Below are 144,179 nucleotides of genomic sequence, written 5' to 3' on the forward strand. Positions count from 1 at the left end.
TTCTTTCACAAAATTCCCCTTCTCCATCGGTGTCGTAGATGGGACCAGAATCTTCTACCTCCTCTTCTTCATCATATAGCTTGCGCAACATTTTTGGACAACAACTGAATTCAGAACAAGAACTTAGTTACACCCAATCGGAACTAGGCTCTGATACCACTTATGATGCATGTATGGGCTTGATTTGGTGAGTAGGGTAGTGTTTAGGTAAATTAAGAGAAAATAGTAACCACAAATGATATATGAATGGAAAGAAATGGATAGATTAGTAACAACTCAAGACCTATTAAGTTGTATACCGGTGAAAACAATCCAAGACCTATTGGATTGAGTTCGTATCAAGTCAAGAACACGTCCTAACAAGATAATTTGTGAATTATAACAATAATTCCAATTGAACAAAGGTTTTTTTTCTTAAAAATTCGTCTATTCCTTTTTCCATGCATAAACTTGGCTTTATATGAAGCCTTTATTACAAATTTGGTGGTTACAAGCCAACCAACCAATTATTCATTAAAACTAGTAAATGAAAATTAAGGAAACTCTTGAAATAACACAAAAAAACGTCCAAGACACTTGAGGATGAAGAAAAAACGTCTATGCTTCATTAAGGAGCCATAAGAAGCATTAATGAGCCATCAGAAGCATTAAAGTGTAACCCTAATGCACCAAAGAGTGATAAAAACGGCTAGGAGGCTTTATGAAGCAAAAAGTAACGTTTGTAGCACTTATGAATCGTTAAAAATGTTGCCCTATCCTTCATGCAACCCTAATTCAATTTGTGGGTTACCATGCATAACCCAACCATTGAGCCCAAGCCACCTTCTAGCCCACTAGTAATCACTAATCCAACACCCTTTGGGCTTTCATAATCCATGCATGGATCATCCCCTCCCCCTTTGAAAGGAATTGACCTCAATTCCTCAAGTCCATCATCATCAAGATAAGGTGAAAGCTCTCCCACATTAAAGGTAGCATGCATTCCATGGTCTCCTCCCAAATCCACCTTGTAACCATTATCATTTTCAGAATTTGTCACTTCCACACATGTATCATTCCTCCTTCTTCGAAAGGAATTGTCCTCAATTCAGTAAGAACCAAATTGTGTTGTTCTCCCATGCAAACCTTCCATGACAACAGGTCTTGAAAACAATTTTTTATTGCAGAATGTGACATTTCATTTACTCCAAGCTAGTTTCTTCACCAAATACACATGTTCTTCAAACAACTCAAAGAACTCATAGAATTGAATCCTAACCGTATCTTCAATTTGTGGATCAAAAACCATTTTCGTACCTTCCCATAAACTCGACCCTGCGAATTAACCTTGCAATAATTTAAATGGTTAATTGCAGTCATTTTAACAAATGGAACATCATTTGTATTTGTAAGTTGATGAGCAGCACGCCCCAATATCACGACTTCCCAATTAAAGAGACACCAAAAGAATATCAGTCCAAACATCACGAGCTCCCTCCTATGTAAATAATTAGGACTTGTATCTTCATATTTTCTCTTAGAAAGATGGTTTGTAAAAAGATGGATACCATCCTTCTTCTTTCGTTCCCAATAAACTTCACGCCATCGGTCTTGGTGTTTTTGAACAATGAATGAAGAATTAACGAAAATATGTTTTGTTTGTGGACAACATAGAAAATTGGCATAAGAATTGCCACACAATGCCTCTTTTGGTGACTGATTGCTACCACCATGAACACATATTGTTTTGGAAATCATCATATCGTCTTTTGGAGGGTACAAAATTCTACCATCATCCAAAAATAGTTCGTCTTCTTGTTTTTGAGCCACGAATGAAAAGTCTTCATCTCTAATTGCACAAAACTTTTTATCAAAAGTAATACGCAAGTCATTTTTCTCCTTTTGATCAATGAATGAAGACAAAACAAAAACATCATTATTAAGATCATAATTAGTAAAATCCAACATCTCACCATGCTTCCTCCTCTCACCAAGGTCTTCAAAATGTAAAATATAAGCATTCCATGGTCTCCAAAATGTAAAAATTTCCCACACTTTGAAACGAACATGAAGATGAAAAACAAATAAATCTTCTTGATCAATGAAGCTTCCAATTTGGATTTCTTTAAGATCTTTAGAAAAGGAGTTATGTTCATAAAAGATATGAGAACATGAACTTTTGTGGCACTTATAGTCATTGGTTCTCGTGGTTGTAAGCTCTTGGAATGAAATTTGTTGTTCAACAAAAATCACAATTTCTTCAATAATTTTGTCCATATCAACAAAATTGATTTCCTCCACTATTGCTTCAACAAATTCATCTCCGATAACGAAATTAGTTTCTTCGTCAAGTTCTTCAATAAATTCCTCTTCAACCAAGAAACTTATTCTTTCACAAAATTCCCCTTCTCCATCGGTGTCGTAGATGGGACCAGAATCTTCTACCTCCTCTTCTTCATCATATAGCTTGCGCAACATTTTTGGACAACAACTGAATTCAGAACAAGAACTTAGTTACACCCAATCGGAACTAGGCTCTGATACCACTTATGATGCATGTATGGGCTTGATTTGGTGAGTAGGGTAGTGTTTAGGTAAATTAAGAGAAAATAGTAACCACAAATGATATATGAATGGAAAGAAATGGATAGATTAGTAACAACTCAAGACCTATTAAGTTGTATACCGGTGAAAACAATCCAAGACCTATTGGATTGAGTTCGTATCAAGTCAAGAACACGTCCTAACAAGATAATTTGTGAATTATAACAATAATTCCAATTGAACAAAGGTTTTTTTTCTTAAAAATTCGTCTATTCCTTTTTCCATGCATAAACTTGGCTTTATATGAAGCCTTTATTACAAATTTGGTGGTTACAAGCCAACCAACCAATTATTCATTAAAACTAGTAAATGAAAATTAAGGAAACTCTTGAAATAACACAAAAAAACGTCCAAGACACTTGAGGATGAAGAAAAAACGTCTATGCTTCATTAAGGAGCCATAAGAAGCATTAATGAGCCATCAGAAGCATTAAAGTGTAACCCTAATGCACCAAAGAGTGATAAAAACGGCTAGGAGGCTTTATGAAGCAAAAAGTAACGTTTGTAGCACTTATGAATCGTTAAAAATGTTGCCCTATCCTTCATGCAACCCTAATTCAATTTGTGGGTTACCATGCATAACCCAACCATTGAGCCCAAGCCACCTTCTAGCCCACTAGTAATCACTAATCCAACACCCTTTGGGCTTTCATAATCCATGCATGGATCATCCCCTCCCCCTTTGAAAGGAATTGACCTCAATTCCTCAAGTCCATCATCATCAAGATAAGGTGAAAGCTCTCCCACATTAAAGGTAGCATGCATTCCATGGTCTCCTCCCAAATCCACCTTGTAACCATTATCATTTTCAGAATTTGTCACTTCCACACATGTATCATTCCTCCTTCTTCGAAAGGAATTGTCCTCAATTCAGTAAGAACCAAATTGTGTTGTTCTCCCATGCAAACCTTCCATGACAACAGGTCTTGAAAACAATTTTTTATTGCAGAATGTGACATTTTATTTACTCCAAGCTAGTTTCTTCACCAAATACACATGTTCTTCAAACAACTCAAAGAACTCATAGAATTGAATCCTAACCGTATCTTCAATTTGTGGATCAAAAACCATTTTCGTACCTTCCCATAAACTCGACCCTGCGAATTAACCTTGCAATAATTTAAATGGTTAATTGCAGTCATTTTAACAAATGGAACATCATTTGTATTTGTAAGTTGATGAGCAGCACGCCCCAATATCACGACTTCCCAATTAAAGAGACACCAAAAGAATATCAGTCCAAACATCACGAGCTCCCTCCTATGTAAATAATTAGGACTTGTATCTTCATATTTTCTCTTAGAAAGATGGTTTGTAAAAAGATGGATACCATCCTTCTTCTTTCGTTCCCAATAAACTTCACGCCATCGGTCTTGGTGTTTTTGAACAATGAATGAAGAATTAACGAAAATATGTTTTGTTTGTGGACAACATAGAAAATTGGCATAAGAATTGCCACACAATGCCTCTTTTGGTGACTGATTGCTACCACCATGAACACATATTGTTTTGGAAATCATCATATCGTCTTTTGGAGGGTACAAAATTCTACCATCATCCAAAAATAGTTCGTCTTCTTGTTTTTGAGCCACGAATGAAAAGTCTTCATCTCTAATTGCACAAAACTTTTTATCAAAAGTAATACGCAAGTCATTTTTCTCCTTTTGATCAATGAATGAAGACAAAACCAAAAACATCATTATTAAGATCATAATTAGTAAAATCCAACATCTCACCATGCTTCCTCCTCTCACCAAGGTCTTCAAAATGTAAAATATAAGCATTCCATGGTCTCCAAAATGTAAAAATTTCCCACACTTTGAAACGAACATGAAGATGAAAAACAAATAAATCTTCTTGATCAATGAAGCTTCCAATTTGGATTTCTTTAAGATCTTTAGAAAAGGAGTTATGTTCATAAAAGATATGAGAACATGAACTTTTGTGGCACTTATAGTCATTGGTTCTCGTGGTTGTAAGCTCTTGGAATGAAATTTGTTGTTCAACAAAAATCACAATTTCTTCAATAATTTTGTCCATATCAACAAAATTGATTTCCTCCACTATTGCTTCAACAAATTCATCTCCGATAACGAAATTAGTTTCTTCGTCAAGTTCTTCAATAAATTCCTCTTCAACCAAGAAACTTATTCTTTCACAAAATTCCCCTTCTCCATCGGTGTCGTAGATGGGACCAGAATCTTCTACCTCCTCTTCTTCATCATATAGCTTGCGCAACATTTTTGGACAACAACTGAATTCAGAACAAGAACTTAGTTACACCCAATCGGAACTAGGCTCTGATACCACTTATGATGCATGTATGGGCTTGATTTGGTGAGTAGGGTAGTGTTTAGGTAAATTAAGAGAAAATAGTAACCACAAATGATATATGAATGGAAAGAAATGGATAGATTAGTAACAACTCAAGACCTATTAAGTTGTATACCGGTGAAAACAATCCAAGACCTATTGGATTGAGTTCGTATCAAGTCAAGAACACGTCCTAACAAGATAATTTGTGAATTATAACAATAATTCCAATTGAACAAAGGTTTTTTTTCTTAAAAATTCGTCTATTCCTTTTTCCATGCATAAACTTGGCTTTATATGAAGCCTTTATTACAAATTTGGTGGTTACAAGCCAACCAACCAATTATTCATTAAAACTAGTAAATGAAAATTAAGGAAACTCTTGAAATAACACAAAAAAACGTCCAAGACACTTGAGGATGAAGAAAAAACGTCTATGCTTCATTAAGGAGCCATAAGAAGCATTAATGAGCCATCAGAAGCATTAAAGTGTAACCCTAATGCACCAAAGAGTGATAAAAACGGCTAGGAGGCTTTATGAAGCAAAAAGTAACGTTTGTAGCACTTATGAATCGTTAAAAATGTTGCCCTATCCTTCATGCAACCCTAATTCAATTTGTGGGTTACCATGCATAACCCAACCATTGAGCCCAAGCCACCTTCTAGCCCACTAGTAATCACTAATCCAACACCCTTTGGGCTTTCATAATCCATGCATGGATCATCCCCTCCCCCTTTGAAAGGAATTGACCTCAATTCCTCAAGTCCATCATCATCAAGATAAGGTGAAAGCTCTCCCACATTAAAGGTAGCATGCATTCCATGGTCTCCTCCCAAATCCACCTTGTAACCATTATCATTTTCAGAATTTGTCACTTCCACACATGTATCATTCCTCCTTCTTCGAAAGGAATTGTCCTCAATTCAGTAAGAACCAAATTGTGTTGTTCTCCCATGCAAACCTTCCATGACAACAGGTCTTGAAAACAATTTTTTATTGCAGAATGTGACATTTTATTTACTCCAAGCTAGTTTCTTCACCAAATACACATGTTCTTCAAACAACTCAAAGAACTCATAGAATTGAATCCTAACCGTATCTTCAATTTGTGGATCAAAAACCATTTTCGTACCTTCCCATAAACTCGACCCTGCGAATTAACCTTGCAATAATTTAAATGGTTAATTGCAGTCATTTTAACAAATGGAACATCATTTGTATTTGTAAGTTGATGAGCAGCACGCCCCAATATCACGACTTCCCAATTAAAGAGACACCAAAAGAATATCAGTCCAAACATCACGAGCTCCCTCCTATGTAAATAATTAGGACTTGTATCTTCATATTTTCTCTTAGAAAGATGGTTTGTAAAAAGATGGATACCATCCTTCTTCTTTCGTTCCCAATAAACTTCACGCCATCGGTCTTGGTGTTTTTGAACAATGAATGAAGAATTAACGAAAATATGTTTTGTTTGTGGACAACATAGAAAATTGGCATAAGAATTGCCACACAATGCCTCTTTTGGTGACTGATTGCTACCACCATGAACACATATTGTTTTGGAAATCATCATATCGTCTTTTGGAGGGTACAAAATTCTACCATCATCCAAAAATAGTTCGTCTTCTTGTTTTTGAGCCACGAATGAAAAGTCTTCATCTCTAATTGCACAAAACTTTTTATCAAAAGTAATACGCAAGTCATTTTTCTCCTTTTGATCAATGAATGAAGACAAAACCAAAAACATCATTATTAAGATCATAATTAGTAAAATCCAACATCTCACCATGCTTCCTCCTCTCACCAAGGTCTTCAAAATGTAAAATATAAGCATTCCATGGTCTCCAAAATGTAAAAATTTCCCACACTTTGAAACGAACATGAAGATGAAAAACAAATAAATCTTCTTGATCAATGAAGCTTCCAATTTGGGTTTCTTTAAGATCTTTAGAAAAGGAGTTATGTTCATAAAAGATATGAGAACATGAACTTTTGTGGCACTTATAGTCATTGGTTCTCGTGGTTGTAAGCTCTTGGAATGAAATTTGTTGTTCAACAAAAATCACAATTTCTTCAATAATTTTGTCCATATCAACAAAATTGATTTCCTCCACTATTGCTTCAACAAATTCATCTCCGATAACGAAATTAGTTTCTTCGTCAAGTTCTTCAATAAATTCCTCTTCAACCAAGAAACTTATTCTTTCACAAAATTCCCCTTCTCCATCGGTGTCGTAGATGGGACCAGAATCTTCTACCTCCTCTTCTTCATCATATAGCTTGCGCAACATTTTTGGACAACAACTGAATTCAGAACAAGAACTTAGTTACACCCAATCGGAACTAGGCTCTGATACCACTTATGATGCATGTATGGGCTTGATTTGGTGAGTAGGGTAGTGTTTAGGTAAATTAAGAGAAAATAGTAACCACAAATGATATATGAATGGAAAGAAATGGATAGATTAGTAACAACTCAAGACCTATTAAGTTGTATACCGGTGAAAACAATCCAAGACCTATTGGATTGAGTTCGTATCAAGTCAAGAACACGTCCTAACAAGATAATTTGTGAATTATAACAATAATTCCAATTGAACAAAGGTTTTTTTTCTTAAAAATTCGTCTATTCCTTTTTCCATGCATAAACTTGGCTTTATATGAAGCCTTTATTACAAATTTGGTGGTTACAAGCCAACCAACCAATTATTCATTAAAACTAGTAAATGAAAATTAAGGAAACTCTTGAAATAACACAAAAAAACGTCCAAGACACTTGAGGATGAAGAAAAAACGTCTATGCTTCATTAAGGAGCCATAAGAAGCATTAATGAGCCATCAGAAGCATTAAAGTGTAACCCTAATGCACCAAAGAGTGATAAAAACGGCTAGGAGGCTTTATGAAGCAAAAAGTAACGTTTGTAGCACTTATGAATCGTTAAAAATGTTGCCCTATCCTTCATGCAACCCTAATTCAATTTGTGGGTTACCATGCATAACCCAACCATTGAGCCCAAGCCACCTTCTAGCCCACTAGTAATCACTAATCCAACACCCTTTGGGCTTTCATAATCCATGCATGGATCATCCCCTCCCCCTTTGAAAGGAATTGACCTCAATTCCTCAAGTCCATCATCATCAAGATAAGGTGAAAGCTCTCCCACATTAAAGGTAGCATGCATTCCATGGTCTCCTCCCAAATCCACCTTGTAACCATTATCATTTTCAGAATTTGTCACTTCCACACATGTATCATTCCTCCTTCTTCGAAAGGAATTGTCCTCAATTCAGTAAGAACCAAATTGTGTTGTTCTCCCATGCAAACCTTCCATGACAACAGGTCTTGAAAACAATTTTTTATTGCAGAATGTGACATTTTATTTACTCCAAGCTAGTTTCTTCACCAAATACACATGTTCTTCAAACAACTCAAAGAACTCATAGAATTGAATCCTAACCGTATCTTCAATTTGTGGATCAAAAACCATTTTCGTACCTTCCCATAAACTCGACCCTGCGAATTAACCTTGCAATAATTTAAATGGTTAATTGCAGTCATTTTAACAAATGGAACATCATTTGTATTTGTAAGTTGATGAGCAGCACGCCCCAATATCACGACTTCCCAATTAAAGAGACACCAAAAGAATATCAGTCCAAACATCACGAGCTCCCTCCTATGTAAATAATTAGGACTTGTATCTTCATATTTTCTCTTAGAAAGATGGTTTGTAAAAAGATGGATACCATCCTTCTTCTTTCGTTCCCAATAAACTTCACGCCATCGGTCTTGGTGTTTTTGAACAATGAATGAAGAATTAACGAAAATATGTTTTGTTTGTGGACAACATAGAAAATTGGCATAAGAATTGCCACACAATGCCTCTTTTGGTGACTGATTGCTACCACCATGAACACATATTGTTTTGGAAATCATCATATCGTCTTTTGGAGGGTACAAAATTCTACCATCATCCAAAAATAGTTCGTCTTCTTGTTTTTGAGCCACGAATGAAAAGTCTTCATCTCTAATTGCACAAAACTTTTTATCAAAAGTAATACGCAAGTCATTTTTCTCCTTTTGATCAATGAATGAAGACAAAACCAAAAACATCATTATTAAGATCATAATTAGTAAAATCCAACATCTCACCATGCTTCCTCCTCTCACCAAGGTCTTCAAAATGTAAAATATAAGCATTCCATGGTCTCCAAAATGTAAAAATTTCCCACACTTTGAAACGAACATGAAGATGAAAAACAAATAAATCTTCTTGATCAATGAAGCTTCCAATTTGGATTTCTTTAAGATCTTTAGAAAAGGAGTTATGTTCATAAAAGATATGAGAACATGAACTTTTGTGGCACTTATAGTCATTGGTTCTCGTGGTTGTAAGCTCTTGGAATGAAATTTGTTGTTCAACAAAAATCACAATTTCTTCAATAATTTTGTCCATATCAACAAAATTGATTTCCTCCACTATTGCTTCAACAAATTCATCTCCGATAACGAAATTAGTTTCTTCGTCAAGTTCTTCAATAAATTCCTCTTCAACCAAGAAACTTATTCTTTCACAAAATTCCCCTTCTCCATCGGTGTCGTAGATGGGACCAGAATCTTCTACCTCCTCTTCTTCATCATATAGCTTGCGCAACATTTTTGGACAACAACTGAATTCAGAACAAGAACTTAGTTACACCCAATCGGAACTAGGCTCTGATACCACTTATGATGCATGTATGGGCTTGATTTGGTGAGTAGGGTAGTGTTTAGGTAAATTAAGAGAAAATAGTAACCACAAATGATATATGAATGGAAAGAAATGGATAGATTAGTAACAACTCAAGACCTATTAAGTTGTATACCGGTGAAAACAATCCAAGACCTATTGGATTGAGTTCGTATCAAGTCAAGAACACGTCCTAACAAGATAATTTGTGAATTATAACAATAATTCCAATTGAACAAAGGTTTGTTTCTTAAAAATTCGTCTATTCCTTTTTCCATGCATAAACTTGGCTTTATATGAAGCCTTTATTACAAATTTGGTGGTTACAAGCCAACCAACCAATTATTCATTAAAACTAGTAAATGAAAATTAAGGAAACTCTTGAAATAACACAAAAAAACGTCCAAGACACTTGAGGATGAAGAAAAAACGTCTATGCTTCATTAAGGAGCCATAAGAAGCATTAATGAGCCATCAGAAGCATTAAAGTGTAACCCTAATGCACCAAAGAGTGATAAAAACGGCTAGGAGGCTTTATGAAGCAAAAAGTAACGTTTGTAGCACTTATGAATCGTTAAAAATGTTGCCCTATCCTTCATGCAACCCTAATTCAATTTGTGGGTTACCATGCATAACCCAACCATTGAGCCCAAGCCACCTTCTAGCCCACTAGTAATCACTAATCCAACACCCTTTGGGCTTTCATAATCCATGCATGGATCATCCCCTCCCCCTTTGAAAGGAATTGACCTCAATTCCTCAAGTCCATCATCATCAAGATAAGGTGAAAGCTCTCCCACATTAAAGGTAGCATGCATTCCATGGTCTCCTCCCAAATCCACCTTGTAACCATTATCATTTTCAGAATTTGTCACTTCCACACATGTATCATTCCTCCTTCTTCGAAAGGAATTGTCCTCAATTCAGTAAGAACCAAATTGTGTTGTTCTCCCATGCAAACCTTCCATGACAACAGGTCTTGAAAACAATTTTTTATTGCAGAATGTGACATTTCATTTACTCCAAGCTAGTTTCTTCACCAAATACACATGTTCTTCAAACAACTCAAAGAACTCATAGAATTGAATCCTAACCGTATCTTCAATTTGTGGATCAAAAACCATTTTCGTACCTTCCCATAAACTCGACCCTGCGAATTAACCTTGCAATAATTTAAATGGTTAATTGCAGTCATTTTAACAAATGGAACATCATTTGTATTTGTAAGTTGATGAGCAGCACGCCCCAATATCACGACTTCCCAATTAAAGAGACACCAAAAGAATATCAGTCCAAACATCACGAGCTCCCTCCTATGTAAATAATTAGGACTTGTATCTTCATATTTTCTCTTAGAAAGATGGTTTGTAAAAAGATGGATACCATCCTTCTTCTTTCGTTCCCAATAAACTTCACGCCATCGGTCTTGGTGTTTTTGAACAATGAATGAAGAATTAACGAAAATATGTTTTGTTTGTGGACAACATAGAAAATTGGCATAAGAATTGCCACACAATGCCTCTTTTGGTGACTGATTGCTACCACCATGAACACATATTGTTTTGGAAATCATCATATCGTCTTTTGGAGGGTACAAAATTCTACCATCATCCAAAAATAGTTCGTCTTCTTGTTTTTGAGCCACGAATGAAAAGTCTTCATCTCTAATTGCACAAAACTTTTTATCAAAAGTAATACGCAAGTCATTTTTCTCCTTTTGATCAATGAATGAAGACAAAACAAAAACATCATTATTAAGATCATAATTAGTAAAATCCAACATCTCACCATGCTTCCTCCTCTCACCAAGGTCTTCAAAATGTAAAATATAAGCATTCCATGGTCTCCAAAATGTAAAAATTTCCCACACTTTGAAACGAACATGAAGATGAAAAACAAATAAATCTTCTTGATCAATGAAGCTTCCAATTTGGATTTCTTTAAGATCTTTAGAAAAGGAGTTATGTTCATAAAAGATATGAGAACATGAACTTTTGTGGCACTTATAGTCATTGGTTCTCGTGGTTGTAAGCTCTTGGAATGAAATTTATTGTTCAACAAAAATCACAATTTCTTCAATAATTTTGTCCATATCAACAAAATTGATTTCCTCCACTATTGCTTCAACAAATTCATCTCCGATAACGAAATTAGTTTCTTCGTCAAGTTCTTCAATAAATTCCTCTTCAACCAAGAAACTTATTCTTTCACAAAATTCCCCTTCTCCATCGGTGTCGTAGATGGGACCAGAATCTTCTACCTCCTCTTCTTCATCATATAGCTTGCGCAACATTTTTGGACAACAACTGAATTCAGAACAAGAACTTAGTTACACCCAATCGGAACTAGGCTCTGATACCACTTATGATGCATGTATGGGCTTGATTTGGTGAGTAGGGTAGTGTTTAGGTAAATTAAGAGAAAATAGTAACCACAAATGATATATGAATGGAAAGAAATGGATAGATTAGTAACAACTCAAGACCTATTAAGTTGTATACCGGTGAAAACAATCCAAGACCTATTGGATTGAGTTCGTATCAAGTCAAGAACACGTCCTAACAAGATAATTTGTGAATTATAACAATAATTCCAATTGAACAAAGGTTTGTTTCTTAAAAATTCGTCTATTCCTTTTTCCATGCATAAACTTGGCTTTATATGAAGCCTTTATTACAAATTTGGTGGTTACAAGCCAACCAACCAATTATTCATTAAAACTAGTAAATGAAAATTAAGGAAACTCTTGAAATAACACAAAAAAACGTCCAAGACACTTGAGGATGAAGAAAAAACGTCTATGCTTCATTAAGGAGCCATAAGAAGCATTAATGAGCCATCAGAAGCATTAAAGTGTAACCCTAATGCACCAAAGAGTGATAAAAACGGCTAGGAGGCTTTATGAAGCAAAAAGTAACGTTTGTAGCACTTATGAATCGTTAAAAATGTTGCCCTATCCTTCATGCAACCCTAATTCAATTTGTGGGTTACCATGCATAACCCAACCATTGAGCCCAAGCCACCTTCTAGCCCACTAGTAATCACTAATCCAACACCCTTTGGGCTTTCATAATCCATGCATGGATCATCCCCTCCCCCTTTGAAAGGAATTGACCTCAATTCCTCAAGTCCATCATCATCAAGATAAGGTGAAAGCTCTCCCACATTAAAGGTAGCATGCATTCCATGGTCTCCTCCCAAATCCACCTTGTAACCATTATCATTTTCAGAATTTGTCACTTCCACACATGTATCATTCCTCCTTCTTCGAAAGGAATTGTCCTCAATTCAGTAAGAACCAAATTGTGTTGTTCTCCCATGCAAACCTTCCATGACAACAGGTCTTGAAAACAATTTTTTATTGCAGAATGTGACATTTTATTTACTCCAAGCTAGTTTCTTCACCAAATACACATGTTCTTCAAACAACTCAAAGAACTCATAGAATTGAATCCTAACCGTATCTTCAATTTGTGGATCAAAAACCATTTTCGTACCTTCCCATAAACTCGACCCTGCGAATTAACCTTGCAATAATTTAAATGGTTAATTGCAGTCATTTTAACAAATGGAACATCATTTGTATTTGTAAGTTGATGAGCAGCACGCCCCAATATCACGACTTCCCAATTAAAGAGACACCAAAAGAATATCAGTCCAAACATCACGAGCTCCCTCCTATGTAAATAATTAGGACTTGTATCTTCATATTTTCTCTTAGAAAGATGGTTTGTAAAAAGATGGATACCATCCTTCTTCTTTCGTTCCCAATAAACTTCACGCCATCGGTCTTGGTGTTTTTGAACAATGAATGAAGAATTAACGAAAATATGTTTTGTTTGTGGACAACATAGAAAATTGGCATAAGAATTGCCACACAATGCCTCTTTTGGTGACTGATTGCTACCACCATGAACACATATTGTTTTGGAAATCATCATATCGTCTTTTGGAGGGTACAAAATTCTACCATCATCCAAAAATAGTTCGTCTTCTTGTTTTTGAGCCACGAATGAAAAGTCTTCATCTCTAATTGCACAAAACTTTTTATCAAAAGTAATACGCAAGTCATTTTTCTCCTTTTGATCAATGAATGAAGACAAAACCAAAAACATCATTATTAAGATCATAATTAGTAAAATCCAACATCTCACCATGCTTCCTCCTCTCACCAAGGTCTTCAAAATGTAAAATATAAGCATTCCATGGTCTCCAAAATGTAAAAATTTCCCACACTTTGAAACGAACATGAAGATGAAAAACAAATAAATCTTCTTGATCAATGAAGCTTCCAATTTGGATTTCTTTAAGATCTTTAGAAAAGGAGTTATGTTCATAAAAGATATGAGAACATGAACTTTTGTGGCACTTATAGTCATTGGTTCTCGTGGTTGTAAGCTCTTGGAATGAAATTTGTTGTTCAACAAAAATCACAATTTCTTCAATAATTTTGTCCATATCAACAAAATTGATTTCCTCCACTATTGCTTCAACAAATTCATCTCCGATAACGAAATTAGTTTCTTCGTCAAGTTCTTCAATAAATTCCTCTTCAACCAAGAAACTTATTCTTTCACAAAATTCCCCTTCTCCATCGGTGTCGTAGATGGGACCAGAATCTTCTACCTCCTCTTCTTCATCATATAGCTTGCGCAACATTTTTGGACAACAACTGAATTCAGAACAAGAACTTAGTTACACCCAATCGGAACTAGGCTCTGATACCACTTATGATGCATGTATGGGCTTGATTTGGTGAGTAGGGTAGTGTTTAGGTAAATTAAGAGAAAATAGTAACCACAAATGATATATGAATGGAAAGAAATGGATAGATTAGTAACAACTCAAGACCTATTAAGTTGTATACCGGTGAAAACAATCCAAGACCTATTGGATTGAGTTCGTATCAAGTCAAGAACACGTCCTAACAAGATAATTTGTGAATTATAACAATAATTCCAATTGAACAAAGGTTTTTTTTCTTAAAAATTCGTCTATTCCTTTTTCCATGCATAAACTTGGCTTTATATGAAGCCTTTATTACAAATTTGGTGGTTACAAGCCAACCAACCAATTATTCATTAAAACTAGTAAATGAAAATTAAGGAAACTCTTGAAATAACACAAAAAAACGTCCAAGACACTTGAGGATGAAGAAAAAACGTCTATGCTTCATTAAGGAGCCATAAGAAGCATTAATGAGCCATCAGAAGCATTAAAGTGTAACCCTAATGCACCAAAGAGTGATAAAAACGGCTAGGAGGCTTTATGAAGCAAAAAGTAACGTTTGTAGCACTTATGAATCGTTAAAAATGTTGCCCTATCCTTCATGCAACCCTAATTCAATTTGTGGGTTACCATGCATAACCCAACCATTGAGCCCAAGCCACCTTCTAGCCCACTAGTAATCACTAATCCAACACCCTTTGGGCTTTCATAATCCATGCATGGATCATCCCCTCCCCCTTTGAAAGGAATTGACCTCAATTCCTCAAGTCCATCATCATCAAGATAAGGTGAAAGCTCTCCCACATTAAAGGTAGCATGCATTCCATGGTCTCCCCCCAAATCCACCTTGTAACCATTATCATTTTCAGAATTTGTCACTTCCACACATGTATCATTCCTCCTTCTTCGAAAGGAATTGTCCTCAATTCAGTAAGAACCAAATTGTGTTGTTCTCCCATGCAAACCTTCCATGACAACAGGTCTTGAAAACAATTTTTTATTGCAGAATGTGACATTTTATTTACTCCAAGCTAGTTTCTTCACCAAATACACATGTTCTTCAAACAACTCAAAGAACTCATAGAATTGAATCCTAACCGTATCTTCAATTTGTGGATCAAAAACCATTTTCGTACCTTCCCATAAACTCGACCCTGCGAATTAACCTTGCAATAATTTAAATGGTTAATTGCAGTCATTTTAACAAATGGAACATCATTTGTATTTGTAAGTTGATGAGCAGCACGCCCCAATATCACGACTTCCCAATTAAAGAGACACCAAAAGAATATCAGTCCAAACATCACGAGCTCCCTCCTATGTAAATAATTAGGACTTGTATCTTCATATTTTCTCTTAGAAAGATGGTTTGTAAAAAGATGGATACCATCCTTCTTCTTTCGTTCCCAATAAACTTCACGCCATCGGTCTTGGTGTTTTTGAACAATGAATGAAGAATTAACGAAAATATGTTTTGTTTGTGGACAACATAGAAAATTGGCATAAGAATTGCCACACAATGCCTCTTTTGGTGACTGATTGCTACCACCATGAACACATATTGTTTTGGAAATCATCATATCGTCTTTTGGAGGGTACAAAATTCTACCATCATCCAAAAATAGTTCGTCTTCTTGTTTTTGAGCCACGAATGAAAAGTCTTCATCTCTAATTGCACAAAACTTTTTATCAAAAGTAATACGCAAGTCATTTTTCTCCTTTTGATCAATGAATGAAGACAAAACAAAAACATCATTATTAAGATCATAATTAGTAAAATCCAACATCTCACCATGCTTCCTCCTCTCACCAAGGTCTTCAAAATGTAAAATATAAGCATTCCATGGTCTCCAAAATGTAAAAATTTCCCACACTTTGAAACGAACATGAAGATGAAAAACAAATAAATCTTCTTGATCAATGAAGCTTCCAATTTGGATTTCTTTAAGATCTTTAGAAAAGGAGTTATGTTCATAAAAGATATGAGAACATGAACTTTTGTGGCACTTATAGTCATTGGTTCTCGTGGTTGTAAGCTCTTGGAATGAAATTTGTTGTTCAACAAAAATCACAATTTCTTCAATAATTTTGTCCATATCAACAAAATTGATTTCCTCCACTATTGCTTCAACAAATTCATCTCCGATAACGAAATTAGTTTCTTCGTCAAGTTCTTCAATAAATTCCTCTTCAACCAAGAAACTTATTCTTTCACAAAATTCCCCTTCTCCATCGGTGTCGTAGATGGGACCAGAATCTTCTACCTCCTCTTCTTCATCATATAGCTTGCGCAACATTTTTGGACAACAACTGAATTCAGAACAAGAACTTAGTTACACCCAATCGGAACTAGGCTCTGATACCACTTATGATGCATGTATGGGCTTGATTTGGTGAGTAGGGTAGTGTTTAGGTAAATTAAGAGAAAATAGTAACCACAAATGATATATGAATGGAAAGAAATGGATAGATTAGTAACAACTCAAGACCTATTAAGTTGTATACCGGTGAAAACAATCCAAGACCTATTGGATTGAGTTCGTATCAAGTCAAGAACACGTCCTAACAAGATAATTTGTGAATTATAACAATAATTCCAATTGAACAAAGGTTTTTTTCCTTAAAAATTCGTCTATTCCTTTTTCCATGCATAAACTTGGCTTTATATGAAGCCTTTATTACAAATTTGGTGGTTACAAGCCAACCAACCAATTATTCATTAAAACTAGTAAATGAAAATTAAGGAAACTCTTGAAATAACACAAAAAAACGTCCAAGACACTTGAGGATGAAGAAAAAACGTCTATGCTTCATTAAGGAGCCATAAGAAGCATTAATGAGCCATCAGAAGCATTAAAGTGTAACCCTAATGCACCAAAGAGTGATAAAAACGGCTAGGAGGCTTTATGAAGCAAAAAGTAACGTTTGTAGCACTTATGAATCGTTAAAAATGTTGCCCTATCCTTCATGCAACCCTAATTCAATTTGTGGGTTACCATGCATAACCCAACCATTGAGCCCAAGCCACCTTCTAGCCCACTAGTAATCACTAATCCAACACCCTTTGGGCTTTCATAATCCATGCATGGATCATCCCCTCCCCCTTTGAAAGGAATTGACCTCAATTCCTCAAGTCCATCATCATCAAGATAAGGTGAAAGCTCTCCCACATTAAAGGTAGCATGCATTCCATGGTCTCCTCCCAAATCCACCTTGTAACCATTATCATTTTCAGAATTTGTCACTTCCACACATGTATCATTCCTCCTTCTTCGAAAGGAATTGTCCTCAATTCAGTAAGAACCAAATTGTGTTGTTCTCCCATGCAAACCTTCCATGACAACAGGTCTTGAAAACAATTTTTTATTGCAGAATGTGACATTTCATTTACTCCAAGCTAGTTTCTTCACCAAATACACATGTTCTTCAAACAACTCAAAGAACTCATAGAATTGAATCCTAACCGTATCTTCAATTTGTGGATCAAAAACCATTTTCGTACCTTCCCATAAACTCGACCCTGCGAATTAACCTTGCAATAATTTAAATGGTTAATTGCAGTCATTTTAACAAATGGAACATCATTTGTATTTGTAAGTTGATGAGCAGCACGCCCCAATATCACGACTTCCCAATTAAAGAGACACCAAAAGAATATCAGTCCAAACATCACGAGCTCCCTCCTATGTAAATAATTAGGACTTGTATCTTCATATTTTCTCTTAGAAAGATGGTTTGTAAAAAGATGGATACCATCCTTCTTCTTTCGTTCCCAATAAACTTCACGCCATCGGTCTTGGTGTTTTTGAACAATGAATGAAGAATTAACGAAAATATGTTTTGTTTGTGGACAACATAGAAAATTGGCATAAGAATTGCCACACAATGCCTCTTTTGGTGACTGATTGCTACCACCATGAACACATATTGTTTTGGAAATCATCATATCGTCTTTTGGAGGGTACAAAATTCTACCATCATCCAAAAATAGTTCGTCTTCTTGTTTTTGAGCCACGAATGAAAAGTCTTCATCTCTAATTGCACAAAACTTTTTATCAAAAGTAATACGCAAGTCATTTTTCTCCTTTTGATCAATGAATGAAGACAAAACAAAAACATCATTATTAAGATCATAATTAGTAAAATCCAACATCTCACCATGCTTCCTCCTCTCACCAAGGTCTTCAAAATGTAAAATATAAGCATTCCATGGTCTCCAAAATGTAAAAATTTCCCACACTTTGAAACGAACATGAAGATGAAAAACAAATAAATCTTCTTGATCAATGAAGCTTCCAATTTGGATTTCTTTAAGATCTTTAGAAAAGGAGTTATGTTCATAAAAGATATGAGAACATGAACTTTTGTGGCACTTATAGTCATTGGTTCTCGTGGTTGTAAGCTCTTGGAATGAAATTTGTTGTTCAACAAAAATCACAATTTCTTCAATAATTTTGTCCATATCAACAAAATTGATTTCCTCCACTATTGCTTCAACAAATTCATCTCCGATAACGAAATTAGTTTCTTCGTCAAGTTCTTCAATAAATTCCTCTTCAACCAAGAAACTTATTCTTTCACAAAATTCCCCTTCTCCATCGGTGTCGTAGATGGGACCAGAATCTTCTACCTCCTCTTCTTCATCATATAGCTTGCGCAACATTTTTGGACAACAACTGAATTCAGAACAAGAACTTAGTTACACCCAATCGGAACTAGGCTCTGATACCACTTATGATGCATGTATGGGCTTGATTTGGTGAGTAGGGTAGTGTTTAGGTAAATTAAGAGAAAATAGTAACCACAAATGATATATGAATGGAAAGAAATGGATAGATTAGTAACAACTCAAGACCTATTAAGTTGTATACCGGTGAAAACAATCCAAGACCTATTGGATTGAGTTCGTATCAAGTCAAGAACACGTCCTAACAAGATAATTTGTGAATTATAACAATAATTCCAATTGAACAAAGGTTTGTTTCTTAAAAATTCGTCTATTCCTTTTTCCATGCATAAACTTGGCTTTATATGAAGCCTTTATTACAAATTTGGTGGTTACAAGCCAACCAACCAATTATTCATTAAAACTAGTAAATGAAAATTAAGGAAACTCTTGAAATAACACAAAAAAACGTCCAAGACACTTGAGGATGAAGAAAAAACGTCTATGCTTCATTAAGGAGCCATAAGAAGCATTAATGAGCCATCAGAAGCATTAAAGTGTAACCCTAATGCACCAAAGAGTGATAAAAACGGCTAGGAGGCTTTATGAAGCAAAAAGTAACGTTTGTAGCACTTATGAATCGTTAAAAATGTTGCCCTATCCTTCATGCAACCCTAATTCAATTTGTGGGTTACCATGCATAACCCAACCATTGAGCCCAAGCCACCTTCTAGCCCACTAGTAATCACTAATCCAACACCCTTTGGGCTTTCATAATCCATGCATGGATCATCCCCTCCCCCTTTGAAAGGAATTGACCTCAATTCCTCAAGTCCATCATCATCAAGATAAGGTGAAAGCTCTCCCACATTAAAGGTAGCATGCATTCCATGGTCTCCTCCCAAATCCACCTTGTAACCATTATCATTTTCAGAATTTGTCACTTCCACACATGTATCATTCCTCCTTCTTCGAAAGGAATTGTCCTCAATTCAGTAAGAACCAAATTGTGTTGTTCTCCCATGCAAACCTTCCATGACAACAGGTCTTGAAAACAATTTTTTATTGCAGAATGTGACATTTTATTTACTCCAAGCTAGTTTCTTCACCAAATACACATGTTCTTCAAACAACTCAAAGAACTCATAGAATTGAATCCTAACCGTATCTTCAATTTGTGGATCAAAAACCATTTTCGTACCTTCCCATAAACTCGACCCTGCGAATTAACCTTGCAATAATTTAAATGGTTAATTGCAGTCATTTTAACAAATGGAACATCATTTGTATTTGTAAGTTGATGAGCAGCACGCCCCAATATCACGACTTCCCAATTAAAGAGACACCAAAAGAATATCAGTCCAAACATCACGAGCTCCCTCCTATGTAAATAATTAGGACTTGTATCTTCATATTTTCTCTTAGAAAGATGGTTTGTAAAAAGATGGATACCATCCTTCTTCTTTCGTTCCCAATAAACTTCACGCCATCGGTCTTGGTGTTTTTGAACAATGAATGAAGAATTAACGAAAATATGTTTTGTTTGTGGACAACATAGAAAATTGGCATAAGAATTGCCACACAATGCCTCTTTTGGTGACTGATTGCTACCACCATGAACACATATTGTTTTGGAAATCATCATATCGTCTTTTGGAGGGTACAAAATTCTACCATCATCCAAAAATAGTTCGTCTTCTTGTTTTTGAGCCACGAATGAAAAGTCTTCATCTCTAATTGCACAAAACTTTTTATCAAAAGTAATACGCAAGTCATTTTTCTCCTTTTGATCAATGAATGAAGACAAAACCAAAAACATCATTATTAAGATCATAATTAGTAAAATCCAACATCTCACCATGCTTCCTCCTCTCACCAAGGTCTTCAAAATGTAAAATATAAGCATTCCATGGTCTCCAAAATGTAAAAATTTCCCACACTTTGAAACGAACATGAAGATGAAAAACAAATAAATCTTCTTGATCAATGAAGCTTCCAATTTGGATTTCTTTAAGATCTTTAGAAAAGGAGTTATGTTCATTAAAGATATGAGAACATGAACTTTTGTGGCACTTATAGTCATTGGTTCTCGTGGTTGTAAGCTCTTGGAATGAAATTTGTTGTTCAACAAAAATCACAATTTCTTCAATAATTTTGTCCATATCAACAAAATTGATTTCCTCCACTATTGCTTCAACAAATTCATCTCCGATAACGAAATTAGTTTCTTCGTCAAGTTCTTCAATAAATTCCTCTTCAACCAAGAAACTTATTCTTTCACAAAATTCCCCTTCTCCATCGGTGTCGTAGATGGGACCAGAATCTTCTACCTCCTCTTCTTCATCATATAGCTTGCGCAACATTTTTGGACAACAACTGAATTCAGAACAAGAACTTAGTTACACCCAATCGGAACTAGGCTCTGATACCACTTATGATGCATGTATGGGCTTGATTTGGTGAGTAGGGTAGTGTTTAGGTAAATTAAGAGAAAATAGTAACCACAAATGATATATGAATGGAAAGAAATGGATAGATTAGTAACAACTCAAGACCTATTAAGTTGTATACCGGTGAAAACAATCCAAGACCTATTGGATTGAGTTCGTATCAAGTCAAGAACACGTCCTAACAAGATAATTTGTGAATTATAACAATAATTCCAATTGAACAAAGGTTTGTTTCTTAAAAATTCGTCTATTCCTTTTTCCATGCATAAACTTGGCTTTATATGAAGCCTTTATTACAAATTTGGTGGTTACAAGCCAACCAACCAATTATTCATTAAAACTAGTAAATGAAAATTAAGGAAACTCTTGAAATAACACAAAAAAACGTCCAAGACACTTGAGGATGAAGAAAAAACGTCTATGCTTCATTAAGGAGCCATAAGAAGCATTAATGAGCCATCAGAAGCATTAAAGTGTAACCCTAATGCACCAAAGAGTGATAAAAACGGCTAGGAGGCTTTATGAAGCAAAAAGTAACGTTTGTAGCACTTATGAATCGTTAAAAATGTTGCCCTATCCTTCATGCAACCCTAATTCAATTTGTGGGTTACCATGCATAACCCAACCATTGAGCCCAAGCCACCTTCTAGCCCACTAGTAATCACTAATCCAACACCCTTTGGGCTTTCATAATCCATGCATGGATCATCCCCTCCCCCTTTGAAAGGAATTGACCTCAATTCCTCAAGTCCATCATCATCAAGATAAGGTGAAAGCTCTCCCACATTAAAGGTAGCATGCATTCCATGGTCTCCTCCCAAATCCACCTTGTAACCATTATCATTTTCAGAATTTGTCACTTCCACACATGTATCATTCCTCCTTCTTCGAAAGGAATTGTCCTCAATTCAGTAAGAACCAAATTGTGTTGTTCTCCCATGCAAACCTTCCATGACAACAGGTCTTGAAAACAATTTTTTATTGCAGAATGTGACATTTTATTTACTCCAAGCTAGTTTCTTCACCAAATACACATGTTCTTCAAACAACTCAAAGAACTCATAGAATTGAATCCTAACCGTATCTTCAATTTGTGGATCAAAAACCATTTTCGTACCTTCCCATAAACTCGACCCTGCGAATTAACCTTGCAATAATTTAAATGGTTAATTGCAGTCATTTTAACAAATGGAACATCATTTGTATTTGTAAGTTGATGAGCAGCATGCCCCAATATCACGACTTCCCAATTAAAGAGACACCAAAAGAATATCAGTCCAAACATCACGAGCTCCCTCCTATGTAAATAATTAGGACTTGTATCTTCATATTTTCTCTTAGAAAGATGGTTTGTAAAAAGATGGATACCATCCTTCTTCTTTCGTTCCCAATAAACTTCACGCCATCGGTCTTGGTGTTTTTGAACAATGAATGAAGAATTAACGAAAATATGTTTTGTTTGTGGACAACATAGAAAATTGGCATAAGAATTGCCACACAATGCCTCTTTTGGTGACTGATTGCTACCACCATGAACACATATTGTTTTGGAAATCATCATATCGTCTTTTGGAGGGTACAAAATTCTACCATCATCCAAAAATAGTTCGTCTTCTTGTTTTTGAGCCACGAATGAAAAGTCTTCATCTCTAATTGCACAAAACTTTTTATCAAAAGTAATACGCAAGTCATTTTTCTCCTTTTGATCAATGAATGAAGACAAAACCAAAAACATCATTATTAAGATCATAATTAGTAAAATCCAACATCTCACCATGCTTCCTCCTCTCACCAAGGTCTTCAAAATGTAAAATATAAGCATTCCATGGTCTCCAAAATGTAAAAATTTCCCACACTTTGAAACGAACATGAAGATGAAAAACAAATAAATCTTCTTGATCAATGAAGCTTCCAATTTGGATTTCTTTAAGATCTTTAGAAAAGGAGTTATGTTCATTAAAGATATGAGAACATGAACTTTTGTGGCACTTATAGTCATTGGTTCTCGTGGTTGTAAGCTCTTGGAATGAAATTTGTTGTTCAACAAAAATCACAATTTCTTCAATAATTTTGTCCATATCAACAAAATTGATTTCCTCCACTATTGCTTCAACAAATTCATCTCCGATAACGAAATTAGTTTCTTCGTCAAGTTCTTCAATAAATTCCTCTTCAACCAAGAAACTTATTCTTTCACAAAATTCCCCTTCTCCATCGGTGTCGTAGATGGGACCAGAATCTTCTACCTCCTCTTCTTCATCATATAGCTTGCGCAACATTTTTGGACAACAACTGAATTCAGAACAAGAACTTAGTTACACCCAATCGGAACTAGGCTCTGATACCACTTATGATGCATGTATGGGCTTGATTTGGTGAGTAGGGTAGTGTTTAGGTAAATTAAGAGAAAATAGTAACCACAAATGATATATGAATGGAAAGAAATGGATAGATTAGTAACAACTCAAGACCTATTAAGTTGTATACCGGTGAAAACAATCCAAGACCTATTGGATTGAGTTCGTATCAAGTCAAGAACACGTCCTAACAAGATAATTTGTGAATTATAACAATAATTCCAATTGAACAAAGGTTTTTTTCTTAAAAATTCGTCTATTCCTTTTTCCATGCATAAACTTGGCTTTATATGAAGCCTTTATTACAAATTTGGTGGTTACAAGCCAACCAACCAATTATTCATTAAAACTAGTAAATGAAAATTAAGGAAACTCTTGAAATAACACAAAAAAACGTCCAAGACACTTGAGGATGAAGAAAAAACGTCTATGCTTCATTAAGGAGCCATAAGAAGCATTAATGAGCCATCAGAAGCATTAAAGTGTAACCCTAATGCACCAAAGAGTCATAAAAACGGCTAGGAGGCTTTATGAAGCAAAAAGTAACGTTTGTAGCACTTATGAATCGTTAAAAATGTTGCCCTATCCTTCATGCAACCCTAATTCAATTTGTGGGTTACCATGCATAACCCAACCATTGAGCCCAAGCCACCTTCTAGCCCACTAGTAATCACTAATCCAACACCCTTTGGGCTTTCATAATCCATGCATGGATCATCCCCTCCCCCTTTGAAAGGAATTGACCTCAATTCCTCAAGTCCATCATCATCAAGATAAGGTGAAAGCTCTCCCACATTAAAGGTAGCATGCATTCCATGGTCTCCTCCCAAATCCACCTTGTAACCATTATCATTTTCAGAATTTGTCACTTCCACACATGTATCATTCCTCCTTCTTCGAAAGGAATTGTCCTCAATTCAGTAAGAACCAAATTGTGTTGTTCTCCCATGCAAACCTTCCATGACAACAGGTCTTGAAAACAATTTTTTATTGCAGAATGTGACATTTTATTTACTCCAAGCTAGTTTCTTCACCAAATACACATGTTCTTCAAACAACTCAAAGAACTCATAGAATTGAATCCTAACCGTATCTTCAATTTGTGGATCAAAAACCATTTTCGTACCTTCCCATAAACTCGACCCTGCGAATTAACCTTGCAATAATTTAAATGGTTAATTGCAGTCATTTTAACAAATGGAACATCATTTGTATTTGTAAGTTGATGAGCAGCACGCCCCAATATCACGACTTCCCAATTAAAGAGACACCAAAAGAATATCAGTCCAAACATCACGAGCTCCCTCCTATGTAAATAATTAGGACTTGTATCTTCATATTTTCTCTTAGAAAGATGGTTTGTAAAAAGATGGATACCATCCTTCTTCTTTCGTTCCCAATAAACTTCACGCCATCGGTCTTGGTGTTTTTGAACAATGAATGAAGAATTAACGAAAATATGTTTTGTTTGTGGACAACATAGAAAATTGGCATAAGAATTGCCACACAATGCCTCTTTTGGTGACTGATTGCTACCACCATGAACACATATTGTTTTGGAAATCATCATATCGTCTTTTGGAGGGTACAAAATTCTACCATCATCCAAAAATAGTTCGTCTTCTTGTTTTTGAGCCACGAATGAAAAGTCTTCATCTCTAATTGCACAAAACTTTTTATCAAAAGTAATACGCAAGTCATTTTTCTCCTTTTGATCAATGAATGAAGACAAAACCAAAAACATCATTATTAAGATCATAATTAGTAAAATCCAACATCTCACCATGCTTCCTCCTCTCACCAAGGTCTTCAAAATGTAAAATATAAGCATTCCATGGTCTCCAAAATGTAAAAATTTCCCACACTTTGAAACGAACATGAAGATGAAAAACAAATAAATCTTCTTGATCAATGAAGCTTCCAATTTGGATTTCTTTAAGATCTTTAGAAAAGGAGTTATGTTCATTAAAGATATGAGAACATGAACTTTTGTGGCACTTATAGTCATTGGTTCTCGTGGTTGTAAGCTCTTGGAATGAAATTTGTTGTTCAACAAAAATCACAATTTCTTCAATAATTTTGTCCATATCAACAAAATTGATTTCCTCCACTATTGCTTCAACAAATTCATCTCCGATAACGAAATTAGTTTCTTCGTCAAGTTCTTCAATAAATTCCTCTTCAACCAAGAAACTTATTCTTTCACAAAATTCCCCTTCTCCATCGGTGTCGTAGATGGGACCAGAATCTTCTACCTCCTCTTCTTCATCATATAGCTTGCGCAACATTTTTGGACAACAACTGAATTCAGAACAAGAACTTAGTTACACCCAATCGGAACTAGGCTCTGATACCACTTATGATGCATGTATGGGCTTGATTTGGTGAGTAGGGTAGTGTTTAGGTAAATTAAGAGAAAATAGTAACCACAAATGATATATGAATGGAAAGAAATGGATAGATTAGTAACAACTCAAGACCTATTAAGTTGTATACCGGTGAAAACAATCCAAGACCTATTGGATTGAGTTCGTATCAAGTCAAGAACACGTCCTAACAAGATAATTTGTGAATTATAACAATAATTCCAATTGAACAAAGGTTTGTTTCTTAAAAATTCGTCTATTCCTTTTTCCATGCATAAACTTGGCTTTATATGAAGCCTTTATTACAAATTTGGTGGTTACAAGCCAACCAACCAATTATTCATTAAAACTAGTAAATGAAAATTAAGGAAACTCTTGAAATAACACAAAAAAACGTCCAAGACACTTGAGGATGAAGAAAAAACGTCTATGCTTCATTAAGGAGCCATAAGAAGCATTAATGAGCCATCAGAAGCATTAAAGTGTAACCCTAATGCACCAAAGAGTGATAAAAACGGCTAGGAGGCTTTATGAAGCAAAAAGTAACGTTTGTAGCACTTATGAATCGTTAAAAATGTTGCCCTATCCTTCATGCAACCCTAATTCAATTTGTGGGTTACCATGCATAACCCAACCATTGAGCCCAAGCCACCTTCTAGCCCACTAGTAATCACTAATCCAACACCCTTTGGGCTTTCATAATCCATGCATGGATCATCCCCTCCCCCTTTGAAAGGAATTGACCTCAATTCCTCAAGTCCATCATCATCAAGATAAGGTGAAAGCTCTCCCACATTAAAGGTAGCATGCATTCCATGGTCTCCTCCCAAATCCACCTTGTAACCATTATCATTTTCAGAATTTGTCACTTCCACACATGTATCATTCCTCCTTCTTCGAAAGGAATTGTCCTCAATTCAGTAAGAACCAAATTGTGTTGTTCTCCCATGCAAACCTTCCATGACAACAGGTCTTGAAAACAATTTTTTATTGCAGAATGTGACATTTTATTTACTCCAAGCTAGTTTCTTCACCAAATACACATGTTCTTCAAACAACTCAAAGAACTCATAGAATTGAATCCTAACCGTATCTTCAATTTGTGGATCAAAAACCATTTTCGTACCTTCCCATAAACTCGACCCTGCGAATTAACCTTGCAATAATTTAAATGGTTAATTGCAGTCATTTTAACAAATGGAACATCATTTGTATTTGTAAGTTGATGAGCAGCATGCCCCAATATCACGACTTCCCAATTAAAGAGACACCAAAAGAATATCAGTCCAAACATCACGAGCTCCCTCCTATGTAAATAATTAGGACTTGTATCTTCATATTTTCTCTTAGAAAGATGGTTTGTAAAAAGATGGATACCATCCTTCTTCTTTCGTTCCCAATAAACTTCACGCCATCGGTCTTGGTGTTTTTGAACAATGAATGAAGAATTAACGAAAATATGTTTTGTTTGTGGACAACATAGAAAATTGGCATAAGAATTGCCACACAATGCCTCTTTTGGTGACTGATTGCTACCACCATGAACACATATTGTTTTGGAAATCATCATATCGTCTTTTGGAGGGTACAAAATTCTACCATCATCCAAAAATAGTTCGTCTTCTTGTTTTTGAGCCACGAATGAAAAGTCTTCATCTCTAATTGCACAAAACTTTTTATCAAAAGTAATACGCAAGTCATTTTTCTCCTTTTGATCAATGAATGAAGACAAAACCAAAAACATCATTATTAAGATCATAATTAGTAAAATCCAACATCTCACCATGCTTCCTCCTCTCACCAAGGTCTTCAAAATGTAAAATATAAGCATTCCATGGTCTCCAAAATGTAAAAATTTCCCACACTTTGAAACGAACATGAAGATGAAAAACAAATAAATCTTCTTGATCAATGAAGCTTCCAATTTGGATTTCTTTAAGATCTTTAGAAAAGGAGTTATGTTCATAAAAGATATGAGAACATGAACTTTTGTGGCACTTATAGTCATTGGTTCTCGTGGTTGTAAGCTCTTGGAATGAAATTTGTTGTTCAACAAAAATCACAATTTCTTCAATAATTTTGTCCATATCAACAAAATTGATTTCCTCCACTATTGCTTCAACAAATTCATCTCCGATAACGAAATTAGTTTCTTCGTCAAGTTCTTCAATAAATTCCTCTTCAACCAAGAAACTTATTCTTTCACAAAATTCCCCTTCTCCATCGGTGTCGTAGATGGGACCAGAATCTTCTACCTCCTCTTCTTCATCATATAGCTTGCGCAACATTTTTGGACAACAACTGAATTCAGAACAAGAACTTAGTTACACCCAATCGGAACTAGGCTCTGATACCACTTATGATGCATGTATGGGCTTGATTTGGTGAGTAGGGTAGTGTTTAGGTAAATTAAGAGAAAATAGTAACCACAAATGATATATGAATGGAAAGAAATGGATAGATTAGTAACAACTCAAGACCTATTAAGTTGTATACCGGTGAAAACAATCCAAGACCTATTGGATTGAGTTCGTATCAAGTCAAGAACACGTCCTAACAAGATAATTTGTGAATTATAACAATAATTCCAATTGAACAAAGGTTTGTTTCTTAAAAATTCGTCTATTCCTTTTTCCATGCATAAACTTGGCTTTATATGAAGCCTTTATTACAAATTTGGTGGTTACAAGCCAACCAACCAATTATTCATTAAAACTAGTAAATGAAAATTAAGGAAACTCTTGAAATAACACAAAAAAACGTCCAAGACACTTGAGGATGAAGAAAAAACGTCTATGCTTCATTAAGGAGCCATAAGAAGCATTAATGAGCCATCAGAAGCATTAAAGTGTAACCCTAATGCACCAAAGAGTGATAAAAACGGCTAGGAGGCTTTATGAAGCAAAAAGTAACGTTTGTAGCACTTATGAATCGTTAAAAATGTTGCCCTATCCTTCATGCAACCCTAATTCAATTTGTGGGTTACCATGCATAACCCAACCATTGAGCCCAAGCCACCTTCTAGCCCACTAGTAATCACTAATCCAACACCCTTTGGGCTTTCATAATCCATGCATGGATCATCCCCTCCCCCTTTGAAAGGAATTGACCTCAATTCCTCAAGTCCATCATCATCAAGATAAGGTGAAAGCTCTCCCACATTAAAGGTAGCATGCATTCCATGGTCTCCTCCCAAATCCACCTTGTAACCATTATCATTTTCAGAATTTGTCACTTCCACACATGTATCATTCCTCCTTCTTCGAAAGGAATTGTCCTCAATTCAGTAAGAACCAAATTGTGTTGTTCTCCCATGCAAACCTTCCATGACAACAGGTCTTGAAAACAATTTTTTATTGCAGAATGTGACATTTTATTTACTCCAAGCTAGTTTCTTCACCAAATACACATGTTCTTCAAACAACTCAAAGAACTCATAGAATTGAATCCTAACCGTATCTTCAATTTGTGGATCAAAAACCATTTTCGTACCTTCCCATAAACTCGACCCTGCGAATTAACCTTGCAATAATTTAAATGGTTAATTGCAGTCATTTTAACAAATGGAACATCATTTGTATTTGTAAGTTGATGAGCAGCACGCCCCAATATCACGACTTCCCAATTAAAGAGACACCAAAAGAATATCAGTCCAAACATCACGAGCTCCCTCCTATGTAAATAATTAGGACTTGTATCTTCATATTTTCTCTTAGAAAGATGGTTTGTAAAAAGATGGATACCATCCTTCTTCTTTCGTTCCCAATAAACTTCACGCCATCGGTCTTGGTGTTTTTGAACAATGAATGAAGAATTAACGAAAATATGTTTTGTTTGTGGACAACATAGAAAATTGGCATAAGAATTGCCACACAATGCCTCTTTTGGTGACTGATTGCTACCACCATGAACACATATTGTTTTGGAAATCATCATATCGTCTTTTGGAGGGTACAAAATTCTACCATCATCCAAAAATAGTTCGTCTTCTTGTTTTTGAGCCACGAATGAAAAGTCTTCATCTCTAATTGCACAAAACTTTTTATCAAAAGTAATACGCAAGTCATTTTTCTCCTTTTGATCAATGAATGAAGACAAAACCAAAAACATCATTATTAAGATCATAATTAGTAAAATCCAACATCTCACCATGCTTCCTCCTCTCACCAAGGTCTTCAAAATGTAAAATATAAGCATTCCATGGTCTCCAAAATGTAAAAATTTCCCACACTTTGAAACGAACATGAAGATGAAAAACAAATAAATCTTCTTGATCAATGAAGCTTCCAATTTGGATTTCTTTAAGATCTTTAGAAAAGGAGTTATGTTCATTAAAGATATGAGAACATGAACTTTTGTGGCACTTATAGTCATTGGTTCTCGTGGTTGTAAGCTCTTGGAATGAAATTTGTTGTTCAACAAAAATCACAATTTCTTCAATAATTTTGTCCATATCAACAAAATTGATTTCCTCCACTATTGCTTCAACAAATTCATCTCCGATAACGAAATTAGTTTCTTCGTCAAGTTCTTCAATAAATTCCTCTTCAACCAAGAAACTTATTCTTTCACAAAATTCCCCTTCTCCATCGGTGTCGTAGATGGGACCAGAATCTTCTACCTCCTCTTCTTCATCATATAGCTTGCGCAACATTTTTGGACAACAACTGAATTCAGAACAAGAACTTAGTTACACCCAATCGGAACTAGGCTCTGATACCACTTATGATGCATGTATGGGCTTGATTTGGTGAGTAGGGTAGTGTTTAGGTAAATTAAGAGAAAATAGTAACCACAAATGATATATGAATGGAAAGAAATGGATAGATTAGTAACAACTCAAGACCTATTAAGTTGTATACCGGTGAAAACAATCCAAGACCTATTGGATTGAGTTCGTATCAAGTCAAGAACACGTCCTAACAAGATAATTTGTGAATTATAACAATAATTCCAATTGAACAAAGGTTTTTTTTCTTAAAAATTCGTCTATTCCTTTTTCCATGCATAAACTTGGCTTTATATGAAGCCTTTATTACAAATTTGGTGGTTACAAGCCAACCAACCAATTATTCATTAAAACTAGTAAATGAAAATTAAGGAAACTCTTGAAATAACACAAAAAAACGTCCAAGACACTTGAGGATGAAGAAAAAACGTCTATGCTTCATTAAGGAGCCATAAGAAGCATTAATGAGCCATCAGAAGCATTAAAGTGTAACCCTAATGCACCAAAGAGTGATAAAAACGGCTAGGAGGCTTTATGAAGCAAAAAGTAACGTTTGTAGCACTTATGAATCGTTAAAAATGTTGCCCTATCCTTCATGCAACCCTAATTCAATTTGTGGGTTACCATGCATAACCCAACCATTGAGCCCAAGCCACCTTCTAGCCCACTAGTAATCACTAATCCAACACCCTTTGGGCTTTCATAATCCATGCATGGATCATCCCCTCCCCCTTTGAAAGGAATTGACCTCAATTCCTCAAGTCCATCATCATCAAGATAAGGTGAAAGCTCTCCCACATTAAAGGTAGCATGCATTCCATGGTCTCCTCCCAAATCCACCTTGTAACCATTATCATTTTCAGAATTTGTCACTTCCACACATGTATCATTCCTCCTTCTTCGAAAGGAATTGTCCTCAATTCAGTAAGAACCAAATTGTGTTGTTCTCCCATGCAAACCTTCCATGACAACAGGTCTTGAAAACAATTTTTTATTGCAGAATGTGACATTTTATTTACTCCAAGCTAGTTTCTTCACCAAATACACATGTTCTTCAAACAACTCAAAGAACTCATAGAATTGAATCCTAACCGTATCTTCAATTTGTGGATCAAAAACCATTTTCGTACCTTCCCATAAACTCGACCCTGCGAATTAACCTTGCAATAATTTAAATGGTTAATTGCAGTCATTTTAACAAATGGAACATCATTTGTATTTGTAAGTTGATGAGCAGCACGCCCCAATATCACGACTTCCCAATTAAAGAGACACCAAAAGAATATCAGTCCAAACATCACGAGCTCCCTCCTATGTAAATAATTAGGACTTGTATCTTCATATTTTCTCTTAGAAAGATGGTTTGTAAAAAGATGGATACCATCCTTCTTCTTTCGTTCCCAATAAACTTCACGCCATCGGTCTTGGTGTTTTTGAACAATGAATGAAGAATTAACGAAAATATGTTTTGTTTGTGGACAACATAGAAAATTGGCATAAGAATTGCCACACAATGCCTCTTTTGGTGACTGATTGCTACCACCATGAACACATATTGTTTTGGAAATCATCATATCGTCTTTTGGAGGGTACAAAATTCTACCATCATCCAAAAATAATTCGTCTTCTTGTTTTTGAGCCACGAATGAAAAGTCTTCATCTCTAATTGCACAAAACTTTTTATCAAAAGTAATACGCAAGTCATTTTTCTCCTTTTGATCAATGAATGAAGACAAAACAAAAACATCATTATTAAGATCATAATTAGTAAAATCCAACATCTCACCATGCTTCCTCCTCTCACCAAGGTCTTCAAAATGTAAAATATAAGCATTCCATGGTCTCCAAAATGTAAAAATTTCCCACACTTTGAAACGAACATGAAGATGAAAAACAAATAAATCTTCTTGATCAATGAAGCTTCCAATTTGGATTTCTTTAAGATCTTTAGAAAAGGAGTTATGTTCATTAAAGATATGAGAACATGAACTTTTGTGGCACTTATAGTCATTGGTTCTCGTGGTTGTAAGCTCTTGGAATGAAATTTGTTGTTCAACAAAAATCACAATTTCTTCAATAATTTTGTCCATATCAACAAAATTGATTTCCTCCACTATTGCTTCAACAAATTCATCTCCGATAACGAAATTAGTTTCTTCGTCAAGTTCTTCAATAAATTCCTCTTCAACCAAGAAACTTATTCTTTCACAAAATTCCCCTTCTCCATCGGTGTCGTAGATGGGACCAGAATCTTCTACCTCCTCTTCTTCATCATATAGCTTGCGCAACATTTTTGGACAACAACTGAATTCAGAACAAGAACTTAGTTACACCCAATCGGAACTAGGCTCTGATACCACTTATGATGCATGTATGGGCTTGATTTGGTGAGTAGGGTAGTGTTTAGGTAAATTAAGAGAAAATAGTAACCACAAATGATATATGAATGGAAAGAAATGGATAGATTAGTAACAACTCAAGACCTATTAAGTTGTATACCGGTGAAAACAATCCAAGACCTATTGGATTGAGTTCGTATCAAGTCAAGAACACGTCCTAACAAGATAATTTGTGAATTATAACAATAATTCCAATTGAACAAAGGTTTGTTTCTTAAAAATTCGTCTATTCCTTTTTCCATGCATAAACTTGGCTTTATATGAAGCCTTTATTACAAATTTGGTGGTTACAAGCCAACCAACCAATTATTCATTAAAACTAGTAAATGAAAATTAAGGAAACTCTTGAAATAACACAAAAAAACGTCCAAGACACTTGAGGATGAAGAAAAAACGTCTATGCTTCATTAAGGAGCCATAAGAAGCATTAATGAGCCATCAGAAGCATTAAAGTGTAACCCTAATGCACCAAAGAGTGATAAAAACGGCTAGGAGGCTTTATGAAGCAAAAAGTAACGTTTGTAGCACTTATGAATCGTTAAAAATGTTGCCCTATCCTTCATGCAACCCTAATTCAATTTGTGGGTTACCATGCATAACCCAACCATTGAGCCCAAGCCACCTTCTAGCCCACTAGTAATCACTAATCCAACACCCTTTGGGCTTTCATAATCCATGCATGGATCATCCCCTCCCCCTTTGAAAGGAATTGACCTCAATTCCTCAAGTCCATCATCATCAAGATAAGGTGAAAGCTCTCCCACATTAAAGGTAGCATGCATTCCATGGTCTCCTCCCAAATCCACCTTGTAACCATTATCATTTTCAGAATTTGTCACTTCCACACATGTATCATTCCTCCTTCTTCGAAAGGAATTGTCCTCAATTCAGTAAGAACCAAATTGTGTTGTTCTCCCATGCAAACCTTCCATGACAACAGGTCTTGAAAACAATTTTTTATTGCAGAATGTGACATTTTATTTACTCCAAGCTAGTTTCTTCACCAAATACACATGTTCTTCAAACAACTCAAAGAACTCATAGAATTGAATCCTAACCGTATCTTCAATTTGTGGATCAAAAACCATTTTCGTACCTTCCCATAAACTCGACCCTGCGAATTAACCTTGCAATAATTTAAATGGTTAATTGCAGTCATTTTAACAAATGGAACATCATTTGTATTTGTAAGTTGATGAGCAGCACGCCCCAATATCACGACTTCCCAATTAAAGAGACACCAAAAGAATATCAGTCCAAACATCACGAGCTCCCTCCTATGTAAATAATTAGGACTTGTATCTTCATATTTTCTCTTAGAAAGATGGTTTGTAAAAAGATGGATACCATCCTTCTTCTTTCGTTCCCAATAAACTTCACGCCATCGGTCTTGGTGTTTTTGAACAATGAATGAAGAATTAACGAAAATATGTTTTGTTTGTGGACAACATAGAAAATTGGCATAAGAATTGCCACACAATGCCTCTTTTGGTGACTGATTGCTACCACCATGAACACATATTGTTTTGGAAATCATCATATCGTCTTTTGGAGGGTACAAAATTCTACCATCATCCAAAAATAGTTCGTCTTCTTGTTTTTGAGCCACGAATGAAAAGTCTTCATCTCTAATTGCACAAAACTTTTTATCAAAAGTAATACGCAAGTCATTTTTCTCCTTTTGATCAATGAATGAAGACAAAACCAAAAACATCATTATTAAGATCATAATTAGTAAAATCCAACATCTCACCATGCTTCCTCCTCTCACCAAGGTCTTCAAAATGTAAAATATAAGCATTCCATGGTCTCCAAAATGTAAAAATTTCCCACACTTTGAAACGAACATGAAGATGAAAAACAAATAAATCTTCTTGATCAATGAAGCTTCCAATTTGGATTTCTTTAAGATCTTTAGAAAAGGAGTTATGTTCATTAAAGATATGAGAACATGAACTTTTGTGGCACTTATAGTCATTGGTTCTCGTGGTTGTAAGCTCTTGGAATGAAATTTGTTGTTCAACAAAAATCACAATTTCTTCAATAATTTTGTCCATATCAACAAAATTGATTTCCTCCACTATTGCTTCAACAAATTCATCTCCGATAACGAAATTAGTTTCTTCGTCAAGTTCTTCAATAAATTCCTCTTCAACCAAGAAACTTATTCTTTCACAAAATTCCCCTTCTCCATCGGTGTCGTAGATGGGACCAGAATCTTCTACCTCCTCTTCTTCATCATATAGCTTGCGCAACATTTTTGGACAACAACTGAATTCAGAACAAGAACTTAGTTACACCCAATCGGAACTAGGCTCTGATACCACTTATGATGCATGTATGGGCTTGATTTGGTGAGTAGGGTAGTGTTTAGGTAAATTAAGAGAAAATAGTAACCACAAATGATATATGAATGGAAAGAAATGGATAGATTAGTAACAACTCAAGACCTATTAAGTTGTATACCGGTGAAAACAATCCAAGACCTATTGGATTGAGTTCGTATCAAGTCAAGAACACGTCCTAACAAGATAATTTGTGAATTATAACAATAATTCCAATTGAACAAAGGTTTGTTTCTTCAAAATTCGTCTATTCCTTTTTCCATGCATAAACTTGGCTTTATATGAAGCCTTTATTACAAATTTGGTGGTTACAAGCCAACCAACCAATTATTCATTAAAACTAGTAAATGAAAATTAAGGAAACTCTTGAAATAACACAAAAAAACGTCCAAGACACTTGAGGATGAAGAAAAAACGTCTATGCTTCATTAAGGAGCCATAAGAAGCATTAATGAGCCATCAGAAGCATTAAAGTGTAACCATAATGCACCAAAGAGTGATAAAAACGGCTAGGAGGCTTTATGAAGCAAAAAGTAACGTTTGTAGCACTTATGAATCGTTAAAAATGTTGCCCTATCCTTCATGCAACCCTAATTCAATTTGTGGGTTACCATGCATAACCCAACCATTGAGCCCAAGCCACCTTCTAGCCCACTAGTAATCACTAATCCAACACCCTTTGGGCTTTCATAATCCATGCATGGATCATCCCCTCCCCCTTTGAAAGGAATTGACCTCAATTCCTCAAGTCCATCATCATCAAGATAAGGTGAAAGCTCTCCCACATTAAAGGTAGCATGCATTCCATGGTCTCCTCCCAAATCCACCTTGTAACCATTATCATTTTCAGAATTTGTCACTTCCACACATGTATCATTCCTCCTTCTTCGAAAGGAATTGTCCTCAATTCAGTAAGAACCAAATTGTGTTGTTCTCCCATGCAAACCTTCCATGACAACAGGTCTTGAAAACAATTTTTTATTGCAGAATGTGACATTTCATTTACTCCAAGCTAGTTTCTTCACCAAATACACATGTTCTTCAAACAACTCAAAGAACTCATAGAATTGAATCCTAACCGTATCTTCAATTTGTGGATCAAAAACCATTTTCGTACCTTCCCATAAACTCGACCCTGCGAATTAACCTTGCAATAATTTAAATGGTTAATTGCAGTCATTTTAACAAATGGAACATCATTTGTATTTGTAAGTTGATGAGCAGCACGCCCCAATATCACGACTTCCCAATTAAAGAGACACCAAAAGAATATCAGTCCAAACATCACGAGCTCCCTCCTATGTAAATAATTAGGACTTGTATCTTCATATTTTCTCTTAGAAAGATGGTTTGTAAAAAGATGGATACCATCCTTCTTCTTTCGTTCCCAATAAACTTCACGCCATCGGTCTTGGTGTTTTTGAACAATGAATGAAGAATTAACGAAAATATGTTTTGTTTGTGGACAACATAGAAAATTGGCATAAGAATTGCCACACAATGCCTCTTTTGGTGACTGATTGCTACCACCATGAACACATATTGTTTTGGAAATCATCATATCGTCTTTTGGAGGGTACAAAATTCTACCATCATCCAAAAATAGTTCGTCTTCTTGTTTTTGAGCCACGAATGAAAAGTCTTCATCTCTAATTGCACAAAACTTTTTATCAAAAGTAATACGCAAGTCATTTTTCTCCTTTTGATCAATGAATGAAGACAAAACAAAAACATCATTATTAAGATCATAATTAGTAAAATCCAACATCTCACCATGCTTCCTCCTCTCACCAAGGTCTTCAAAATGTAAAATATAAGCATTCCATGGTCTCCAAAATGTAAAAATTTCCCACACTTTGAAACGAACATGAAGATGAAAAACAAATAAATCTTCTTGATCAATGAAGCTTCCAATTTGGATTTCTTTAAGATCTTTAGAAAAGGAGTTATGTTCATAAAAGATATGAGAACATGAACTTTTGTGGCACTTATAGTCATTGGTTCTCGTGGTTGTAAGCTCTTGGAATGAAATTTGTTGTTCAACAAAAATCACAATTTCTTCAATAATTTTGTCCATATCAACAAAATTGATTTCCTCCACTATTGCTTCAACAAATTCATCTCCGATAACGAAATTAGTTTCTTCGTCAAGTTCTTCAATAAATTCCTCTTCAACCAAGAAACTTATTCTTTCACAAAATTCCCCTTCTCCATCGGTGTCGTAGATGGGACCAGAATCTTCTACCTCCTCTTCTTCATCATATAGCTTGCGCAACATTTTTGGACAACAACTGAATTCAGAACAAGAACTTAGTTACACCCAATCGGAACTAGGCTCTGATACCACTTATGATGCATGTATGGGCTTGATTTGGTGAGTAGGGTAGTGTTTAGGTAAATTAAGAGAAAATAGTAACCACAAATGATATATGAATGGAAAGAAATGGATAGATTAGTAACAACTCAAGACCTATTAAGTTGTATACCGGTGAAAACAATCCAAGACCTATTGGATTGAGTTCGTATCAAGTCAAGAACACGTCCTAACAAGATAATTTGTGAATTATAACAATAATTCCAATTGAACAAAGGTTTGTTTCTTAAAAATTCGTCTATTCCTTTTTCCATGCATAAACTTGGCTTTATATGAAGCCTTTATTACAAATTTGGTGGTTACAAGCCAACCAACCAATTATTCATTAAAACTAGTAAATGAAAATTAAGGAAACTCTTGAAATAACACAAAAAAACGTCCAAGACACTTGAGGATGAAGAAAAAACGTCTATGCTTCATTAAGGAGCCATAAGAAGCATTAATGAGCCATCAGAAGCATTAAAGTGTAACCCTAATGCACCAAAGAGTGATAAAAACGGCTAGGAGGCTTTATGAAGCAAAAAGTAACGTTTGTAGCACTTATGAATCGTTAAAAATGTTGCCCTATCCTTCATGCAACCCTAATTCAATTTGTGGGTTACCATGCATAACCCAACCATTGAGCCCAAGCCACCTTCTAGCCCACTAGTAATCACTAATCCAACACCCTTTGGGCTTTCATAATCCATGCATGGATCATCCCCTCCCCCTTTGAAAGGAATTGACCTCAATTCCTCAAGTCCATCATCATCAAGATAAGGTGAAAGCTCTCCCACATTAAAGGTAGCATGCATTCCATGGTCTCCTCCCAAATCCACCTTGTAACCATTATCATTTTCAGAATTTGTCACTTCCACACATGTATCATTCCTCCTTCTTCGAAAGGAATTGTCCTCAATTCAGTAAGAACCAAATTGTGTTGTTCTCCCATGCAAACCTTCCATGACAACAGGTCTTGAAAACAATTTTTTATTGCAGAATGTGACATTTTATTTACTCCAAGCTAGTTTCTTCACCAAATACACATGTTCTTCAAACAACTCAAAGAACTCATAGAATTGAATCCTAACCGTATCTTCAATTTGTGGATCAAAAACCATTTTCGTACCTTCCCATAAACTCGACCCTGCGAATTAACCTTGCAATAATTTAAATGGTTAATTGCAGTCATTTTAACAAATGGAACATCATTTGTATTTGTAAGTTGATGAGCAGCACGCCCCAATATCACGACTTCCCAATTAAAGAGACACCAAAAGAATATCAGTCCAAACATCACGAGCTCCCTCCTATGTAAATAATTAGGACTTGTATCTTCATATTTTCTCTTAGAAAGATGGTTTGTAAAAAGATGGATACCATCCTTCTTCTTTCGTTCCCAATAAACTTCACGCCATCGGTCTTGGTGTTTTTGAACAATGAATGAAGAATTAACGAAAATATGTTTTGTTTGTGGACAACATAGAAAATTGGCATAAGAATTGCCACACAATGCCTCTTTTGGTGACTGATTGCTACCACCATGAACACATATTGTTTTGGAAATCATCATATCGTCTTTTGGAGGGTACAAAATTCTACCATCATCCAAAAATAGTTCGTCTTCTTGTTTTTGAGCCACGAATGAAAAGTCTTCATCTCTAATTGCACAAAACTTTTTATCAAAAGTAATACGCAAGTCATTTTTCTCCTTTTGATCAATGAATGAAGACAAAACAAAAACATCATTATTAAGATCATAATTAGTAAAATCCAACATCTCACCATGCTTCCTCCTCTCACCAAGGTCTTCAAAATGTAAAATATAAGCATTCCATGGTCTCCAAAATGTAAAAATTTCCCACACTTTGAAACGAACATGAAGATGAAAAACAAATAAATCTTCTTGATCAATGAAGCTTCCAATTTGGATTTCTTTAAGATCTTTAGAAAAGGAGTTATGTTCATAAAAGATATGAGAACATGAACTTTTGTGGCACTTATAGTCATTGGTTCTCGTGGTTGTAAGCTCTTGGAATGAAATTTGTTGTTCAACAAAAATCACAATTTCTTCAATAATTTTGTCCATATCAACAAAATTGATTTCCTCCACTATTGCTTCAACAAATTCATCTCCGATAACGAAATTAGTTTCTTCGTCAAGTTCTTCAATAAATTCCTCTTCAACCAAGAAACTTATTCTTTCACAAAATTCCCCTTCTCCATCGGTGTCGTAGATGGGACCAGAATCTTCTACCTCCTCTTCTTCATCATATAGCTTGCGCAACATTTTTGGACAACAACTGAATTCAGAACAAGAACTTAGTTACACCCAATCGGAACTAGGCTCTGATACCACTTATGATGCATGTATGGGCTTGATTTGGTGAGTAGGGTAGTGTTTAGGTAAATTAAGAGAAAATAGTAACCACAAATGATATATGAATGGAAAGAAATGGATAGATTAGTAACAACTCAAGACCTATTAAGTTGTATACCGGTGAAAACAATCCAAGACCTATTGGATTGAGTTCGTATCAAGTCAAGAACACGTCCTAACAAGATAATTTGTGAATTATAACAATAATTCCAATTGAACAAAGGTTTTTTTTCTTAAAAATTCGTCTATTCCTTTTTCCATGCATAAACTTGGCTTTATATGAAGCCTTTATTACAAATTTGGTGGTTACAAGCCAACCAACCAATTATTCATTAAAACTAGTAAATGAAAATTAAGGAAACTCTTGAAATAACACAAAAAAAACGTCCAAGACACTTGAGGATGAAGAAAAAACGTCTATGCTTCATTAAGGAGCCATAAGAAGCATTAATGAGCCATCAGAAGCATTAAAGTGTAACCCTAATGCACCAAAGAGTGATAAAAACGGCTAGGAGGCTTTATGAAGCAAAAAGTAACGTTTGTAGCACTTATGAATCGTTAAAAATGTTGCCCTATCCTTCATGCAACCCTAATTCAATTTGTGGGTTACCATGCATAACCCAACCATTGAGCCCAAGCCACCTTCTAGCCCACTAGTAATCACTAATCCAACACCCTTTGGGCTTTCATAATCCATGCATGGATCATCCCCTCCCCCTTTGAAAGGAATTGACCTCAATTCCTCAAGTCCATCATCATCAAGATAAGGTGAAAGCTCTCCCACATTAAAGGTAGCATGCATTCCATGGTCTCCTCCCAAATCCACCTTGTAACCATTATCATTTTCAGAATTTGTCACTTCCACACATGTATCATTCCTCCTTCTTCGAAAGGAATTGTCCTCAATTCAGTAAGAACCAAATTGTGTTGTTCTCCCATGCAAACCTTCCATGACAACAGGTCTTGAAAACAATTTTTTATTGCAGAATGTGACATTTTATTTACTCCAAGCTAGTTTCTTCACCAAATACACATGTTCTTCAAACAACTCAAAGAACTCATAGAATTGAATCCTAACCGTATCTTCAATTTGTGGATCAAAAACCATTTTCGTACCTTCCCATAAACTCGACCCTGCGAATTAACCTTGCAATAATTTAAATGGTTAATTGCAGTCATTTTAACAAATGGAACATCATTTGTATTTGTAAGTTGATGAGCAGCACGCCCCAATATCACGACTTCCCAATTAAAGAGACACCAAAAGAATATCAGTCCAAACATCACGAGCTCCCTCCTATGTAAATAATTAGGACTTGTATCTTCATATTTTCTCTTAGAAAGATGGTTTGTAAAAAGATGGATACCATCCTTCTTCTTTCGTTCCCAATAAACTTCACGCCATCGGTCTTGGTGTTTTTGAACAATGAATGAAGAATTAACGAAAATATGTTTTGTTTGTGGACAACATAGAAAATTGGCATAAGAATTGCCACACAATGCCTCTTTTGGTGACTGATTGCTACCACCATGAACACATATTGTTTTGGAAATCATCATATCGTCTTTTGGAGGGTACAAAATTCTACCATCATCCAAAAATAGTTCGTCTTCTTGTTTTTGAGCCACGAATGAAAAGTCTTCATCTCTAATTGCACAAAACTTTTTATCAAAAGTAATACGCAAGTCATTTTTCTCCTTTTGATCAATGAATGAAGACAAAACAAAAACATCATTATTAAGATCATAATTAGTAAAATCCAACATCTCACCATGCTTCCTCCTCTCACCAAGGTCTTCAAAATGTAAAATATAAGCATTCCATGGTCTCCAAAATGTAAAAATTTCCCACACTTTGAAACGAACATGAAGATGAAAAACAAATAAATCTTCTTGATCAATGAAGCTTCCAATTTGGATTTCTTTAAGATCTTTAGAAAAGGAGTTATGTTCATAAAAGATATGAGAACATGAACTTTTGTGGCACTTATAGTCATTGGTTCTCGTGGTTGTAAGCTCTTGGAATGAAATTTGTTGTTCAACAAAAATCACAATTTCTTCAATAATTTTGTCCATATCAACAAAATTGATTTCCTCCACTATTGCTTCAACAAATTCATCTCCGATAACGAAATTAGTTTCTTCGTCAAGTTCTTCAATAAATTCCTCTTCAACCAAGAAACTTATTCTTTCACAAAATTCCCCTTCTCCATCGGTGTCGTAGATGGGACCAGAATCTTCTACCTCCTCTTCTTCATCATATAGCTTGCGCAACATTTTTGGACAACAACTGAATTCAGAACAAGAACTTAGTTACACCCAATCGGAACTAGGCTCTGATACCACTTATGATGCATGTATGGGCTTGATTTGGTGAGTAGGGTAGTGTTTAGGTAAATTAAGAGAAAATAGTAACCACAAATGATATATGAATGGAAAGAAATGGATAGATTAGTAACAACTCAAGACCTATTAAGTTGTATACCGGTGAAAACAATCCAAGACCTATTGGATTGAGTTCGTATCAAGTCAAGAACACGTCCTAACAAGATAATTTGTGAATTATAACAATAATTCCAATTGAACAAAGGTTTTTTTTCTTAAAAATTCGTCTATTCCTTTTTCCATGCATAAACTTGGCTTTATATGAAGCCTTTATTACAAATTTGGTGGTTACAAGCCAACCAACCAATTATTCATTAAAACTAGTAAATGAAAATTAAGGAAACTCTTGAAATAACACAAAAAAACGTCCAAGACACTTGAGGATGAAGAAAAAACGTCTATGCTTCATTAAGGAGCCATAAGAAGCATTAATGAGCCATCAGAAGCATTAAAGTGTAACCCTAATGCACCAAAGAGTGATAAAAACGGCTAGGAGGCTTTATGAAGCAAAAAGTAACGTTTGTAGCACTTATGAATCGTTAAAAATGTTGCCCTATCCTTCATGCAACCCTAATTCAATTTGTGGGTTACCATGCATAACCCAACCATTGAGCCCAAGCCACCTTCTAGCCCACTAGTAATCACTAATCCAACACCCTTTGGGCTTTCATAATCCATGCATGGATCATCCCCTCCCCCTTTGAAAGGAATTGACCTCAATTCCTCAAGTCCATCATCATCAAGATAAGGTGAAAGCTCTCCCACATTAAAGGTAGCATGCATTCCATGGTCTCCTCCCAAATCCACCTTGTAACCATTATCATTTTCAGAATTTGTCACTTCCACACATGTATCATTCCTCCTTCTTCGAAAGGAATTGTCCTCAATTCAGTAAGAACCAAATTGTGTTGTTCTCCCATGCAAACCTTCCATGACAACAGGTCTTGAAAACAATTTTTTATTGCAGAATGTGACATTTTATTTACTCCAAGCTAGTTTCTTCACCAAATACACATGTTCTTCAAACAACTCAAAGAACTCATAGAATTGAATCCTAAACGTATCTTCAATTTGTGGATCAAAAACCATTTTCGTACCTTCCCATAAACTCGACCCTGCGAATTAACCTTGCAATAATTTAAATGGTTAATTGCAGTCATTTTAACAAATGGAACATCATTTGTATTTGTAAGTTGATGAGCAGCACGCCCCAATATCACGACTTCCCAATTAAAGAGACACCAAAAGAATATCAGTCCAAACATCACGAGCTCCCTCCTATGTAAATAATTAGGACTTGTATCTTCATATTTTCTCTTAGAAAGATGGTTTGTAAAAAGATGGATACCATCCTTCTTCTTTCGTTCCCAATAAACTTCACGCCATCGGTCTTGGTGTTTTTGAACAATGAATGAAGAATTAACGAAAATATGTTTTGTTTGTGGACAACATAGAAAATTGGCATAAGAATTGCCACACAATGCCTCTTTTGGTGACTGATTGCTACCACCATGAACACATATTATTTTGGAAATCATCATATCGTCTTTTGGAGGGTACAAAATTCTACCATCATCCAAAAATAGTTCGTCTTCTTGTTTTTGAGCCACGAATGAAAAGTCTTCATCTCTAATTGCACAAAACTTTTTATCAAAAGTAATACGCAAGTCATTTTTCTCCTTTTGATCAATGAATGAAGACAAAACAAAAACATCATTATTAAGATCATAATTAGTAAAATCCAACATCTCACCATGCTTCCTCCTCTCACCAAGGTCTTCAAAATGTAAAATATAAGCATTCCATGGTCTCCAAAATGTAAAAATTTCCCACACTTTGAAACGAACATGAAGATGAAAAACAAATAAATCTTCTTGATCAATGAAGCTTCCAATTTGGATTTCTTTAAGATCTTTAGAAAAGGAGTTATGTTCATAAAAGATATGAGAACATGAACTTTTGTGGCACTTATAGTCATTGGTTCTCGTGGTTGTAAGCTCTTGGAATGAAATTTGTTGTTCAACAAAAATCACAATTTCTTCAATAATTTTGTCCATATCAACAAAATTGATTTCCTCCACTATTGCTTCAACAAATTCATCTCCGATAACGAAATTAGTTTCTTCGTCAAGTTCTTCAATAAATTCCTCTTCAACCAAGAAACTTATTCTTTCACAAAATTCCCCTTCTCCATCGGTGTCGTAGATGGGACCAGAATCTTCTACCTCCTCTTCTTCATCATATAGCTTGCGCAACATTTTTGGACAACAACTGAATTCAGAACAAGAACTTAGTTACACCCAATCGGAACTAGGCTCTGATACCACTTATGATGCATGTATGGGCTTGATTTGGTGAGTAGGGTAGTGTTTAGGTAAATTAAGAGAAAATAGTAACCACAAATGATATATGAATGGAAAGAAATGGATAGATTAGTAACAACTCAAGACCTATTAAGTTGTATACCGGTGAAAACAATCCAAGACCTATTGGATTGAGTTCGTATCAAGTCAAGAACACGTCCTAACAAGATAATTTGTGAATTATAACAATAATTCCAATTGAACAAAGGTTTTTTTTCTTAAAAATTCGTCTATTCCTTTTTCCATGCATAAACTTGGCTTTATATGAAGCCTTTATTACAAATTTGGTGGTTACAAGCCAACCAACCAATTATTCATTAAAACTAGTAAATGAAAATTAAGGAAACTCTTGAAATAACACAAAAAAAACGTCCAAGACACTTGAGGATGAAGAAAAAACGTCTATGCTTCATTAAGGAGCCATAAGAAGCATTAATGAGCCATCAGAAGCATTAAAGTGTAACCCTAATGCACCAAAGAGTGATAAAAACGGCTAGGAGGCTTTATGAAGCAAAAAGTAACGTTTGTAGCACTTATGAATCGTTAAAAATGTTGCCCTATCCTTCATGCAACCCTAATTCAATTTGTGGGTTACCATGCATAACCCAACCATTGAGCCCAAGCCACCTTCTAGCCCACTAGTAATCACTAATCCAACACCCTTTGGGCTTTCATAATCCATGCATGGATCATCCCCTCCCCCTTTGAAAGGAATTGACCTCAATTCCTCAAGTCCATCATCATCAAGATAAGGTGAAAGCTCTCCCACATTAAAGGTAGCATGCATTCCATGGTCTCCTCCCAAATCCACCTTGTAACCATTATCATTTTCAGAATTTGTCACTTCCACACATGTATCATTCCTCCTTCTTCGAAAGGAATTGTCCTCAATTCAGTAAGAACCAAATTGTGTTGTTCTCCCATGCAAACCTTCCATGACAACAGGTCTTGAAAACAATTTTTTATTGCAGAATGTGACATTTTATTTACTCCAAGCTAGTTTCTTCACCAAATACACATGTTCTTCAAACAACTCAAAGAACTCATAGAATTGAATCCTAACCGTATCTTCAATTTGTGGATCAAAAACCATTTTCGTACCTTCCCATAAACTCGACCCTGCGAATTAACCTTGCAATAATTTAAATGGTTAATTGCAGTCATTTTAACAAATGGAACATCATTTGTATTTGTAAGTTGATGAGCAGCACGCCCCAATATCACGACTTCCCAATTAAAGAGACACCAAAAGAATATCAGTCCAAACATCACGAGCTCCCTCCTATGTAAATAATTAGGACTTGTATCTTCATATTTTCTCTTAGAAAGATGGTTTGTAAAAAGATGGATACCATCCTTCTTCTTTCGTTCCCAATAAACTTCACGCCATCGGTCTTGGTGTTTTTGAACAATGAATGAAGAATTAACGAAAATATGTTTTGTTTGTGGACAACATAGAAAATTGGCATAAGAATTGCCACACAATGCCTCTTTTGGTGACTGATTGCTACCACCATGAACACATATTGTTTTGGAAATCATCATATCGTCTTTTGGAGGGTACAAAATTCTACCATCATCCAAAAATAGTTCGTCTTCTTGTTTTTGAGCCACGAATGAAAAGTCTTCATCTCTAATTGCACAAAACTTTTTATCAAAAGTAATACGCAAGTCATTTTTCTCCTTTTGATCAATGAATGAAGACAAAACAAAAACATCATTATTAAGATCATAATTAGTAAAATCCAACATCTCACCATGCTTCCTCCTCTCACCAAGGTCTTCAAAATGTAAAATATAAGCATTCCATGGTCTCCAAAATGTAAAAATTTCCCACACTTTGAAACGAACATGAAGATGAAAAACAAATAAATCTTCTTGATCAATGAAGCTTCCAATTTGGATTTCTTTAAGATCTTTAGAAAAGGAGTTATGTTCATAAAAGATATGAGAACATGAACTTTTGTGGCACTTATAGTCATTGGTTCTCGTGGTTGTAAGCTCTTGGAATGAAATTTGTTGTTCAACAAAAATCACAATTTCTTCAATAATTTTGTCCATATCAACAAAATTGATTTCCTCCACTATTGCTTCAACAAATTCATCTCCGATAACGAAATTAGTTTCTTCGTCAAGTTCTTCAATAAATTCCTCTTCAACCAAGAAACTTATTCTTTCACAAAATTCCCCTTCTCCATCGGTGTCGTAGATGGGACCAGAATCTTCTACCTCCTCTTCTTCATCATATAGCTTGCGCAACATTTTTGGACAACAACTGAATTCAGAACAAGAACTTAGTTACACCCAATCGGAACTAGGCTCTGATACCACTTATGATGCATGTATGGGCTTGATTTGGTGAGTAGGGTAGTGTTTAGGTAAATTAAGAGAAAATAGTAACCACAAATGATATATGAATGGAAAGAAATGGATAGATTAGTAACAACTCAAGACCTATTAAGTTGTATACCGGTGAAAACAATCCAAGACCTATTGGATTGAGTTCGTATCAAGTCAAGAACACGTCCTAACAAGATAATTTGTGAATTATAACAATAATTCCAATTGAACAAAGGTTTGTTTCTTAAAAATTCGTCTATTCCTTTTTCCATGCATAAACTTGGCTTTATATGAAGCCTTTATTACAAATTTGGTGGTTACAAGCCAACCAACCAATTATTCATTAAAACTAGTAAATGAAAATTAAGGAAACTCTTGAAATAACACAAAAAAACGTCCAAGACACTTGAGGATGAAGAAAAAACGTCTATGCTTCATTAAGGAGCCATAAGAAGCATTAATGAGCCATCAGAAGCATTAAAGTGTAACCCTAATGCACCAAAGAGTGATAAAAACGGCTAGGAGGCTTTATGAAGCAAAAAGTAACGTTTGTAGCACTTATGAATCGTTAAAAATGTTGCCCTATCCTTCATGCAACCCTAATTCAATTTGTGGGTTACCATGCATAACCCAACCATTGAGCCCAAGCCACCTTCTAGCCCACTAGTAATCACTAATCCAACACCCTTTGGGCTTTCATAATCCATGCATGGATCATCCCCTCCCCCTTTGAAAGGAATTGACCTCAATTCCTCAAGTCCATCATCATCAAGATAAGGTGAAAGCTCTCCCACATTAAAGGTAGCATGCATTCCATGGTCTCCTCCCAAATCCACCTTGTAACCATTATCATTTTCAGAATTTGTCACTTCCACACATGTATCATTCCTCCTTCTTCGAAAGGAATTGTCCTCAATTCAGTAAGAACCAAATTGTGTTGTTCTCCCATGCAAACCTTCCATGACAACAGGTCTTGAAAACAATTTTTTATTGCAGAATGTGACATTTTATTTACTCCAAGCTAGTTTCTTCACCAAATACACATGTTCTTCAAACAACTCAAAGAACTCATAGAATTGAATCCTAACCGTATCTTCAATTTGTGGATCAAAAACCATTTTCGTACCTTCCCATAAACTCGACCCTGCGAATTAACCTTGCAATAATTTAAATGGTTAATTGCAGTCATTTTAACAAATGGAACATCATTTGTATTTGTAAGTTGATGAGCAGCACGCCCCAATATCACGACTTCCCAATTAAAGAGACACCAAAAGAATATCAGTCCAAACATCACGAGCTCCCTCCTATGTAAATAATTAGGACTTGTATCTTCATATTTTCTCTTAGAAAGATGGTTTGTAAAAAGATGGATACCATCCTTCTTCTTTCGTTCCCAATAAACTTCACGCCATCGGTCTTGGTGTTTTTGAACAATGAATGAAGAATTAACGAAAATATGTTTTGTTTGTGGACAACATAGAAAATTGGCATAAGAATTGCCACACAATGCCTCTTTTGGTGACTGATTGCTACCACCATGAACACATATTGTTTTGGAAATCATCATATCGTCTTTTGGAGGGTACAAAATTCTACCATCATCCAAAAATAGTTCGTCTTCTTGTTTTTGAGCCACGAATGAAAAGTCTTCATCTCTAATTGCACAAAACTTTTTATCAAAAGTAATACGCAAGTCATTTTTCTCCTTTTGATCAATGAATGAAGACAAAACAAAAACATCATTATTAAGATCATAATTAGTAAAATCCAACATCTCACCATGCTTCCTCCTCTCACCAAGGTCTTCAAAATGTAAAATATAAGCATTCCATGGTCTCCAAAATGTAAAAATTTCCCACACTTTGAAACGAACATGAAGATGAAAAACAAATAAATCTTCTTGATCAATGAAGCTTCCAATTTGGATTTCTTTAAGATCTTTAGAAAAGGAGTTATGTTCATAAAAGATATGAGAACATGAACTTTTGTGGCACTTATAGTCATTGGTTCTCGTGGTTGTAAGCTCTTGGAATGAAATTTGTTGTTCAACAAAAATCACAATTTCTTCAATAATTTTGTCCATATCAACAAAATTGATTTCCTCCACTATTGCTTCAACAAATTCATCTCCGATAACGAAATTAATTTCTTCGTCAAGTTCTTCAATAAATTCCTCTTCAACCAAGAAACTTATTCTTTCACAAAATTCCCCTTCTCCATCGGTGTCGTAGATGGGACCAGAATCTTCTACCTCCTCTTCTTCATCATATAGCTTGCGCAACATTTTTGGACAACAACTGAATTCAGAACAAGAACTTAGTTACACCCAATCGGAACTAGGCTCTGATACCACTTATGATGCATGTATGGGCTTGATTTGGTGAGTAGGGTAGTGTTTAGGTAAATTAAGAGAAAATAGTAACCACAAATGATATATGAATGGAAAGAAATGGATAGATTAGTAACAACTCAAGACCTATTAAGTTGTATACCGGTGAAAACAATCCAAGACCTATTGGATTGAGTTCGTATCAAGTCAAGAACACGTCCTAACAAGATAATTTGTGAATTATAACAATAATTCCAATTGAACAAAGGTTTTTTTTCTTAAAAATTCGTCTATTCCTTTTTCCATGCATAAACTTGGCTTTATATGAAGCCTTTATTACAAATTTGGTGGTTACAAGCCAACCAACCAATTATTCATTAAAACTAGTAAATGAAAATTAAGGAAACTCTTGAAATAACACAAAAAAACGTCCAAGACACTTGAGGATGAAGAAAAAACGTCTATGCTTCATTAAGGAGCCATAAGAAGCATTAATGAGCCATCAGAAGCATTAAAGTGTAACCCTAATGCACCAAAGAGTGATAAAAACGGCTAGGAGGCTTTATGAAGCAAAAAGTAACGTTTGTAGCACTTATGAATCGTTAAAAATGTTGCCCTATCCTTCATGCAACCCTAATTCAATTTGTGGGTTACCATGCATAACCCAACCATTGAGCCCAAGCCACCTTCTAGCCCACTAGTAATCACTAATCCAACACCCTTTGGGCTTTCATAATCCATGCATGGATCATCCCCTCCCCCTTTGAAAGGAATTGACCTCAATTCCTCAAGTCCATCATCATCAAGATAAGGTGAAAGCTCTCCCACATTAAAGGTAGCATGCATTCCATGGTCTCCTCCCAAATCCACCTTGTAACCATTATCATTTTCAGAATTTGTCACTTCCACACATGTATCATTCCTCCTTCTTCGAAAGGAATTGTCCTCAATTCAGTAAGAACCAAATTGTGTTGTTCTCCCATGCAAACCTTCCATGACAACAGGTCTTGAAAACAATTTTTTATTGCAGAATGTGACATTTTATTTACTCCAAGCTAGTTTCTTCACCAAATACACATGTTCTTCAAACAACTCAAAGAACTCATAGAATTGAATCCTAAACGTATCTTCAATTTGTGGATCAAAAACCATTTTCGTACCTTCCCATAAACTCGACCCTGCGAATTAACCTTGCAATAATTTAAATGGTTAATTGCAGTCATTTTAACAAATGGAACATCATTTGTATTTGTAAGTTGATGAGCAGCACGCCCCAATATCACGACTTCCCAATTAAAGAGACACCAAAAGAATATCAGTCCAAACATCACGAGCTCCCTCCTATGTAAATAATTAGGACTTGTATCTTCATATTTTCTCTTAGAAAGATGGTTTGTAAAAAGATGGATACCATCCTTCTTCTTTCGTTCCCAATAAACTTCACGCCATCGGTCTTGGTGTTTTTGAACAATGAATGAAGAATTAACGAAAATATGTTTTGTTTGTGGACAACATAGAAAATTGGCATAAGAATTGCCACACAATGCCTCTTTTGGTGACTGATTGCTACCACCATGAACACATATTATTTTGGAAATCATCATATCGTCTTTTGGAGGGTACAAAATTCTACCATCATCCAAAAATAGTTCGTCTTCTTGTTTTTGAGCCACGAATGAAAAGTCTTCATCTCTAATTGCACAAAACTTTTTATCAAAAGTAATACGCAAGTCATTTTTCTCCTTTTGATCAATGAATGAAGACAAAACAAAAACATCATTATTAAGATCATAATTAGTAAAATCCAACATCTCACCATGCTTCCTCCTCTCACCAAGGTCTTCAAAATGTAAAATATAAGCATTCCATGGTCTCCAAAATGTAAAAATTTCCCACACTTTGAAACGAACATGAAGATGAAAAACAAATAAATCTTCTTGATCAATGAAGCTTCCAATTTGGATTTCTTTAAGATCTTTAGAAAAGGAGTTATGTTCATAAAAGATATGAGAACATGAACTTTTGTGGCACTTATAGTCATTGGTTCTCGTGGTTGTAAGCTCTTGGAATGAAATTTGTTGTTCAACAAAAATCACAATTTCTTCAATAATTTTGTCCATATCAACAAAATTGATTTCCTCCACTATTGCTTCAACAAATTCATCTCCGATAACGAAATTAGTTTCTTCGTCAAGTTCTTCAATAAATTCCTCTTCAACCAAGAAACTTATTCTTTCACAAAATTCCCCTTCTCCATCGGTGTCGTAGATGGGACCAGAATCTTCTACCTCCTCTTCTTCATCATATAGCTTGCGCAACATTTTTGGACAACAACTGAATTCAGAACAAGAACTTAGTTACACCCAATCGGAACTAGGCTCTGATACCACTTATGATGCATGTATGGGCTTGATTTGGTGAGTAGGGTAGTGTTTAGGTAAATTAAGAGAAAATAGTAACCACAAATGATATATGAATGGAAAGAAATGGATAGATTAGTAACAACTCAAGACCTATTAAGTTGTATACCGGTGAAAACAATCCAAGACCTATTGGATTGAGTTCGTATCAAGTCAAGAACACGTCCTAACAAGATAATTTGTGAATTATAACAATAATTCCAATTGAACAAAGGTTTTTTTTCTTAAAAATTCGTCTATTCCTTTTTCCATGCATAAACTTGGCTTTATATGAAGCCTTTATTACAAATTTGGTGGTTACAAGCCAACCAACCAATTATTCATTAAAACTAGTAAATGAAAATTAAGGAAACTCTTGAAATAACACAAAAAAAACGTCCAAGACACTTGAGGATGAAGAAAAAACGTCTATGCTTCATTAAGGAGCCATAAGAAGCATTAATGAGCCATCAGAAGCATTAAAGTGTAACCCTAATGCACCAAAGAGTGATAAAAACGGCTAGGAGGCTTTATGAAGCAAAAAGTAACGTTTGTAGCACTTATGAATCGTTAAAAATGTTGCCCTATCCTTCATGCAACCCTAATTCAATTTGTGGGTTACCATGCATAACCCAACCATTGAGCCCAAGCCACCTTCTAGCCCACTAGTAATCACTAATCCAACACCCTTTGGGCTTTCATAATCCATGCATGGATCATCCCCTCCCCCTTTGAAAGGAATTGACCTCAATTCCTCAAGTCCATCATCATCAAGATAAGGTGAAAGCTCTCCCACATTAAAGGTAGCATGCATTCCATGGTCTCCTCCCAAATCCACCTTGTAACCATTATCATTTTCAGAATTTGTCACTTCCACACATGTATCATTCCTCCTTCTTCGAAAGGAATTGTCCTCAATTCAGTAAGAACCAAATTGTGTTGTTCTCCCATGCAAACCTTCCATGACAACAGGTCTTGAAAACAATTTTTTATTGCAGAATGTGACATTTTATTTACTCCAAGCTAGTTTCTTCACCAAATACACATGTTCTTCAAACAACTCAAAGAACTCATAGAATTGAATCCTAACCGTATCTTCAATTTGTGGATCAAAAACCATTTTCGTACCTTCCCATAAACTCGACCCTGCGAATTAACCTTGCAATAATTTAAATGGTTAATTGCAGTCATTTTAACAAATGGAACATCATTTGTATTTGTAAGTTGATGAGCAGCACGCCCCAATATCACGACTTCCCAATTAAAGAGACACCAAAAGAATATCAGTCCAAACATCACGAGCTCCCTCCTATGTAAATAATTAGGACTTGTATCTTCATATTTTCTCTTAGAAAGATGGTTTGTAAAAAGATGGATACCATCCTTCTTCTTTCGTTCCCAATAAACTTCACGCCATCGGTCTTGGTGTTTTTGAACAATGAATGAAGAATTAACGAAAATATGTTTTGTTTGTGGACAACATAGAAAATTGGCATAAGAATTGCCACACAATGCCTCTTTTGGTGACTGATTGCTACCACCATGAACACATATTGTTTTGGAAATCATCATATCGTCTTTTGGAGGGTACAAAATTCTACCATCATCCAAAAATAGTTCGTCTTCTTGTTTTTGAGCCACGAATGAAAAGTCTTCATCTCTAATTGCACAAAACTTTTTATCAAAAGTAATACGCAAGTCATTTTTCTCCTTTTGATCAATGAATGAAGACAAAACAAAAACATCATTATTAAGATCATAATTAGTAAAATCCAACATCTCACCATGCTTCCTCCTCTCACCAAGGTCTTCAAAATGTAAAATATAAGCATTCCATGGTCTCCAAAATGTAAAAATTTCCCACACTTTGAAACGAACATGAAGATGAAAAACAAATAAATCTTCTTGATCAATGAAGCTTCCAATTTGGATTTCTTTAAGATCTTTAGAAAAGGAGTTATGTTCATAAAAGATATGAGAACATGAACTTTTGTGGCACTTATAGTCATTGGTTCTCGTGGTTGTAAGCTCTTGGAATGAAATTTGTTGTTCAACAAAAATCACAATTTCTTCAATAATTTTGTCCATATCAACAAAATTGATTTCCTCCACTATTGCTTCAACAAATTCATCTCCGATAACGAAATTAGTTTCTTCGTCAAGTTCTTCAATAAATTCCTCTTCAACCAAGAAACTTATTCTTTCACAAAATTCCCCTTCTCCATCGGTGTCGTAGATGGGACCAGAATCTTCTACCTCCTCTTCTTCATCATATAGCTTGCGCAACATTTTTGGACAACAACTGAATTCAGAACAAGAACTTAGTTACACCCAATCGGAACTAGGCTCTGATACCACTTATGATGCATGTATGGGCTTGATTTGGTGAGTAGGGTAGTGTTTAGGTAAATTAAGAGAAAATAGTAACCACAAATGATATATGAATGGAAAGAAATGGATAGATTAGTAACAACTCAAGACCTATTAAGTTGTATACCGGTGAAAACAATCCAAGACCTATTGGATTGAGTTCGTATCAAGTCAAGAACACGTCCTAACAAGATAATTTGTGAATTATAACAATAATTCCAATTGAACAAAGGTTTTTTTTCTTAAAAATTCGTCTATTCCTTTTTCCATGCATAAACTTGGCTTTATATGAAGCCTTTATTACAAATTTGGTGGTTACAAGCCAACCAACCAATTATTCATTAAAACTAGTAAATGAAAATTAAGGAAACTCTTGAAATAACACAAAAAAACGTCCAAGACACTTGAGGATGAAGAAAAAACGTCTATGCTTCATTAAGGAGCCATAAGAAGCATTAATGAGCCATCAGAAGCATTAAAGTGTAACCCTAATGCACCAAAGAGTGATAAAAACGGCTAGGAGGCTTTATGAAGCAAAAAGTAACGTTTGTAGCACTTATGAATCGTTAAAAATGTTGCCCTATCCTTCATGCAACCCTAATTCAATTTGTGGGTTACCATGCATAACCCAACCATTGAGCCCAAGCCACCTTCTAGCCCACTAGTAATCACTAATCCAACACCCTTTGGGCTTTCATAATCCATGCATGGATCATCCCCTCCCCCTTTGAAAGGAATTGACCTCAATTCCTCAAGTCCATCATCATCAAGATAAGGTGAAAGCTCTCCCACATTAAAGGTAGCATGCATTCCATGGTCTCCTCCCAAATCCACCTTGTAACCATTATCATTTTCAGAATTTGTCACTTCCACACATGTATCATTCCTCCTTCTTCGAAAGGAATTGTCCTCAATTCAGTAAGAACCAAATTGTGTTGTTCTCCCATGCAAACCTTCCATGACAACAGGTCTTGAAAACAATTTTTTATTGCAGAATGTGACATTTTATTTACTCCAAGCTAGTTTCTTCACCAAATACACATGTTCTTCAAACAACTCAAAGAACTCATAGAATTGAATCCTAACCGTATCTTCAATTTGTGGATCAAAAACCATTTTCGTACCTTCCCATAAACTCGACCCTGCGAATTAACCTTGCAATAATTTAAATGGTTAATTGCAGTCATTTTAACAAATGGAACATCATTTGTATTTGTAAGTTGATGAGCAGCACGCCCCAATATCACGACTTCCCAATTAAAGAGACACCAAAAGAATATCAGTCCAAACATCACGAGCTCCCTCCTATGTAAATAATTAGGACTTGTATCTTCATATTTTCTCTTAGAAAGATGGTTTGTAAAAAGATGGATACCATCCTTCTTCTTTCGTTCCCAATAAACTTCACGCCATCGGTCTTGGTGTTTTTGAACAATGAATGAAGAATTAACGAAAATATGTTTTGTTTGTGGACAACATAGAAAATTGGCATAAGAATTGCCACACAATGCCTCTTTTGGTGACTGATTGCTACCACCATGAACACATATTGTTTTGGAAATCATCATATCGTCTTTTGGAGGGTACAAAATTCTACCATCATCCAAAAATAATTCGTCTTCTTGTTTTTGAGCCACGAATGAAAAGTCTTCATCTCTAATTGCACAAAACTTTTTATCAAAAGTAATACGCAAGTCATTTTTCTCCTTTTGATCAATGAATGAAGACAAAACAAAAACATCATTATTAAGATCATAATTAGTAAAATCCAACATCTCACCATGCTTCCTCCTCTCACCAAGGTCTTCAAAATGTAAAATATAAGCATTCCATGGTCTCCAAAATGTAAAAATTTCCCACACTTTGAAACGAACATGAAGATGAAAAACAAATAAATCTTCTTGATCAATGAAGCTTCCAATTTGGATTTCTTTAAGATCTTTAGAAAAGGAGTTATGTTCATAAAAGATATGAGAACATGAACTTTTGTGGCACTTATAGTCATTGGTTCTCGTGGTTGTAAGCTCTTGGAATGAAATTTATTGTTCAACAAAAATCACAATTTCTTCAATAATTTTGTCCATATCAACAAAATTGATTTCCTCCACTATTGCTTCAACAAATTCATCTCCGATAACGAAATTAGTTTCTTCGTCAAGTTCTTCAATAAATTCCTCTTCAACCAAGAAACTTATTCTTTCACAAAATTCCCCTTCTCCATCGGTGTCGTAGATGGGACCAGAATCTTCTACCTCCTCTTCTTCATCATATAGCTTGCGCAACATTTTTGGACAACAACTGAATTCAGAACAAGAACTTAGTTACACCCAATCGGAACTAGGCTCTGATACCACTTATGATGCATGTATGGGCTTGATTTGGTGAGTAGGGTAGTGTTTAGGTAAATTAAGAGAAAATAGTAACCACAAATGATATATGAATGGAAAGAAATGGATAGATTAGTAACAACTCAAGACCTATTAAGTTGTATACCGGTGAAAACAATCCAAGACCTATTGGATTGAGTTCGTATCAAGTCAAGAACACGTCCTAACAAGATAATTTGTGAATTATAACAATAATTCCAATTGAACAAAGGTTTGTTTCTTAAAAATTCGTCTATTCCTTTTTCCATGCATAAACTTGGCTTTATATGAAGCCTTTATTACAAATTTGGTGGTTACAAGCCAACCAACCAATTATTCATTAAAACTAGTAAATGAAAATTAAGGAAACTCTTGAAATAACACAAAAAAACGTCCAAGACACTTGAGGATGAAGAAAAAACGTCTATGCTTCATTAAGGAGCCATAAGAAGCATTAATGAGCCATCAGAAGCATTAAAGTGTAACCCTAATGCACCAAAGAGTGATAAAAACGGCTAGGAGGCTTTATGAAGCAAAAAGTAACGTTTGTAGCACTTATGAATCGTTAAAAATGTTGCCCTATCCTTCATGCAACCCTAATTCAATTTGTGGGTTACCATGCATAACCCAACCATTGAGCCCAAGCCACCTTCTAGCCCACTAGTAATCACTAATCCAACACCCTTTGGGCTTTCATAATCCATGCATGGATCATCCCCTCCCCCTTTGAAAGGAATTGACCTCAATTCCTCAAGTCCATCATCATCAAGATAAGGTGAAAGCTCTCCCACATTAAAGGTAGCATGCATTCCATGGTCTCCTCCCAAATCCACCTTGTAACCATTATCATTTTCAGAATTTGTCACTTCCACACATGTATCATTCCTCCTTCTTCGAAAGGAATTGTCCTCAATTCAGTAAGAACCAAATTGTGTTGTTCTCCCATGCAAACCTTCCATGACAACAGGTCTTGAAAACAATTTTTTATTGCAGAATGTGACATTTTATTTACTCCAAGCTAGTTTCTTCACCAAATACACATGTTCTTCAAACAACTCAAAGAACTCATAGAATTGAATCCTAACCGTATCTTCAATTTGTGGATCAAAAACCATTTTCGTACCTTCCCATAAACTCGACCCTGCGAATTAACCTTGCAATAATTTAAATGGTTAATTGCAGTCATTTTAACAAATGGAACATCATTTGTATTTGTAAGTTGATGAGCAGCACGCCCCAATATCACGACTTCCCAATTAAAGAGACACCAAAAGAATATCAGTCCAAACATCACGAGCTCCCTCCTATGTAAATAATTAGGACTTGTATCTTCATATTTTCTCTTAGAAAGATGGTTTGTAAAAAGATGGATACCATCCTTCTTCTTTCGTTCCCAATAAACTTCACGCCATCGGTCTTGGTGTTTTTGAACAATGAATGAAGAATTAACGAAAATATGTTTTGTTTGTGGACAACATAGAAAATTGGCATAAGAATTGCCACACAATGCCTCTTTTGGTGACTGATTGCTACCACCATGAACACATATTGTTTTGGAAATCATCATATCGTCTTTTGGAGGGTACAAAATTCTACCATCATCCAAAAATAGTTCGTCTTCTTGTTTTTGAGCCACGAATGAAAAGTCTTCATCTCTAATTGCACAAAACTTTTTATCAAAAGTAATACGCAAGTCATTTTTCTCCTTTTGATCAATGAATGAAGACAAAACAAAAACATCATTATTAAGATCATAATTAGTAAAATCCAACATCTCACCATGCTTCCTCCTCTCACCAAGGTCTTCAAAATGTAAAATATAAGCATTCCATGGTCTCCAAAATGTAAAAATTTCCCACACTTTGAAACGAACATGAAGATGAAAAACAAATAAATCTTCTTGATCAATGAAGCTTCCAATTTGGATTTCTTTAAGATCTTTAGAAAAGGAGTTATGTTCATAAAAGATATGAGAACATGAACTTTTGTGGCACTTATAGTCATTGGTTCTCGTGGTTGTAAGCTCTTGGAATGAAATTTGTTGTTCAACAAAAATCACAATTTCTTCAATAATTTTGTCCATATCAACAAAATTGATTTCCTCCACTATTGCTTCAACAAATTCATCTCCGATAACGAAATTAGTTTCTTCGTCAAGTTCTTCAATAAATTCCTCTTCAACCAAGAAACTTATTCTTTCACAAAATTCCCCTTCTCCATCGGTGTCGTAGATGGGACCAGAATCTTCTACCTCCTCTTCTTCATCATATAGCTTGCGCAACATTTTTGGACAACAACTGAATTCAGAACAAGAACTTAGTTACACCCAATCGGAACTAGGCTCTGATACCACTTATGATGCATGTATGGGCTTGATTTGGTGAGTAGGGTAGTGTTTAGGTAAATTAAGAGAAAATAGTAACCACAAATGATATATGAATGGAAAGAAATGGATAGATTAGTAACAACTCAAGACCTATTAAGTTGTATACCGGTGAAAACAATCCAAGACCTATTGGATTGAGTTCGTATCAAGTCAAGAACACGTCCTAACAAGATAATTTGTGAATTATAACAATAATTCCAATTGAACAAAGGTTTTTTTTCTTAAAAATTCGTCTATTCCTTTTTCCATGCATAAACTTGGCTTTATATGAAGCCTTTATTACAAATTTGGTGGTTACAAGCCAACCAACCAATTATTCATTAAAACTAGTAAATGAAAATTAAGGAAACTCTTGAAATAACACAAAAAAACGTCCAAGACACTTGAGGATGAAGAAAAAACGTCTATGCTTCATTAAGGAGCCATAAGAAGCATTAATGAGCCATCAGAAGCATTAAAGTGTAACCCTAATGCACCAAAGAGTGATAAAAACGGCTAGGAGGCTTTATGAAGCAAAAAGTAACGTTTGTAGCACTTATGAATCGTTAAAAATGTTGCCCTATCCTTCATGCAACCCTAATTCAATTTGTGGGTTACCATGCATAACCCAACCATTGAGCCCAAGCCACCTTCTAGCCCACTAGTAATCACTAATCCAACACCCTTTGGGCTTTCATAATCCATGCATGGATCATCCCCTCCCCCTTTGAAAGGAATTGACCTCAATTCCTCAAGTCCATCATCATCAAGATAAGGTGAAAGCTCTCCCACATTAAAGGTAGCATGCATTCCATGGTCTCCTCCCAAATCCACCTTGTAACCATTATCATTTTCAGAATTTGTCACTTCCACACATGTATCATTCCTCCTTCTTCGAAAGGAATTGTCCTCAATTCAGTAAGAACCAAATTGTGTTGTTCTCCCATGCAAACCTTCCATGACAACAGGTCTTGAAAACAATTTTTTATTGCAGAATGTGACATTTTATTTACTCCAAGCTAGTTTCTTCACCAAATACACATGTTCTTCAAACAACTCAAAGAACTCATAGAATTGAATCCTAACCGTATCTTCAATTTGTGGATCAAAAACCATTTTCGTACCTTCCCATAAACTCGACCCTGCGAATTAACCTTGCAATAATTTAAATGGTTAATTGCAGTCATTTTAACAAATGGAACATCATTTGTATTTGTAAGTTGATGAGCAGCACGCCCCAATATCACGACTTCCCAATTAAAGAGACACCAAAAGAATATCAGTCCAAACATCACGAGCTCCCTCCTATGTAAATAATTAGGACTTGTATCTTCATATTTTCTCTTAGAAAGATGGTTTGTAAAAAGATGGATACCATCCTTCTTCTTTCGTTCCCAATAAACTTCACGCCATCGGTCTTGGTGTTTTTGAACAATGAATGAAGAATTAACGAAAATATGTTTTGTTTGTGGACAACATAGAAAATTGGCATAAGAATTGCCACACAATGCCTCTTTTGGTGACTGATTGCTACCACCATGAACACATATTGTTTTGGAAATCATCATATCGTCTTTTGGAGGGTACAAAATTCTACCATCATCCAAAAATAATTCGTCTTCTTGTTTTTGAGCCACGAATGAAAAGTCTTCATCTCTAATTGCACAAAACTTTTTATCAAAAGTAATACGCAAGTCATTTTTCTCCTTTTGATCAATGAATGAAGACAAAACAAAAACATCATTATTAAGATCATAATTAGTAAAATCCAACATCTCACCATGCTTCCTCCTCTCACCAAGGTCTTCAAAATGTAAAATATAAGCATTCCATGGTCTCCAAAATGTAAAAATTTCCCACACTTTGAAACGAACATGAAGATGAAAAACAAATAAATCTTCTTGATCATTGAAGCTTCCAATTTGGATTTCTTTAAGATCTTTAGAAAAGGAGTTATGTTCATAAAAGATATGAGAACATGAACTTTTGTGGCACTTAGAGACATTGGTTCTCGTGGTTGTAACCTCTTGGGATGAAATTTGTTGTTCAACAAAAATCACAATTTCTTCAATAATTTTGTCCATATCAACAAAATTGATTTCCTCCACTATTGCTTCAACAAATTCATCTCCGATAACGAAATTAGTTTCTTCGTCAAGTTCTTCAATAAATTCCTCTTCAACCAAGAAACTTATTCTTTCACAAAATTCCCCTTCTCCATCGGTGTCGTAGATGGGACCAGAATCTTCTACCTCCTCTTCTTCATCATATAGCTTGCGCAACATTTTTGGACAACAACTGAATTCAGAACAAGAACTTAGTTACACCCAATCGGAACTAGGCTCTGATACCACTTATGATGCATGTATGGGCTTGATTTGGTGAGTAGGGTAGTGTTTAGGTAAATTAAGAGAGAATAGTAACCACAAATGATATATGAATGGAAAGAAATGGATAGATTAGTAACAACTCAAGACCTATTAAGTTGTATACCGGTGAAAACAATACAAGACCTATTGGATTGAGTTCGTATCAAGTCAAGAACACGTCCTAACAAGATAATTTGTGAATTATAACAATAATTCCAATTGAACAAAGGTTTTTTTCTTAAAAATTCGTCTATTCCTTTTTCCATGCATAAACTTGGCTTTATATGAAGCCTTTATTACAAATTTGGTGGTTACAAGCCAACCAACCAATTATTCATTAAAAATAGTAAATGAAAATTAAGGAAACTCTTGAAATAACACAAAAAAAACGTCCAAGACACTTGAGGATGAAGAAAAAACGTCTATGCTTCATTAAGGAGCCATAAGAAGCATTAATGAGCCATCAGAAGCATTAAAGTGTAACCCTAATGCACCAAAGAGTGATAAAAACGGCTAGGAGGCTTTATGAAGCAAAAAGTAACGTTTGTAGCACTTATGAATCCTTAAAAATGTTGCCCTAGCCTTCATGCAACCCTAATTCAATTTGTGGGTTACCATGCATAACCCAACCATTGAGCCCAAGCCTCCTTCTAGCCCACTAATAATCACTAATCCATAACCTTTTGGGATTTCATAATCCATGCATGGATCAGTTAGCCCTGGTCTGAGACTGCTATCCATGAAACAACGAAGCGAGTAAGATCATGATTCTTTCCGATTAAGGATCATACTATGAAAGCATCGTCTGGTAAAACTCCCTCTATCACACGGACTTCGAAGAGTTTCCATTAGAAACACCTCAAGAGTTAGAAGTGCAGGTCCATTTTGCACTAGGTCGAGATAGATGTCACATAACTATTAAAAGCCAGTATATAGCCAATACATCCGATGATCCAGAAGAGCTCTGAAATGCCAACCAGTAGGGAATACGAATCCGAAGACGACCTAAGCCCTTCTAAGAACCAACCCAGAGGACTACACTCTAGTATGAGAGAACTTTTGGAACTTCAGAATGGCGATCACATCGAGTGATGATCTAACCATAGAAGTACATTATGTTCTAGGTACTGAAAAGCTCTATCTTCCCCAGAGCTTAGGACCATCCGAGATTCTTGATAAGAATTGGTCCAACCCCCGTCGGACCATAACTTCTGTTAGAATTCCATAAATTCCACCCGAACCTATCCACGTCTTAGACTTGAAAAAGTGCTTGTCCGACGTAACTCTCGAAATCCCACTCGTCAAGATCGAAATCAATGAGAGCCCAACTTCGTGTAAGAACCCATAGATGTCACACCCCAAAACCAAGAACGGCGGAAACGTTCAGGGGTGGAGGACGTCATGTGAAGTATCATAACATTGTAAAGTAGTAACCAAGCATGACCAAAATATGTAATCAAAATAAAAGACGAGTCTTGTTTGTGCTCCGTCTTCTCAAAACCTGGTCACCGTACCTGTCTACTGGTGACCTGAGAATACAAGTTATTTTGAAAGAGTATATCAGCATAAAGCTGGTGAATTCATAAGTATTTAAGTTTCATTACTCTGTTTTGGAAAGCTGTTATGAATGCCATGTTAAGTTTTGATTGAAACATTTGATATAAGTGTGAAAACCCTAGAAAATCCCATATTTCCTACTAGTATAAAAGTAGTCTTCTACCAAGACCCAAATGTTTTGAAAGTAGTCTTCTACCAAGACTTGAATGTTTTGCTGTAACAAAGATGGTTTTTCCCCTGCATGACTACTATTAACAATATATAGTCTACCTCATCGTTTATGTGAACGTATCACAAAATAAAAGTAATAAGGAAAATATAGCCATATAAGTATTATCCTTTTGTATTACGATAAACACGACATCGCGACTGTCGAAAAGTATTAACCTTGAACCTCCGTAGATGTTCATTTTCCTCTGTAGCTAAAAACAGGTCGAAGGAATGGTTAGTCCCGTAAAGGTACCCCTAGTATAAGTATTAACCGTAGGCATCCGTAGATGTTCATTACCTCTGTTGCTAACACGTGGTTGCCGGAATGGTTAGTCCCATATAGTATCCTTTTGTACTAGGATAGACAGTTCTAATCTACAAGTATAGTTTGTAATAGTATCTCATCATATAGTTTCTAGGTACAAGTATCCATGTAAGAGGATCCAGGTAAGTGTATCTCTTCATATAGCATTTAGTATAGACTCATGAATGAACTGACTCTAGTGTTATTCCTTTGTAATAGGAATAATGTGTTGTATCCCCTAAACTGTCCCTATGATAGTTTACTGGAATGTATTTGAAGTTCAAGAAGGTTTATACACCCTTGCTACTCAAGAGTGTGGGAACTAAATGAAGGATGAAAGCTATCATATCAATATATATATATATATATATATATATATATATGAACATAAGTGTATAGATATAGTTTTGATCAAGAATATGAAAGAGGTTTTGTAAAACATTTAAGAGTTTTGAACAATAAATAACAATGACTTGATGTCATTTTATAAAACATTTCAAAAGTATTTCATTTGATAACAAAATATTTTATGACAGAAAACCTTTTCATGTATCACATTTTGAATTATGTGAAATCAGTTGGTTGAAAACATAGTTATAAATCACATGCGATTGAATCTATAACATGTTGTTTTCTACTTGTATTCCCCCCCCCCCATTAAATCATTTAAAATCATTTAAAACATTGATTAAGGGGTATGAACTCACCTGTAGATGGTGGTTTGGATGAACTGAACGATGTAGGATTGCTAAGTGTCAAGTGAAGACTTGTACACACTCAAAGATCCTAGTTAACATATAATCACACATATATGTATCCAATTAATCTTTAAACTACTAATTGACAATGTTAAGACATCCTAGGACATGCTAAACACCTTATATAAGTGTTATATGTCCTAAAGATTGCATCTAAGTTGTTGTAGGACAAGGCTATTGGTTTTAGGGTTCCAAAGGACCCCTTTCTTGAGTTTACTCCCCAAAGACCTTAACCCATTGAGTTTACGGCCGTAATCTCCTAATCTTTTGATCATTTGATGGTTTGAAGCCTTACATGTCCCTTAGAAGTATTTCTACTTGATGGTATAGTCCTTGGAAGAGATTAGGGCACTATTTCCCTCCTTTGAGGAGTTCACGGCCCTAGGACCAATTCCATTTGTGTTTGCGGCTGTAATCTCATATGGTCCATGGTATATTTGTGCTTTCAAGTCCCATACACATTAAGGTATGAGTCTAGATTAGTTTCACAAGGAAAGGAAGGGACTAGGGCACACTTTTGGCCCTTAAAGAAGGGTTTATGGTCCAAGGTGTTCTTGGGCCATAAACTCTTTGATCTTGTTGTTTCCTCATGATTTCTTGATGTATAGACGTATAACAAGCCCTATTATACTCTAAGATGGAAGCACTTACGATTTGGGATGAAAGACTGAAGATCCTTGAGAGAGAATCGAGTTTTTCTCTAGTTGGAAATGGAACAAATGAATAAAAATTGTTAAGGGCCATATATATATATATATATATATATATATATATATATATATATATATACCCCTTGGGGTTTACGACCGCAAACTCCATGTTTGGGTCGTAAATTCCAAATTCTTGGAGTATGAAATGTTATTGTTGCACAATAAACCCTAGGGCATCCCCTCTCCTGGCATCTCCTAAAGTGTTAATCATAGAATACTCAAACTTATCCCAAATAATCTGAAAATTAACAGTAACTGTTCTGACTTCTATTGACTTGGTATGTTGTACATAATGGAAATTTCGGGTTGTCACATCATCCCCCGTTAGAAGGAATTTCGTCCCGAAATTAGAATTTAAGCAAATAAGTAGTTACAAATAACTAAGCAAAAATATGAAGATATTTCGGTTTCATCTGATCCTCTCGCTCCCAAGTGAATTCCGATCCTCGCTTGGCGTTCCAGCGAACCTTCATTATCGGGATACGGCTTTGCTTCGTTTGCTTGACCTCTCGGTCCATGATCTCTACTGGTTCTTCCACGAAGTTGAGGTTCTCGTTGATCTCGATCTCGTCCAGTGGGATTACAAGAGTCTCGTCGGACAGACACTTTTTCAAGTTCGAGACGTGGAAGGTAGAATGTAAGTTACTGAGTTTGCACGGTAGATTGAGTTTGTAAGCTACGGGGCTGATTCGGGCAAGAATCTCGAAAGGCCCTATGTATCTTGGATTGAGCTTCCCACGATTTCTGAAGTGTATCAAGCCCTTCCAGGGTGAGACCTTCAGTAGAACACGGTCGCCCACCTGGAACTCCAATGGTTTCCTTTGCTTGTCAGTGTAGCTTTTCTATCGGTCTCTAGAGGCTTTCAATCGTTCACGAATTTGAATGATCTTCTCTGTCGTTTTCCGAATGATCTCCGGACTCGTGAGAGTGCTTTCGGGAATTCATCCCTTAGCTAACGGGGTATCACCCACCTCAGCCCAACATAGAGGAGATCTGCACTTTCGGCCATAATATAAGTTCTTGTAAGTTTCTCCATCTTGTCTGTTTCCTTGATAGGCAGGAAGTGTGCAGACTTGGTCAATCTGTCGACAATGACCCATATGGTATCAAGTCCACCCGTTGTCTTGGGCAACTTGGTTATGAAGTCCATAGTCATCCGCTCCTAATTCCATTCTGGTATCTCCGGTTGCTGCAGAAGACCGGAGGGTTTCTAGTATTCAACCTTTACCTTCGCGCAAGTAAGGCATTTACTTATGAAGGTAGCAATATTTGCTTTCATGTTAGGCCACCAGTACAACTTTTTAAGATCCAGATACATCTTATCTGAACCTAGGTGAATGGAATAACGAGTGTTATGTGCCTCGGTCATGACCAGGTCCCTAAAGTCACCGTGTTTCGGTGTCCAGATCCGATCCATGAGGTATAAGGCTCCGCCACCCTTGACTTCTAAATTCTTATCCATTCCTCTCAGGGATTGACCTGCCACATTTCTAGGTTTCAAAGCGTCGAGCTGAGACTCCTTAATTTGCGTGGACAAGTGTGAATGGATAGTTAGAGTCAATGATTTGACTCTACGACCAGAGTATTCTTTCCGACTTAGGGCGCCGGCTACTACATTGGCTTTACCCGGATGATAACGAATTTCGCATTCGTAATCACTGAGTAGCTCGACCCACCGTCGTTATCTCATGTTGAGCTCTTTCTGGTCGAATATATGTTGTATACTTTTGTGGTCTGTAAAGATCGCGCGTTTTGTACCATACATGTAGTGTCTCCAAAATTTTAGAGCAAATACAACTGCTCCAAGTTCCAGGTCGTGGGTGGTGTAGTTAACTTCATGTGTCTTCAGCTGTCTCGAGGCATAGGCGATGACTTTACCTCGTTGCATCAGAACACATCCGAGTCCTTGATTTGATGCATCGTAATAGACAACGAAGTCTATTATCCGTTCGGGGAGGGATAGTATTGGTGCGGTGCACAAGGCTCGCTTAAGCGTTTGGAATGCTCTCTCCTGTCTCTCTTCCCAGTCAAAGGCCACGCCTTTCTGGGTCAATGTCGTAAGAGGTTTCGCTATGCGGGAGAAGTTCTGAATGAACCTGCGATAGTAACCAGTGAGACCTAGAAATTGACGAATTTATGTAGGTGTCTTTGGTGCTGACCAGTTCTCAATGGCCTTGATTTTGGAAGGTGTCACACCCCAAAACCATGAACGGCGGAAACGTTCTGGGGCGGAGGACGTCATGTACACTATCACAACAATGAATAGTAGTAAACAAGCAACAACATCATCCATTGCATTAATAATATAATTTTAATACAAGTGTGTTCTGATATGTCTAATAGACACTAAAGTATAAATCAAAATGAAAGATGAGTCTTGAACAAGATCCATCTTCTCTAAACCTTGCATCGGTACTTGTCTATTGTTGACCTGAGGATACAAGTTATTTTGAAAGAGAGTATCAGCTTTAAAGCTGGTGAGATCATAAGTATTTTAGTGTCTTAATTTGTATATAAGTATTTGTACGTATATGAAATGTAAGTATGTACAAGTTTTGAACCTCCTAGAAAACCCTATGTTTCCTACTAAAAGTATCATTCTACCAAGGCATCTAGTATATGTGTGTGTCTCTTGTAAGAGTGTGTATTTTCCCAAATCCGACTATCATTAACCAAAAATATAGCTTCTACATTACCGTGCATCGTGTGAATGTTCACGAAGTGAATGTAATGGGAAAATGAAATAGTACTATGGTGTAGTATCAAATAAATACAACTGTACTAACTACTTTAAATCTATTGTAATTTAAAGTAACATGTGATCGACCTGTATCCTGCTACTGACTCTAGTAAAACGACGATGTAAGACGCCGTAAGAAATGACATTTGGCACCCATAGACTTGCAAGTCCTACTTTAGCGAGCAGCAAGATGTAGGATAGTCAATCCAGTATAGATCTATATGCAAACTCATACGCTCCCCAATTAAGGAGATTCAGGATACAAAAACGGTCATGGCAGGAAGTGCCATGACCCATTTAATGGTTCACATAACTGCATGAAAGTACATGTAATGAATGTGCTAACTGTAAAGTGTACTCTTTCTCTGTCTAGCATGTATGTACTGTAATGTTCTGGGTGTGCTATCTGTAATGTGTGCTCTCTCTCTATCTAGCATGTATAGTAATGTACTGTGTGTACCAGCTGTAATGTGTGTTTTCTCTCTATCTAGCATGTATAGTAATGTACTGTGTGTACCAGCTGTAATGTGTGTTCTCTTTCTATCTAGCAACTATTGACTCATGAATCAACTGACTGGTGGTATGATTCCACATTCTAGTAAACGTAATAGTATCTTCGTAAACTAGCCATATGGTAGCTCACTAGTAATGTAATTGGTACGTATAAGCATGAAGGTATACCCTTACATACATAGGCATGCAATTGACAATATAAAAGTATAAAAGAAGTTTTGTAAAAACTATTGAAAAGTTTGGTAACTAAGAAAGGATGACTTGATGTCAGTTTGCAAAATGATTTGAAAACAGTTTGTTTGATAAGAACAGTGTAAAGTATAAGGAAAGCATTTGTTTTGAATCACAACTGTAACCGAGTTTGAAAAGATACACTTAGTATGTAAGATAGTCTAACAAAGAGTTTTAAACGAGTAAAAATGTTTTGGAAACCATTTGAAGTAATCTGTTTGGTAAAATAGCTAAAAGAGTAGTAAATCCTTTTGTATGCTACTTATTAATCACATGTGATTGATATAATAACTAGCATGATTCAACTTGTATCCCCCCACCCATAAAAGCATTTAAAAACATTTAAACCATTTATTAAGGGGTATGAACTCACCTGTAGCAAGTGGTTGGGATGAACGAACTGTATAGGATGCTAGGTGTCAAGTGAAGACTTGTACACACTCTATGATCCTAGATAACATATAATATCACATATATGTAACCAATTAGCCTTTAAACAACTAATAAACAAAGCTAAGACAGTCTAGGACATGCTAAACACCTTATATAAGTGTTATAGGTCCCAAGGAGTGCATCTAAGTGTTGTAGGACAAAGCTATTGAGCTTAGGGTTCAAGGGAACCCTCTTTGTGAGTTTACGGTTTGGAGACCATAACTCATTAGGTTTACGATCGTAAAATCTTGAGTTTATGGCCGTAAACTCATACTTCTTTGACCATTTTGTGATTTGAAGTCTTCTAAGTCATTCCAAGCATTCCTACTTCATGGTTAAGCCTTAGGAAGTGTTTTGTGGCATCAATACACTCCTAAATGGAGTTTACGGTCCATGGACCATTTCTCCATGAGTTTGTTGCCGTAAATTCTTATGGACTAAGGTAGTTTGATGTTTTCAAGCCCCAAACACTTCAAGGTAAAAGTCTAGGCTTGATTCAAGGCATAGGGAAGGAATATGGGTCATTTATACTCACTTTGGGGTGTTTACGGTTTTTGGAGATCCCCAAACCGTAAACATATATAAATGAAGGATTTTGGTACTTTTTATGTGCTAAACACATCAAGGAAGGATTCTAAGTTGATACCCAAGGCCTAAGAAAGGATAAAGCACACTTCAGCACACTTTGGCACCTTTATTTGGGGTTCACGGTCCAAGTACTTCTTGGACCATAAACACCATGATCTTGGTGTTCTTGGGACTATTTCATGATGCGTAGCAGTGTAACAAAGCTTGTAAGACTCTAGGATAGAAGCACTTACAAGTTAGAAGCTCTAAAAGATCCAAAAGGCCAAGAACACAAGTGTGTGTTCTTGGTGTAAATTGAAGATTGACCCTTTTGGAATGATTTCACGGTTAGAAGTGTGATAAAACACTAGATTAAGTCATACAACAACTTAAGAAAGCTAGAAACACTTACTAGATCGAAGATCTCGAAAAACTTTTGGATGATACTGATGGGTTTTAGGTAAAACAAATAAACTAGAAAAACAATTCCTAAGTTCACATGCAACCTACTTTGGATCTATGTTTTAACAATTGAACATACAACTTTGAATTGCAAAATAAGAACCCTAGAGGAGAGAGGCTAATTTCAAAATTAACAAACTAGGGTTTAAGATTAACATACCTTTCAATTGTTATAGTAAACAATTGATAATCCTCTTGATCTTCTTGGAAGCTTAGCACCACAGGTGTAAAGCCTCTAATGGAATCACACCCAGGAACTAGCAAGAAGGAAACTAGAAGGATAGAGGATGGAGAGAGTATGAAATTTCGGCCAGGGTTTATTCCAAAGATCAGTGACCTAAAATGTGAGCCAGGAGGCTCCTTAAATAATTGAAGGATCTAGGGTTTAGGGGAAACCCTAGTTATCCTTTGCTTAGGGCCTAAGCAAAACCTAAGGGCCTTATCTTGGACCCCTTGGACGAATTCTCTAGGGTTTCCCCTAGGGTTTTCATCCACCTCCATCCAAGGGGTTCTGGATCCTTCCATTCAACTATCAGCTAATTGCAAACTAGTCCCTGCACTTTATAATTAATACTTTTAACCCCAAAATTAATTCTGATTAATTTATGGATAACTATTAATTAAACATAATGATTTCTAATTAATATATTAATCTTTTAACATATTAATAAATTCATTTATATTAATTTATTAATCTTATAATAAATTAATATCTCTCCTTTCATAATTTCCTTGTCCGGTTGTTAGGTTTGAGGGCAACCCAAAAGGACTGTGCTGCTATCAATTCAAGTACATACCAATTATAGTTATGGGCTTAGACACCTAATCCAACAGTCTCCTACTTGGATAAGTCTGTAACTATAATTGCTAGTATGCCTTGTAAATTTGACCAGCAAATTGTAGCTTCCAAAAAGCTACTGTCGAACTCTGACCCAGTCAGTTACGTGTCCTAAGATAAGTGATCATATAATCCTTCGTTCTGCTAGATATCCCTAGATAAAAGACATGGAATGTAATCAACCTCTTTGTCCAGGATCTATGTTTCCCGATTCCTGATTTGTGATGACGTAGGACTTCTAATTGAATACATCAATTTAGTCCTGGCTGGGCCCAGCACATAAGTCAACACCAAATCATCGAGGGGCCCACATATATTGCTTTTCCCGTTAGGGCAAAATGAACAAATAAACATTGACTCATATGCTTGTATCTTTTACTCATCAAACCATACATGATAATACGTTTTATAACACCAAGTTACTGATGCGTTTTCGTATCACCAATGTATAGCCGACTTGCAAATTACAATTCATATATCTCTGTTTCAAGATTATAGATATTATCGTCTCAGTATTACTCGTGATGAATTCCATGAAGTAATACTCTGAGCGTGGGTTTATCCAATACTCAAATCTCACTCTCTGAGTACTCATGAACTTTACAACAATTCTATTGCCATGTCTATCCTTAGACAATCTGCAATCCAATTCATGAAAGTCTTAATTCACTACTTACTTCCAAAAGTACGAGCAGCTGTGGAGTTTGAACAATCATATTATTCGGGAAGTAAAACATGCAAAATATGAAACACAATAATAAACAATTGACAAATGGTAGTAAACTCATAAATATTACTTTATTATTTAATCACCAAAAGTCAATTACATTTACTTTGTTACAAGTTTCAGGACAAAACTAATCTAACTACTAAAACTAATATCATCTTTCAGTCCTATGCTCCGAGAATGCTGAATATGCTTAGCCCTACTCAGACCCTTTGTGAGGGGGTCTGCTGGGTTATCTTCAGATGATACCCTCTTTACAACAAGATGGCCTTCTTCTACTCTATGCCTGATGAAATGGTACTTTCTTTCGATATGTTTGGTTTTACCATGGTCACTAGGTTCCTTAGTTAAGGTAACCGCTCCCTTATTATCGCAGAACAGTTCCATAGGCTCCTGGATGGTTGGAACAACTCCGAGATCCCTGATGAAGTTCCTCAACCAAGTTGCTTCTTTAGACGCTTCACTCGCTGCTATGTACTCTGATTCACAAGTATAGTCAGCCACCATATCTTGCTTGGAACTTTTCCAAGTATCTGCTCCTCCATTCAGTAGAAATACCCATACAGATTAAGAACGGAAGTTATCTCTATCCGTTTGAAAGCTGGCATCACTGTAACCATCTACTCTCAAAGTATCATTGCCACCAAGTACAAGGACCCAGTCCTTCGTTCTTCGCAAATACTTGAGTATATTCTTTACTGCTATCCAATGAGCTCTACCCGGGTTTCCCTGATAGCGACTGGCCATGCTCAAAGCAAAGGCCACATCAGGGCGAGTACATGTCATAGCGTACATGATCGATCCGACAGCGGAAGCATATGGTACACGACTCATGTCAGCTATTTCCTCGTCTGTACTAGGGCATTGAGTCTTACTCAATTTTGTGTTGCTCTGGATAGGTAGCTCTCCCTTCTTGGAATTTTCCATACTAAACCTCTTTAATATCTTATCCAAGTATGTGCTCTGACTAAGTCCAATCAGTCTCTTCTTTCTATCTCTCAATATCCTAATACCAAGAATATAGGCAGCTTCTCCAAGGTCTTTCATGGCAAAACACTTTCCAAGCCAAGACTTAACTTCTTTCAAGGTTGGAACGTCGTTACCAGTGAGTAATATGTCATCGACATATAACACCAGAAAAGTTACTATACTCCCACTAGCCTTGATGTACACACAAAACTCATCTTCACTTCTAGAGAAACCAAACTCTTTGACTTTCTCATGGAAGCAAAGATTCCAGCTGCGAGATGCTTGTTTCAATCCATAAATGGATTTCTCAAGCTTGCACACTCTCTTGGGAAACTTTGCATCAACAAAACCCTCTGGCTGACTCATGTAAACATCCTCAGCCAATTTCCCGTTAAGGAAAACAGTCTTGACATCCATCTGCCATATTTCATAGTCATGAAAGGCAGCTATGGCGAGCAATATCCTGATAGATTTAATCTTGGCTACTGGCGAGAAAGTTTCATCATAGTCAACCCCTGGTGTTTGTGTGAAACCATTCGCAACCAGTCTAGCCTTGAATGTGTGTACATTCCCATCCATGTCTGTCTTCTTCTTGAAGATCCATTTGCACCCAACTGTCTTACGACCTGGTGCAGTATCAACCAAATTCCAAACATGGTTGTCATACATGGACTTTATCTCGCTGTCCATTGCCTCTTTCCACTTGGAAGCCTCTAGGCCTGCCATTGCTTCCTTGTAAGAGACTGGTTCATCTAAGTTCACCAGTGTCCTATCACTGATGAATGTGTCACCGTCTGAAGTAATATGAAAACCATACAACTCAGGTGGCACACTCACCCTAGTGGATCTTCGAAGATGTAATGATTTATCAACTGGTTCAACAGGAATTGTTTCCTCTGGTTGAGTGCTAGTGTCATCTAAGGTTCCTTCATTGGTTGACTCTTGAATCTCTTCAAGATCAATGGTACTCCCATTGTCCTCTTTGAATATGAACTCTCTTTCTAGAAAGACTCCTCTTCGAGCTACAAACACCACGTTTTCACTAGGTCTGTAGAACAAATATCCAAAAGACTGCTTTGGGTAACCAATGAAAACACATTTCCCACTTCTAGTTGCTAGCTTGTCGTGAGTCTTTCGTCTTACAAAAACTTCACAACCCCAGACTTTAATATGTGCCAACGAGGGAACTTTCCCCGTCCACATCTCATGAGGTGTTTTGGCAACCTTCTTTGTAGGGACAAGATTGAGGATGTGGGCGGCTGTCTCTAAGGCATACCCCCAGAAGTGAATAGGAAGCGAAGCTCGACTCATCATAGAACGAACCACGTCTAACAAGGTTCGATTACGCCTCTCAGCTACACCATTTAACTGTGGTGTCCTAGGAGGAGTCAATTGTGAGACTATCCCACATTCTTTTAGATAGTCGTTGAATTCGAGAATAAGATACTCCCCGCCTCTATCAGATATAAGTATCTTTATCTTTCTGCCCAATTGATTTTCGACCTCATGCTTAAACTCTTTGAACTTTTCAAAGGTTTCTGACTTATGTTTGAACAAGTAGATATAACCATATCTGCTATAATCGTCAGTGAAAGTCACATAGAATCGATTAGCATCCCTTGTGGTTGACCTGAAGGGCCCACACGCATCTGTGTGTATGAGATCCAACTGACCTTCACCTCTTTCACAAGACCCTATGAAAGGTGATTTTTTCATCTTTCCCAAAAGACAAGATTCACACATATCATCTGATTTTAGGTCAAATGATTCCAACGCTCCATCCTTTTGGAGTTGGGCTATGTGTTTCTTGTTAATGTGTCCAAGACGACAATGCCACAAGCATGCCTTGTCTACACTATTAGACAGGTCAATATTAAGTACACTATTTCCTAAGCTATCAACACAAGTCACTGTTTGATACACACCATCACAAGGTAAAGCTTCAAACACAAAAACCCCATTCTTATAAACAGAAATTGAACCATTCAAATCATTAAAAGAATATTTAAAACCTTGTCTGAACAATGCATGAAATGAAATAATGTTTCTCGTCATCTCAGACGAATAGCAACAATTCAATAAATCTAATCTAACATCATTACCAAGCAAAAGCTGATAAACTCTGATCTTGGTTACTGGTGAAGACTTCTTGTTTTCCATGATCAAGTTTATCTTTCCTCGCTCTATCTCCTCACTTTCCCTTAGCCCCTGCAAATCAGAACAGATGTGAAAACTACATCCTATATCAAGGACCCATGAACGAGAAGATAATGAGTTATTAGAAGAAATAGTCTAAATACCTGCCGCAGTGGCTTCACTTTGCCATCTTTGATATCCTGCAGATATTGTGGGCAGGTTCTCTTCCAATGCCCTTTTTATTGCAATAAAAGCAAACAGCTTCCTTTGGATTAGAGACATGGGGAATGGAAGCATTGGGCTTAACTTTCGGGCCATTGCTAAATGACCCTACTTGGACCTTTGCCTTCTAGTTTTGCTTAGGAGGACCTTTCCTCTTTTTCCCCTTTCCCTTTCCAATAGCTAGAACAGGAGCACTTGCAGGAGTGGAGGCTATACTTTTACCCTTCATCCCTGCTTCAACAGTCTGCAACAAGTTGTGCAATTAGGCCAATGTCTGCTCAGTGTTGTTCAAATGGTAAGTTAAGATAAACTGACCATAAAAATCAGGCAACGAGTTCAAGACCATGTCAATGGCCAATTCCTCATTAAAATGAATGTTGAGCTTGACCAAAATTCTATGTAGCGTTGCATTCTTTGCACATGAGATACAACCGACTCCCCCTCTTTCATCTTGCAAGCCATGAGTGACTTGACTACTTCAAACTTTTTTTGACGAGCTCGCTTATGGTACTTTTCCATAAGGTCCTTCTTCATCTGAAAAGGCCAGTAGTCCTCATAGTACCTCTACAGTTCTGGGGACATGGTTGCGACCATGATGCATGCCACTTTGGTAGCATCATCATAGTGCTTCTTGTAGGCAGCATACTCTTCGGGAGTGGCTTTGGACTCATCAAGTTCTTTGAGCTCCTTTTCAAGGACATACTCTTTGTCCTCGAATCTGAGCGCCATCTTAATGTTACGCATCCAATCGTTATAGTTAGATCCATCCATAACGACTTTGGAGCAAATGTTGAGTAAAGAGAAGTTGTGGCTGGAGGATGAAGAAGCAGAAGTGTTTCCAAGAGTAGACATTTGAAAAGAAGGATAGCTTTAGTTTAGATTTCAAGACACCTCAATATAATAACCCAAAGATATCATATCAAGGTTAGGACCCAACTATGACGATTTACAACTTAGAAATTGTCACATCCCAAAACCGGAACGGCGGAAACGTTCTGGGGTGGATGACGTCATGTCAAGTATCACAACATATGCAGTATAGTAATCAAAGTACAAAAACCATTGCATTAATAGTAATAGTTTTACATGGTTTACATTACATAGAACATCAATGTAATACAATTAATGATATAGGTGCAGCTTGGTACTAAACGGTCTTCACCAAAAGCGCCTGAGATGTACCTGTCTAATGCTGACCTGAGAATACAAGTTATTTGAAAGCGAGTATCAGCATTTTTATAAATGCTGGTGAGTTCATAAGTATTTAGTGTCATTTTATCCAAATAACTTTATATACTGTTTTTAGAGTAAACAGTGAATTAGAGTCCTTTCCATAAAATCCTATATTTTCTAATTAAATGCAGTCTTCTACCAAGACTGGACAGAGTTATGTTGTAAAAAGTAATTTTTCCCTTAACACTATCATTATCAAAATATGGCATTGATTTTAAACATATGCCTCAGCAGTGAAGACTGCTGACTAAGGCAAAAGAGATCATAGACTCCAGGAGAGTATCGAATGAACGACACGCCTGACTCAGTCTAACAAAAGAGAGACACAGACCCCAGACGATATCAAATGAAAGATACAGCTAGCAAGGTCCAAAACAGTGGATACAGACCCCAGACAGTATCAAATGAAAGATATAGCTGAACAGGTCTAAAACAATGTAATTCTAAGAGTGTGTTTCTAGCATACAGTGTTAAATATCGTTACCTTAAGACCCTGAATTATAAGGTAACATGGAAATACTCGTAACCATACTAATCGACACTAGAGTACTTAACGCCCTGCAAGCGTCGGTGTAAGTATGACATTTGTCACCCCTTGGCTTGGTAGGCCGTGGACTGTAGCTAACAGTCAGGGTGCGCGGGTGTCAATCACGTATAGATCTATACACACAATGTCCGCTCTCCGTACAAGAGACTTTGGTTACCAACTAGACAACGGAGAAGGTCGTGTCCTGAAGATGTATCCCAAATAGTGAATTCTGATGAAAGTGTTGGACTAGCAGTAGAGACTCATAACTGAACCAACCGATGTAAAACCCATATGTCTATACATGTATACTTGATATATAACTAATAATCAAACAACCTTCGGATGGATATCCGATCCCACCAGACCACATCTCGACGAAGAAAAGGAAATAGGGCGAACTAGCCTTCCTAAGTCCTTTAATCATTATTTATATAGCTATACAAGTACAGGCATACATTTAACGATGTGGAAGCATTTAACTAAGTAGAAGCGTTAACAAAGTAGGAGTGTTTCATGAAGTAGAAACGTTTCTCGAAGTAAAAGTGTTAACAAAGTATAAGCGTTTACGAAGTAGTAGCATTAATAAAGTAGGAGCGGTTCGTGAAGTAAAAGCGGTAATAGAGTAGGAGCATTTGCGAAGTAGTAGTATTAACAAAGTAGAAGCGTTTACGAAGTAGTAGTATTAACAAAGTAGAAGCGTTTACGAAGTAGTAGTATTGACAAAGTAGAAGCATTTACGAAGTAGTAGTATTAACAAAGTAGAAGCGTTTACGAAGTAGTAGTATTTCTCGAAGTAGAGGCATTTAACAAGTATAAGCGTATCATGAAGTAGAAGTGTATCACGAAGTAAAAGTGTATCACAAAGTAAGAGTGTATTACGAAGTAAAAGTGTTATCAAAGTAGTAGTATTTAACCAAGTAGGAGCAGTAACTACGTGGAAACATAATGAAGCAGTAGTTTCTTAACAAGTAGGAGTATAAAAACGTGGAAGAAAACTTTGATGAAAAACTTTGGAAAACCTCTACACTTAAGAAAAGCAAGACTTAGTATTCTTTAGTAAAATAAGTTTGAAAACCTTTGGAAATCCTTTAAAAACCTTTCATAAACAAGTTTTAAATGAAACTTTGATAAAACATTCAGTGCGAAAGTCAATTTGAGGAAAGCCTTAAACAAATAAAGACGTTTTAGAGAACCATTTACAGTATCATACTTGGTAAAACAGTTAACAGTGTAATAAATCCTTGTGCATGCGGGTTATCAATCACATGTGATTGATATGATAACTGACATGTTTAAATTGTATTCCCCCCATAAAACATGTAAAAACATTTAAAAAGGTTAATTCAGGGGTATGAACTCACCTGTTGTAAGTGGACCGAACGAAGGTGCCGGTTGGGTGCTCGGTGTCAAGTAAAGACTTAAACACACTTAGTGACCTATTAACATATGATAACATATGTTTTCATACAATTAGTACATATAATACTAATTAAACAAGTATACGCATTCTAAAGTGCGGAAAACACTTTGATTAAGTGCTTGGAGTGTCCCGGGTAACATTTAAGGGTGTGTATGGCCTAGATAGGGAGTTTACTCTTCAAGAGTAAACTCTTTATAGATTTCACAGCCCTGGGACTAACTCCCCATGAGTGTACGGCCGTAAACTCATGGTGAGGGTGTTCTAGGATGCCAAAATGTCTTATATCAATTGTGGAATTTTGCTAGGTCCAAATATAAAGTGTATGAATGGATTTAAGGCATCAAATGGACCAATTATGGAGTTTACGGCCGTAAGCTCCTATGTACATATTCTTTTGGTGTTTTAAGGGTTTAAATCATAGAGAATAAAATCCTAAGCATTTTTCCAAGTCAAATGGGGAGTTTAGGGCATCATTTGGGCACCTTTTAGGGGTTTACGGCCCATGGACCTTTCCTAGGGGGTTTACGGCCATAAACTCCTATTTCCTTGGATTTATTGAAGTTTAAAGCCTTTACTTCAATGGGGGTTGGTTCTAGATATTTTCCAAGGCCATAGGAGGTGTTTGGGGGCATTTCTAACACTTAAACTTGAGTTTACTCCCCATGAAGAGGAGTTTACGGCCCAAGCAAGTTCTTGGGTAGTAAACTCAAGTTTACTCCCCAAAAGTTAAGTTTAATGTGTTCTAAGTCCGTTTCCATAAGTCATTTAGCCATATCTAAGCCTTATGGGTAATTTATAGGGGTTTTGGGGCTTAAAAACCCCATTTAATGGTGTTCACGGTCCAAGAGTGTTATTGGGCCGTACACACATAATATTGCCCCTATTTGATGTCTTAAACACGAATTTGCATGTTAACTTAGCTATACAACAAGTTAGGATAGATTTCTTACTAGTTTGGGGCTCGAAACGGACGTTTTTGGCTCGAAAACAAGTTGTAGAGAGAGGGTGTAGTGAGAGTATGAAAAGGGTGGAAATGAGGTCCACTCCCCCTTATATAGGGGTTTGAGTTGATGCTCAGTGGAAATCTACCCGATACTGTCGTTAAATGGGGCTTTTGGTCGCACCCGATTTAGTGGTCGTATTTTGACTTGGTTGAAACTTAAATCTTTCAAGGGAAAAATTTGGGGTGTTTCTAATTTATTTCAACCTTCATAAGGTCATTTAAAAATTCCCAAATTAATTAACCAGTCCAAAAGTTAACGGACGGTTAAATAAAACGAGGCTTATTAACGGAAAAGGGGTTAAAGATGACGAAATAAATTTCGGGTTGTCACAGAAATGGGATGCCGAGATCCAAGTTCAAATCTCATAAAGGTAACCAATTCCACCATTAGACAAAATAAACGAAATGAAATTCCTAATTCTTCTGAGATACATTAAAACTATTTAATGGCATGTTTTAATCTCGGATTATGCTCCACTATTTGTGACTGGGATACTGAGGATCACAAACTAGATGTGAATAACCATGCAAATGTGCTTGGTAACCTTATTGTCTTTATCATTAACTATTGATGTGCCAGTAAACCACACACGCTCCATCAAAATGATAATTATATGATACCCATTACTACTCTTTATTAGTGCCTTTTAGTGTGCTGGTTAACCACACACGCTCCACCAATGACCAATAAAGCATAATGTGCAATTTCATGGATTAGCATACTTTTCACATTTTTCCTAAAGTAACTAGAGTTGGGATTTTGAAATATAATGTTCTAGTACTTTCTTTAATAGCATTATACTTTTAATGAGAAGTAGTTGTCCTATCAAATCCATTCTGCTAACGACCCTCCACTAATCAAGGAAGCGATGGGTGAGAGTGGACACCCATTCAACTACCATTTTATAGGCAGTTTCCTTCTACCCCCTTATAGACTAGCTTCATGAATGAGGCATACTAGCGATTTGACTGACCATATTCTTATACATATATAATATTAAACTTTTAATTATTATATATATAAGGTGTGTTTTAAAACATTTTAAAACTCCAAGAGTTTATATAAATTTCGAAATTTAAACTATTAAATTTTAAATTTAAGTAAACCAATTAATTAGATTTAATATTTATCTATTAATAAAATTTTTAATTAATTTATTAAATCTTGTAAGGATTATCTAATTAAATTAAACAATTAATTTAATCCTAATCCTTATCCCTCTAAATTTCGAAAATTAGGGTAAGGATAATTATCCAATTAATCTAATCAAGTAACAATTATCCAAAACAAGAAACCCTAAAATATCTAGCATATTTCGGAATTTACAAGGGAGGAGGCTAGGGTTTTCAAAACCCTAACCCTAATTTCGATTAGGGTTCTTTGGAGGCTAGGGTTTTCGAAAACCCTTTGATCCAAAACCCTAGAAATCAAAAAAATGGCCTTTAGGGTTTAACAGCTATAAACCCTAATTTGCCATTCAACAATTATAGCAATTCAATTTAAAAAAACAATGGCTCTGATACCACTGATGGGTTTTAGGTAAAACAAATAAACTAGAAAAACAATACCTAAGTTCACATGCAACCTACTTTGGATCTATGTTTTAACTATTGAACATACAACTTTGAATTGCAAAATAAGAACCCTAGAGGAGAGACACTAATTTCGAAATTAACAAACTAGGGTTTAAGATTAACATACCTTTCAATTGTTATAGTAAACAATTGATAATCCTCTTGATCTTGATCTTGATCTTCTTGGAAGCTTAGCACCACAAGTGTAATGCCTCTAATGGAATCACACCCAAGAACTAGCAAGAAGGAAACTAGAAGGAGAGAGGATGGAGATAGTATGCAATTTCGGCCAGGGTTTCTTCCAAAGAATCAGTGACCTAAAATGTGAGCCAGGAGGCTCCTTAAATAGTTGAAGGATCTAGGGTTTAGGGGAAACCCTAGTTATCCTTTGCTTAGGGCCTAAGGAAAACCCAAGGGCCTTATCTTGGACCCCTTGGACGAATTCTCTAGGGTTTCCCCCTAGGGTTTTCGTCCACCTCCATCCAAGGGGTTTCTGGATCCTTCCATTCAACTATCAGCTAATTGCAAACTAGTCCATGCACTTTATAATTAATACTTTTAACCCCAAAATTAATTCTGATTATTTTCTGGCTAACTATTAATTAAACATAATGATTTCTAATTAATATATTAATCTTTTAACATATTAATAAATTCATTTATATTAATTTATTAATCTTATAATAAATTAATATCTCTCCTTTCATAATTTCCTTGTCCGGTTGCTAGGTTTGAGGGCAACCCAAAAGGACTGTGCTGCTATCAATTCAAGTACATACCAGTTATAGTTATGGGCTTAGACACCTAATCCAACAGATACTTGAGAGAGAAAGGGGACTTGGATCTTGAGATTTGGAAAAAGTGTAAATAATGACTAACTCTCATATATTTTTTTTGGATAAAAGGGGACACCCCTTGGCAAACTTTATTGGAAAGAAAAACATTACAAAGTGTAAATAATGACTAACTCTCATATATATATACTCCCAAATATAGGGTTTTTGGCAGAAAATATTTTAATCAGGCAGTAAACTCTAATTTCTTAAAGTTTTGGAATAACAGTGCTACACAATAACCCTAGGGCATCCTCTCTCCTGATATCACCCGAAGTGTAAATCCTAAAATACTCGAACTTGTTCCAAAAGTTTGAAACTTAGCAACAACTTTTATGGCTTCTATTGTATTGAAGGGTTGTACATAATATAAATTTCGGGTTGTCACATCATCCCCCCGTTAGAAGGAATTTCGTCCCGAAATTAGAATTTAGGTAAGGAAGTAGGCATGAATAATCGAGCCAAGAAATGGGGATACTTCCTAATCGATTGATTCTCGTGCTCCCAAGTGAATTCGGGTCCCTGGTTGGCATCTCAGTGAACCTTCACTAAAGGGAAACGACTATGAATCATTCACATGACCTCTCGGTCCATGGTCACTATGGTTCTTCCACGCCGGTGAGGCTCTTGTGGGACTCGATTTCTCCGAGTGGGATTTCAAGAGTCTCGTCGGATCGATACTTTTACAAGTTCGAGACGTGAAGGGTAAAATGTATGTTACTAAGCTCGCGGAGTAGGTCTAGTCTGTGAGATACAGGACCGATTCCGATAAGAATCTCGGAGGTCCTAACTATCTTGGATTTCGCTTTCCACGCTTTACAAAGCGTATTAAGCCATTCCCAGAGTGAGACATCCTAAAGAATTTGGTCTCTCGCTTGGAATTCCAAGGTTTCTTTTTCTTGCTTATCTTCCCAGTCAAGGGCCACTCCCTGATGGGTCAAAGTCGTAAGGGTTTCTGTAATTCGCGAGGAGTTTCTGAATGGACTCCTGACAATAAGTCGGCGAGACCTAAAATTTGGCGAATTTCGTAAGCGTCTTCAGTGCCGACAATTTCTCAACGGTTTTGATAAATTGACAGAGTACTCAAGAATTTCCACATCACAAATAATGTGTCTTAGGAATTTGACTCTTCAATTCCAAAACTCGTGTTTAGAGAACTTCGTGAAGAGTTTCTCTGAAGGAAATGTTTCCATGGTTTTATTCTTACTACGAGAGTGGATAAGTAAATCATTTACAAAGAGAATGACGAACTGATCCAAGTAAGAATGGAATACGCTATTCATTAAGCTCATGAATACTACGGGTGTATTGGTCCTATCCGAGGGGTATCGCTACGGACTCGAAGTGTCCGCATTGAGTTCGGAAAGGTAGTCTTCGGGACACCTTTCGATAACACTCGAAACTGGTGATATTCGGATCTCAGGTCCATTTCTGAAAGGTGATTCGTTTCCTTAAGTTTGCTCAACCAAATTATCTATGCGGGGCAGAGATAACGATTTCTAAAGGGAATCTTGTCGAGGCCTCTGAAGATGAGGGACTTACGAAGCAATCCGCCTATCTTCTTGACGAATAAGACCGAAGTCTCTAGGATGAGAAGCTTGGTCTTTCCATTCTAGTGTTGAGTAGTTTTTAAACTGTTCGGACGGTTCTTGTATCTCCATGGGCGTTAGACCGTAGAACGATATGTTCACAGATTCGTATTGGGTTCTAAGTTTGTCCGCATGACGATGCGATCACTCGCAGTCTTGGGCAGTCTATGTCCTGAAGTTCATATTAGAAGTCATACATGGCTCATCAATCGTAGTCTCGTGTATACGAATCGTATATAATTAAGATTGGAAAGGTAGTAGAATAACTGATTCTTCTTTAAGCTGACATCCCAACGAGGAAAAGAAGTTAAAGTGGAATCATCAATTCTAAACCTGTAGAACCTTGATTATATATCACCCCTATATATATATATATATATATATATATATATATATATATATATATACATTGCTCAACGATAGATCAACCGTATGGATCTTTGGATTGAACTTGATGTACTGTACAAGTGGTACTTCGGGGAGGTTTGCTGAGTTTTCTTCTGAAAGGGTAAGAAATATGAGGTACTCTAAGCAGGAGTACTTCCGAGTCCTGAAATGACGGCTTTGTTAAAAAGACGTTTACGGAGAAAGAGATGTATGTATGTAGCTGGTATTGTGCAGATCAAATTGAATCTAGTCGTATGGTAATTTCGGAATCATATGAGAACTAAAGACATTAGATTTGAACATAAGGCGTTACAGACAAAACACAACCGTGCAACCATCAACAGAGTTACAGTACTTTAGACTTACTACAAGACTATTGCTGTGAACGAGGTATACTACAAATGACAAGTATACGTAGCACGAGCATCCCTTTACTAACGGGATCTCGCAAAAGATAAGACTCTAGTTGCACTAGTTTTGGAATTTATAAGTCTATTACAACGAAACGCCTTAATTACATTAACGCGGGTCCAAAGTAGTCTCTCCTGCAGCAGTGATCCTTAGTATTTTCCCGTCTGTGCCAGAGTTCTTTGCTATCGGGCAATCCTTCTTGAGGTGTCCAATTCACCGCATTGGTGACATATCTGGACAGCACCAACATTGGTGGTGGAAGTGAAGTGTCGAGCTAGAGTGACGTGGACACGAGTGTTCTCCTTGTTCATCCACTTTGAAACTTTCCTTTCATAGGGTCTAGTTTTAACACCACCATCGTAAGCCTGGTTGAATCTGGTGTGGCTTGAGTGATGGGTCGTGCCGGTGCTCCACAGCTATGAGCATAGTGCCCTATTTTTAGGCAATTGCAACATTGCATCTCATGGCAAGCCCCATGATGATGAAAACTACACTTATCACACTTCGGGAGTTTTCCCTCGTATGGTCTGCTCGGTACTGGGATGGCAGAGGTTTCCACTTGTTGTTGTTGCATGGAAAGTTTTTAGGATCACTTGCGTTCTTTTTGGGCTTGGCGCTTTCGTTTCTTGTTCTCTGTTTTTCGGCTTTGCGAGCCTGCGACTGTTATCGTTTGACGACTTCTTGGATCGATACTGCGATTGGGATTTTCAACCCCTTCGGCTGCATTGTTTTTGCTGATAGCGCTACGATGCGCAATGACAGCTGTCACGGCAGCCATCACGGCAGCTGTAACTGCGGTTTAGAAAGTAGCAGCGTCCATAGGAAAGGCAGGGGTTTCGTCGTTCGGTTGACTGTTTCCGGATGACGGCATGATTCTGTAACACGAAATATAAGGAATTTGTGAGCGATTCTGGTTGACCCTAGATGTACTTCGATTGCTCAAGTAAAGAGTAAGAGTAGGTTCTCGAAAGTTTGACCTACATCCCTATGATGCAGTCCTAGTAAAGAATGGAAGTAAGTTCGTAGTATGGTCTTATGACGCTTGACATCTAAAACAGGGTACCATCGGCTGGTAAATAACATGATCCAATCCTTGAAGAAGAATTGGGAATTATCCCTGAGCTAAAATACCCTAGTTCAATAACTCAACTAGAGTGGGTTTCAAATAGACTCCCATGATAGCATGATGAAAAGTATTTGAATAAAGAATGACACAAAAGTTAGCCGACTGTCAATATCTTTGATATTCATGACGTAAAAGTTCGGGAAAAATGACCTTGTAAAAGGTCTTACATCATATCTAGAGTAGAAAGTCCTTGACAGCTTAAAGACCTAACTAAAAGTACTTACAGTACATGATAGTTTCATAGAAAATGTGTCACACCCCAAAACCAAGAACGGCGGAAACGTTCCGGGGTGGAGGACGTCATGTGAAGTATCATAATAGTGTAAAGTAGTAAACAAGCAACAACATCATCCATTGCATTAAAAGTAAAGTTTTAATACATGTGTGTTCTTTCATTGTAATAAGACATCCAAATATGTAATAAAAAAAAAGACGAGTCTTGTCTGTTCCGTCTTCTTGAAACCTGGCCATCGTACCTATCTAACTGGTGACCTGAGAATACAAGTTATTTTGAAAGCGAGTATCAACGTAAAGCTGGTGAAATCATAAGTATTAATGTGTCTTTGATTTGTAAAACTGTAAGGTAATGACTTCGAAACCTGTGGAAAATGACTGTATAAGTGTGGATTGTTTGAAAGCAGTTGAAAACGTTTAAATACTCTAGCAAATCCCTATGATTTCTATTAGTATAACGAGTAGCCTTCTACCAAGACCTAAGTGTTTTAAAGGTAGTCTTCTACCAAGACTCGTGTGTTTTGTAAGTAGTCTTCTACCAAGACTCGTGTGTTTTGCTAGTAGTCTTCTACCAAGACTCGTGTGTTTTGCTAGTAGTTACTCGTGTGTTTTGCTAGTAGTCTTCTACCAAGACTCGTGTGTTTTGCTAGTAGTCTTCTACCAAGACTCGTGTGTTTTGCTAGTAGTCACTTGTGTGTTTTTCTAGTAGTCTTCTACCAAGACTCGTGTGTTTTGCTAGTAGTCTTCTACCAAGACTCGTGTGTTTTGCTATAACAAAGATGGTTTTCCTTTTTTTTTACTATTACTAATAGTACTTAGTCTAACTCATTGTTTATGTGAATGTATCACAAAATAAGGTAATAGGAAAAATATAACCATGTAAGTGTTATCCTTTTGTATTAGGATTAACACGACATCGCGAATAGCGACATGTATAACCTTTGAACATCCGTAGATTGTTCAATTTTCCTCTGTAGCGACAGCAAGTTGAAGGAAGGGTTAGTCCCGTAAAGGTACTCCTAGTATAAATATTAACCGTAGGCATCCGTAGATGGTCATTTACCTCTGTAGCGAACAGTAGGCCAAAGGAATGGTTAGTCCCGTAAAGGTACCCCTAATATAAGTAATAACCGTAGGCATCCGTAGATGTTCATCTACCACTGTTGCTAACAGGTGGGTTCCGGAATGGTTAGTCCCGTCTAGATATCCCGTTGAACTGGGATAGGCAGGACAATTTACACATAAGGTACTAATAAATCATCCTTGTGAATCTAGGTACAGTATCCATGTAAGTGTATACAGGAAAATGTATCTATGTAAAGGTACTCATGTAAGCGTCTCTATGTAAACCTATTCATGTATCATGTAAGCATATGTAAACGTACTCATGTATCATGTAAGCATATGTAAACGTACCCATGTAAGCGTATCTATGTAAACGTACTCATGTATCATGTAATGTACTGGTATAGACTCATTAATGAACTGAATCTTGTGTGATTCCTTGTAATAGGAATAATGTTTTGTATCTCCTAACTATCTGTATAATAGTAAACTGGAAGGTCATTGATTGTCCAAACAGGTTTATACACCATTGCTATACAAGGGTGAGGGAAATGAATGAAGGATGAAAACTATAACATCAATACATATATAACAACATAAGTGTATAGATATAGTTTTGTTCAAGAAGGTAAAAAATGGTTTTGTAAGACATCTACGAGTTTTGAACAATAATTAACAATGACTTGATGTCATTTTAATAAACATTTCAAACGTAATACTTTTGCTACCAAGGTATTTTTAAGATAGAAAACCATTTCATGTATCACATTTTGAAGTATGTGAAATCTACTGGATGAAAACACAGTTATAAATATCTATGATTGATTTAAGAACATGATGTTTTCTACTTGTATTTACCCCCCATTTAAAGCATTTAAAATCATTTAAACATTGATTAAGGGGTATGAACTCACCTGTTGTGAGTGGTTCTAACGGGTATGCGTGTAGGGATGAGAAGTTCCACGAATGAAGTCCCGAGACACAATAAGTCCTAAATGACATATGAGGACACATATTGACATGAATATAGTGTTTATAACATCTATATGAAAGGAAACACCTTCCGGGATTAGGAAACACCTTGACCAAGTGTTGGAATCACATGTGATTCAACATAGGAAGGTATAAAGGCACTCACATGAGTTTACTACCATGAGTTCATGGCCCAAGGGAGTTTACGGCTGTAAACTCATGGCTACTCATGTAGGAATGCAAGTTTGAAGGCTAGGGAATGATTTAGGGACATTAACTCTAACCTACGATGAGGAAAAACCCACTTTCTTTGGAGTTTTAAGGAGTTCACGGACCTAATGAGTTTACTGCCAAACTCATGGCCATTTATGTTTATGAGGGTCCTAAAGGTCATAAGGAAACATTCTAAATTCAAGCCTAAGCCTTAGGAAGTGTTTGTGGCATCAAAACACCCCTAACTTGAGTTTACCGCCCATGGACCATTTGGTCATGTGTTTGCGGCTATAAACACTTATGGGTGTTGGTATTTTAATTGTTTTGGGTCCTAGACACATCAAGGTAAAGTGCTATGCTAGTCTCTTGGCTTAATGAAGGCATTTAGGGCATTTTGGCAACCTAAAATGGAGTTCACTGCCCAAGAACATCCTTGGCCGTGAACTCACTTTTAGCCTTTGATTCTTAATGTTTTTGATGTCTAAACAAGCTATGGGTAGTCTCTAGGTTCAGTTCCAAGGTTTGGAGGGACATTAGGCACACTTTGGCCCTTATAAAAGAGTTTACTCTCCAAGATGTTCTTGGGCAGTAAACTCCCAAATTTTGTTGTTTTGTTATGAAATCTATGTTATTAAGCACATTATAAGCCATATAATACAACTAGAGAGAGGTACTCACGATTTAGGATGAAAACCCGAAGATCCGTGAGAGAGAAAATGGCTTTTCTCTAGTTGGAAATGTAACTAATGAATGAATATGGCTCAGATTTCTATATATAGTCCTGAGATTTTTTTTGGCAGAAAATATTTTATTCACGAAATGAACTCTAATATCGTAGAGTTTTGGAATAATAGAGTTGCACAAAACCCTAGTGCATCCACTCTCCTGATATCTCCGTAAGTGTAAATCCTAAAATACTCAAACTTATACCCAAAAGTCTGGAATTTCACTTTAACTGTTAAAACTTCTATTTACTTGATATGGTTTGTTCAGAATGGAAATTTCGGGTTGTCACATCATCCCCCTGTTAGAGGGAATTTCGTCCCGAAATTAGAATCTATGTAAGTAAGTAGGTAGAAGTGATCGAGTCGTTAGGTGTGAACTTCCTAATCGATTGGTTCTCGCGCTCCCAAGTGAAATCGGGTCCTTGGTTGGTATTCCAACAAACCTTCACTAACGAGCGACGGCGTTGCTTCGTTCGCTTGACCACTCGGTCGAGGGTCACTACGGTTCTAATACGAAGGCGAGGATCTCATTAATCTCGATCTCGTTGAGAGGGCTTACGAGAGTCCTAACGGAAAGGTACGTTTTCAAGATCGAGATGCGAAGAGTAAAATGTACGTTACTGAGTTCGTGGAGTAGGTCTAGTTTGTGAGATACAGGACTGATTCTGGTAAGAATCTCGGAGGTCCTAACTATATTGGATTTAGCTTTCCACACTTTACGAAGCATATTAAGCCATTCCCAGAGTGAGGTTTCCTAAAGAATTTGGTCTCTCACTTGGAATTCCAAAGGTTCTTTCTATTGCTTAACTTCCTAGTCAAGGGCCACCCCTTGCTAGGTCAAAGTCGAAAGGGTTTATGTAATTTGCGAGAAGTTCTGAATGGACTACGATAGTAGGTCTGTAAGACCTAGAATTTGGCGAATTTTCTGTCGGTGACTACGGTGCCGACAACTTCCCAACGATTTTGGATAATTTGCCAGAGTACTCAAGAATTTCCACATCACTAATAGTGTGTCTTAGGAAATTTGACTCTTTAATTCCAAAACTCGAGTTCAGAGAACTTTACGAAAAGTATCTCCGAGGGTAATGTTTCCATGGGTTCCTTCTTACTACTATGGTAGATAAGTAAGTCATTACATGGAGAAATGACGAACTGATCCTAGTAAGAAAGACGTACCCTACTCGTTTAGCTCATGAATACTATGGGCGTATTGGTCCTATCCGAGGGGTATCACTACGGACTCGAAGTGTCCGTATCGAGTTCGGAGGGTAGTCTTCAGGACATCCTTCCCTAACACTCGAACTAGTGATATTCGGATCTCAGGTCTATTTCTGAAAGTAATTATTTCCCTGCGTTTGCTCAATCAACTCATATATGCAACGATTTCTAAAGGAAATCTTAATGAAGTCCCCGATCATTGAGGTACATATGATGCACTCCGTCGACTTCTGGTAAGAATAAGACCGGAGCTCTCAAGGGTGAGAAGCCTAGTCTTCCAATTCTATTGCTAAGTAGTTCGCTGAGTTTTCCGGGCTGTTCTTGTATCTCCGTAGGTGTTTAGCCTGTAAGGCGATCTGGTTATAAGAGTCATACTGGGTTCTAAGTTTGTTCACATGCCAATGCAATTTCTCGTAGTCTTGGGCAGTCTCCGTCCTGAAGTTCATATTAGAATTCATGCATGGTTCAACAATCACAATCTCGTGTATACGAGTCGTATATAATTAAGATTGAAAAGGTAGTCGAATAACTGATTCTTCCTTAAGCTCACATCCCATCACGGGAAAAGAAGTTAAAGTGGAATCATCAATTCTAAACCTGTAGAACCTTGATTATATATCACCCTCATGTATACATTCTTCAGTGATATATCAACCGTATGAATCTTTGGATTGAACTTGATGTACTGTACGAGTGATACTGCAAGGATTCCTTCGGAAATGAAAAGAACTATAAGGATATTCCATGCATGGGTACTTCGGTGTTCTGATATGACGAGTTTGCTGGAAAAAGCGATCTCGAAGAAAGAGATGTACGTATGAAGCTGGTAATGCGAGGATCGAATTTACTCGAGTCGTATGATAAAGTCGGAATCATATGGAAACTAAAGACATTAGATTTGAACATAAGGCGTTACAGACAAAACACAACATTGAACCCTTTAATAGAGTTACTGTACTTAAGATTTACTACAAGACTATTGCTGCGAACAAGGTATACTACAAAAGACAAGTATACACAGCACGAGCATCCCTAAACGGATGGGATCTCACAAAAGGTAAGACTCTGGCTGCACTAGTTTTGGATAGTTTATAAGTCTGTTACAACGAAATACCTATATTACATTAACGTGGGTCCGGAGTAGTCTCTCCTGCGGCGGTGGTTGGTAGCATACTTCCGTCTGTGCCAACATTTGCTGCCTCTGGGCAGTTCCTTTTGTAGTGACCTACCTTGCCACAACCGTAGCAAGCCTGGTTCACACCGGTGCTGGGCACTTGGTTGATCGACCTTGTTAGGCTCTTGCAGTAACGTATGGTGTGTCCCTTTCTGTTGCAGTTTGAGCACTGCATCTCCCGACAAGGTCCATGGTGGTGATAACTGCATTGGATGCATTTTGGGAGATTTCCAGCATATTGTCTGGCTGGGTTAGGGACAATTGGGATGCCCGAAGGAATTGTAGTAGGAGGTACTGATGTCGTGGCGGTGAAGGTTGTTACTGGTGGTTGTTTCCTGTTCGCCCTTCAAAGCGATTTGTCCTTAGATTTAGCCCAAGACTTCCGTTTGTTACTCTTGGTCTTGGGACTCGGGGTGTCATGGTAGTTTGCTGCTCGTTGAGGTGCTTGATTGTTACTCGGATTAGAATTGTTGTTAACAATCCTGCTAACATTTGCGTTGTTAACGCTCAGGTGGGTCAGAATAGCTGACACGGCAGCTGAGACTGCAGCTTGAAAGGTAGCTACATCAATATGAAGAGTTGGTGTTTGGTTGAGGGGTTGATCGTTTTTCTTTGGCGACATGATTCTGTTACACGGAAAGAGAAATGAATTTGTGAGCGAGAATCGTTGAACCTAGACGTAGTTCGATCGCTCATGTAAAGAATAGAAGTGTGCTCTCTAAGGTTTGACCTACATCCCTATGATGTAGTCCTAGTACGGAATGGAAGTATGTTCATGAAGGTTTGACCTACATCCCTATGATGCAGTCCTAGCAAAGACTGGAAGTAAGTTCGTACAATGGTCTCAAGATGTTTGTCGTTCTAGTCGAGGTATTGTTGGTTGGTGAATAACATGATCCAAACCTTAAAAGAGACTTGAAGATGTCTCCGGAGTTAAATTGCTATAGTCCAATGACTTGACTAGAGCATGTTTCAGATAAACTCTAATGAAAGTATGATAATAGTACTTGAATAAGGAAAATGACACAGAAGTTAGCCGACTGTCAATATCTTTGATATTCACGACGTACAAGTTGGGGAAAATGACCTTGTAACATGCTAGTTTCATAGAAAATGCCACATCGGGCATAGACAGGAAACAATTCCTTTCTAACAAGGAAAACAAAGTAAAGCATCTACTATTGGCGACGTTCATCCCTCTGGTGAACTCTCACTTCAGCCAGTCGGCGTTCCACATCAAGTAGGTGTCTTTCGTACACCCTTTGGTGTACTCAAAGTTCTATGACTTCGGCTCGTGATTCAGCCAGTGCTTGCAGCAGGGTTTCATGGTTTCTCTCAGATCCCTCGCGAGCATCTTCTAGACGAATGGTGCAGAGGGTATGCATTCTCGCATCAGCGACAACTTCAGTGATCTGATGTAGGGCTGTCCTGCCTTGAATCTCATTTCGGGCCACCCTACGGACCAAGATTGGCAAGATTCTGTCTGCTGAGCCCCCATTGCTCAGGTCATAGAAGCTTCGGTCACCATTAAACGGCATGGGTTGATCTTGTCCTTGGCTCCTTGTTTCCAAGCATTCCACCCACTCGGGCGTCGGTCCATGAAAAGCCGAACGAGGGTTAGAAATTGGAAAAGGAGCTGCTTGGGGAAGGTTCTCAACCTCGGGTTCGGAGTTAGCACCATCTGAAAGGTCTTCATCATGGTGATCATTCAAAAGGATAAGATGATCATTCTCCGGTTCTTCTCCAAACCATCCAGCAATGACCTCGTTTGGAAGGTACGAGTTGTCATGGGGATAGAGTTCAGCCATGTTATCTACGCGAGAATTTGGGTAAGGAAATAATTATTAGACGAACTATCTAGATAATTATTAAAAAATCTTCATTAGTTATATCGCTATGTGTAAAGTGCATACCAGTTATATGTAATCAACACAAGATAGGCCTTCGAATAAGTGACCTCAACTCCAAATTCACAAGGAATAGGAGTAAAGCAAAATTTTCACCGATTCTAAGTCTATAACATCCTAGTTACATATAACTTTAGTGTATCTACTTAGCAACTATCAACTTAGTAATGAAGATCCTTGTGACAACCGTCAATTTTCAGTCAAGTCAAAGTCAACGAAAGTCAACAAGTCAAACCGGTCCACTCATTTTGCCGTAAGTGCTAGAGCTTATGATAAGTAACTCCTAAACAACTCTCTATTCTAACGAGAGATCCTAAATCAAAAAGTGCGTACACCTAGGTCTCCTTAACCTAAAACGATGGTACGTGGAGAGCCAAACCGATAAAACAATGTTACATACTCATCGGGAGTATGCAAGATCCCTAAACAGGGCTTAACGGGGTTTACGGACCTTGCAGTGCGTAGCCGGACACTCAAAAAGGGCACCAATGAAACCTCTCTCAATCGTTTTCACTCTATCTCTTCTTATGTCAAATCTCTCCCAAATCTCTCTAAGTATGTGAAATCTCTCCCACATATCTCTTTGTATGTGAAATCTCTCCAAGTATGTCAAATCTCTCCCAAATCTCTCTAAGTATGTGAAATCTCTCCCACATATCTCTTTGTATGTGAAATCTCTCCAAGTATGTCAAATCTCTCCCAAATCTCTCTAAGTATGTGAAATCTCTCCCACATACCTCTTTGTATGTGAAATCTCTCCAAGTATATCAAATCTCTCCCAAATCTCTCTAAGTATGTGAAATCTCTCCCACATACCTCTTTGTATGTGAAATCTCTCCAAGTATGTCAAATCTCTCCCAAATCTCTCTAAGTATGTGAAATCTCTCCCACATATCTCTTTGTATGAGAAATCTCTCCAAGTATGTCAAATCTCTCCCAAATCTCTCTCAATATGTGAAATCTCTCCCACATATCTCTTTGTATGTGAAATCTCTCCAAGTATGTCAAATCTCTCCCAAATCTCTCTGAGTATGTGGAATCTCTCTCAAATCTCTCTCGAAATCTCTCCCAACTTTCTATAATCACTCGGGGCATCCCGACCCTCGAATTTGGCGAAAATAGCCCAAAAACGGAAGTCTACGCGAAAAACGGACTTAAGGAAACGAACCCTCCGAACCGAAAGTACTATTCATGAACCGAACCGAAAGTACTATTCATGAAGGTCCGAACCGAGAGTACTGTTCATCCGAGCCGAACATCGCATTAGAGGAAGAACCGAACCCGAAGGTACTGTTCATTACTGTTCACAACAGTTCCTTCGGTTCTGGCTTCCCTTCGGACCGAACCGCCTGACTTCGCTCCTGACTTCTCTTCGGACCGAGCCTCGGACCAATCCTTGCTTCGCTTCTCGCTTCTGGCTCGCGTCTCTCGCCTCCGAACCCTGCACCCATCTGACCGAACTTCGGCCTAGGGACCGAACCTCGGCCTAGGTCCGAAGGGTCTCGCTGGAAAGCTCATTTTTCACCCGGTTTCGCGTAATTTTGCGTTTAAGACCCGTTTTTAATTGTTTTAACATGGGATTTTCACCCAAAACTTTATTTTAAAATATAAGACCCCTAAATTAATGATTTAATCATATTTTAAGGGTAAAATCTTATCCAAATAAGAGTAGGTAAAGTACAAAGGTAGAGTGTTGACTTTACCTTATTTTATGACGCAAGCTACCCACTCCATGACAACCCACACTCCTTTCCACCATACCTTGTACCTTTTACCTCCCTCACAAGCCATCCCCACGTTTTTGAGAGCTGGATAATCATCCTCTCTCCTCATTTTCTCTCATTTGCTCTCATTTCACAAGAAGATCAAACTCTTTTCTCTCTCACTTTCTCTCCCTAGAAATTCGAGATTCAAGGGCTGATCTTGAGTCTTTCCTCCACATTTGGTAAGCATAATCCATTCTCTTTATGATTATCTCAATTATTTCCACCCAAATCATGGGTATCTTACACAAACTCCATAATATTTGTGTTAGAGCTTCGAATCTTCAAGTGATTCTTTGAACACTTCTCTTCTTCAACACTTATCTACTGAAATCACACAAGGTGAGTTCATACCCCTACATTTTCATGTTTTCTCAAGTTTTTAGGGGGGGAATACAAGTTAAAATACTTAGAACATAACTACATTTTTCTAACAGCTTTCATCAGAAAAGTTTCACTCCATTCACGGACTGTTTTGGACATCTTAAACATTTTTGTTTTCAAAACTGTTTTAGGTGCATGCAGTTCCACTTCTTAGCTTTAAAATGACTACTTGCACATCTCCATACGATTTTTATACAATTTATGGTGATTTTTACAAAACTGACTATCATTTCAAACATCAATCCGGACCAGTCTGTGATTATGGACTTTTTCACCCAAGTTAGAGGTCATTAAAAATTATGAACAAACTAGACTCATTTCCAAACTCTCAGAAGTTACAGAACTTGATTTGGACATTTTATGATTTTTCTACAATTTTTCCAATAACAGTTACAGAAAATGTTATTAACAGAAAAACACTATAAATTTCATTTCACCTTGTAACATGTTGAGCAAGGTATACATCGTTATGTGGTTATGTGTAGTTGCAATATATGACAAATTTTGTATTCTTACATAGACATACATCAGAAAACAAATGGATTTACACCTCCACAAGCATGGGAAATATATAAATGACATTACGAGGCTATATCCATTATAAATATAAACATTGGTAAATTATGACAAGAAGGGCCTATGCTCATTACCCATACAAACAATTGATAAACTATAATAGGTATAGTTTAGGGTTATTTATATAACAAACACATTATTAAAGGCTTTACACATACAAAAGAGTTATTGCCTCTATGGACGATTATGATAATCTATAACAAGTATAGTTAAGCCATTATACCCCCACAAACGAACACGCTAGTTAGAATCGTATAGTTAGGGTAAATATATATTACAAACAAAGTGATAAACCATAATAGGTATAGTTTATGATTCATCTACCCTAAGAACTTAATTACACGAAAGGAATTCACCACCACTTTCGATAAGCTATTCATATGCATAGTTCAGGTTCACTAATCTCTATTACTCCCCGGTGAACTATGATATGTATAGGTTATATTCACAATCACCACCACTTTCGATAAGCTATTCATATGCATAGTTCAGGTTCACTAATCTCTATTACTCCCCGGTGAACTATGATATGTATAGGTTATATTCACAATCACCATCACTTTCGGTAAGCTATTCATATGCATAGTTCAGGTTCACTAATCTCTATTACTCCCCGGTGAACTATGATATGTATAGGTTAGATTCACAGTCACCATCACTTTCGGTAAGCTATTCATATGCATAGTTCAGGTTCACTAATCTCTATTACTCCCCGGTGAACTATGAATATGTATAGGTTAGATTCACAATCACCATCACTTTCGATAAGCTATTCATATGCATAGTTCAGGTTCACTAATCTCTATTACTCCCCCGGTGAACTATGATATCTATAGGTTATATTCACATTAAAGGTTCGCATTGTTAGACTTCAACTATAATCGTTGAGCGTATATGCTTGAGTCATACAAGAATTTAGTCTGGATTGGCTTAGAATTGGTGGTGCCCGCCTCATCTCCTGTTCCTCGTTGGGTTGTGGACCTAGGGCAGACCCACTACATTCGACGTTTTATCTAACTTAAATCTTATATAACTTATATACGCTGGACAATTATAGGGGAAATCTACGGGTCAATCTAGGATACATCAACACATCATATAGGAATATTCTGTTTACACCTAACTAAGAAAATATTGGATTTTCTGGATACATATCCTATCGCTTTTAAAAGGAAAATGGTTTCTACTCCAAACAAAACTCTTATGAACTCACCAACTTAATTGTTGACGCTTTTCAAAACTACTTGTATTCTCAGGAAATCAGTGAAACAGGAAAACTTCAGCGCTTTGAGGATGGGACGTTAAACCGTCAACAATTTATTTTTGTCATCATATTATAATTGATTTAGAAACATGTAAACATATACTTTGGTGTAACTTTTTCAATTATATTTATGATGGTTGTATTTACTTTGAGCACTATTATACACGTTGTTGTGATACTGTACATGAAGTCCTCCACCCCTGGACGTTTCCGCCATCCTTGGTTTGGGGGTGTGACAATCCTGTTTTAGTTCTCAAGTATAAAGTACTTATAGTAACACAAAACACCCCTATGGTATTTTAGACTTAGGTTCTGTTATAATGTTCTCATTGTGGTAATGTTGGTAAGTTTTTAGACTTGTTTCCATATCACAACCTTTCTTGGGCATGTGTTAATCGCTCCTCGGAACAACATAGTTGATCAGGCTATGCCACACCCCGCTAAAGCGGAAACATGAGGCGTGGCAGTATAAAGGGTTTCATAGCAAAAGTAAAAAGACAACACCAACCATAGTATTAAAAATCATTACAATTTTACAATGGGTTTGAACAACTTTTAAAAGAAATTACAATGTAAATTGAAATACAACACATGCGAATGCTCCTAAAAGTGAAGTGTCCCTAAGTGCCGCTTACTCGATGATTCCTGAAAAAGCATGTAAAACGAGCGTCAACTATAAAAATAGTTGGTGAGTACTCACAGATAAACAAAATAATATTGGTTCCATGAATTGAAATCAAATTTTTGATAAAAGTTTCCAATAATAAAAGTATATTATTAAAATGAGTAAATAAGTTTGTAAAAACAAAGTTCTTTGTCATCATGAGAGATAAAGTATGTTGCCCAAATAAGATGAAACATTCATATTCTCATGGAAGATAAGGTTCGTTACTCAAACGAGTAAACAAGTTTCATTGCTAAAATGAGCAATCAATTTCGTTGCTACAAGGAACAAACAATTTCATTGCTAAAACAAGTATATAAGTTTTCAGTAATAAAAGTTCGTTGCTATAATGAGAAACAAAGTTCGTTGCTATAATAAGTATAAAAGTTTCGTTGCTAAAATAAGTATACAAGTTTCATTGCTAAAATAAGTATACAAGTGTCGTTGCTAACATGAGAGTACAAGTTTCACGTGTGCATAAAGATTCGTATGTGCATCAAGTTTCCATTCATGAGTTCACAACCCAAGCCTAATGACCGAATCGTGCCCTATTGACTACTATGTGTATCGCAAACATAGTGTATAACATGGTAAAATGCACTCAAGCGAATCGTGCGGGTGAGGAGTTGTCTACCTCCTAATAGCGCTATCCATAATAACCATAGGCTCAAAAGAGTTAATGAGTTGTGTCTAGAGATTCCAGGGACTTAACCGCGATACTGTCCTCATGAGTTAAAGTAACATACACATACATACGAAATATAGCAACCAAGTCTCATACAAGTCAATACTCACAATGCTTTTCCACCCCCAAAACATTTAAAAACCGAAAATAGGGGAGTGCGTCACAATGCATTGAGATGATGCAAATGATGCCTTGATCTAAGTTCCATTTGTACCACTACCGAATCCTACAATAATGATATACGCTAGTGAGTCCCTAATTGAAATCTAATACTAGTATACTTAGTACTACATTAGAATTATGCCAATATTGTGTCAAAATATAATATTGATAAGTTACAAACATTTTTCTGAAATGGTGGAGTTTTATAACTCATGTGATTAAGACAATTTTGGATACTGATTTCCAGATTTTTGTAATATTAATTGAGGGTATTTCAACACATTTAAATGTGTTTTAAGCTCTTAAAAAGCCAAAATATTATCAATCAGTTAATAAAAATTACCAAACTTCAGATTTTGGTTCTAAATGTACTAAAAGACTTCTAGATAAATTTTCATGGATTATGAATATGTATAACCATTTTTCATATATTTAATTCTCTAAATAGATACTAATTCATGAAAAATAGAAATCAGTTTCCAAAAATTACCCAAACTTTTTTTATTACTGTTATTAAACATTATTAAGCTGGGAAAAATATAAAAATTTATTTCTAAACTGTTTAACCAAATTTTATGATTTTTGAGCATTTATTCTAATAAAAATTGAAATAAATAGGAAACAGTTTCCAAAATTGCCCAAAATTATTGTAACACTTTTATTATACATCTAGAATCTGTGAAAAATATAAAAGATATTTTTCAATTAGTCTTTATATTTTTCTTTGTTTTATCCTCTTAAATAATCATTAATTGGGGAATAATTATTAAACAGTTAAAGTAAATTACCAAAATTTTTGTAAAGTTCATTTACAGTGTAAATAATCTGGGAAAAATCCCAAAGGTGGTTTTTATCTACTGGAATCCGATTTTGTGTATTTAATCTTAGAAAATAGGAGAAAAATAGTATACAGAAGAGAAAAATAATCAAACTTTTTATGTAGCATCCTAACGTACTACAAGATGTTCTGGTAAATTTTCATAATTTTTGGATGAGTAAAACTATTTTTCCTGTTTTTAGTTCATTATAAATACAAAAATCTGAGAAAAATAGGAATACATTATGAACAATTCTAAAAATATGTTTCTAAGTCTTCCACAGAGAGTATAAGCTGGGAAAATTATTATACACCCTTTTCTAAGTTATCTAAATCGGTTTTATGATTTATTGGGGCTAAACAAAAAGAAAAATAAAATAATCCGATTTCCTTTCTCTCTCTTCCCTCTAGATCTGGACGATTCTCGGTATTGGATTTGATTGTCATTGCTTGATCTTACCGTTTTTGCTCTTTAATTCGGTGAATCCTGTTCCTAAATTGATCTATTCAGTTGAAATGATACCTAGACCTCCTGATTTGGTGGCGATTGAAGTGAAATCGAAGAAGGAAGATGCTGTGAATCCACTTCCGCTTGTTGTTGAGGAGTCGGTATTGATTGCAGCGAGGAATAAGGCAAAGGCAGCTAGTAATGGAAATGTTAATCCGAATTTACCTGGAATTGGGAAACCAAATTGGAAGGTGGGCGCGAGAAGGGGAGTGAAAATAGTTCCAAAAGCGGGGATACGAGAAGTGTCCGAAACAATGGAATGCGATATGAGCTCTGGTGATTGTAATGAAGGTAATAATTATATCTCTTCTTCTGAGTTCAGACTTAGTGATAATTCGAGTGGTTCGGAAGGATTGTATGATGTTGTTCCGGATGGGAATACAGCTTTCCTATCAAAATTTTGGGAGTATAGTGAAATTGAGGAAGCTAAGACTAAAGCGAGTTTGAACATAGAGAATGTGGAAGAGGAGATGATTAATGCCAATGCTAATATTAGGGTTGTTAAGGAGACTGTGGTAACGCCCGGGTTTCAGGGCTAAGCATTTTTGTCAATGTAATAGTCTAGGTCAAATCTTGTAACTCTTTTTGAAGTAATAAAGATGAAATATTTGAGTATTATGTGAATTATATGTGTTTATTATTTAATTATAAATGTATAATTAATAAAGAATAAAAATGAGCGTCAAAATTAAAGTGTGAGATAATCCCGATATCTCTAGATAAAGTTGTAGAATATGTCTCAAGGTTTCCGTGCATATAAGGAACGCCGAAATCCGAGTTATAACGAAGAAGTTATGACCCGTCGAAGTTTCACGACAGAACCGGCACGATACCGGGAAGCGTGAATAGTGAATTTACGATAGAGCGAGATTTAGCCTTAGTGATCTAAACGAAAGTCGTAGAATATGTTAAACTAAGAACATCGATAAAAAGAACGCCCAAATATGACTTCGTATGAAGAAGTTATGAGATTTTAAACAAACCAATCATGTCCCAGCTTGTTAAAAATATAACTTTAAAAATAAAGTCAAAATTAGCCGACGGAGTCTAAACGAAAGTTGTAGAGTACGTCTTCACCTACGCGTGGATATAAAGAACGTCAAAAACGGAGTTCGTATGAACGAGTTACAAATTATAATAGCATATTTACGTATTAAAATAAAGTATAAATCATGTATACGTACACACACACACACATATATATATATATATATATATATATATATATATATATACATATGTATATATCATTAGAAAGGTATCGACGATGCGGTCATTATAAGACTAATGTTGAGTTCTTTCGACATTATTTTAGTACAAATATCATTAAATCCATTTATAATAGTATTATAGAGGGGTGTTTAGTTGTTTATATAACTAAAAGGTCATTAAGTAATTATGGAGGGTAGTTTTTGAAAATTCAATTAGTATAAATAAGAGCCTTGGGCTCTCATATTTCTTGCACCATTCTCTTGATTCAAGAGTCTTTCTCTCCTTATCCCCCGAGCATTTCGGTCCCTCGTGATTCGACTTCTCTTTCTGTAGCTTAGTATAGTAAGGTGAGCGCTGAAGCGCTGCACGAATCTTTCTTAGAAAGATTCAGCGACGAAGTTCTGCCCCTGCAGAGCCCGACTCCTAGCTAAAACCCCCTTGTAAGTAAGTTATGCTTACCTTATTTTAATATAGCTTATATTTAAAATTAGTATTGTTATTATGAACTTATAATAAATATTTGAGCTATTATTATAACTTATATAAGTGTCGTTATAATATTTTTTTTTAACTACTCGCGGTACGGGGAATCTGGTTTAAAGGGCCGCATAGGGTTGTTGGATTTCAGAAGTGCTATATGCCAAAATGGTCCTGCCCTCCGGTGTTTTATGTCTGGCCCCTGTTTGTACATAGTGGTTGGAAAATATTGTTTAACGCTTATATAATAATAATAATACTAAGACTAATAGTTGGTCACGGTAAATATTAGACTAAAATTTAGCGATAATAATGCTAGGTTTCGTCGAAGGAAAATAGAATCGTTAGAAGCAAGTGCTGCCCGATTTTGGAATCATCACCTTAACAAGTGAGTGCATAGTTACTTTCAACTTACACATAGATATGAAGTATTTTATATAAATTACGTGCTGTGTGTGCATATTATCTGAATACTTGCTATCTATGCTAGATGAACGTTGTTATACATGTTTTCAATGATTTAAACTGTATATGTATTTTATATCTACGAAAATGTTGGGGTAAAACATGGGTAGATGCAATAGGTGATGTGTGATAAAATGATGAGAGACCTTGATGTTGATGTTGTTGATTCTGTCATCTAGCGGAGTATGGATGACGACCACGGACTCTTCTAGACAGTCCAGTGGAACACTAGCAGGCTCGCAACCTGTAGGTGTGTGTGAACGATATGTTCACCGGTGTACTCCATCCCCCACATGGTTGCCTTTAGGACATTTATTGCTGAGGAATCCCCTTAGCAGTAGTGTCCGTCCCGATGATGATCCTTAGGCTAGGTCCCTTATGATAGGTGTTTAGGGACGTAAAGTGAGGATAACGGGAACGGGTAATCGGGTTATTGTTGATCGATGAAATTAATAAACTTATTTATTGTGGGTTGAAAATCCTATGTGCTCACCAAGCTCCCAAGCCTGACCCACTCAGTTTTATGTATTACAGGTAGTGGCGCATGAGCATAGGTGTGATGTTTTGGACGAGGGATTACGGATATAGGCCTGTAGATATGAAATAATGTAGTAAGGCTTATATTGTACTGTTTATGCTTTTGATCTGTACGAACATGACATCCCGAGTCTTTTAATGAAATACATTTCTATGGAAATGCTTTTGATAAATCTTTATCGTATTTTTGTTTTGGGACAAATTCCGCAACACTTTCATTTAAAATGTAACTCTGATTTTTAAACAAAGCATAAACAAACCAGTCTTTTCTGGCCGTGATTTTGGGGATGTCACAACTGTAATAGAAAATAATAAGATTGTGGATAATAATCTGGTAGTTTTGGCAGAGGAGGAATTTGTTGATGGGATTGGGTTTAAATTCCTTGCTGACTTAAAGGATAAGATGGGAAAAGCTGATTCGATTAAGGGTTTGAAGGATAATGGTGGTGATTCTACTGGTAGAGTGGGAATTGATGGGAGTATGTATGGATTTAATGATGGAGGAGTAAGTTTGAATGGTAATGTTGATAAGGAGGGGCAAATTGGTAATAATGATGGGGAAAATCAAATGGAGAAGATAGCAGGAGTATTGGGTAAAGGTGGTGTTGATAAGCTGGTGGATAATGGGGGTAATAAGGAAGAAGATGTGAATATTGAGGTGAATTTTGGGAATGGAGTGGGTAAAGATGATACAGGGAATGGAACTAAGGGAAAAGTGTCTTATGCGAAGGCTGTAAGGGGTAAGGGTACTAGGATGAGGATTCCAGTGAAGGTATTCCATTATGCTGAGGATCTTGAGGATTCTCCTATGGATCTCCCAATTGAAAACATTAGGGATGCGAGTCTGCCATTTGTTCATACTTTATATGGTTACTTTGTTGGTGCTAAAATGGCATATCCTACTGTGAATTATGCTTTGTCTCGTATGTGGAAAATTTTTGGTGTTGAAGACATTTCTATGAATAAGAGTGGATTTTTCTTTTTCAAATTTGATGGGGAGTATAATATGAGAATGGTTCTTGATAGTGGGCCATGGATGGTTAATGATGTACCTTTACTTCTTCAAAGATGGAGACCTGGTCTTGCTTTATCCAAGCCAAATCATAATAAAGTGCCAGTTTGGGTGAAAGTTTATGATTTGCCATTGGAAGCTTGGAGTGGGGATAATCTATGCAGAATTTTCAGCAAAATTGGAGTCCCTTTACCGTTTGATTCATACACTGAAGACATGTGCATCAATCATAAGGGGAGAAATGCTTATGCTAGGATGCTTGTGGAGATGTCGACTGAGAAAAAATGGAAGGAAAGTGTGGAGGTTAACACTTGGGATTTCCTTACTAATTCCGCTGTGCTACAAAAATTTGAAATTGAATGGAGGCCAGATATGTGCTTGGATTGTAAAATCTATGGTCACTCAACTAATAATTGTGCTAAGGTGATTGCTGCTACTAAATTGAAGGCTAGTTTGGAAGATTCTTTAAAAGTTGATAAGTCATTTTCTGATGGTATAGTGAATAACATTGTAATTGATGAGGGATTTACTATGGTGTCTAAGAAGAATGGGAAAAAGATGAATAATAATGGGAGGTCGAATTTGGATATAGGGGGTAAACAGAATATGGGTAATAAGAATAATGGAGGATCAGGTAGACAAGGATTCCAAGGTGTGCAGAGGAATAATTATGGAAGATTTAATGAAGGGGGTTCTAAAAGGAATAGTACAGGGGGATCCAAATACTATGGGGGAATAATCAATAAGGGATACAAGGAGAATGGAAGTAATAAAGATGGGAAAGTTGATGTTAGTAGTAATAATTTGAAAATGCAATTTGGAGATAAAGAGAGTAATGGGAATTTAAATCCTTTAACTAAGGGTAGTGTGGGGAAAGAGAATAAGGATGGTAATGTTCTTGTTAAGGATATTAAACCTAAATCTTTTAAGGTTAATGTGACTAATTGTCAGAATCGGTTTGATATTCTTAATGAATATACAGATAAAGAAATGGAGGAAATTAAGATGAATGAAGAAGAGGGTGTTGACTCTATGTCATCTGAATTCATGGAGGAAATAATAATGGATGCTAGTACTAGTGCTATTAATATGGGGTTGAATGCGATTTGCAAAGATAACAAGGGAAATACTCAGACAGTTGAGGGGGAAGCTGTCATCATCTCTAATAGTGGAAAATGTTGAATATTGGGTTTTGGAACATTAGAGGGATGAATAAAAGTATTAAACTTTTAGGTTAAGGAGTTTATTAATAGTAATAAGATGAGTGTATGTGCTGTTTTGGAATCACATGTTACGGAAAGTAAATTGAAAAGTATATGTAAGAGGATTTTTGGGAGATGGGAGTGGGTTTCGAACACTTGTGATTGTGTGGGTGGTACTCGTATAATCATAGGATGGAATCCAGATGTCATTAACCTTATGGTGTTGAATAAATCTGATCAAGTTGTTCATTGTTTTGGGCAACTGTGTGATTCTGGAAAGGTTTTATATTTGTCCTTTATTTATGGAGATTCCTATCATATTCGAAGAAGAGATTTATGGAAGGATTTAATAAAGCACAAAGTGTTTGTGAAAGATGATCCATGGGTTCTAATGGGGGATTTTAATGTGGCTTTGAATAATTCTGATTATATGATTGTTTCTTCGAAAGTTAAAAGAGGGGTTGTGGATTTTCAAGAATGTGTTGATGAAATAGAAGTTGTTGATGTCAATTACATTGGAATGCAGTTCACATGGTTTATATCTCCTAAAGATGGGAAAGGGTTGCGAGGAAAACTGGATAGAATAATAGCGAATATGAGGTTTATTGATAGTTTTACTGATGCTTTTGCTATTTTTAAGCCTTATAGAATTTCTGATCATTGCCCTGCGATTCTATCTTTACCATTGATCAGAAAGCGAATAGTTCCTCCTTTTAAATTTGTTAATGTTGTTGCTTATAAGGAGGAATTTATCCCTATGGTTAAGGATGTGTGGGGAAATAAGGTTGAGGGGTATTTCATGTTTCAAGTTACCCAAAAATTAAAATTGCTTAAGAGGCCATGCAGGAAATTGTTTAATAATTCATGTAACTTTGAAGCTAAGAAAAAAGAATTAAGGAATAATATGGATCATATCCAAATTTTTTTGGATTCTAATCCTGATAATGAGGCAGTTAGAGGTGATCTCGCTAATGTGATGAATGAGTATTATTCCTTATGTGTGGATGAAGAGAAATTCTTGAAGCAACGATCTAAAGTAAAATGGCTTAGTGAAGGTGATAAAAATACAACTTTTTTTCATAATACTCTTAAGAGTAATATGAATCGGCATAGAATTGAAGCTGTTTTGGATGAGGGTGGAAGTTGGGTTAGAGGGAAAGATATGACAGATAGATTTGTGGGGCATTTTAGGGATTTTTTGGGATTGGAAAATATTGTCCAGATAAATCCTAATTTCGGTTCGCTGTTTGAGAACAAATTAGATGAGAATATGGCAATTGACATGATTCGTGTTATTTCAGATAAAGAGATTTGTGACGTAATGTTTGATATTGATGACTTGAAGGCTCCTGGACCAGATGGGTTTTCTTCTAAGTTTTATAAGGCAGCTTGGGGAATAATTGGATCTGATGTGTGCAAGGCTGTTAGGGAGTTTTTTTGGAGTGGAAAATTGTTAAAGGAGGTAAATGCTACTCGAATTGTTTTAGTTCCAAAGGTTGTTTCGCCTAAGAAGGTGACTGATTATAGACCAATAGCTTGTTGTAACACTATCTATAATTGTATCAGCAAAGTTATTGTGAATAGAATCATAAATTCTTTGGGGAGTATAATTGATGAGAACCAATCGGCTTTTATCCCTGGAAGATCGATTTTTGAAAACATCTTGTTGTCTCAAGATTTGATGAAGCGGTATAAATGTAATAAGAGTCCTCCTCGGTGTGCGATGAAAATTGATATCCATAAAGCTTATGACACTGTGGATTGGAAGTTCTTGGAGTGGGCTCTAGTTGGATTTGGGTTTCATCCATTCATGGTTAACTGGATCATGACTTGTGTTTCGACACCTAAATTTACAGTTTGCATCAATGGTGTTGAACGTGGACTGAGGCAGGGAGATCCGCTATCGCCGTATTTGTTTACCATTGTTATGGAATTTTTCAGCTTACTTCTTAAGAAGAAAATTATGGATAATAGTGATTTTAAATACCACTGGAGATGCAAAACTCAGAAAATTACACACTTGAGTTTTGCGGATGATTTGTTAATTTTCTGTTATGGTAATACTCATTCAGTTCGTGTTGTAAAGGAAGCTTTGGATGCTTTTAAGCTGGTGTCGGGATTGAGTATTAGTATTCCAAAAAGTAAAATTCTTTTTCTGTGGAGTTAAACCAAACATGAGAAGGCTGATTTTAGGAATCTTACCATTCAAGAGTGGTATCTTGCCTGTTAGATATTCGGGGGTGCCGTTAACAGCTGGTAAAGCTAATATTAGTGATTGTAAGGTTTTGGTTGATAAACTGAAAAAGAGAATTCAGGATTGGAAGAATAAAATTTTGTCTTTTGTAGGTAGGATTCAACTTATAAATTCTATCCTTGTGACGATGCATGTTTATTGGGCATCTGTTTTTTTAATTCCAGCTAGTACGATTTATGAGATTGAAAAGATTCAAAGGGGTTTTTTATGGAGTGGTGGGGAATTGAAAAAAGGGAATGCTAAAGTTAAATGGGATGATGTTTGTATGCCTAAGAAGGAAGGAGGATTGGGAATAAAGAATCTAAGAACCTGGAATATTGCTTTACTTACTAAACATGTGTGGAAAATTATTAGTGGGCACAATTCGCTGTGGGTGAAATGGGTCAAGGAATACCATGTGAAGGATAGGAATTTTTGGGATATTATGAATAAGAATAATATGAGCTGGACGTGGAAAAGGTTCTTGAACATTAGGCAATTCATAAGGAAACATATATTTCATGAAGTTGGAATTGGTGATAAGGTTTCTACATGGCATGATTGGTGGTACCCGAAAGGGATTTTGAGTGAGGTTATAACAAGAAGAATGATTAGAGAGGCTGGTTTTGTTGATATTACTAAAGTTGCTGATTTAGCTGATGGAAGTTATGTTAATTGGCCAAATAATTGGATTGAATGTAATCAAAAAAAATTTGGGGACAGATTTGTTATAAGGAATCGTAATAAAAAAGATAGTATTGTGTGGGTGGATAATAAGGGAGTTAAGGGTCCGTTTTCTTTTCGATGTGTTTGGAATGATATAAGGGATAGTAGGATGAGGGTGGGTTGGTCGAATTCTGTTTGGTTTGGTGATAATATTGCGAGCCATGTGTTTATTTTATGGCTTGTGATTATTGATAAACTGAAAACACAGGATAAAATGAAAAAATGGGGAAAAAAGATGGATTGATTTGTGTTTTTTGCAAAAATCAAGAAGATTTGGTGAAGCATTTGTTTTTTGAATGTGAGTTGCCTAAAAAATTGTGGATTTTTGCAAAAAGTAGAGCTGATATTGGCAATTGTCCTAATAATTGGGATGATGTGCTATATTTTTTTATGAATAATGTAAAAGGTAAAAGTTTGAATAATGTTGTTAAAAGATTGATTTTGGCGTGCACTGTTTACTTTATTTGGAGAGAGAGGAATGGAATTTTATTTAGTAATAGAAGGTCGGAGTTTGGATCTATATCTAAAGAGATTGAGGATTATATTAGATTGAAACTGTTAGGAATGAAGAGGCATAAATTGGTGTCTAATCTTGAATTATGCAGTAAATGGGGAATTGTGATTAATGGGAGGAGAGGAATACAGTTATAAGTTGAGTTGTTTCCATGGAGTGTGGGAATAGAGTTTGGATCTATATGAATAAGCTGGTGTGCAGAATTGTTAATTGGGTTTGTAAGTGGAGTATTTGGTCTAGTGTAAATTCGTTATTGATCCCTAGTAAATGTTGGGATTTAATCGAAAGTGTGAATAGTTTTATAACCAAAGGAATTGACGGATCAGGTGTTAAAGGAAGTTTATTTTCCTTTAATACTTTTTGTACCTTTCAAAGGAATATAAGGAATATGATCTTTATAGAGATTATTCTTTTATATATGCTTTGGACACGTGATTGATGTCGTGTCAAGTCTGGAACTTTTTAGAATTGACGGAAGGGGCTTTGGGGTTCATAGGGGCATTTTTGTCTTTTGGTCTTTCATTTGTTTAGGTGTTTGCAATTGGGAGTAGTTGGTATGACTTTATAGGGATTCTTTTTGAAGAGTTAATGATACCTTTTCTCCCAGTCTATTGTGGTATTTCTTTGTGCAGGATGTATTGGCAAAATGGTGTGAGGAGGATTACTCGAAGAATGGTTGGTGATGAGATAAAAGGTGGGAGTATACAAGGATGGAGTGGCGACTATATTGATGCTTTTTGGGGCTGGTTCAGATTTTTGAAGAGCAATCTGACGAGAGGTAGCATGGAGTATGAGGATTATGTGTTGTTAAACTTTTTGGTTGTCTTTTTCTTTGTGAAGTATTTTATAAGGTTTTTTTGTGTTGGTTATGGGTTTGTTTGGACTAGAGGGTGGAATGTTTTTTGTGTTAGGAAGTGGATGTATTGCTGGTTGTGGATTGGTTGGGGTAGATTAGATGTGGGTGTTGGTGTTTATTTTGTTTGAACTTTAGTTTGCTTGTATTCTTTTATTTTTTATATAGTGTTTGCCGAGGCTTTGGTCTCTTCCAAAAAAACAAAAAGAAAAATTAAAACCATATTAAACAGTAACAAAAACCGATGAAATTTAATGTGGGGTCATTATTTAGCATAGGGGTCATCCAAGAATTTATCTAGGATTTATAGACCTCAAAAAGTATTTTATATGATTTATTGCCCTATTTTGTTGAAATAATTATAATAATTCGAGAAAAATGAATTATTTTCTGGACATTTACAGAGCATCTTATTTTGTTGATGGGAATCTGGGAAAATTTGGATTTGGTCAGAAAAGAAGTTTTAGATATTTATTTGGAAATAAATCCTTCATGAACATATTTGAAAGCTTTTAACAGCATACTTTGATGATCTAGCATCTAAGCTTGAAGATCATCACATGCATGTTGGTTTAAAGATCATTCATGAGTTTGAAATGTTCAAAAATCATTTTTGAAAGAAAACTTAGAGTGCATGTGGTGATTTTCCACCAAAACTTGTAGAAAAGTGCATTTTCATGATCTTGACTTAGGTTTAGGTCCTTGGATTTCACCATTTACAACATGCATGTAGTTTTTAGTCAAAATCCTACCACCATCATCATCAAAACTGAAGTGAATGAACATGCACACATATTTTTCTAAGAGAAAGGTGTAGAAGAAGAAGGAAATGCAAGAAAAACCTTGAAAACATGGAGGAAAATGAAAGGAAATCGTGTTCTACCTTAATGAACACCACTAGATGATGAATATTTTGAGCATTATGAGTGTTATTGGACTTGTTTCCTGGAAATTTTCGTGGTTCCTAGAGAGAGGAAGAGAGAAATGGAGTGGTGAAGGTAGAGAGAAGTGAGAGAAAATGAGAGAGAAAGTGGAGTGTGAGAGAGAAAGGAGTGATTATGTGTTTTGGGAAGAGGGGAGGTGTCTTGGGAAGAGGATGGACGGTTTTGAGAGTATTTTTCCCTCCTTCCTTTTTATTTTTATAAAGAAATTTCAATTCTTTTATAAAAATATCAAACTTTTTATAAAATATACACCCTAACCAAGTTTTTGCTCATGAAACCTTGATTTTTGACTTATAAATTAAGGGTATATGTTAATGACTTCAATTTTTATTTTCCTTGATTATATTTCCTTGAATTTAATTATTTTAAGATAATATTATAAGTTTCATAACTATTCTTATAAAATTCTTGATGTTAAACTTTATAAAATTTAGGTTTTAGGGCTTTTAGGGTTTTGGAGTTTAATAAACATTAAATATCAAAATAAATTGAATATTTGAGACTTCAAATTATCTTATGGTATTATAACTCTTTTATAGTTATAAATAATGTTTGTAATTTATTTTTATCGGTTTATTGGCATTCTATGTAGTGATTCTGAGATTCAAGCGAAATTGAGGAATCAAGTATACTAGTCCTAGTCTTCAACTTTGACTTAAGTTTCTATGAGACTTTGAACTAACTTCTACTTCTAGGTCAAGTGCATGATGTGTGTATATGATTCATGAAATGTTGTGCGAGTCAAAGAGTGACCCAAATATGGATAGTCACTACAGCTTAGTAGATGTATAATTCACATATCAATGTGAAATCTAAGTACACTTCCATTGATTCTAATTGTTTCCAAGTTTCTAGTAGGTTATAACTTAGCTTCTGGTTACTAAGTCTAGTATGTGTCATGCCTATACGTGCAACTAAGTTTATTCAAATCTAGAACCGACTCGAATTTTGACAGTTGTCACACCTTCTACCAAGACCTAAGTGTTTTAAAGGTAGTCTTCTACCAAGACTCATGTGTTTTGTAAGTAGTCTTCTACCAAGACTCGTGTGTTTTGCTAGTAGTCTTCTACCAAGACTCGTGTGTTTTGCTAGTAGTCTTCTACCAAGACTCGTGTGTTTTGCTATAACAAAGATGGTTTTCCTTCTTTTTGACTATTACTAACAGTATTTAGTCTAACTCATCGTTTATGTGAATGTATCACAAAATAAGGTAATAGGAAAAATATAACCATGTAAGTGTTATCCTTTTGTATTAGGATTAACACGACATCGCGAATAGTGACATGTATAACCTTTAAACATCCATAGATTGTTCAATTTTCCTCTGTAGCGACAGCAGGTTGAAGGAAGGGTTAGTCCCGTAAAGGTACTCCTAGTATAAATATTAACCGTAGGCATCCGTAGATGGTCATTTACCTCTGTAGCAAACATTAGGCCAAAGGAATGGTTAGTCTGGTAAACATTAGGCCAAAGGAATGGTTAGCAAACATTAGGCCAAAGGAATGGTTAGCAAACATTTACCTCGGAGCTCTATGACTTCGGCTCGTGATTCAGCCAGTGCTTGCAGTAGGGTTTCATGGTCTCTCTCAGATCTCTCACGAGCATCTTCCTGGCGAATGGTGCGGACCAGGATTGGCAAGATTTTGTCTGCTGAGCCCCCATTGATCTGGTCATAAAAGCTTCGGTCACCATTAAATGGCATGGGCTGATCTTGTCCTTGGCTCCATGTTTCCAAGCATTCTACCCACGGAGGCGTCGGGCCATGAAAAGCCGGACGAGGGTTAGGATTTGGAAAGGGAGCTGCCTGGGGTAGGTTCTCAACCTCGGGTTCGGAGTTAGCACCATCTGAAAGGTCTTCATCATGGTGATCATTAAGAGGGATAGGATGATCATTCTCTGGTTCTTCTCCAAACCATCCAGCAATGACTTCGTTCGGAAGGTACGGATTGCCATGGGGATGGAGTCCAGCCATGTTATCTATGCGAGAATTGGGGTAAGAAAATAATTATTAGACGAACTATCTAGATAATTATTTAGGAAATCTTCATTAGTTACATCACTATTTGTGAAGTGCATACCAGTTATATGTAATCGAAACAGGATAGGCCTTCGAATAAGTGACCTTAACTCCAAATTCACAAAGAATAGGGGTAAAGCAAAATTTTCACAGATTCTAAGTCTATAACATCCACTTAGCAACTATCAACTTAGTAATGAAGATCCCGTTTAGTTCTCAGGTATGAAGTACTTATAGTAACACCAAATACCCCTATAGTATTTTAGGTTTATGTTCTATTGTTCTCATTATGGTATTGTTGGTCAGATTTTAGACTTGTTGCAACCTCACAACTACACCTAGGCACATGCTAGTCAACCCTCAGATAATATAGTTGATCAGGCTATATCATCCCAGTTTTGACTATATGTCTCTAAGTCTACTTGCGCTGCCCAACAATCGTAATTCTTTTGTACTGTCCTAGTGACACTGATTTTAGTATGAATGCAGACACGTATACTTAATTAAATATTTTATTATTTAAAGTATAACTCTTGGTCAGAGTATTTTAATCCCATTGTGTTTATAGTCTGTATATCTTTTATGGGTTGATATACTTAATTCACAATAAACAATGCTCTGATACCAATCTGTCACACCCCAAAACCATGAACGGCGGAAACGTTATGGGCGGAGGACGCCATGTACAGTATCACAACAGTGAATAGTAGTAAACAAGCAACAACATCATCCATTGCATTAATAATATAATTTTAATACAAGTGTGTTCTGATATGTCTAATAGACACTAAAGTATAAATCAAAATGAAAGATGAGTCTTGAACAAGCTTCATCATCTCTAAACCTTGCATCGGTACCTGTCTACTGTTGACCTGAGGATACAAGTTATTTTGAAAGAGAGTATCTGCTTTAAAGTTGGTGAGATCATAAGTATTTTAGTTTCTTAATTTCTATGTAAGTATTTGTACGTATATGAAATGTAAGTATGTAAAAGTTTTGAACCTCCTAGAAAACCCTATGTTTCCTACTAAAAGTATCCTTCTACCAAGGCATCTAGTATCTGTGTGTGTCTCTTGTAAGAGTGTGTATTTTCCTAAATCCGACTATCATTAACCGAAAATATAGCTTCTACATTACCGTGCATCGTGTGAATGTTCACGAAGTGAATGTAATGGGAAAATGAAATAGTACTATGGTGTAGTATCAAATAACTACAACCGTACTAACTACTTTAAATCTATTGTAATTTAAAGTAACATGTGATCAACCTATATCCTACTACCGACTCTAGTAAAACGACGATGTAAGACGCCGTAAGAAATGACATTTGGCACCCGTAGACTTGCAAGTCCCACTGTAGCGAGCAGCAAGGTGTAGGTTAGTCAATCCAGTAGAGATCTATACGTAAACTCATACGCTCCCCAATTAAGGAGATTCGGGATACAAAAACGGTCATGGCAGAAAGTGCCATGACCCGTTTAATGGTTCACATAACTGCATGAAAGTACATGTAATGAATATGCTAACTGTAAAGTGTACTCTTTCTCTGTCTAGCATGTATGTACTATAATGTTCTGCGTGTGCTATCTGTAATGTGTGTTCTCTCTCTATCTAGCATGTATAGTAATGTACTGTGTGTACCAACTGTAAGGTGTGTTCTCTCTCTATCTAGCATGTATAGTAATGTACTGTGTGTACTAGCTGTAATGTGTGTTCTCTCTCTATCTAGCAACTATTGACTCATGAATGAACTGACTCGTGGTATGACTCCGCATTCTAGTAAACGTATTAGTATCTTCCTACACTACCTATATGGTAGCTTACTAGTAATGTAACTGGTATGTATGAACATGAAGGTATACCCAACTGACCGATAGAACTTTTATGACTATGTATGTACACATGATATATAACTTATAATTAAACGACTGTCGGAGGGATGCCCGATACCCTACCAGAGCACATCCCAATGGGGAAAAGGAAATAAAGCGGGCTAGCCTTCCTAAGTCCTTTAAACATTACTTATATAACTATACATACATAGGCATACAATTGACAATATAAAAGTATAAAGTTTTGTAAAAACTATTGAAAAGTTTGGTAACTAAGAAAGGATGACTTGATGTCAGTTTGCAAAACAATTTGAAAACAGTTTGTTTGATAAGAACAGTGTAAAGTATAAGGAAAGCATTTGTTTTGAATCACAACTGTAACCGAGTTTGAAAAGATACACTTAGTATGTAAGACAGTCTAACAAAGAGTTTTAAACGAGTAAAAATGTTTTGGAAACCATTTGAAGTAATATGTTTGGTAAAACAGATAAAAGAGTAGTAAATCCTTTTGTATGCTACTTATTAATCACATGTGATTGATATAATAACTAGCATGATTCAACTTGTATCCCCCCATAAAAGCATTTAAAAACATTTAAACCATTGATTAAGGGGTATATGAACTCACCTGTAGCAAGTGGTTGGGATGAACGGACTGTATAGGATGCTAGGTGTCAAGTGAAAACTTGTACACACTCTATGATCCTAGATAGCATATAATGTCACATATATGTAACCAATTAGCCTTTAAAAAACTAATAAACAAAGCTAAGACACTGTAGGACATGCTAAACACCTTATATAAGTGTTATAGGTCCCAAGGAGTGCATCTAAGTGTTGTAGGACAAAGCTATTGAGCTTAGGGTTCAAGGGAACCCTCTTTGTGAGTTTACGGTTTGGAGACCATAACTCATTAGGTTTACGGTCGTAAACTCTTGAGTTTACGGCCGTAAACTCATACTTCTTTGACCATTTTGTGATTTGAAGTCTTCTAAGTCATTCCAAGCATTCCTACTTCATGTTTAAGCCTTAGGAAATGTTTTGTGGCATCAATACACTCCTAAATGGAGTTTACGGTCCATGGACCATTTATCCATGAGTTTGCTGCCATAAACTCTTATGGACAAAGGTATTTTGTTGTTTTCAAGCCCCAAACACTTCAAGGTAAAAGGCTAGGCTTGATTCAAGGCATAAGGATCCCCAAACCGTAAACACATATAAATGAGGGATTTTGGTACTTTTTATGTCCTAAACACATCAAGGAAGGATTCTAAGTTGATACCCAAGGCCTAATAAAGGATAAAGCACACTTCAGCACACTTTGGCACCTTTATTTGGGGTTCATGGTCCAAGTACTTCTTGGACCGTAAACACCATGATCTTGGTGTTCTTGGGACTATTTCATGATGTGTAGCAGTGTAACAAAGCTTGTAAGACTCTAGGATAGAAGCACTTACAAGTTGGAAGCTCGAAAAGGTCCAAAAGGCCAAGAACACAAGTGTGTGTTATTGGTGTTCTTGGTGTAACTTGAAGATTGACCCTTTTGGAATGATTTCACGGTTAGAAGTGTGATAAAACACTAGATTAAGTCATACAACAACTTAAGAAAGCGAGAAAGACTTACTAGATCGAAGATCTCGAAAAAATTTTGGATGATACATGAGAGAGAAAGGGGACTTGGATCTTGAGATTTGGAAAAAGTGTAAATAATGACTAACTCTCATATATATACTCCCAAATTTAGGGTTTTTGGCAGAAAATATTTTATTCAGGCAGTAAACTCTAATTTCTTAGAGTTTTGGAATAAAAGTGCTGCACAATAACCCTAGGGCATCCTCTCTCCTGATATCACCCGAAGTGTAAATCCTAAAATACTCAAACTTGTTCCAAAAGTTTGAAACTTAGCAGCAACTTTTCTGGCTTCTATTGTATTGAAGGCTTGTACAGAATATAAATTTCGGGTTGTCACAAAAGGGTCCACGTGTATTCCCTCTTTGCTAACAACGTGGCCCAAGAATTCGACTCGTCGGATCTAAAATTCACACTTAGAGAACTTTGCATAGAGCTTCTCCGATCGTAATGTTTCTAAGAATTTGCGGAGATGTTGACTATGCTCTTCCTTACTTCAAGAGTAGATGAGTATGTCATCGATGAAGACGATGACGAACTGATCCAAGTAAGGACGACACACCCTATTCATCAGATCCATGAATACTGCGGGCGCGTTAGTTAATCCGAATGGCATCACTACAAACTCGTAGTGCCCATAACGAGTTCGGAAGGCTGTCTTGGGAACATTCTCTTCTAACACTCGTAGTTGGTGATATCCGGATCGTAGATCTATCTTCGAGAAGTAGTTGGCTCCTTGAAGTTGATCAAATAAATCGTCTATGCAGGACAAGGGATAACAATTTTAAATGGTAAGCTTGTTGAGTTCCCTGTAGTCGATGCACAGACGAAACGATCCATCCTTCTTCTTGACGAACAAGACTGGTGCTCCCCATGGTGAGAAGCTTGGCCTAATGAATCCCTTCTTGAGAAGTTCGTTAAGCTGACTGGTGCATCTCTGCCGGTGCCAGACAGTAAGGAGATTTGGCTACGGGAGTAGCCCCTGGCACTAAGTCGATTCCGAACTCGACTTGGCGTTGTGGTGGTAATCCGGGAAGTTCTTCTGGAACGATGTCGGGAAAGATGCGTACTTCGGGGATGTTATGAATATCTTTTACTTCTTGGCTCGTATCGACGATGTGCGTGAGGAATGCATGATATTCTTTTCGTAAGCACTTCTGAGCTTGGATGCACTAGGTCTATCTTGAAAGTATGACCATCTAAAGTTAAAGTACAACCTACGTATATGCAATTAGTACTTTCCGTTTTCCTGTTTTCCATTTCTATCGTGAATAATTTATCTAATGCACATGGTTTTTGTTTAAGTAGGTGTGCAAATTTATGACTTACGAAACTTTTCTCTGCTCCAATGTCGAATAGTATGCAAGCATATGAGTTATCAAGGAGAAACGTACCAGTAACTATCGTTGGATCAACTACGGCTTCCTCGTGGCCTATGGCCATAACTCTTCCTACTCCGCCAGCCATCCCCGCCTTAGGGCAGTTCCTCTTGTAGTGGCCCACCTCGCCACAATCGTAGCAAGCCTGGCCCACACCGGCGTTAGGAACATGGGCAGTCGGCCCTGCTGGATTTTTGCAGAAACGAGTTGTATGCCCCTTCCTGTTGCAGGTAGCGCACTACATTTCCTTGCAAGGTCCATGGTGATGGAAGTTGTATTTGTTGCACCTCGGAAGATTTCCAGCATAAGTTTTTGCTGGTAAGGGGTTTGCTGGGACAACAGGGGTTACTGTGGCAGCATTGATTGCCACAAGTTGTTGTCTCTTTGAGGACACTTGCGAAGCTCCTCTTTTCCTCTTGTTCCACCCCTTCTTCTTGTTGTCGTTGTTGTTCTCCTTTTGTGGTTGGGGTGTAGGGATTGTCGGGTTCTGGTGTTTCCCGTGATCTTTGAGAGATTGTGCCAGCTCCTTGGCGCTGTCAAAAGTGACAGGCTTGGATGCTAACACACTTGACTGGATCTGGGGCGACAGTGCCCAGATGTATCTCTCTATTTTCTTGCTCTCGAGAGCAACCATATCAGGGCATAGAATTGCCAGATCACAGAATCTATTCGTATAGGTTGATATGTCGGAACCAACCATTTCTAGACCCCAGAGTTCCTGTTCGAGTTTTTGTATTTTCCCTCGAGGACAATACTCTCTTATCAGCATGGCATTCAAGTTTTCCCAGCTGATAGAATTTGCCACCACAATAGTCAGAGACTTAACATGGCCATTCCACCAAGTTAGTGCTCTGTCAGAAAAGGTACAAGTAGCAAACTTGACCTTGTTGCCCTCCGGGTAGGCGCAGATTTCAAAGACCGCTTCCGTCTTTTCAATCCATTTCCTTAACACCATAACCCCACCAGTTCCATTGAAGTTTCGGGGTTTAGCATTTGTAAAGTCCTTGTAGGTGCATTCCCAGGGATTCCCATGGCTCTCGTCGTGGTTGGAAGGATGTGCACCTGTTCACGACCCACTAGGGGCAGGAGTATTGATGGCTGACACAACAGCTACTACGGCTACTATGAAGGCTGCCTGGAACATAGTAGTGTTGTGACAATAGTCAAATTCGAGTCAAGTCTAAGCCGGACAAGGTCAACGAGTCAAACTGGTCAACTCAATTAAACCTTGTATAATAGGGTTTGTATTATGTAATTTCTGCATAACTCACTATCTTAATGAGAAAACATCACTTGGAAAGTTCGTGTGTTTAAATTTCTTTAACCTTAGTGCTAAACAATGAACAAGAACAATAAAACAATGTTGCATACTCATAGGGAGTGTGTAAGATCCTAAAACATGGCATAACGGGGTCTACGGACCTTGCATTGCGAAGCCGGACACTCACATTCGTCAAACACGAAACCGCTCTCAATCGTTTTCACTCTATCTCTTCTTATCAAAAATCTTTCCAAGTATGTCAAATCTCTCCCAAATCTCTCTAAGTATGTGAAATCTCTCCCATATATCTCTTTGTATGAGAAATCTCTCCAAGAATGTCAAATCTCTCCCAAATCTCTCTAAGTATGTGAAATCTCTCCCATATATCTCTTTGTATGAGAAATCTCTCCAAGAATGTCAAATCTCTCCCAAATCTCTCTAAGTATGTGAAATCTCTCCCATATATCTCTTTGTATGAGAAATCTCTCCAAGAATGTCAAATCTCTCCCAAATCTCTCTAAGTATGTGAAATCTCTCCCATATATCTCTTTGTATGAGAAATCTCTCCAAGAATGTCAAATCTCTCCCAAATCTCTCTGAGAATATGAAATCTCTCCCACTTATCTCTCTGTATGTGAAATCTCTCCAAGTATGTCAAATCTCTCCCAAATCTCTCTAAGAAAGTGAAATCTCTCCCAAATATCTCTCTGTATGTGAAATCTCTCCAAGTATGTCAAATCTCTCCCAAATCTCTCTAAGTATGTGAAATCTCTCCCATATATCTCTTTGTATGAGAAATCTCTCCTAGAATGTCAAATCTCTCCCAAATCTCTCTAAGTATGTGAAATCTCTCCCATATATCTCTTTGTATGAGAAATCTCTCCAAGAATGTCAAATCTCTCCCAAATCTCTCTAAGTATGTGAAATCTCTCCCATATATCTCTTTGTATGAGAAATCTCTCCAAGAATGTCAAATCTCTCCCAAATCTCTCTAAGTATCTCTCCCAACTTTCTATAATCACTCGGGGCATCCCGACCCTCGAATTTGGCGAAAAGAGCCCAAAAACGGAAGTCTAAGCGAAAAACGGACTTAAGGAACCGAAACCCCTCTTAGGAACCGAACCCTCCTGATGAAGAAGAACCGAACCGAACCTTCTGATGAAGAAGAACCGAACCGAACCTTCTGATGAAGAAAAACCGAACCGAACCTTCTGATGAAGAAAAACCGAACCGAACCCTTCTGGTGAAGAAGAACCGAACCAAACCTTCGGACGGACCCTCGCCCTTCGCTTCTCACTTCTGGCTCGCGCCTTTCGCTTCCGACTCAGCACCAGCAAGGACCGAACCTCGGCCTAGGACCGAGAGGTCTCGCTGGGAACGCTTTTTCTCCCGGTTTTCGACTAAATTCGCATTTTAGGCCCGTTTTTAATTGTTTTAACATGAGATTTTCACCCAAAACTTTATTTTAACATATAAGGACCCTTAACTATTAATTAATCACATTTTTAAGGATAAAACTTTATCCAAAAGAGAGTGAGTGAAGTACAAAGGTAGAGTGTTGACTTTACTTATGTCTATGACACAAGCAACCACTCCCATACCCACTCCATGTCACTATTCACCACCAGCCCATCCCTAGTCACTTCATAGGTCCTTTCTCACTATTTACAACTATTCTCACGTTCTTAGGGCTGGAACATCCATCCTCTCTCCTCACACTTTAATCATTCTCTCATTTTTACCAAGAATCACACTCCAAACTCTCTCATCTTTTTCTCTCTAATTCAAGAATTTCAAGGCATACTCCAAGACTCTTCTCCTACAATTAGTAAGTATCATCATCTTTCTTATGATTATTACACATCCTCCTACTCAAAATCAAAGATTTCTTACACAAACATCATCACATTCTTGTTAGATCTTCGAATCTTCAAGTGATTCTTCAAGTGTTCTTGGGTTGAACACTTCTCTTCTTCAACACTTACCTACTGAAATCACTCAAGGTGAGTTCATACCCCTACATTTTTATGTTTTCTTAAGTTTTTAGGGGGGGAATACAAGTTAAAACACCAAGAACATAACTAAATTTTTCTAACAGCTTTCATCAGAAAAGTTGGACTCCATTCACGGACTGTTTTGGACAACTTAAACATTTTTGTTTGAAAAACTGTTTTAGATGTAAGTAGTTCTAGTTCTTAGCTTTAAAATGACTACTTGCACATCTCCATACGATTTTTCTACAATTTATGGTGATTTTTACAAAACTGCCTATCATTTCAAACACCAATCCGGACCAGTTTGTAATTATGGACTTTTTCACCCAAGTTGTAGGTCATTAAAAATCATGATAAAAATTATGAGTAAACTAGACACATTTTGGGAACTCTCAGAATTTACGGATTTAGTTTTCAACTTCGTATGATTTTTCTATGACTTTTCAAAAACAGTGTAGAAAGATTGAAAATTTGTTAACAGCTTATAACTTTCATAACACTTTGTATTATGTTGAGCAAAGTGTATAACGATAAGTTCTAAATATTGAATGTGTTACCTTGTTAGTTTATCATCATAAACTGAAATATAGTCATTCATGATATGATTATTCATTTATTTAGAACACGTATATTAAACTATAATGAGCATAGTTTATGGATTCATAGCATTAAAGCATTCATAAAAGAATTCTTATACATTACAAACGTCTTGGATAAACTATAATAGGTATAGTTTATGTATCATTTACTTCTCAAACTTATTTACCAAGGGTTTTCAGTTTAGTTCACGTAAATCTGTTAATGAATAAATTTTTGAGTCATTCCCTTCGGGTTACTTCCAAAGTAACAAAGTCGAAAAGTCCTGTAAATTGTAACCAGAGTCTCTTGTAGGGAGAACGTGATAGTTGTGTATAGATCTGCTTGCAACAGCTAGACCGGCAGGTCTGTGGTGACAAGTGTCATTTAACGGCGACGCCTGAAGAACGTCGCATTACGAGGCCGTCTATGTCAAGTATGGTTATAATAACTCATGGAAAGTATTAACAAACTTAAGAATTTACGAGAATTTTACTAATATCATACGCGTTTATATCGAAATAAACTCACGTTATTTTCTGTAAATAAGGAAGATTACTCATACGTTTCAGTATTTGGGTCCAAGAATACAGCATTCATTTTAAGGAAAATATCGGATTTTTCTAGAACAGCTATGCAATTACGAGACAAGCTATTTCATAATTATATACAAAAACTTATGAACTCACCAACCATTGTGTTGACACTTTTTCAAACTACTTGTATTCTCAGGAAATCGCTAAACAGGTAACAAAGTACTTTTGAGGATGGGGCGTTGAGGCGTCAAACTTATCATATTTTGACAACATATTGTAATTGATTTTGAAACATGTAATTCATACAATGATGTAACTCATTCAATTATATATATGTTGGTTGTGTTTACTTTCATCACTATTGCCATTGTTGTTATGATACTACACATGAAGTCCTCCACCCCCGGACGTTTCCGCCATCCTTGGTTTGGGGGTGTGACAAGTGTAGAAAGGAGGAGGTGGTTGAGGAGGTTGAGGTGGTGGAGGAGGTGGTATCGGTGTTTCATTATTAGGGTTACGCCTTGGGTTTCTGCGAGGCGGCATCTTTTAACTATACGTTTAACAAGATGGAAACATTGATAAGAATAAATGAATAATGAGAGTGACTCATGGACTAACTCTCCATAGTCCAACAGCACAATGAATAGTAAGTTTGAATGAAGATGATAGCATTTGGATAATAATTTCCATACGATTAGATATCTGTCAATAATACTGGAATTACAGATGTAACAAGTTTGGGAAAAGTGGCCTAGAAATAGGCCTTACATCAACCAAGATAGGAAAATTTTGACAGAACTATGACTAGATCAAGACCTAACAGGTCTAAGATTTACAAGGATAGGAAATTAGACCAAAGTTTTTACATAAACTAGGTTATATCCAAAAGATGAGTCGATGAGATTCTATCCGCGACGCGAACTGCTAGCATGAGTTCTTGATCCCGACAGTAGGCGTTATATGTCCCTTATACGTCTATCACCTCTCACTTGCTGAGCTCGAAGTTCCCTAACTTCAGCATGGTTTTCAGTAAGTTCTCTCTGAAGAGCTGCATTGCGGACTAGAGTCCTTTCATGCGCAGACACTAGTTGGCGAATGCGGATTGTGTTAACGCCAGAGTTGGCGTCAATCTCCAAGACTCGATTGATAGTTGATTGACCTAGTATCGTGTTCCGAGAAATCCTACGAACCATGATGGGTAGGACTCTGCCAGCAGAACCTCCCTCAGTGAGGTTGTAGAAGCTTTTGTCTCCATTGTAGGGTTTAGGTTGACCCTGTTCCTGACTCCACCTATTCAAGTTTGTGGCCCACAGAGGTGTGGGTCCTTGAAATGCGGGACGGGGGTTAAGGTTTGGGTTTTGAGCAGCTGGAGGTAGGTTGTTGACTTCAGGCTCCGAGTCAGAACTATCAGAAAAACCCTCAGCATGGTGATCATCCAAAGGGATTGGGTGATCATCTTCTGGTTCTTCCTCTAGCCATCCAACGTTGCCTTGGTTTGGGAAGTATGGGTCGTCGTGGTGAAATCCAACCATTAAAATCTATGTGAGAAAAGGGATATAAGAAATAACTAAATAGACGAACTAACTAAGATAATTATAAGATGATCTTTATCAGTTGCTTCAATACTTGTTTAGTGCATACCAGTTATATGTAGTTAGGATAGGATAGACCTTCGAATAAGTGACCATAACCCTAAGCCCCTAACCCAACGAGGACAGGACATAAGGCAAAGATTTCACAGATTCTAAGTCTATGACACCCTAGTACATATAACTTTAGTGTACCCACTAAACGACTATTGACATAATAATAAAAATCTATTTAGTTCTCAGGTAAGTAATTACAGTAAGACCAAATACCCCTATGGTATTTCTTTGTGGTTGTGTTGGTAAGTTTTTAGATTTGTTGCTACATCACAACCATTCTTGGGCTTGCTAATCACTCCTTAGACCAGCATAGTTGATCAGGCTATGCCACTCCCAAGACTGAACATATATCCCCAGGCTTACTTGTGATATTCAACAATCGTAATGCTTTTGTTCTTGTCGTTGTGACACCGATTTTAGTATGAATGCAGGCATGTAGACTTACTTAAATATTTTATTATTTAAAAGTATAAACTCTTAGTCAGAGTGTTTTAATCCCAATGTATTTATAGTTATTATATCTTTTATGGGTTGATATACTATATTCACTATAAACAATGCTCTGAGACCAATCTGTCACACCCCAAAACCAAGAACGGCGGAAACGTTCAGGGGTGGAGGACGTCATGTGAAGTATCATAACAGTGCAAAGTAGTAAAAAAGCAACAACATCATCCATTGCATTAAAATTAAAGTTTTAGTACATGTGTGTTCTTTCATTGTAATAAGACACCAAAATATGTAATCAAAATAAAAGACGAGTCTTGTCTGTGCTCAGTCTTCTCAAAACCTAGTCATCGTACCTGTGTACTGGTGACCTGAGAATACAAGTTATTTTGAAAGAGTAGATCAGCATAAAGCTGGTGAATTCATAAGTATTTAAGTGTCATTACTCTGTTTTCGAAAGCTGTTATGAATGCCATGTAAAGTTTTGATTGAAACATTTGATATAAGTGTGAAAACCCTAGAAAATCCCATATTTCCTACTAGTATAAAAGTAGTCTTCTACCAAGACCCGAATGTTTTGAAAGCAGTCTTCTACCAAGACTTGAATGTTTTGTTGTAACAAAGATGGTTTTTCCCCTGCATGCCTACTATTAACAATATATAGTCTACCTCATCGTTTATGTGAACGTATCACAAAATAAAAGTAATAGGGAAAATATACCCATATAAGTATTATCCTTTTGTATTAGGATAAACACGACATCGCGACTGCCGAAAAGTATTAACCTTGAACCTTCGTAGATGTTCATTTTCCTCTGTAGCTAACAGCAGGTCGAAGGAATAGTTAGTCCCGTAAAGGTACCCCTAGTATAAGTATTAACCGTAGGCATCCGTAGATGTTCATTACTTCTGTTACTAACAGGTGAGTGTCGGAATGGTTAGTCCCGTATAGTATCCTTTTGTACTAGGATAGACAGAACTAATCTACACGTATAGTATGTAATAGTATCTCATCATATAGTTTCTAGGTACAAGTATCCGTAAGAGGATCCAGGTAAATGTATCTCTTCATATAGCATTTAGTATAGACTCATGAATGAACTGACTTGGTGTAATTCCTTTGTAATAGGAATAATGTTTTGTATCCCCTAAACTATCCCTATGATAGTTTACTGGAATGTATTTGATGTCCAAGAAGGTTTATACACCCTTGCTACTCAAGAGTGTGGGAACTGAATGAAGGATGAAAGCTATTATATCAATACATACATATATATATATATATATATATATATATATATATATATGAACATAAGTGTATAGATATAGTTTTGATCAAGAAGATGAAAGAGGTTTTGTAAAGCATTTAAGAGTTTTGAACAATAAATAACAATGACTTGATGTCATTTTATAAAACATTTCAAAAGTATTTCATTTGATAACAAAATATTTTATGACAGAAAACCTTTTCATGTATCACATTTTGAATTATGTGAAATCAGTTGGTTGAAAACACAGTTATAAATCACATGCGATTGAATCTATAACATGTTGTTTTCTACTTGTATTCCCCCCCCCCATTAAATCATTTAAAATCATTTAAAACATTGATTAAGGGGTATGAACTCACCTGTAGATGGTGGTTTGGATGAACTGAACGATGTAGGATTGCTAAGTGTCAAGTGAAGACTTGTACACACTCAAAGATCCTAGTTAACATATAATCACACATATATGTATACAATTAGTCTTTAAACTACTAATTGACAATGTTAAAACATCCTAGGACATGCTAAACACCTTATATAAGTGTTATAAGTCCTAAGGATTGCATCTAAATTGTTGTAGGACAAGGCTATTGGGTTTTGGGTTCCAAACGACCCCTTTCTTGAGTTTACTCCCCAAAGACCGTAACCCATTGAGTTTACGGTCGTAAACCCTTGAGTTTATGGCCGTAATCTCCTAATCTTTTGATCATTTGATGGTTTGAATCCTTACATGTCCCTTAGAAGTATTTCTACTTGATGGTTTAGTCCTTGGAAGAGATTAGGGCACCATTTCCCTCCTTTGAGGAGTTCACGGCCCTAGGACCAGTTCCCTATGTGTTTGCGGCCGTAATCTCATATGGACCATGGTATGTTTGTGCTTTCAAGTCCCATACACATTAAGGTATGAGTCTAGACTAGTTTCACAAGGAAAGGAAGGGACTAGGACACACTTTTGGCCCTTAAAGAAGGGTTTACGGTCCAAGGTGTTCTTGGGCCTTAAACTCTTTGATCTTGTTGTTTCCTCGTGATTTCTTGATGTATAGACATATAACAAGCCCTATTATACTCTAAGATGGAAGCACTTACGATTTGGGATGAAAGACTGAAGATCCTTGAGAGGGAATCGGGTTTTTCTCTAGTTGGAAATGGAACAAATGAATAAAAATGGCTAAGGGCCGTATATATACCCCTTGGGGTTTATGACCGCAAACTCCATGTTTGGGTCGTAAATTCCAATTTCTTAGAGTATGATATGTTATTGTTGCACAATAAACCCTAGGGCATCCCCTCTCCTGGCATCTCCTAAAGTGTTAATCATATAATACTCAAACTTATCCCAAATAGTCTGAAAATTAAGAGTAACTGTTCTGACTTCTATTGACTTGGTATGTTGTACAGAATGGAAATTTCGGGTTGTCACATCATCCCCCTGTTAGAAGGAATTTCGTCCTGAAATTAGAATTTAAGCAAATAAGTAGTTACAAATAACTAAGCAAAAAGATGAGGATATTTCAGTTTCATCTGATCCTCTCGCTCCCAAGTGAATTCCAGTCCTTGCTTGGCGTTCTAGCGAACTTTCACTATTGGGATACGGCTTTGCATCGTTAGCTTGACCTCTCGGTCCATGATCTCTACTGGTTCTTCCACGAAGTTGAGGCTCTCGTTGATCTCGATATCGTCGAGTGGGATTACAAGAGTCTCGTCGGACAGACACTTTTTCAAGTTCGAGACGTGGAAGGTAGAATATACGTTACTGAGTTCGTGCGGTAGATTGAATTTGTAAGCTACGGGGCCGATTCGGGCAAGAATCTCGAAAGTCCCTATGTATCTTGGATTGAGCTTCCCACACTTTCCGAAGCGTATCAAGCTCTTCCAGGGTGAGACCTTCAGTAGAACACGGTCGCCCACCTGAAATTCCAATGGTTTCCTTCGCTTGTCAGCGTAGCTTTTCTGTCGGTCTCTAGAGGCTTTCAATCGTTCACGAATTTGAACGATCTTCTCTGTCATTTCCCGAATGATCTCCAGACCCATGAGAGTGCTTTCGGGAATTCGTGTCTTAGCTAACTGGGTATCAGCCACCTCAGCCCAGTACAGAGGGGATCTGCACTTTCAGCCATAGAGGGCTTCAAAAGGAGTTGCCTTTATGCTCGTGTGATAACTGTTGTTGTTAGAAAATTCAACAACGGGTAAATGAGTATCTCAAGCTTTCCCAAAGTCAATCACACAGGCTCGCAACATATCTTCTAAGGTTTGGATAGTTCTCTCACTTTGTCCGTCGGTCTGTGGATGGTAGGTTGTACTCATGTCCAGCCTAGTTCCTAGGGAACTTTGTAGCGACTGCCAGAACCTAGAAGTGAATCTACTATCTCTATCTGAGATAATGGATATGGGAACACAGTGCAGTCGTACAATCTCCCTAATGTAGGTTCTTGTAAGTTTGTCCATTTTGTTGGTTTCTTTGATGGGTAGGAAGTGTGCAGACTTGGTAAATCTGTCGACGATGACCCATATGGTATCAAGTCCACCCGTTGTCTTGGGCAACTTGGTTATGAAGTCCATAGTGATCCGCTCCCACTTCCATTCTGGTATCTCCGGTTGCTGCAGAAGACCGGAGGGTTTCTGGTATTCGACCTTTACCTTCGCGTAAGTAAGTCATTTACTTATGAAGGTAGCAATATCTACTTTCATGGTAGGCCACCATTATAACTTTTTAAGATCCAGCTACATCTTATCTGAACCTGGAAGAACGGAATAACGAGTGGTGTGTGCCTCGGTCATGACCAGGTCCCTGAAGTCACCGTGTTTCGGTGTCCAGATCCGATCCATGAGGTATAAGGCTCCGCTTGACTTCTAAATTCTTATCCATTCCTCTCAGGGATTCACCTGCCACATTTTTAGGTTTCAAAGCGTCGAGCTGAGCCTCCTTAATTTGCATGGGCACGTGTGAATGGATAGTTACAGTCAACGATTTGACTCTACGACCAGAGTATTCTTTCCGACTTAGGGTGTCAGCTACTACATTGGCTTTACCCGGATGATAACAAATTTCTCATTCGTAATCATTGAGTAGCTCGACCCATCGTCGTTGTCTCATGTTGAGCTCTTTCTGGTCGAATATATGTTGTAGACTTTTGTGGTCTGTAAAGATCGTGCGTTTTGTACCATATAGTGTCTCCAAATTTTCAGAGCAAATACAACTGCTCCAATTTCCAGGTCGTGGGTGGTGTAGTTAACTTCATGTGTCTTCAGCTGTCTCGAGGCATAGGCGATGACTTTACCTCGTTGCATCAGAACACATCCGAGTCCTTGAATTGAGGCATCGCAATAGACAACGAAGTCTTCTATCCCTTCGAGGAGGGATAGTATTGGTGCGGTGCATAAGGCTCGCTTGAGTGTTTGGAATGCTCTCTCTTGTCTCAGTCAAAGGCTATGCCTTTCTGGGTCAATGTCGTAAGAGGTTTCGCTATGCGGGAGAAGTTCTGAATGAACCTGCGATAGTAACCAGCGAGACCTAGAAATTTACAAATTTCTGTAGGTGTCTTTGGTGTTGACCAGTTCTCAATGGCCTTGATTTTGGAAGGGTCCACATGTATTCCCTCTTTGCTAACAACGTGACCCAAGAATTCGACTCGTCGGATCCAAAATTCGCACTTAGAGAACTTCGCATAGAGCTTCTCCGATCGTAATGTTTTTAAGACTTGTGGAGATGTTGACTATGCTCTTCCTTACTTCGAGAGTAGATGAGTATGTCATCGATGAAGACGATGATAAACTGATCCAAGTAAGGACGACACACCCTATTCATCAGATCCATGAATACTGCGGGCGCGTTAGTTAATCCGAATGGCATCACTACAAACTCGTAGTGCCCATAACGAGTTCGGAAGGCTGTCTTGGGAACATTCTCTTCTAACACTCGTAGTTGGTGATATCCGGATCGTAGATCTATTTTCAAGAAGTAGTTGGCTCCTTGAAGTTGATCAAATAAATCGTCTATGCAGGGCAAGGGATAACGATTTTTAATGGTAAGCTTGTTGAGTTCCCTGTAGTCGATGCACATACGAAACGATCCATCCTTCTTCTTGACAAACAAGACCGGTGCTCCCTATGGTGAGAAGCTTGGCATAATGAATCCCTTCTTGAGAAGTATGTTAAGCTGATTGGAAAGTTCCTGCATCTCTGCCGGTGCCAGACGGTAAGGAGATTTGGCTACGGGAGTAGCCCCTGGCACAAAGTCGATTCTGAACTCGACTTGGCGTTGTGGTGGTAATCCGGGAAGTTCTTCTGGAAAGATGTCGGGAAAGTCGCGTACTTCGAGAATGTTATGAATGTCTTTTACTTCTTGACTCGTATCGACGATGTGCGTGAGGAATGCATGATATTCCTTTCGTAAGCACTTCTGAGCTTGGATGCACAAAATGATGCGAAGGCTCGTACTAGGTTTGTCGCCATATATAACTAAGGTTTCGATGTTAGGAAAGTTAAGACGAACTGCTTTTTCAAAGCACATGATGTCGGCGCGAAGAAGACTTAACCAATCCATGCCGATAATAAAATCGAAACATTTAATTGGGACCGGCATGAGGTCTATCTTGAAAGTATGACCATCTAAAGTTAAAGTACAACCTACGTATATGCAATTAGTACTTTCTGTTTTCCCGTTTTCCATTTCTACCGTGAATGATTTATCTAATGCACATGGTTTTTGTTTAAGTAGGTGTGCAAATTTATGACTTACGAAACTTTTCTCTGCTCCAATGTCGAATAGTATGCAAGCATATGAGTTATCAAGGAGAAACGTACCAGTAACTATCGTTGGATCAACTACGGCTTCCTCGTGGCCTATGGCCATAACTCTTCCTACTCCGCCAGCCATCCCCGCCTTAGGGCAGTTCCTCTTGTAGTGGCCCACCTCGCCACAATCGTAGCAAGCCTGGCCCACACCGGCGTTAGGAACATGGGCAGTCGGCCCTGCTGGATTTTTGCAGAAACGAGTTGTATGCCCCTTCCTGTTGCAGGTAGCGCACTACATTTCCTTGCAAGGTCCATGGTGATGGAAGTTGTATTTGTTGCACCTCGGAAGATTTCCAGCATAAGTTTTTGCTGGTAAGGGGTTTGCTGGGACAACAGGGGTTACTGTGGCAGCATTGATTGCCACAAGTTGTTGTCTCTTTGAGGACACTTGCGAAGCTCCTCTTTTCCTCTTGTTCCACCCCTTCTTCTTGTTGTCGTTGTTGTTCTCCTTTTGTGGTTGGGGTGTAGGGATTGTCGGGTTCTGGTGTTTCCCGTGATCTTTGAGAGATTGTGCCAGCTCCTTGGCGCTGTCAAAAGTGACAGGCTTGGATGCTAACACACTTGACTGGATCTGGGGCGACAGTCCCCAGATGTATCTCTCTATTTTCTTGCTCTCGAGAGCAACCATATCAGGGCATAAAATTGCCAGATCACAGAATCTATTCGTATAGGTTGATATGTCGGAACCAACCATTTCTAGACCCCAGAGTTCTTGTTCGAGTTTTTGTATTTCCCCTCGAGGACAGTACTCTCTCATCAGCATGGTTTTCATGTTTTCCCAGCTGATAGAATTTGCCACCACAATAGTCAGATACTTAACATGGACATTCCACCAAGTTAGTGCTCTGTCAGAAAAGGTACAAGTAGAAAACTTGACCTTGTTGCCCTCCGGGCAGGCGCAGATTTCAAAGACCGCTTCCGTCTTTTCAATCCATTGCCTTAAGACCATAACCCCACCAGTTCCATTGAAGTTTCGGGGTTTAGCATTTGTAAAGTCCTTGTAGGTGCATTCTCTAAGATGCCCATGGCTCTCGCCGTGGTTGGAAGGATGTGCACCTGTTCCCGATCCACTAGGGGCAGGAGTATTAATGGCTGATACAGCATGTCACACCCCAAAACCAAGAACGACGAAAACGTTCTAGGGCGGAGGACGTCATGTAATGTATCATAACATTGCAAAGTAGTAAACAAGCAACAACATCATCCATTGCATTAATAGTATAATTTTAATTACATGTGAGTTCTTTCATAGTATAATTCTACAAAATGAATATTCAAAATAAAAGACGAGTCTTGACCGCTTCGTCTTCACAAAACCGGGTAGTCATACCTGTCTACTTGTGACCTGGGAATACAAGTTATTTTGAAAGCGAGTATCAACAATAATGGTGGTGAATTCTTAAGTATTTATGTGACTTTGATTTGTAAAGTTGTAAAGAAATACCTGTAAATGTTTGAAGGAAAGTTTGTACTAATGAACATGTTTGTAAGTAATTGTAAACGTTTGAAACCCTAGAAAATCCCATATTTTCTACTAGTATAAAAAAGTAGCCTTCTACCAAGACCCGACTGTTTTAAATGTTTGCTATTAGAAATCCAATATTTGCCCATAAGTGGGTGGTAGTTTAAAAGTCCCAAAAATGAACTACAATGGTGTTTTTCATGCCTAAAGTAATAGATTTGTGTACATATAAAATCGCTAAGGTATTTGATAACCCCGTAAAACAACGTGTTTTTAATACTCCATGTGAGTTTTATAACCATGCTAATGACCCAGACTGCCTGTAACAACGTTCTTCAGGCGTTGGAATGTTATGACGTTTGTGTGACAACCCGAAGTTTTTCCATCGCCGCAACCCATTCCGTAAAACTCGTCTTAAGCGAATTGTTCCGATTTCGTCTTTGAACTAGGTCAATTAAGTTAAGACTTTTATTTTGACCTTGTAAGTATCCAAACATGTTGGAAACATGTGAAAACGTCCCAAACTAGTAATTAGAAAAATTTTAGTTTCGACCATATCGGGTAACGACAACTTAATCGGGTGCGACCAAAAGCCTTGGTTAACATCAGTATCGTGTAGAATTCCACCGTGTACCCAATTCAAACCATATTTAAGGTGAATTAAGACTCATTTGGAGCCTTTACACACTCTCTCTAACCTCTCTCCTCAATCAAAGATTTAGGTCCAAAAATCATCCATTTCAAGCTTCAAAACACCAAGGTAATCATCCTAGCTCCTAGTATAACATCCTTAGCCTTCATTTTCGTGTTCAAATCATGGAATAGGACCATAAACATGTGTTTACGGCCCTGGAACAGTCTTAGGCAGTGAACACATGTAAATGGGGTTTCTGAGCCTTAAAACCCTTCCAAATCACCAATATTGCTTAGATATGGCTTAAGGACTTATTGGATTGGACTTAGGACACCTTAAACTCAACATTTGAGGAGTAAACATGAGTTTACTGCCCAAGAACAATCTTGGGCCGTAAACACCATTTCATGGGGAGTAAACTCCTTTTTGGGTGTTAAAATGCAACTTACACACCTCATTAGCCCTGGAATAAAATCTAGAAGCAACCACAAACAAGTTAAGGACCATAAACTTGATGAAAACAACTCCATAAGGAGTTCACGGCCGTAAACCCCCCAAGAATGGGTTCCTGGTCCGTAAACTCCTATAAATGGGTTGTTTGATGCTCTAAACTCACCCCTTGGCTTGTAAAATTGAGTAGAATCACTTGTGATAAATCATTGACCTTCAAAACACTTAAGAATGATGTGGGTGAGATTTTACGGCCGTAAACTCATCAATTAGTTCATATGTTTAATTTAGTCCCTTTCAAATGCCCTAGAACCAAACCTAGTAACACCCCTCATTTGATTTAAGGCCATTTAGTACATAAAAACACCCCACCATGAGTTTACAGCCATAAACTCATGGGGATGTGGTGTATATGGCCGTGAACACTCCTTAGAGTTTACTCTTGAAGAGTAAACTCCATATCCTAGCCATTCATGTCCAGAAACGTCACCCGGGTCACTCCAAACACTTATTTTGAAGTGTTTTCGCGTCTTGGAATGTTTAAGCATATCTAATTGGTGAATTAAAATCTAATTAGATATATTTGTGTATTATTTAATATTACATAGGAACCTCGCTCGTATTCAAACCTCGATTCGACGTTTAGCATCCTAGTCGTCACACTTTTGCGTCCGGTGAGTTCATACCCCTACCCTTTTTCAATGGTTTTTCAATGTTTTCAGGGGGGAATACAAACAAAAGTACAAGAATGTCTTGTACTTAAATTCATTATTTCATTTAAATGGTTTCATAATTCGCACACTTTTAAGAATTGAAAACATATTAACAAACTGTTTTGACTTGCAGCGTTGTTGTTCAAACCGATTTCAATTCTTATTATATAGTGTTATACTTTATACTTAACAATTGATTGTTCACACTTTTACTGATAGAAATCATAGAAGATTTGTATTGTCCTTAATAAAACACCTTAGGTTCGAGTTTGAAGGACAGGCATCATTAGAACTTAGTTAGTCATAGATACTACTTCCCCTAGATACGAGAGTAAAGAGTAATCTTAAAGATTGGAGACAAGTCCTTTGTAACACTTCCCTTGGCACGAGAGAGTGGAGGACTATCCCTGTAACCAGAATCTCCAGAAGGGAGAACGTGACTTGAGTGTATAGATCTATACGGGATTGACTATCCCGTACCTGGCTGCTAGCTACAGCCGAACCGTAAGGTTCAAGGGTGACAAAAGTCATAAAAAGATACTGACCTCGGTTCGAGTCATATCTAGTCTGAAGTATGGTTAAGGACTCACAATCAAGATTATGAACACCTTGCACGTAAAGGTAACCGGACTTTCAGGATACTTCACACACACACTTTAAGTATAGTAGATACTTGTACAATACTTTCAGAATCGGTAACAATTTACACACACACTTAGGAAAATATAGAATTTTCCTAGGGTAACAGTAGTACGTAACTAGAAACGTGTAACAATTCAGATAACTAAACTTTACAATTTAAAAGGGTAAACATGTTTTTCACTGTACATCTTTTACATCACATTTGGGATTGGTAAACATTACTATTAAGAAAATATGGGATTTTCTTGGATAAACACTTTTTCAGGAAACTAAAGGAACTCGTTCATTTCATAAAACAAACCGCTTATGAACTCACCAGCTTTATGCTGATTTTCAAACTGCTTGTATTCTCAGGTTCGCATTAGACAGGTACACGCGATCTTTTGAAGAAGATGGAGCGTGGAAGTCATGTCTTTATTTTTGTTCATATGATATATATGTATAATACTTGTAACACTTTGACTTCAAACAAATGTAATAATTCTATGTAATGTAATGTTTTGTGTTTACTACGCTTGCTATGCACATTGGTTGCGATATACATGATGTCCTCCGCCCCGGAACGTTTCCGCCCTGGGTTACGGGGTGTGACAGTTTGTCACCCCAGGCCTGCCGGCCTAGCTGTAGCTAACAGCTTAGGTGTGGGATTGTCAATCCCATATAGATCTATACACAAGTATCACGCTCCCCCTACAAGGGATTATGGTATATAATACAGGACTTAATAATGCATACTCGAAAGTACGTGAAATGTCTCACAAAACCTAGTATAAAATAGATTTACGTATGAAAATGTCCATTTGTTCTTGTATATGAAAATATCTCTTTGATATGGTACTTGTAGTCTGTAAAATTTCATGAATATCTAGTACACTATCTTGTGTAATCGTATCTCTTGTAATTGTATGTCTTGAAATTGTATGCCTTGTAATTGTATGTAATCGTATCTCTTCATATAGTATGTAATGTATTTGTATAGACTCATGTATAAACTGACTCTTGTGTGATTCCTTGTACTTGGAATGGTAAGTATTGTCTCCTAACTATACCTATTAAAGTTTCTAGTATTGTACGTGTATAACCGAAATATGCCTTTGCTACCCAAAGGTACTGAACCAACTGATGGAAACTTTTATGTCTATATATGTATACATGATATATAACTACACATATATAGGCATGCATTTGACAATAAAAATATAAAAGAAGTTTTTTTTTTAAACCTTTGAAAAGTTTAATAAATAAGAAATGATGACTTGATGTCAGTTTATAAAACGATTTGAAAGTAGTTTGTTTGATAAGAACAATTTTAAGTATAAGAAGACCTTTGTTTGAAACACGATTCTAACAGCATTTGAAAGGAAACATAAAGTATGTAAGACAGTTTGATAAAGAGTTTTTAACATGTAAAAATGTTTGTCGTAAACTATACCTATTATAGTTTTTCCAAAAGTTTGTTTCATTTGTATAGTAAACCCTAGTGAAATGCTCACTTGTTATGTAAAGTGTAACTTTTGTAGTGACATACATGAACACATATACTCAAAGTATATAAATAAAGTGTTTGATTCGTAAATATATAACAACATATTTAATTTCAAAAGACAAGATGTTATCGTGATATATTTTGCATACGAAAGTTTCCATGTAGTAGTTGAGAATCACATATGATTTACTTGATAAAAAGAGTATATAGTGAAGCTTTGGGTTACACACAATAATAACCGTGTGTTTACTTGTATAGCCCCTTAAAAGTGTATAAAAAGCATTTATAACATATTTGAAAATGTAGTTTATAGGGGTATGAACTCACCGAAGAAAGTGCGTGATTTGAAGAAAACGAGCTTTTTCTCGGGCGGCACCTTGACTGGAATGTGACGAGTTTTTCGAGAAACTCAGGGCTTAGATATGAAACTGGGAAGTCGGGATATTGTCGGCATGAAAAACGAGATGAAAATATGAGAGAAGTGAAGAAAATGAGTAAGGATAGTCGGCACCATTGCATTCTATTTATAGGGGTGTGAGAGGCCTCGTACGTTGGGCGTACTTCGGACTTACGTGGGGCGTACCTCGTACGTTGGGCGTACTCCGAGTTTACGTTGGGCGTTCGCTTGCATCACTGCTGACCGCATCCTCGAACGAAGCGTTTGGTCGACGTGGACGATCCGGGGCCCTTCATTTAGTACGTTGGGCGTACTCCGAAGTACGCTGGCCGTACTCCTTCGGATAAGGCTTTGAAATGCGTGCCAAGAACTTCTAAAATGCATAACTTTTGCATACGAGCTCCGTTTTCGACGTTCTTTATATCCACGCAAAGGTGAGAAAATACTCTACAACTTTCATTTAGACTCCGTCGGCTAATTTTGACTTTATTTTTAATTATATTTTAATTAATAGGCCGGGACATGATAACTTCGTTAAAAATCCATAACTTCTTTATCCGATGTCCGTTTTCGTTTGTCTTTTTACCATCGAGCTACTATTGTCGAGACCTTCAACTCTCGTTTAAGTTGTGTCGGCTAAAAATCGCTCGATCTTTATTTCGAGTTTTTAGCTGTCTACCGCTGTTACGAAATTTAGAAAATTTGTAACTTCTTCATACGATGTCCGTTTTGGGCGTTCTTTTTATGTATGATCACGATTTAACGAAATCTATGACTTTCGTTTAGATACCTAAGGCTAAAAATTATTGTATTGAAACTTCTCGTTTTTCGCTTAATCGGTGTTGCCTAGTTTTGCCGAGAATCTTCGGCTGGTCATAACTTCTCCGTTATAACTCGGATTTTAGGGTTCTTTATATGTACGAAAACCTTGATATGATTCCTACTACTTTATTTAACCCAAATAAGATTTTTAGGAAAGTTATATTTTGGCCTAAATTTGACTGGTATTACATTTTATTGTCTCAAAATATCGGGTTGTCACATCATCCCCCTGTTAGAGGGAATTTCGTCCCGAAATTAGAGTTGAAGCAGAATTAATAATCATGATACGGATAGAAGTTTTATTTGCTACTCGTGTTCTTAAGTGAACTCTGGTCCTCGCTTGGCATTCCATCGAACCTTTCACTATCGGGATACGAATTTGCTTCTTTCATTTGACTTCACTGGTATGATAACTTTTCTTTGTCAAATTTGTGTTGAGTGTTTTTGTGGTCTGTGAGAGTATTACACCTTGTACCATACAAGTAGTGTCTCCAGATCTTCTGAGTAATTACCGCTGCTCATGACTCAAGATCACGTGTTGAATAGTTAACTTCCTATGTCTTAAGCTGTCTTGAGGTATAGGCAGTGACTTTTCCTCTTGCTTAAGAACACAACCAAGCCCTTGGTTGGATGCATCGCATTACACCACGAAATATTCTATCCCTTTTGGGAGGGATAATATTGGTGCGATGCATCAGGCTTACTTTAGCATTTGGAACGCTCTTTCTTGTTTACAGACAAGTCCGGTGCTCCTACAAGTGAGAAACTTGGCCTAAAGAATCCCCTTCTGAGGAGTTTGTTAAGCTCGCTAGGTAGTTCTTGCATCTCGGTTGGAGCTAGACAATAAGGTGATTTGGCTACTGGAGTAGCCCCTGGAACTAAGTCGATTCTGAATTCGACTTGACGCTGTGGTGGTAGTCTCGGTAGTCCTTCTGGAAAGGTGTCGGGAAAACCGCGTACTTCTTGGATGTTCTGAATGTCCTTCACTTCTCGGCACGTCTCGGCGATGTGTGCAAGGAATGCATGATATTCCTTTCGTAAGTATTTCTGAGCTTGCATACACAAAATGATGAGAGGTTTCGTACTTGGTTCGTCGCTGTAAATAACTAGGGCTTCGTTGTTTAGGGAGGTTAGGACGAACTGCTTTATCAAAGCACCTAATGTCGGCTCGATGTAGACTTAACCAACTCCTACTGATTATGATGTCAATACCTTGGGGTGGATTAGCTGTCGTGAAGATCTAAAAGAAAGTATGACTACTCATGAATTAAGGAAAATGATAGGTGTTTATTCTCATGGAAGCACGATCACTCGCAGTCTTGGGCAGTCTCCGTCCTGAAGTTCATAGTAGAACTCATACCTGGTTCATCAATCACAGTCTCGGGTATACGAGTCGTATATAATTAAGATTGAAAAGGTGGGTCTTTGGATTGAACTTGACGTACTGCACGAGTGGTACTTCGGGGAGGTTTGCTGAGGTTTCTTTGGAAAGGATAAGAAACATGAGGTACTCTATGCATGAGTACTTCAGTGTTCTGGAATGACGGCTTCGCTAGAAAGACGTTTTCAGAGAAGGAGAAGTATGCACGAAACTGGTATTGCGAGGATCAAAATGAGTCAAGTTGTATGATGATATCGGACTTACTTGGAAATAAAGGTATTAGATTTGATCATATGGGTGTTACAGACAAAACACAACAGTGCAACTTTTAACAGAGTTACAGTACTTTGGTTTTACTACAAGACTATTGTTGCGAACAAGGTATACTACAAAAGGCAAGTATACGCGGCACAAGGGTCCCCTTTACTGACGAGATCTCTCAAAAGATAAGACTCGAGTTGCACTAGTTTTAAACATGTTTAACAGCATACTTAATGCTGACGATTGGAAGTGAGTCCCTATTATATTCAGGTCCTTCATTGCCTTTTTCCATTCTGAGGTCAAACTCTTCCTATTCCACTGCCATTCTTCTCTGTTGGGCAGAACCTCTTGAAGTGTCCCATTAAACCACATAGATGGCATATCCGAGAAATTTCGACATTGGTGGTTGAAGTAATGTGTTGGACCCGAGTCCTACAGAAGCGGGTAGTGTGTCCGTTCTTGTTGCAGGTCTTGCAGTGTAATAGACGACAACTACCTAGGTGGTGGAAGCTGCACTTATTGCACTTCGGTAGGTTTCCAGCATACTGTCTGGCCGGGTTAGGGATAACTAGGATACTAGCAGTGCTGGTGGTAGGAGTTGTAGATGTCGTGGCTGCGAAGGCTGTCACCGGTGATGGTTTCTTGTTTGCCCCTCGAGGTGATTTGCCTTTAACTCTATCCCAGAATTTTCGTTTATTGCTCCTTGGTTTGAGGTTCGGAGTGTCGTGGTAGTTTGTTACTCGTGGGTGTACTTGGTTGTTACTTGGATTGGAATTATTGAAAACCATCCCGCTAACATTTGTGTTGTCAGCGTTAAGGTGAGTCAGAACAGCTGTCACTGCAGCTGAGACTGCAGCTTGAAAGGTAGCTGCATCAATCTGAAGAGTTGGTGTTTGGCTGATGGGTTGATTACTTTTCTTCGGCGACATGATTCTGTAACACGAAAGAAAAAGGAGTTCGTGAGATATTATGGTTGAACCTAGATGTATTTCGATCGCTTAAGTAAAGAGTAAGAGTATGTTCTCGAAAGTTTGACCTACATCCCTATGATGCAGTCCTAGTACGGATTGGAAGTATGTTCATGAGTAGAAGTATGTTTGTAGAATGGTCTTAAGAAGTTTGTCGTTTAAGCCGAGGTATCGTTGGTTGGTGAATAACATGATCCAACCACTAAAAGAGACTTCGAAAGAGGGTTAGGGTTTGAATTGGGAGCTATCGGGGGTAGGGTCTCATCCTCGAGTTCGGAGTTATCATCATCCGAAAGGTCTTCAGCATGGTGATCATTCAAAAGGGATTGGATGATCATTCTCTGGTCCTTCTATGAACCATCCAGCATTGCCTTTGTTCGGGAAGTACGGGTCGCCGTGGGGATGGGGTCCAACTATGTTATCTATGAGGTAATTGGGGTATAAGAATCTAACACATAAGTAGTTTATAGTAATACACAAAATACTCCTATAGTATTTTAGGTTTATGTTCTATTGTTCTTATTGTGATATTTGTGGGTAAGTTTTTAGACTTGTTGCAACTCACAACCACACTTAGGCACATGCTAGTCAACCCTCGGATAATATAGTTGATCAGGCTATATTATCCCAGTTTTGACTATATGTCTCTAAGTCAACTTGTGTTGCCCAACAATCGTAATACCTTTGTTCTGTCTTAGTGACACTGATTTTAGTATGAATGCACGCACGTATACTTACTTAAATATTTTATTATTTAAAAGTATAGACTCTTTATCAGAGTATTTTAATCCCTATTGTATTTATAGTTTGTATTATTTAATAACGTTGTTACAAAAAGGTTTTCAATACATTATTTAACAGAGTATTTCCCAGGTTCATATCATAAACACCAACGCGAGGAACGGTACGATCACGCCTTTGCCTTGCCACAGACTCCTGAGAACCTGAAACATAAAACCACAACTGTAAGCCCGAAAGCTTAGTGAGATACCCCCAATATACCAACCACATATACGCCCTTCCAGGCCACGACCTTCTGGTCCAAACATATCGCCTTCCGGCCCATAACATATTGCCTTCCGGCCCATATCATATTGCCTTCCGGCCCATAGCATATTGCCTTCCGGCCCACAGCACAAAATGCATACATAACATAACAAATCATAGAACGACCCTGCATACCGGGTCACACCCCAGATCTAGCAATCATACGCATAACACATAATCATATAGCAGTTCACAGTCAGCAATCGATCAACAAATCACATAACATAACATTACTCTATTCAAGATACCGGCCTAGCCGGTCACTAGCATAACATCACCCTACGAATCAATCAACATACCAAATGCACACATACGCCTTTCCAGGCCATGACCTTCCGGTCCACATAGCAATGCCTTCTGGCCCACAACATGTAATGCCTTCCGGCCTGCAACATATAACGCCTTCCGGCCCATATCATAACAACTGACAACTACCCGAATTTCCATCCGATAAAAGGGTTAGCCTTGGTGCCATAAACCCTAGCGATATAGTGAGGATAACTCACCTCAAAACTGCCGACTGAACAGATAGCTCAAGCTGCTCCGATCACTGATACGATCTCCACCTCTGGACAGCCACCAATGCACTGAACTCAAACAATAATCAACAATTACCAAAATACCCTTGGAACCACTGGTCAACCCTTGGTCAAAGACAAGGTCAAAGTCAACCCCTGACTGACCCTACTCGCCGCCGAGTCAACCCGATGACTCGCCGAGTCCCCATACTCAGAACTTCACTTATTCCGCGATCTAACTCGCCGAGTCACCCCGAGACTCACCGAGTTCAACAACTCTGAGTCCACTCGCCCTCAACTCACCGAGTCATCCATTGACTCACCGATTCTCGACTCAACCAGAGAATATCGGGACTCTTCGACAAGACTCGCCGAGTCTAAGAACAGACTCGCCGAGTCTATGGCTATCTTCAACCTACTCGCCGAGTTGTTCATACAACTCGCCGAGTTCCAAGCCATCTACATCCGACTCGCCGAGTTGCTCTTCCAACTCGTCGAGTCCCAGCTCATCTTCAAGCAACTCGTCGAGTTCACCCATGTGACTCGCCGAGTACCACCGATCTGAATCCATACAGAAGCATCCCAGACCATGCAATTGATCCAAAACATAGATCCAACCTCCTACAACTCATCCATCACGTAAAGTGGCAAACTTTACGTGAATCCATAGAGATCTAGGCCATATTCACTCATAACTAGGGTTTGGGACTTGCAAGCTTCACTAAACAATCCAACACAGGGACTTTCATGCTCTCTAATTCTTCTCTACTCCAGATCTGAGGTAGCAACCTCAGATCTACCCTCTAGACTTCCAATTTCATCCAAAGGCAAGATCCCACAAACCCCAAAATGAAGAAACAACATACAATCAGACCAAGAACGAGATATTACCTCCAATGGATGCCCCCAACTGCAATGAAGTTGATTCCAAGCAAAGCCCCTTGCCCCAAGCCTTCAATTCCCACAAAATTCCTCCAATGATTACTTCTCCAAGCTTCAATCCACTCAACAATGGAGCTCCTCTGCGATTTAGGGTTTCTAGAACTCAAGAGGGAAGTAAAGAGGCTGGGGAAGGAACATAATGTTCCTTATATAGGGCCCAACCCCGAGAATTAGGGTTTTCTCCACCCAGCGCCTACTCGCCGAGTCCATCTCATCGACTCGCCGAGTCGGCTACTTAACACGCGGTCAAGCCGCGACTCTACTCGCCGAGTCCATCCATGGACTCGCCGAGTCACTCTTTCCCAATTAACACTTTTGGCCCTTCAACTCCACTCTCGCTATTTCGGGATGTTACAATTCTCCCCCACTTATATTAGGCTTCGCCCTCGAAGCCTATAGCAGCTCAAATCCAAAGATACTCCCACAATGCTCCACCTGGCCTCACCAGACCAGGTCCCACAAGGCACACCCAAACGAACTCGAATACACTTTCCTTCCCTCACGGTGTCCTGACCACCGTCTCAAACAGGGCACCGGATTCACCCTCTAATATCTTCGCTTAACCCCAGAGAATTACCCATATTGCAACACTGCTCCAAATCACAACCATCACTCGACTCATAAAGGCTAGAACACCATGAACCATCGGATCCCCGATCCGAATCCCACTCTACCCACTCCGTGATGACGGAAAAACTCATTCTCTATCTCAGAGCAACCCTCACGAGTTCTCCTCTCGCAACCGCCCACACAAGCTGAACCAGCTCTAACACCTTCAGGTTGGGAAACCTGATACACTGATACTATCCTCAAACATCTCCCAGGATGAACCACTAATATCCACCCTATACCCTAATCAGAATCACACTGAGAATTCAAGATTCTCTCTCTCTCCCTGCATCCCTCCTGAGCCTCAACAGACATCCCAAACCGGATGAGTTCCTACTTCACTGCCGCGAACACGATGCTCAAAACCATACTCGAAGTACTCTAACCATAACTCTACTCTGTAGCTTTCACTTTCGTGAACTTGCACTCCCCTTCGTAGTTACACACCTTTCTCTTTTCCTTTTCCAAGGAACCCTCTTGGCCATAATGCCACCCCAACCGGTGCCACGGTGCTCACCCCAAGCGACACCACCCTTTTTGCGTAACCGCTATTCACATACTCTGGCTCTCATTGCAGGGGCTCTCAAGCCCATGCACTCTCTCCACTCCACAAAATCACTACCTCAACTAAACAAAATCACTAACCCGGGGCCAGACCTTCCAATGTAATCACACTGCAACATATACAATCCGAAATCTCAAACTGATCCCACAATACCATCAGAGTCCCCAGCATGACTGGACCGACTCTCATAACACACACTAGCCACTCGAGGCTATATCTCTGTGGGTCCGTACACCCAAACTCTACGAACCCTCAGGTTCTAACTCTGGGAACCTTCCGGTTCCAACTCTAGAAACATGCACAACATAAATCCCGTGGGATTAATGCAGTACAACCCATCACGTACATCAAGCATACAAATACTCTGATCGCATAACCCCTGGTTACCTACTCAAACTTGATCCCGGCCTGCTCCCAGGCCTCCACAATCAAATGCCCAAGGTCTGTATCCCGCCCCGCATGCCCGACACTCGCTCTTGTCAGCCTATACTCTGAGCTGACAGAACACTGCTGAATCCCAACAGCTAAGCACCCTCACATACTCATCGATCTCCCGGAGAATTCTCCAATTCTCCCCCACTTAAAGCACTGACTAACAATCACCGATCGCCATTAACGACCTTCCAGAACAACCCCGCACAAAGAGAACACTTACACACTGACTGATTTCCACAAGCATGAGCAACCCTCAGCAAAACACATCTCCTCCCTGATCAATTTGCTCAAAAGAATCCGGTCTTTCAATTATCCACTCCACGACTGCAGATACTACCCGACATTCAACCCGGAGCCGCATCTCCACTATCAACCCTCACGAATGATAACCGACGGAATTCCCAAACAATAACCCATAACCAAACCCACAACCTGCAAAAGGATGAATACCGCATCGAAAACCGCACAAGGATACCAGCACCAAAACACCAAACTATAGCCATACCAAACCTTCAGGGAACAACGGATGCCAAAACGAAAACCTGAAACACCAATCCATAACCATGCCAAACCCGCGAAACAACGAATACCGCATCGAAATCCAAACAAAGATACCAGCACAACAATACCCACAACAATCGCAAGATAACAAGACACTAAGAAAGGAACATACTCGCAGCTGCATCCGGCACTGCTCTGACCTCCTCTGCCGCAGGCTGATAAGCGCGACCCTGAGCCCCTAGGGCTCTGTCCCACACTGACCTCCACCTGAAATCCTCAAAGTGACCGGTGCTGGAGCCTGCACCGGTCCTGTAGAAAGCTGGGGACAGTTGACCCTCAACTGTCCAACCTGACAACAATGATAACAAATCCTCAAATCCCGAATCGGCACTGACTGCCGACAATCCCGCGCATATGCCCCTTCTTTCCGCACTTGCGGCATGCACCACCGGACCAACAAACTCCAGTGTGACCCCTCCCACACTTCCCACAAGTGTGGCCGCTCCGATCCCCCACTCTAAAATCAACGGTCCTGGACCGTTTCGGCGCCGGCTGCGACTGCATCGGAGCCTGCCTCAGCTCACGCAACTGCAACTCAACCTCTAACTCATGCCGCCTGGCGGTCTCCTGCAACTCCAACAAGGTCTCGCACCTCTGCGCAGACACGAGCTGTCTGATATCCCCCTTGAGCATACTCAGATATCGGGACATCTGAGCCTGCTCCGAAGCGAACTCAGGGCAAAACATCACCCTCTCAGCGAACATCCTGGTGATCTCAGTCACCGACTCCAAATCCTGCTTCAGCTCAAGGAACTCCCGAGCCAATCTCTCCCTCTCATCCCGCGGAACAAAGCGGGTGATGAACATCTCTCGGAACTGATCCCATGAAACCGCAGCCCTCTGCGCATCTGAATATGACCCCGTGGTCAATCTCCACCAATCCTTTGCCCCGAGCCTCAACAGGTTCAGAGCACACCTCACCCTCTGATCAGCAGGCACAAACTCGTGGAGAAACACCCCTCCACGTCTGATAACCATCTCATAGCAACAATCGGGTCCTGAACTCCATCGAATGTGGGAGGCTTCGTATAATAGAAGTCCCGATACTGAAAACCCCGACTAGCTCCTCCCCTTTGCCGCTGCTACAGCCACTGTAGCCGCCGCGACAGCCGTCTCTGCGAGAGCCGCATAGCGCTCATCAAAATACTCAACCATGGCGGTCTTGATCGACCCAAGCAGTTCCGGCAACTCAGCCCGGAACAATGCAGCAACCTCATCATGCAGGAT

Source organism: Lactuca serriola, chromosome 7, assembly GCF_051521515.1.
Source record: "Lactuca serriola cultivar US96UC23 chromosome 7, Lser_US96UC23_V15, whole genome shotgun sequence".
NCBI lineage: Eukaryota > Viridiplantae > Streptophyta > Magnoliopsida > Asterales > Asteraceae > Lactuca > Lactuca serriola.